At 40.0% G+C, this 144,179-nt stretch overlaps 2 protein-coding genes and 1 non-coding gene across 5 annotated transcripts; 2 read left to right on the top strand and 1 right to left on the bottom strand.

Moving 5' to 3' along the window:
- The first annotated feature begins 11,399 nt into the window (after positions 1-11,399).
- On the top strand, positions 11,400-49,337 carry cracr2aa (calcium release activated channel regulator 2Aa). 3 transcript variants are annotated; one of them, XM_041794757.1, is made up of 19 exons: positions 11,400-11,533; positions 13,380-13,487; positions 24,148-24,536; positions 33,309-33,420; positions 33,503-33,692; positions 37,826-37,972; positions 38,125-38,215; positions 38,303-38,398; positions 39,756-39,943; positions 40,569-40,640; positions 40,986-41,031; positions 41,385-41,473; positions 41,548-41,857; positions 43,334-43,466; positions 43,627-43,708; positions 43,863-43,977; positions 44,177-44,278; positions 46,141-46,217; positions 47,162-49,337. In XM_041794757.1, the coding sequence occupies exons 3-19, from the start codon at positions 24,342-24,344 to the stop codon at positions 47,247-47,249; spliced, it is 2,133 nt and encodes a 710-aa protein (XP_041650691.1). In that variant the 5' UTR covers positions 11,400-11,533; positions 13,380-13,487; positions 24,148-24,341; the 3' UTR covers positions 47,250-49,337. The 3 variants fall into 3 exon arrangements, with proteins under 3 accessions (XP_041650691.1, XP_041650692.1, XP_041650693.1); XM_041794758.1 differs by having other exon boundaries at positions 24,126-24,536; XM_041794759.1 differs by lacking the exons at positions 33,309-33,420; positions 33,503-33,692.
- trnas-aga lies at positions 25,490-25,571 on the top strand. Its single transcript has one exon. It is a non-coding gene; the product is annotated as a tRNA-Ser (tRNA).
- A 10,055-nt stretch (positions 49,338-59,392) lies between the features above and the next one.
- LOC121515372 (protein arginine N-methyltransferase 8-B) lies at positions 59,393-130,242 on the bottom strand. The gene is made up of 10 exons (XM_041796093.1): positions 129,874-130,242; positions 113,509-113,754; positions 109,595-109,750; positions 92,273-92,336; positions 84,883-85,025; positions 83,931-84,018; positions 77,803-77,918; positions 70,344-70,494; positions 65,386-65,507; positions 59,393-60,381 (listed from the first exon to the last, which is right to left on the bottom strand). Exons 1-10 carry the CDS (start codon positions 129,940-129,942, stop codon positions 60,298-60,300), a joined length of 1,239 nt encoding a protein of 412 aa, XP_041652027.1. The 5' UTR covers positions 129,943-130,242; the 3' UTR covers positions 59,393-60,297.
- Positions 130,243-144,179: the final 13,937 nt, after the last annotated feature.

The following is a 144,179-nucleotide window of genomic DNA, read 5'->3' as shown; positions in this document are numbered from 1 at the left end:
TTGGCACAATGCAGTCAGACAAGTTCCGTTCTCCTGGCACCCACCAAACCCAGACTCATCCATCAAATTGCCCGATGGAGAAGGGCGATTCATCACTCCAGAGAACGCATCTCCACTGCTCTAGAGTCCAGTGGCGGCATGCTTTACACCGCTGCATCTGACGCTTTGCATTGCACTTGGTGATGCATAGCTTGGATGAGGCCGCTTGGCCATGGACACCCATTCCATGACGCTCTCTACCACTGTTCTTGAACTAATCTGAAGCTCACATGAAGTTTGGAGGTCTGTAGTGATTGACTCTGCAGAAAGTTGGCCACCTCTGCGCACTATGCGCCTCAGCATCCGCTGACCCCGCTCCGTCATTTTAAGTGGCCTTCCACTTGGTGGCTGAGTTGCTGTCATTCCCAATGGCTTCCACTTTGTTATAATACCACTGACAGATGACTGTGGAATATTTAGGAGCCAGGAAATTTCATGACTGGACTTGTTGCACAGGTGGCATCCTATCACAGTACCATGCTGGAATTCACTGAGCTCCTGAGAGCGAGCCATTCTTTCACAAATGTTTGCAGAAACAGTCTGCATGCCTAGGTGCTTGATTTTATACACCTGTGGACATGGAAGTGATTGGAACACCTGATTTCAATTATTTGGGTGGGTGAGTGAATACTTTTGGCAATATAGTGAATCTATATCTACACTTGTTGGGTAAATCCTGCGTATACTGAGTGTGATGAGATATATTTGACCAGACGTCAGACAAATCCACGTGTTTAGATTTAAATCTTTGCAGTGCTGTTGCTTCTCATGTTCTCTCTGATTTTCGGACCGTCTCATTAGCAGTGTGAATAATAGGAAACATATGCCTCCATATTCCCATGATAACAGGGTTATGGCAAGTGTTCCTTGCATGTAATCATGTTTAAAGGAATGAAGTCAGATTAGAGGAGTGGAGAGGCTTGGTGCAGATGTACAACAAGGCAGAGAGCTGATTTTTATCCCCTTGCCACCATAACAGCTTCTCTAATCAATAGGAGGTAATCAGGTCATTATGATGGAATCCATAGGAGGGAATAGGACGGGTTTTTGATGCAACAATAGCAGCTTTGGAGGCTTTCCAGTACACCACAGGCTTGTCGAAATACCCTGGCTCTGCATATCTGCAGGGATCCTGTAAATGGAGCGTGTAACAGCTCGTCTTGCACAATAACTCCTGATGTGTGATAAGAAGTGATAGCAGCAGCAGCAGCAGCAGCAGCAGTGGCTGCTCACTTTGCATGCACACTGCCATATTTCCAACTTGGCAACAGTCAGCAGCCAGGTCTGCTGCAACATGAGAGCGCACCAACCAACACCACATCCTTGGAAAGTCAGTCAGAGATCTGTCAGCGCTGCTTTGTAGAACCACAGGGGCAGGATTTGACGGATGGAGTTGTTTGTGACAGATGTAAGCCACTTGTGGTATTTTCCTGAGCTGTAACAGTGGATCTAAAATAGCTCTGAGACAACAGCAGCTTCAGAATGAATCTACAATTTCCACTTCAAATTTACTCTCTCAGTAAACCAGAGTAGTAAGCGTTTGCATTTTCCCCTAAAAATAATTCCTTTACCACACAGTAGCATGAATGAGACATTTTATTTCCTACACAGTACGGCGGCCCCGAGGAGACACTGCAAAAACATTTCATTGAACAAAAAAATATTCTATAGAATCTAAAATATTCAACAAAACACAGAAAATATCTCATTATACTGAAAGTTATAGAATGAAACCAGGGCTGTCGACATTAGCACACTTATCAAGAGCTAAACTCACACTTTCACTGACTTTAATCCCATTAATCACAGATATTTTATGTTGTTAATTCGCAGGGTTAAAGCAGGATACTTCTCACTGTAGCAGCTTCCTGCTCCTGCAGTGATGAAATGTAAGGACAATAACATTTAACATTTTCACTGTTCACTCTAGCTGTCTTAGTTTTCTGTCAGTCTGTAGGAAGTTCCTTTTTTTCTGTGGTTATCTAATGTCAATACCAACCAGAAGCTCCTTGTTTTCTTTCAAAATAAAAGCTATTTTTTTAAATACAGTTTTTTTATTTTTTTATTTAACCTTTATTTAACCAGATGAAAAACCCATTGGGATCGAGATCTCTTTTACAAGGGTGACCTGGCCAAGAGGTCAGCATAGAGTAAAAATCATAAAAGTAAAAGAATATGATGCTATTTAATTGTTTTGAAAATCTCTGAACTAAATTAGGAACCTTATTTGAGTAAATAAACTTGAACTCCTGAAAAGTGTAAAAGCTGTCACTTTAACCTGGGATCATGTAGGTATACTCTTCATTTATAAACCCCTCATAGCATGTGGTCCTTATTTAGAAGTGGGTATACTGTAAGGAGACCAGAATATCAGTGGGTACTCCCTGCATTCCTGCACTAGACCACTAGACATCCCTCCATGAAACACAAAAATATTTATTCAAAATGTAGCCCTGTGTTTATTTAGTTTCATACATTTTCACTGATGACATGAAATGTTTTTGCCTTTATTAAAAATTGTTGCAATTTTGAGATATTTTTTATTTTGCTTTTTAAGACACACTGCATTTAAAGTGACATCTTATTTTTTTTAATGAAAGGTTTTTATGTTTAATTTTATATTTCTGCATTAGGTAAATAAATGTGATGTGATATGATTTTTTTTTTTTTTTGGCCTTTTATAAAATTTTATTGTGTGTTGTAGATTAAACCAAATATTTTTTAAAAAGATTTTTGTGGTTCTTTGAATATTTCCTTATTATTTTTTGTTTAAAAGTGTTTTTATTCAAAAAGAGTGTTTTAAATTTGATTTATTGTTTCTAAATTATCCATTTTTTTTATGTGTCATTTAATGTTTTTGACATTCCCCTAAGTTTTCTCATATTTTGTAAAAATATTTTTGCTGATTTTTTTTTGTTTGTTTTTGTTTTGCGGGGGCTTATTGTGTTTCATTGAATTTTGTTTTTTAATATTTCTTATGCATATATCAATAATTTAGTGAGATTTTTTTTGCATTTTTAAAAATGTATTTATATTCTGTTTAATATTTGTCTATCAATAAAATGTATTTTTGTATAATTTAATGATTATCTATTTCCAAAAATCATGTGAATATTTTATTTAATATTTTTCATTGAAGTGAAATGTTTTCATGCATTTTGCAAAGCACCCCTATATTTTGTTGAATATTTTTTCTATTTTTAGTAATATTCTGAGTATGTTATTTAATATTTTTCAATTAGTGAAGTGTTTTCTGTATTTTGAAAAACACCCATATGTTCTGTTGAATATTTTTGCATTTAGTAAGAAGATTTTTTGTTTGTTTGTTTTTATTAAATATTTTCATGTTGTGCAAAAAGTTTTGGCTTTTTTAAATTACTGTGAAATAAATTTTTTCATCATAAAATCATCAGGATGTTTTATTGAATATTATTGTTTTGTTAAAAAATATATTTTGTTAAAAATGGTTAATTTTCAGGTTTCATTCTCAGTTTGTTATTATTTTTTCATGACCTTTTGGTGTTCAATGTGATGTTCTTGAGGGTTTTTTTATTTTTATTTTTGGCTTATTTAAAGATTATCATGATTGGTGACACGTGTTTTTAGCTCTCTGTCAGGGCTGAGATTATTAAAGGTTATATTTAAATAAAAATAAGAGATCTGTCAGTCCAATCTCGCCACTGGTCAGTTTGACTTTGTTTCCATATCCAGAGCTCATCGGTGAGATCAGTGTGAAGGTGCTGAGCTGGATTCTTTCTCATCATTCACCTATTTAAGAACGCCTCCTACTGGCTCTGGTGGGAAGGAAAATGTCAAGTGGAGGTTCATGTCCAAGGAAATAATTAACGGCACATAAAAATAGAGGTGTATACGATGAAATGCACATTATTAATTTTAAGTGGAGCCTTGAGGCCAAAGTCGTGTGGATGTCCCGGCAGAAGAACAGCCAGTGAACCCCGATGAAACAGACGTTAATGAAGCCTGAGAGTCACTGGGGAATACTCTGTGAAAATAAGAGCAGACACACTGCATCACAGCTGTCAGACACGGTCTAAATTTAGAGGCATGTAGGTGACAATAAACTCCTCCAAGCAGGTCTGACCTACATGATTATTTACCCAGACAGCAGGAAAGCAACGACAGAACAGCAAGCAGCCATTTCACAGACAAAAATGTGAATGAGTTCTTCAGCTTCCTTTGGCACACAAACCCCAGACTGAAGCACAAAAGAGCACGTTTCCACGACCAAAACGCCTTAACCGAACCACAGCGTTGCACAATGATTCAGCAAAGGCCACGGCTCCAAGTGGATGAACTGTCCACATGTGGAGCCACATTCCCAACCACTGGCATATCTCTGATCAGAGCCGCATAGCGTGATCTCAGAGGCACTGTAAGACTCCAAGCCCCCCAGCCCTGAGACAGCTCACAGTTACAGATGGAGATTAGGAAGGAACTCTCCAAGTGTGATGTCAGTCCCTCCAAAACCTTAAACCAAAGCAGAGTGGGGACACTGGCAGAACATCCAGCAAGGATCTCCAGGCCCCATGAAGAGGTTTCATGCTGGGCCCCTCCTGCACTGATGAAAAATCCCAGTGCACCATGAGCTTACACGTGTGAATTTCTGTTAAATACGGTGTCCCTGTTTGAACGGTTGAATATATAATAACTCTAATAAAAAGCCGTCCATAAGCGGGGATAAATGGGAGAGCTTTCTGGCACCGAACCAAACTGGGGTCACAGCAAAATCATGGTCCATTATACAGTTAAGCTGTGATATTCATTTTCATATTTAACCTGAAAAAATAATGACTATTATCAAAGAAACATATATCTTTATTAATCATTTCTGTAGTAAAAAGCCTTCTTAAAAATGTAAATTTCTTTTGTTAAAAAAAGAATTAAAATTAGTTAATAATACTGCAAAAAAATGTGGAATAAGTGGTCAAATTGGATTTTAAAAGTAGCAGAAATGTGTTGGAAGTGGTAACAATTATATAAAAATGGCAAAAAAAAACCCCAAAACAAAACAAAAACAAATCAATGGCAAAAGTAGGTTAAAGTGGAAAAAAAGAAGGGCATAAATAGAGGTAAAAGGGAGTTAAAAAGTGGCTGAAATGCAATTACAATAATGTGTGGAAACTCGGTGGAATAGAATGAAAAATTGATATAAACTGGCAAAAAATTTTAACTAAGAAAGAGAAAATAGGCAGATATTGGCAGAAATAGGTTAAAGGGGCTCTGTGTAAGATTGTTGTTTTAAAACTTCTCTCTTTTGAGTATAAAATGGTGCGCACTTTATCCCGATGTGAAAAATGAGGCTCTTTATGTCTTCCTTGTTCGCCTCTATAAGCCTGTGGAGTCATCCCTCTGTGAAGAATTCGGGCCGAATTTTCCGTAAAATCTCAACGTAAGTGACGTCGGGTACTACGTAATGCGCGCACCCCCTTGCTCTGTTTATACCCGACAACGGCGTGTTGAATGGAGAAGGCTGTTTAAAAGAGAGTGTGACCAACACAGGGGGAAGCATTTGAGAAACAAAGGGAGCTTTGCTTGGCGCTCGGGATAAATACCGATCCAGAGATGGCCGTCTTTCTGTTGAAAAGGTAAGGCATCACTCCGGACCACGAAATACAATGTAGTGTTTTATGTTGTGTTAACCATATGCTACATCACGTTAGCTTGCTTACGAAGATGCTATCCAAACAACCAGGATGTCACGATGCTCATTTAGTGTTTTCCAGATAATTCTGCATCTTTTTCTTGCGTCCTGGCACCGGACTCAACTTACTGAGTTTATTTTTAGATAGTTTGTAAAATATCTTCAACACATAATGTCTGCTATCTGATAGCCACGGATGAGGCACCATTATCAGAGCTACGCAATGCTAGCCCTGTTGCTTCTGCTCTAAAACGCGTCCCTTTAAATATATAAAAAGACAATAAAATTGGTCAATGCTGCACTCAGAGCGAAGTTGTTCATTCATAGAAATGGTTGCGAAAATATCGTCCTTTTTTAATCGCCTCATATGAACCAATATTACATTTTGTGCTGTGTCTGCACTAGAGGTTCAGATATACTTTATTCATTTTCATTTTCAGTTTGTGGAACTTTTAAGTGTTGCTTCACTTACCTCCTCTGTATCCATGATGCTGGTATATCACCTTGGTCTGCGTGTGTATCAGCTGATAAACTGGAGGCTCGTTCATGAGCAAGGAGCGCGCCGTCGTGGACGAGCAACACAATGTTGTTGTAATTCACCTAATGGCCAGCGGTGTCGCTACACTGATATTTTTCTAAATCTTGCATAGAGCCCCTTTAAACTAGCAAAAATGGGCATATCTGACAGTGAAATGTGGGTCAAATAGGAAAAATTGGGTGTAAAAAGTGGTAAAAGAAAGGGTTAATAGTGGTAATAATGGGTCAACAGAGGCAACATTAGGCTTAAGTGGTAAGAATGGGTGTCGAAGTGGCAAAAACAGGTGGAAAACGTGGTGGAAAGGGTTTAAAATGGACAAAAATAGGTGTTAAATGGCAAATATGTATTGAAATTGATGAAAATTGGTTAAATTGGTGTAAAGTGGCTACAGTGTAGTTCAAAAAAATATTCTTAGTATTTTTAGGGAATCTGGGGACCCCCTCTCAGTGTCTTGCGACCCCAAGGTTGAGAACCACTGCAGTATTAAACCAGAGAGATCAAGCAAAGAACCATGGTTCAGGGCTCTCACTGTTGTCTGCTTTAATTCATGCACAGAACGAGAACTATTCCACAGATCATTGCTCACTGTCTCGTTCTGTAAACACATCTGGCTCTGGACCCTCGCCTTCCATGCATCTGTTCAGTCTCTCAAAAACAACACGAAGAGGAGACGGTGAAGACCCAGGGGTCCTCATCGCCGCCACACATGTGGAACATCCACCTACGTTCAGTCTGTGAAGTGAGGAAGTATGACAAGAGCGGCCTGGGAGAGGTTTTACACCTGTTTGACTGCTGTGCAAAGAGCAGACAGATTTTCATGGTACATCATCAGACTGATCCCCCTGTGAATGAAACACAGTCCATTAGACCATATCTGACCAGATGGAGCGTGTTCATCCTGCTACAGTTGGATGGAAGGTTGTTAAAAATACTTTTGTCTTAGAAATGAGACGATTTATTGAGAAACTCCTGGTTTATAGAGGGGGAGAATAGCTGGAAGGCTGTTCATTCATGTTAATAAACCTATAAGAGGTCCTATACCGCCCTCGTCTGTTGGTCAGTGGTACTGCAAGAGAACACAATTTAAACCACAAACAGGAGGCAACTTATAGTATGTGAAACTCTGATCTTCAGTCCTTTTTAGTGATTGATCATTTTGTTTTAAAGAAATACATCAGCTAGAAAGTGTTGTTTTTTTCAGACCAGAAATGAAAGTGAAATTTTGTGGACAAGAACTACATTTTCATGAGTGAATTAAAACTTCAGAAATTAAAAAAACCTTTAATAAAAAATTAAAAGAAAATGTCTCTTAAAATGTGAACACTTCAAATAAAAATGAACCATGTTTATTTGACATCTGCTGATGGTCCCAGAGATACTGAGCTGCTTCCCTGTCCTCTCCAGGCTGCAGGTCTGCAGGTAAGTTGGGACAGGTGAGTCCATTTACCAGCTGGAGTGGGAGGTAAAGAGAGCAGACAAGGAGAGGAAACACAGAGTCAGAGAAAACATAACAAAACAAAAGAATAACAAATACGGCCCATAGTGTACCTACTGGCTATTTCACATGTGGACAGTAAATACTGGCTGTAGATAAATTATTAGCTGTAAATATTGTCCTATAAAAGCTGTATCAAGCTATATTTTTTATACATATCCACCTGTGCCAGCTGTAAATACCTGCCTATACTGGCTGTCAATTTTGGGAAATATCAGCCTCAAATATAAACTTATATCAGCAATAAATATGAACCCTGAACACTGACCTATATTGGCTTATACTAGCCATAGATATTAACTTACATCAGCTGTAAATATGGACTGAGATCACTTGTTATTATTAATCTAGATTGGCTGTAAACTTTGGTGTATTTTGCGTTTAAATATCAATATATATTAGCTATAAATTCCAATCAGTATCATCTGTATACATTTTCTTATATCAATCCTCAATATAAGCCTTAAATAGCTGTAAAAATCAGCCTACATCAGCTGTACATATAAAGCTATACCAGCCTGTATCAGACTTCAATGTTAACTTGTTTTTGGCAGTAAATATGAAGCTAAAAGCTAAAATGACCAAATTTAAATTGTATTTTCTTATGTAAGCCATAAATATCTATCTATATATGCTGATAGTATCTGCTTACACTATTTGCCTACATACGCTGCAAAACCCAGTCTATAAGAAGTTAATATTGGCTCATATCAGCTGTGAATTACTGCCTGTATCTGTTGTTAATATCAACCTTTATTAAGTAATATTGGCTTGTTTCAGCTGTAGATCTGAGCCTTTTTAAGATTGTGATTATCAGCCCATACTGTCAATAAATATTGACATACCAGCAGTCAGTATTGGCATATATCAGCTGTAAATATCAACCTGTATCAGCTTTGATTATCAGCCTGTATCAAATGTAAACACTGGCTTATAGCTGCTGTGAATATCAGACTATTACAGTTGTAAATATTAGCTCTTTTTCATTTAAGCATTGGTCTGCATCAGCACTTGTACATAGCTATCAGCTGAAATGAATGCATACATAATATCATAATGCAAAATCCTACTATTGTGCATTTGAAAAATGGTGCAGGTTTTAGGTGAATTGCAGAAATGGCATTAAATAGTCTATTCAGGATTAAGTCAGTGGTTCTCCACCTTGCTTTACTGGGAAAATACGCCGACACATGATATTTGTGCGAGAGCCACATTCAAAAAAACGTCCTTTCCTTTCTTTAAAACAATTAACATTTGAGAATAGGTGTAATAATTATAAATCATCGCAGTCTTTAAAGTGTGATGTATGGTTCAATTAGGGATTGTTATGTTTTAACCCACCGACACTCAGAAAGAACTGTATGTGGTTTGATGCGACTCCTCATACTGATGGACTTGGAGGTCAGGTTCCCCCGTAGAACTAATGTATGCCTGTTTAATTTTACCTAGGACTCAAAGAGCTGCAGGTAGGCACAAAACAGCTCCATGAGGGTCAGGAGCCACAGGTTGAATACTGCAAACTTGGTTGAAGTATCTGTAATAAAGCAGCTTCATTTAGCTTCATTTTAATGGTTCAAAAGTTTTTTTATACAGAGCAAAAGGGTGCTTTGACTTTTGGACCATCAAAATATTAACATAAATAACACTGAATGCTGAAATGACTCATCACACTAACATGGAGCAGAGCGGTTGGTTTATGTGGTTATGAGTTTAGCTGTGGTTTTCCTGCTAGATGTGACAAAAAGGTCTTCAGTAGAATAAGGCCTGCTGTTACTCATTGCATGGATTATATGCAAACTGATGGGTCAAAATACGATCTCTCCACCTTTTCCCTAATAACACCTGTGTGGTGTTCAAAAAGAAAAGGCATCTAAACATGCTAAAACCTTTAGTTTCAGGCGGTCCTTATAGCTCATTTAGAGGGTCTGATTAAATTTGTTTTGGCTTTCTTGCTGTTTTATCTTTTATTTTAATGCACACAGACCTGTAAATACAACCCACGCAAAGTTCCATGGTTCACTTAAGTGGGCAACATACACAGACAAAAATATTACACTTAAAGTTACACTGCACAAATATAAAGAAAAACCCACATCTTTATCATTTTTGTAGTAAGAAGTAAAAATTCCACCACTAGATATTTTTTTTAATGTAAAAAGTGGACATAATATAAACCAGTGGTTTATAAAGTGAGGCAGGCCTCCCCTGGGGGGCGCCACAGAGCTTCAGGGGAGGCGCGGAACCATAAACCAGAAAAAAGGTGATTTGCTTTGCAAACCTCTGCATGGAGAAAATGGATGAACTTATAGTTACTATAAGGACTGTGCTATAGAGCAGTGTTACTCAACCAAAGAGCCAAATGATTGAAAATACCTTTGCTAAAGCCACAATCTAAGAGGTAGAAAGAGGCAAAAACAGCTTGAAATACAATAAAAATAGGTTTAAGGTGGCAAAAATGGTCAAAAAGCAGCAAAAAATGGGTGAAAATGTGGAGAAAAAGTGGGAAAATGGTCAGAAAGCAAAAATTTGTGAGAAGTGACAAAAAAATGAGTGGAAAGTGACTAAGATGGGCAAAAAGCAGTCAAGAGTGGCAAAAATGGGTTAAAAGTGGAAAAACTTGGGAAAAAGTGGCAAAAAGATGTCGCATAAATGAGCAGAAATTGGAAAAAAAAGGGATATAAAATGACGAAAGGTAGCTTAAATGCGCAAAAAAGGAAGAAGAAGTTGTTAAATGGCCCCCAAAAATATGAAAAAGTGTATTTAATGGCACTATAACTGAATAAGATGGAAAGGCAGATGTTTAAGGACATTTGCAAACCAAAATATCCAAAATATATTAATGTTAAAAATGTTTAAAGGTTAGACATGAATGTTTGAAATGTTGTTGTTTAATTTTTTAAAAATTTGAATCCTTTTTGTGGGCGGGGGTCCACCGAGTCCATCAGTTCTTCTTAGGGGAGGCTCACTCTCACACACTTTGAAAAGCCCTGATATAAACAGTGGACATATCCATCACAGGGAGCATGTCTGAACCAGTGGTTCTCAACTTTTCTATCCCCTGGACCCTCCAAAACCTTCTTAATAAGAAATCATGACCAAAAATGTTCAACCACTCAAATCTATGAGGCTGAATGAGAGATAATGCTTTACAAATATGAAGCAAAAACATGATCTTAGAAAATCAAAAGGAAAAAAACAAACATCTTTACAAAGTGCATTACAGAAATTCAGGGAGGACATGCAGACATTTTATTTTTACTTCATTTCCTGTGATAACATGACAATTTTGGTTGTTTTCTAGAGTTAAAGCAAAAAATAATAACAACAAAGCATTGTTATTTCTAGATAAAGTATAATAAATCTAGTCTTGATAAATAAAATGTACTTATCATGATGGCAAAACGGGTTAAAATCAAATAGATGTGAATAAATGTCCGTTAGGGGCTTTTTTAACCTACTTTAAAGCACTTGGCACGATGATGAAGTACCTTTAAGCTTTAAAATATGAGGGCATGGGTTAAAAATCTGTTTAAAAGAAACAGGAAATTATATTATATAAATTAACCGTCGTCTCGTGTCTTCTTCCTCCATCGTCCACTTCCTTGTTAGCGTTGCTATGGCTGCACACGGTGACTCCGCTGACGTCACTCCGTCAAAGTTTGCCCCGTCAGTGTTGAACCGCATTCCTGCACTCACTCAGGTTGACTAGTAAACAGTTAGTTTGCCTGTACGCGGATGAAGCTGACACAGAAGAAGTGAATTAAAACTTTCAGGCTGGATTTTAACTTTTCATTCAGAGGTACGTCACTAAATTTAATTCTCTAAAAGTCCGTTAAATTCACCTGTAGCGCTTTATTTCATCCAACTGCATCTGCTACCTACTGCTGCCGTTAGCTTAACGTCCATACACCTGCTAGCTGTCTGCCTGATGCAGTAATGGAAGTTCTCTAATAGTTAAAGAGCCTAAATTTAGTTTTAGTTAAAAGGGTTTATTAACACAAAAGATGTAAAAATGTCACAGGAAGTTTCACAATGCAAGAAAGTGTGATAATCGGCGAGGAAGTCAACGCTGTTCTGTGAAACTGAAATCTAAAATTAGCAAACCGAAATAATTTCCTTTTTAGCAGCGTCATGTTTGAATCCTCTCATTTATCGACTAAATTTAAAAACAGTGACAGGTGTAGCTGGTGTTAGCTTGTCCAGCTGCATTAGGAGCTGCAGGAGGCTGATAATGATTTTGAAACTTCTTCAAGAGTCAAAATAACATCTACAAAAGATCCTAAAATGTGTATTTACTGGAGGCAGGATGACCCATTGTAGTCCTGCATCCTAAAATAGTGGAGACCTGTACCGTCAGGCAGTGGTTCTCAACCCTTTCAGCCCACGACCCCCAAAATAACAGTGCCAGAGACCGGGGACCCCCACTGGACCGGAAGGTGACTGAACACAGCCATGAACATTCAGGAATAGTCCTGTGGAGAGAAGGCCGTCCAATAAAGGGGGGCAATATTTCTTTGACCTGTAATTTGTGTGAAACTAGCCGTTTTAAACTTTTCTGCAGCAGCAGAGATGTTAAGCATGACATCATGCAGTCATTCAAGTGGCATTTTTTAAAGAAGAGACTACAAAAAAAATCCTACCTTCTTAATTTTAGTATTTTTTTCTTATTAAATATGAGTGACAAAAGCACTTCAGTGCAACAATTCACATCCAATTTGCACTACAAATCAAAATAATCAGAATTCAATATTTATATAGAATTGTTCAGTCCTTGTTTAGGAATAAAGAGAGTTGAAGATTAGTCACATTTAACTACCAATCACAATATTGGGGGAAAAATCGCTATTAGATTATTTTTCAAAATCTTTCAGCCCTATTCTCAAACATTTAGCTTTTTACTGATCCCTTATTCCATTTTCAATCCATAACATGTTCCTTTTTTGCTGTGATTTTCCAAAATCATTCAGCCCTAGCTTAAATTCATATTATGGTCTTTGATCAGCACAGTTATCTGACAAAAATCCAACATGAAACAAAAAACATTTTAAATGTAATAAGAGGTGAAAAAGGTGAAAATAATCACAATTAACAAAAAAAAAATCTGATTAAAGATTTTAGTTGTTTGACAGCCTAATTTTTGTACGTTTGCGTTGTAGTTAATATAATTTTAAATTTGGTCTGAGCATCGAATCCAGATTTAATCTTCAACAGTAGAATAAAAGTGTGAGTAATGGAGATGCACCGATTCTGAAAATCTGGGCCAATACCAGTTCAGATGTTGTCAATAACAATCGAGCTGACTGATGTTTCTGATACTCCAGTTTTTTCAAGACATCTTTTGGTAAAAAACATCCAAACGACCAACATTTTCTCTCAAATTTACCAAGGAAAACACATCAGTCCACTCCGATTTGACTAAAGCCTCTACTTTGAGTCAGCAGCAGGTGTAAAAGCCGGCTACTGACATCCTTTAAAAAGTCTTATTTATCAGTGGGCTGATGTCTGTCAGCAGGGCTGGTACCAGCTCATACTGATGTAAAACCACTGCATCCATGTCAAATACGCACTTGTAAATATTTGTTCTTTGTGCCTTATTGTGTCATACCGCTACTTTTTAATGTTGTCACGTTTTTCTGTTTGTGCAGGCCTGCTTTAAACATAGTTTTGGATTGGTGTTCAACTTTGCAGTCCTGGCCTGTAGTGAATACTGGAGCTCTGACAGCTGCTGCATGTCCAGCCCTGAGACTGATAAGGTAACTATGCAAAGCAGTAAGCTCAAGTATGCTCACTCCATTCACTTGTAATCGATTCTTTATTGAAGTTAGACCAAAGCAGTAAGAGTGAAACCATCATGTACCACATGTATTTCTGTCACACTGGCCACCTGTCTGAGTCAACAAAGGAGTCACAAGCATACCTGTGGCTGATGGCCAACAGGACGGTCTGTGTAGATTAGACAATCTTGTGCCTGAAGACAAAAACACTGCATCACTCTTTCCAAGCAGAAATTCTTCTTAGTTCCTTTTCTTATTTCCTCTCTCAGCCCTCAGCTTTGTCTGTTGCTCGCTGTGGTTTGTGACTTTCCTCGTGAGGCTTTGAGGTGAGGTTTGTCATGCTTGCAGTGTGTTGCACAATGTTTAGACTCGAAGACTGACATATTCGTACTAAAAGTACGCCTTGTGGTTATGTGTCTCTGCAAGGTGTACAGTTGTCACACAGTGAAAGCACAGTGAAGAGGGGCTAGGGCTCTGAATCTTATGTATTCAGTTCACCCTCAGGCAAATCGGTCAACTGTACTGTTGGCCTTCAGTCAAAGTCTGAAGAAAAGATGTCTTGAGTTCCCCAGAATATGGCTCAGTCAGATGTACAGATGGATGTAGAAACAGATAGACAACTAAGTCTGTACTCTAAAAATTGATTCAGCAGTATGTCGGTACTTGTTGATATGTGCATCAGTACAGATGATACAGCTCTGCAATGGCTGCAAATGTTGTAATAGCAGTTATGTAAGATGCATCTCCTACAGTAAAGTAAACAAAAAAGCAATAGGCAGCAGCAGACTACATGATGCAAAGCAGGCTTCAGATCGAAACAAACCAGCATGCAGAGGAAGTCTAACTGCTGCCGGCATGACTGGAAGCAAAGAGACTGGATTTTTTCAACAGTGGTGGTCCCCCAGTCTCTGGCACCTTTATTTTGGGGTCGCGGGCTAAAAGGTTGAGAACCCCAGCTCTAGTGTGCGACAGAGAAGGCAGAGAGAAAATACTGTAGTTTGATTAAGATCACTTTACAGCAGTGATACTCTAGTGCCACATGTGGCTCTTTTATGTCTTCATTTGAAATATTGTTCCCCAGAAAACCCTGAAAAAGGGAAACTTTGACCTCAGAAATCATCCATTGTAAGTCACATTGCAACAAATCCTTTTTGTCTGTATATTTTCATTGCCCTTATTTGAAATGTTTTTCACTTTTTCCCATTTTGTTGCCACTTTCAATCAATTTTTACTGCTTTAAGCCCACTTTTGCCACTTCTTTTTGCCGCTTTTTGTCCATGTTCTCCACCGTTTGTGCCCTTTTCACCAGTTTTATCCCGATTTTCTGCATTTTCCCCCTTTGTATGCAACTTATCACCCATTCAAGGTACCTTTTGCCATTAAATGCTTCTTTTCCTCTTATTTTTGCCACTCTTTGCCCATTTTTTCTCATAATTTTGCCTGTTTAAGTCACTTTTGACTAATTTTTTGCCATTTTTTACTGCGTTTTGACCATTTTTCCCACCTATTACTTTTTTTTGTTGCTTTTACCCAATTTTGCTGCGTTTCACCTTCTAGATTGTGGCTTTTATGATGGTATTTTTCAACAATTTGGCTCTTTGGTTGAGCAGGTTTGAGTAACACTGCTTTACAGCAGTGGTTCTCAACCTTTTCAGCTCACAACCCCCCAAATAAAGGTGCCAGAGACCGGGGATCCCCAGTGTACCTGTGAAGTCAAACTGGGAAAAAAAAAAAAAACACGCAAAGCCACAGATCCGCCCAGCCGGAAGGAACCATCATGGTGAGTTCGTACAGCACGGACCATAAAAAGTGACGCACACCATCCTGCAGCATCAGCTGAGCAGCCAACAATGAGTGAATGAATGAATGAAACTGAGAAACAAAGTTTGAAGAAGATAACTAACCTGCCCATGGCAAGCCTGTGCGGAAGTGGAGAGTCTATGAACAGCAGAGAGGCAGCCGGTTTTCACTGTCAAGTTCTGCCTTAATTCGTGCGGTTTCCCCACTTGAAAGGGATGGATAAGTTAGATGCAGATTTTAAACTGGATTCTTTCTCAAGACCTACCTCTTAACCAAGTCTGTCACTTGCAACTGCAAGCAACTGACGGCCATCGCTATTGAAATAGTGGAGGAGTTGCAGAGAATTCCAGCTGTCAAAAGTCATCAGCCAAGAAAAATAGTGGAGCTAATTCAAGCGGTGGAAAAAGCACTACAGGACCTGAGTGACCTTGGGGACACAGGTGCCATTAAAAACCCACTTATGACAAAGTCAATAGAGAGTAAGCTTCCAGACACTCTGAAAAAAGAATGGCTTGTTTATGCAGCTGACAGAAGAAATGGTGTGGCACCTAAGAAGCGATTTGACAGTCTTTTGGCATTCCTGAGAGAGCAAGAAAACATTTATGAGCAGCTCGAGTAATTGAGGGAAGAGGAGCCAAGCAGGAGAGAGACAAGGGTGGAGCAAAGGCACACCAGAACCAAGTCACCCAAGTCAAGTAATGACTCTGCAGGCTGTGTCGTCTGTGGCGACGGGAAGCACAGGAAGAAGCTCTACTTTTGCAGGCAGTTCCGTGGACTAACATTAGCAGAAAGGAAAGCTGCTGTGAAAAAGGTAGAAGCATGTAGAAGATGCCTGGAGGTCCATGACGAGAGCTCACATTGCAAACCTGGCTACCTGTGCAGAAATCAAGACTGTAGGGAGGGGAACGGCCCTGAGCACCACTACTATTTGTGCCCAATTGCTGAAGCAAAGAAAAGCAACACTGTTCAGAGGAGGAGCAGGGTTGAAGAGGATAAGAGCAGGAGGAAATACACGGAGGACCAGGAGGAATTTCTTAGGAAGCTCCCACCTGAACTGGCAAAACAGTGCAAGGACGTGTTTTCAAATACTGCATCCAGGGCCTTCACAACTGTAAAAGACCAGCCCAGCCTCTTAGCGGAGAGCGGACTACAAGCACTGCCAGTGCTGATGATGCTTCTCGAAGTTACAGCTAATGCTGGGCAAAAGGTTGGGACTCTGATTGATTTAGCTTCAGACACAAATTACATCACCCATAAAGCTGCAAGCAGGCTTAACCTCAGAAGTGAGGACATCACGCTTATTGTTCATGGAGTTGGAGGAATGAAAGTCCATGTGAGAACAAGATGTTACCTTCTGAAAATCCGAGTGAGAACGCCCAAAGGCACCCTTAAGCCCCATCAGCTGGTTTGTTATGGACTTGACACCATTGCAGATATTCACAAACATGTCACGGCAAAGCAGCTCCAGAAAATCTTTCCTGATGTACCCCTGGAAGAGCTCAAGGGACCCAGAGACATCAGCCTTCTCATAAGTCACAGGGAAGGTAAGCTGACCCCGCAAAGAATCAGAGCTGTGGGAGACCTTGTGCTGTGGGATGGGCCCCTAGGAAAAGTAGTCAGAGGAATGCATCCAGAGCTCTTTGAGGAACTTACCATGTCAGCCCACATGACCAAGACACACTTTGCAAGGTCAATGAAAACAGCTGCTGTCAGGTATATAGAGCTCATCAACGAGACCCCAAAGCTGCCACCTACAGGCAGTCAAGTCACATTCCAGCAAAAGGTGTCAAGTACTGCAGCCTCAAACAGAGACTTCCTGGAGTGGTGGAAATTGGACAGCATTGGTGCTGCCTGCGAACCAAAATGTGGAGGATGCCGCTGTGGGAACTGCCAGCCAGGCGACAAGGAGATGACTCTTGCAGAGGAACGAGAGCTTGAGGTAGTGAGAGGGTGCCTTACCTACATCACGGGGGACAGCCACATGGAGGAACCACACTGGCACGCCAGGTACCCATGGTTGGACGAACCAGCTTCCCTGCCAAACAACAGAAAAGCAGTTGAAGCCACGTTCCTCAGAACTGAAAAGCAACTAGCTAAAGAACCTGAGTGGAAAGCTGTCTACACTGCACAAGTACATGACATGCTCGAATGAGGAGCTGCGACTAAGTTATCCAGAGAGGCAATCGCTAAATGGGATGGTCCAGTCTGGTACGTAAGTCACCTCATCGCCCCCAATCCACATTCAGTGACGACACCCGTGAGGCTGGTATGGAACAGCAGCCAAAAATTCAGGTGTAAGCATGAATGATCTGCTAATGAAAGGCCCAGATGTACTCAACCAGATCCACGCTGTCCTTCTCAGGTTCAGGGGAGGGACTGATGCTGCGCTGGGAGACAAAAAAAAAATTATAATTCAGTTTGGCTGGAAGAGAGAGAAATGCACCTGCATCACTTTCTGTGGTGTGACTCAGAAGATGAGGAGATAAGAGACTATGCAATCACAAGAGTTAATATCGGAGACAAGCCCGCAGGATGCATCGCACAGATAGCAATGCGGGAAACCGCAAATTTGCCTCCTTTCACTCACCTCAAAGAGGAACGGCAGGTTCTCCAACATGATAGCTACGTGGATGACATTCTCACATCCCACAATGACCCAGACCGTCTGAAGACCATCATAGCAAACGTTGAGTGCATCCTGAAAGCTGGAGGATTTAAGCTCAAACCTTGGGTCTTCTCTGGGCAAAGTGGGAGGAAAGAGTGCAAGAACGAGCTGGAGAGAGGAAAGATAAGGACCATCGTCCTACCAAACCAAATGCATGAGGAGGATAACAAAGCACTTGGCCTCGGCTACATTGTTGATGAAGACAAACTTCATGTCATGGTCGCAATTAACTTTTCAAAGAAGAAGAAGAAAATGCGACTCGGCCAAGACCTTTCACTTGAGCAAATCAGAGCCCAGACACCAAATCCCTTGACGCGACGAGAGCTTCTCAGTCAGGTTTCAGGACTGTATGACCCAGTTGGCTTGGTAAGTCCTACAAAGCAAAAGGGAGCTATTCTGGTGCGGAGGGCGTTCCAAGAGGCCAAGAGCACAAGTAGCCAAGTGAAAGACACCTGGGACACAGCACTCTCCGACGGTCTCAGGGAAGACGCAATAAAGCTCTTTGAAGATTTCACTCAGCTCGGCAAGGTCAAGTTTGCAAGAGCGCTGATTCCCTTTCACAGCAGTGGTGGTCCCTTGGCAGTCACATTCTCAGATGGAAGCGAACACGCTTATGGAGCAGTGCTGTACCTGAGATGGGAGTCAGACCAGGGCCCAATCATCAGGCTGGTGGAATCAAAGGCCAGACTCACTCCCTTGAATCAAAAAGGTGATGCAGTCAAAGCTGAGATATGTGGAGCAGTGGTTTCATCTCGTCTGAAAAAGTACTTTGAGCAGCACAGCCAGATCCAAGTTGAAAGGTGGTACCACCTCATCGATAGCCAGACTGTCCTTGGAGCAATTCAACGAGAGAGCTACGGCTTTCAAACATTTTTTGCTAATAGGATTGGTGAGATTCAAAGCAACACAAGGACACAGGACTGGTGGTGGATTTCTGGGCCCCAAAACATCGCCGACATAATCACCAGAGGAGCTGGTCCTCAAGACCTTGGTGATGGTTCCGAGTGGCAAGAGGGTCCGATGTTTCTGAGATCGCCAGTGGAAGAATGGCCAATCAAATCAGCCAAAGAACTACAGGCTACAGCAAGATAAAACATCAGCAAGTTGCAAAAGAAAGCGTTTGTTGCTGTGTTAACAAGGGCCAAGGCAAAGGAACTAGAGGTGAAGCAAGAACTAACGCAAGGTCAAATCCAGGTTCCAACAGAGCTGCCGAGGTCACCCATAGCTATCCATAACCTTGTGGAGGTCAGGCGCTTCAGTGTTCTAGCACGTCTGGTCAGAACGGTTGCTTGGATATGGAGAGCAGCCAAGAAGTTTCTCAGCCCAAGTCAAGCTGTAAAAACACCAAAGTGAGAGGCAGTCTGTTTTACAGGAGGAGGAGTCATCTCAGTGAGAGAACGGGAGGATGCTCTGAGAGACATCTTCCTTGCTGCACAAGAGGGCGTGACCTTCCCAGGCACCATCACAGATAGACTGGTGGTCTACCGGGACAGAAAGACTGGACTACTGGTGTGTGGAGGCAGAGTGCAAATCTTCAGGGAGGATAAAGTTGCAGTCCCTATCTTACCTTATGATGCCTGGGTATCCATGTTGTTAGCCCGAGAAGCCCACAATGCTGCACATGATGGAGTCGCTGGAACCTTGCTAAGAATGAGGAGGAAGGCCTGGGTTGTAAGGGGCAGAAGATTAGCCCAAAAGGTCGTTGATAACTGCATGCACTGTAGGAAAGTTAGAGCCCAAAAGTGTCAGCAAGTGATGGGAGATTTACCATCTGAGAGGACTGAACCGGCTGCACCCTTTGAGTTCACATCAGTTGACCTTTTTGGACCTTACCATGTGAGAGATGACATTAAGAAGAGAGTGACACAGAAGGTCTAGGGGGTCATCTTTTGCTGTATGGCTAGGAGAGCTATTCACACTGAACTGGCAAGCTCTCTGTCATCTGAAAGTTTCCTGATGGCTTACCAGAGGTTTACAGCAATCAGAGGGCATCCAAAGAAGATCTGGTCAGACCCAGGCACCAATTTTATTGGATCAAAGCCAGTTTTGGAAGCCAAAATAAAGCAGCCAAAATAAAGCAGACCTGGAAGGAGCTGCAGCAAAAAATGGGACAGAGTGGGTGTGGAAAATCCTTCCTGCTGACTCACCGCACAGGAATGGGGCCGCCGAAGCTGCTGTTGGTGTCGTGAAGAGAGCACTCCAGAGTCTTAGCCGGGAGTCTCCACTCAGTTACAGTGAGTTTCACACGATCCTCTACATTGCAGCTAATCTTGCAAACGAGCGCCCAATAGATGCCAGGGTACAGAGTCAAGAGGACTGCATCCAGTACATCACACCTAACAGTCTGCTACTCGGCCGAGCATCTCAGAGTGGGGATCTGAAGATGTTTGACTTCTCCAGCTATCCTTTCAAACGACTCAGAGCAATGCAGGCAGAGGTGACTATGTTTTGGAGGAGCTGGAGGCAACTCGCTGGTCCCAATCTATTTGTAAGAAGCAAATGGCACACTCTACACAGAAACGTCGCTGTGGGAGATATCGTCTGGCTGAGTGACCAAAATGCACTGAGGGGACAGTTCAGGCTTGGTAAAGTTGTCAGCACCAGCCCCGACAGCAAAGGGATTTTGAAGGATGTTAATGTCCAAGTCTTCCCCAGCTATTATGCTCCTGTGACAGGAACTTTGAGGCAAAAGTCAGCTCGTCCCACTAGCAAAGAAAAACTGAAAGCCACCATCCTTCACAGAGACGTCAGGCGGCTCGTCGTCCTATTACCTGTGGAGGAACAGATGGAGAGTCAAGCCAGACCGGAGCAAGATTAAGAACTCTACAAGTTTGACATTAAAGCTGACGATCGCCCCGCGTTCCACGGGAAGATCGAGTGGGAGGTGTGAAGTCAAACTGGAAAAAGAAAAAAAAACACGCAAAGCCACAGATCCATCCGGCCGGAAGGAACCATCATGGTGAGTTCGTACAGCACGGACCATAAAAAGCGACGCACACCATCCTGCAGCATCAGCTGAGCAGCCAACAATGAGTGAATGAATGAATGAAACTGAGAAACAAAGTTTGAAGAAGATAACTAACCTGCCCGTGGCAAGCCTGTGCGGAAGTGGAGAGTCTATGAAAAGCAGAGAGGCAGCCGGTTTTCACTGTCAAGTTCTGCCTTAATTTGTGCGGTTTTCCCACTTGAAAGGGATGGATAAGTTAGATGCAGATTTTAAACTGGATTCTATCTCAAGACTTACCTCTTAACCAAGTCTGTCACTTGCAACTGCAAATAAATGAAGATAGAAAGAGAAGACAACCTGCTTGGTCTTTGAGTGGAATCCAGTATAAAATCTGCATCTAACTTATCCATCCCTTTCAAGTGGGGAAACCGCACAAATTAAGGCAGAACTTGACAGTACCTGAAGGTGGTCCAACACTGCCATGCACATTCAAGAATTAGGGGGGATAAAGGGGAGAGCTTTCTGGGGCCCAGCCAAACTGGGGGCCAGCAAAATCATGGTCCATTGTATAGTTAAGCTGTGGTATTTTATATTTTACCTGAATAATAACCGCTCTTATCAAAGAAACAAATTTTAATCCATTTGTGTAGTAAGTATCCCTCTTAAAATGTAAATCATTTTATTGAAAACAGGATTAAAATACATTAAAAACAGTTAAAATTGGTTAATAATGGAAAAAAATGATGGGAAAGGTGGTGAAATTAGATTTTAAAACTATCAGAAATGGGTTAGAAATGCCAAAAATTAGATAAAAGTGGCAAAATAAAAAAAAAAAAAATGGCAAAAATTGGTTAAAGTGGCAAAAACAGACATATGAAGTGGTGTAAGGGGATTAAAAAAAGTGGCTGAAATGGCGTAAATGTGGCAACAATAGGTGGAAATTTGTTGAAATGGGACAAAAAATTGATATAAATTGAAAAAAAACTTAGCTGATGCAGAAAAAGTTAAAAATTGGCAAAAATGGGCATATAAAATTTTGAAATTTGGCTTAAAAAGTGGTAAAAGGGGTGAAGAGTGGCAATAATGTGCCAACAGAGCCAACAATAGGAAGAGAGTTGCAAGATTTGTTTTGGAAGTGGCAAAAACAGGCAGAAAAAAATGGTGGAAAGGGTTTAAAATGGACGAAAAATGCATTTGAAGTTGCAACAGTGAGTTAAAATCGTGGGAAAAGTGATGAAAATTGGTTAAAGTTTGGCAAAATTTGTGTAAAGTGGCAACAGTGTAATTTAAAAAATGTTGTTAGTTTTTTAAGCCACCTGGAGACCCCATCTCAGTGTCTCCCCAACGTTGAGAACCCCTGCTTCATAGGCTTTATGAGCAAAAAGTAAGAGTTTTACTGAAAGAGCATGAGAATCTTTTAGTTTTTAAGTGTACTCTGAGTGTGTGTGTTTACGTGTGTTACTGGTTGTGTGTTTCTGTATGTGTGAAATGTCAGACTCTGTTTTGGTCGCCGACCTTCTACCTGCCTACATGCATATCTGTGTTTCCTGTCTGTTTGTCCTATACCAGTCCCACATGTCAATATTTGCATGGGTCAGCACTCACACAGTTACACAGCCTCACACACCACCACACACTTGGTCTGATGTCGTCGATCATGATTCAGCTGAGCCGACTCAGGGTGGAGGATGACCTCCTGGTAGGCAGTCTTCCAAACCAGTGCACATGGTCTGCATGGAACCATGCACCGTGTGAGTTACATCAGTCGATATTTCCAGGCAGACATCGGCCTCCTTGTCCTCAACACAGCCGTCCGTCAGCTCTGGGTTTCATTGTCAGTTGAAGTTAGTCTCTGCAGCAGAGGAGGTGTTCAGCCCAGAGGAGGCCATGGTCAACTATTCTTAATCAGTGAGAGTCTGAGTTAGGGAACAAAAATCAGCATGCTCTCTCTGGGTCTTAAAGAGGGACTTCAAAACTGATTATTTAAGCCAGGGGTGTCAAACTCAAGGCCCGGGGGCCAAATTCAGCCCGTGGTACAGTTATAACCAGCCCACTAGATCATATCATTTTTCTATTATTACTGGCTCACTGGTATGGGGTCTGCAGATTTCAACGCAGACAATTTTAACCCCGATGATTGAAAATATCCTTGTTATGTAATAAGAATTAGATCGAATAAAGACAAAATAATTTGATAAAAAGTCAGGTATGTGGAAAAAGAAATTTCTGTTTTCATTTTATGTTTTCTAATTTGCATCTCACAATTATAACTCAAAGTTATGGTTTTGACTTTGTATGTCATATTTCACCTTTTCAAATCCTAATTTTGACTTTTATCTCATATTCTGACCATTTAGATTAACCATTTTAATATTTTAAGTCACATTTTGACATTTTAAACTCATGAATTCGAAGTTTATCTTATGTTTTGACACTTTCAACTCCTCACTTTGAATTTTGATCCCAAAATATTAACTGTTTTGATTTAAAATCTCAAATTTTTATTGCATCTTTGGACCCTTTAACTTCTAAATATAACTTTTAATCCCAAATATTGCCCTTATTGATTCAAGTTTTACATTTTTTATCTCATATTTTGACCTTGTAAACTCCGTGTTTTAAATTTGATTTAGTATTTTTTTACTTTTTTTTTTTTTTAGATCTCAAAATCATTTATCATCAATGTTGTGTTTTTTTCCCCTATAATTTGTTACTGGTGAAGATGAGGTTGACAGTTTAAGGGATATTTGGACCCAGTTAGGCTCTCAGGTTAGACCCAAATTCAGAATTTTTTACATGCAACATTTTGTTATTTAACTCAGGTTATTTTGTTTGATAGATGCAATGTAAAGCAGGAAACTGATGTGCAGAACAGAGAGTTTATTCTAGTTTTTATTTCCAGAATCTGACTCTAGTTTTTCCAGCATTAGCAGCATTTTTGAAAATACATCAAACTATGTGTACTTTTCTAGACTTTCATCCTAGTGACTGTGTAAGGAGAAGGATTCTCCTCCACTGTGTATAAACCAGCGTAACATTAATATAAAGCTCTGGCTTCGACTTCTCTCAACCCTTTTCTGTTGTGCATGTGTGAATGAATAGTTATTTTCCAAACATTCTTTGTGCATTTGTGTGTATTTGAAGCACTGCATACTTTGAGAAATATCTCTGACTTTTATCAAAGGTCTTCTTGTTCAATCTGCAGACTGTCCTCCTGTCTCTCCTAGGCTTCATCGACTTATTAAAGAGGTGGTTGCTAAGAGATGACAATCAGCGACATGTGTGAGAGCCTCTGATGTCGAGCAGCGTGGAGCTCCTCTCCTCTCCTCCAGGATCTTTTTTTCCTCCACACCTCTCGGTTAACCTTGCTCATGTGAAGGACACAGAAAAACGCTCTTAAATCAACAGACTCCAAATTACCATGGCAGCCTTTGCCTCTCCATGTGCCATCACAGACACCAAGACCGCGGCGGTGGCCTCGACTGCATGGGAAAGGCATGGGAACCAGAAAGAGGAGGAGGATGTGGGACAAAGTACAGTCCTGGAGAAAACCCACGAGTTCTTCCAGATGTGTGACATCGAGAATAAAGGCTTCATCACCCGACGGGACATGCAGGTGAGGTTTCTGACCTGTGGCGGACATTACTGAGATTTTGGATCAGGATACAACTGTGCATTTAATATAGAAAATATTATATTTAGGGGCTTGATGTCCATGATAGCAGTAGAGACACATGGGAACCAACTTTGCCTGCATGGACGTCTTATGCAGGGATTTTCATAATTCTAAATCAGGCAGTGGTAGTGTCTTTGTTACTGTACAAACATGCATGTGTTGTGTGCATGCTGGCTCTACCAAACACTTTTACAAGCAATGTTAGTGACTGTAATATTCATGTAATGGAAGAACAGACAATTCACACATTAGAGCCTCTTTTATTATGCAAAAAAAACAGGCCTTTTCAAAATCAAACGTATTCAGGATATAAGATTTGCACAATTTAAAGAGAAGTTTTAAAAAATGGTTGCTAATTTCAGGGTCAAATGCTTTCTGTGCATTTCTGTGAAAGAATTCACCAAAAATATCTATTTTTTTTAATAGAAACGTAATCCCTTTCAGTAATGCATGCCTCCTACAGGAGTATAAAATTTTACATTCTAGCAGATTTAGAAGATAATCAATAATTTGTAGTCTGATTAATGATAGAGGGATCTATACTTTCACCTCACATAGTTAGCCTTTATAAGCATGATGAACTAATTGTACTTTTATTTGTGTTTAAAGGTGTTTTTTGCAGCTTTGTCCCTCATAGACATATTTTTGTGACTTGTCAGATGAAGAAAAACTTTTAGACAGGGCACTGCCTTTAGCTTGCTTGCTAAAGCTAGCAGAAAATTTGCTTTATCATATTCACACGAACACATTCTTGTTAAAGTCATCTTTGTTGGTAAATGCTGGATTCTAACAGTTCTAACTGAACATTTGTATGAGCCTTTGCTCTGACATGCTGCGCCACTGCCGCATTTGGGCAGACAAAGCCAAAAAATCCAATGATTGCGACTAGAGTGGTTGTTGTGGCCGAGTGGTTAAGGCGATGGACTAGAAATCCATTGGGGTCTCCCCGCGCAGGTTCAACTCCTGCCAACAACGTTTGGGATTTTTAAACTCTCAGAGAAAGAACTTCTCCAACATTAGATGCTGAAAGAAGAGACTAGACTGAAGACGTAATTGTGCTTCAGATATTGTTAAAGGGATATTTGAGGATTTTTGAAGTTGGGTTGTAAGGCTGGGCAGTTAATCACAAGTTAGATTAAATAGCAGTATGGCCCGCTGCAATTTATAAATCGTAGAAGTTGCAATATTTCTTTAACTTGAAATTTGTCAAAATACCATTTTGATATATTAATTTTTTTTGCAGCTGGGATTTTATGCACATCATGCTATCATTCAAGTGTCAACACAGCAGTCCATTTAAATGACATACTTCTCACTAATCCCTGTTTGCATCAATGCTGATGCACCATGATGCTGCTGCTGGCAGAGCTTCCCCTCCTCCACCCCAGCCTCCTCCCTTACAGCTGGTTGCACACTCATATTCAGATTCATGCAACTATGGATGTAATAATTTAATTCTTTAAATTACACATTGTCATAAATGTGTATATATAAATATCATATCCACTCCCTGTAAAGTCAAGCATGCTGTTCGACTAACCCAGGGAGCACCTTTTAAGCAGATTCTTCTCTGCCAAGTTAAACTCCATATCCATTTTGCAGTTAAGTGCTTAAATGTCTGATGAGTTTTCCTCACTGAATGTATATACATAAGATGAGAAACCTAATAATACTCACATATTAAATTCCGAACACAATATTGGGGAGAAATATCGCAACTGGATTATTTTTGAAAATCGTTCAGCCCTATTGGGTCGTATGAGCTTCATGGCTATAGTAGTGGCGTTATCCTCCAGTGATTTCAGTGAAAGTTGCTCCGGTGGTTCTTACAAGCACAGAGAGATCCCGGCATAGTGACTGTAGATGGGAACATTTTATCCGGGTAGTTTAAGGAGTTTTACGTAAAAATGGACCAAGAAAATATGTTGGCTTGCCTGTACGTTGTGTCGAAAACAAACAAAGTGATTCATCTCTCCCCAAAATCCTCTCTGTGTCAGGCACTAATTTACGATGCAGCTTTCGGGATCTTGTTTCCTTCCACCTCCGCGCACTGATCTTCTGATCAGCTGTGTGGGTCTGTGAGCTTCTACAGGAATGATAACACTCCAACAGTACACATCCAAAATGCATTAAAAAGCAAATGTATGATCAGTTTTTATTTTTCAGTTACCAGACTTTTTTTCTGAATTTGTTTCCAGGCAGTTATTTAGTCATAGAAGCCACATTGCAAAGTTGTACGGACATTTCTGCATATCTCTGTCAAACTGTCTTCACAAAGAATACTCATAAATCACAAAGGCTATTTTAAATATTTCAATAATAAGGTTATGGTGACTTTTGTTAATTCAGTAATTTGCTTGAGTGCACATTTCTTCAACCTTTCCTGTAATGAATCAGTCCTTGTGAAATGTATACAAACAAAAAACGTGAGCACTTTATGTTGCGGCTACCTCTCAAGACAACAAAATGGTTTACTGAGGCGCGATTATTTGACGTGGATGCACAGATGCAAATGTAAAATCAGTTCATATTAGTTTTTTACAGTCTTAAGTAGAGCTGAATGATTTTGGAAAACAATAATTTTTTCCCCCAATATTGCAATTGCGATTTGATATGCAATTATTTTTTAACTTTCTTTTATTTCTAAACAAGGGCTGAACGGTTCTTTAAAAGGGTCTAATTCTGATGATTTTGACTAGGTTCGATATGAATTGTTGCAGTGAAGGCCTTTTGTCATTCTTATGTTTAATAAGAAAAAGTACAAAAATGAAGAAGGTAGGAATTTTTAAAACTACTCTAAAAAATGGCACCTGAATGATTGCATGATATGTCATGCATAACATCTCTGCTGCAAAAACAAGTTCAGAACTGGTATTTTAACACAAATTTCAGGTCTAAGAAGTATTGCACCTTAAATCTAATTTTCGATAATGCACCGTGCAGGGTACATGGAGGCCATGAAATAATAATAATAATAACTTTGTTTGTATAGCACTTTTAAAAACATGGGTTTACAAAGTGCTTTGACATGTGCAGAAGCAAGCAGAAGAACAAAGCATCAAACCCAAACAAAAGACAAGAAGACAGAACGTGACATGCAGACAGCATCAGTAGAATCCAAACACTTAAAGAAACTAACCAAAAATATGGACGAGATAATAATTCAGCATCAAAATACATCAAAACCTAGATGTCATGTGATGCCATGCAAACTAAGACATCACACATCAGTCAGAGTGCAGACATGAAACCATACTACACAACTAAGACATCGTGAACATCATCAGGATGCAGGCAAGACACAGACATCAAATACCATAAAACGATAGGAACCCAGGCAATGCAGGAACCCAGCTACACAGGCTGCGACCGAGAGGACCAAAATCAAAACGTGAGAAATTAAAAGAGAAACAATGTGGAATAAAAACAAAATAGGAGATAAACGAGGAAAGGCAGTAAGATGTAAATAAGAGGGCAAAAACAAAGAGTAAAGCAAGGTAAAACAAGCTCTAAAACTGTAAAAGCATTAAAAGTGATAAATATTATAACAGAGGTAAACAAATGGGAAGCAATAAAGACATAAAAGCAATAAAGTGAGGAAGACAGTAACAATTAAAAACAGCCAAGGGGCAAGGAAATGAAATGAGGTTGACAGGGAGTAAAGGTGAGATTAAGAGGAAATTAAACTAAAATAGGTAAGAATCTGTGAGAAGATAAAAACCAAATGAGAAGAAGATGACATCACATAAAAGCAAGTCTATAAATGAAAGTCCTTGATGGTTCAGTCTTTTGGCTTTGGGCTGGAGTTTGGATCAGGGAAACAAATTTTTGGAAAGCTGCCCTTTGAAGAGAGTTTTCTTCGTGAAGAGGGCCGGTGAGGGTATGAAGTTAGGTGGTTTCCTCTTTGTTTTGACTGCAGGGAGAACCTTGATTATAGAGAAAATCCAAGCAACTTTTGAACCATATTTTCTTTAATTTTACATTTTTATCTTTTCTAGAAATAAAACCCCTTATTGAAGCTGATTGATTACGTTACATAGTGACGGTCTGTGGCTCATTAGTGATTCCCAGCAGGACATAGATAGGATGTGCTCCTTATTCAACATGGCATAAAAGAGACTGAGTCACAGAGAGCCCCGCTGAAGCTTTGTCATGGATCTCCTCCACTCACATTATTGTGCAGATTCACTCGGCCCTCGGATGTCGGCCCCAGACGCGGCTAATTCTTTGATGAAGCACTTGTAGGCCCTCGCTTGCAGCATAAACACACTTTGATCTGCTATTGATAATAATGGTCTTGAAATTAGGGTGAGAATACAGAGGTCCGGTGCTTCTTTTTATATATGACCATCTGCTCTGAAGACGTCAGTCCGTACCTAAAGCAGTGCTCAGTAGTGTCAGTAATTAGCTTACACCTTTCATACATCTCTTAAAGGTTATCTAACAATGGCTTCTGGTAATGCAAAGTTTTTACCCTCAGTATTTTCACAGTATCATCACAGTTAAAGCGTGCGTTTCACATCGGGGCCACAAACATGCTGGCTTCACAGTTCTTCTGTTTGCTGACATGAAGGATGTGTTCTGCCCTGATAACACTATTTACGAGACCAGCTGATTCACAGATGCCGTCCCTGCCCTGGATTGTCTGGATGGCCTCAGTCAACATTTGCAGCCGTGTAAACATTGCATTAAAAACCAGAGCTGCTAACAGAGGTGTGGCTGTGTTGGTTTTCTGTTAATGGTCCAGAGGTTTCTGTCATGGTCAGAGGGTTTGTTTCTGGAGGAACTGGCTCGTTTGTGTCCGTTTTTGAATCCTTTTGGCTCATTCTCACAACAACAAAGAAGCACGCATAAACATCCAGTGCACAGCTCCTGTTAGGATTTAACATGGTAATGAAACAGACTAAAACCAATCAAGATTGTGCAAAAACAGTCTTTACGTTTCTTTTACATAAAAAAATCAATAAGAATTAGAATAATATGTGAAGGGTAGAATGGATTCAGCCCATCCTGTGGTTTATACTCTGGTGTCTGCCACTTAGAGAAGCACTGCCTTTGCGTTAACGCGTAGGCTAATGTAATAATCAGCCAATAAACTAAGTCAACTAGCTGTGAGTGCTAGCCAAGTCACCACACCCCTACAGATGAGTGCTGCTACTTTAAACAAGTCAGCGGATCCAAGATGAGAGTCTGTGGAGGACTCTGTGGCTATGTGTGCTGGGACAGACTAACCTTTTCCACTGGGAAAGTTAGCTTGGTTCCATCCATTTCTCATGAAGCACTGCAACCAGTTTAAAGCTTATAAGCACTATTTTGTTCGCACATGAGCACTTACTAGTGCACAGTTATGTTGCAATATCATGCAGCATTTGTTCTGACTTGGAGTACTGTGGAAAATTAAGCAATGTTGTGTTGCATCAATAAATTCAAAGTTATTTCTATGTAACTGGTGTTAATTGTTCACTGACATGAAAAGCAAAAGTAAAACTAGTTTTAAAGGTAAAACATGGAATTCCCAAAACATTGTCCTGGACAAAAATGGAACTCAGGAAAAAATTAAAAGGATTTCAAAAGGCCTCTTTAAATGAGAGCACAGGTGGGTTCACCTGCAGCACCTTTGACTGCTTCTGCAGGCCCATTGTACTCATCCTCCATCCACAGCGGATGTATAGTAGGACAGTCTCCTGCACTTTTATGAAGTGTCATTACATTCATCATGACTGGTTTGAACAAATCTTCAAGAAAGGAAAATTAAGGTCTTGTCAAGAAACTTGAAAAAGTCAGTTGTTTTGGGGTATAATTTGTTTCTTTTAAATAATTGTATCAGTTTTGTAAAGTAACCTGCTGCGGCACTGTGATTTTGTATTTTCTAATCGATCAGTATTGATAACCTGTTTGAACAGCAACAAAAATATTTGTATGAATTCCCAACTTTTGAACCAAATATTGTCACCGCTTACATTTTCCCTCCCAAAGCCCTCCAGTGTGCCGTTCTAATGACGCTATCCGCGCCTCTCAAGCTCTTACAGAACGTTCTCTAGTGAGCCTGGAACTTGACTGTCTTTCAGGGTTCTTTAAAGATTAAATCCACACCAGTAACTCTGATATTGAATGCCTTTTTATCCATTTATAATCCATTTTTGATCGTTCCTGCAGTTAGTGCCTAACGTTATCGCCATATTGTCTGTTTGTATCCCAGAATGCATTGTGACTGGGCTGTGAAAACCAATGGTAGGCTGTTCTGTTGTCACATCATGCTTTGCCAAACAGCACATGTGTAAACACTTGAAGAAGAGAGCCCGAATGACTCATTATAGAGAGAGAGACACACACACAGAGGCTGTGATGTGGAGTCACTTATGTCCTTATGCATGCACATATGGAGGTTTTATTAGGAGGTTTACTCTATAAACAAAAATTGTTACGGGAATGTCTATTATACCATATTGAAACACACTGCACATCCCTGCAAACAACACTGACAAGTAGAGCTCAGGTCTGTGTTTATCATCCAGTATTCTGAAATGCTCTAGCCTCTACAGGTAGAAGCCTGAAGTCTACACTACCAACATGTCAGTGTGTGTGTGGAGGTGTGTATAACTGTTTATGCAGCATAAAAGCCCATGCTACTGTGTACGCACAAGACCGAAGAGATTATCCGCTTTGCAGACATTTATGGGGGGAAATTTGACCCTTGTGCAGATCTGCCTCCCTGCAACAAGGGTCAATATCATAAACACTGGTGTTAACAGAAAAGCAGAGTAAAACATAGGTTGATGGTTCATTGGCCAAAGAGGCTAGTTAAAAATCACTCTTTTATGCTAAAATCTACCTGCATTTGGCTATCTGGCTGGTGTAAATGTGAAGCCCTGGTTACTAACATCCATCCGTACATTTCTGGGCAAATATTTGCAAAATGAGATTAAATCGCAATATAGCCTGCTGCAATTTTTAAATCGTAGAAGATGCAATATTCCTTTGACCTCAAATTTGTGTCAAACTACCAGTTTAGATATTTTTTGCAGCAGAGATGTTATGCATTAAATATCATGCAGTCATTCAAGTGCCATATATTTAGAATTGGATTTTTAGATTGCAAAAAAATCCTGTTTTCTTCATTTCTGTATGTTTTTCTTATTTAATATGAGAATTGTATGAAAGTCATCATTCCTTTTAATAAAACAGTTCATATCTAATTTACAAAATGAGTTGAAATCATCATAATAAGAAATTTTTTTAAAAAATTGTTCAGCCCTAGTTCAGTCCAATGTTGTGTTGGTTATAGTATAGAATGAGTTATTGCTTGTTTTTGTTGGAAAATGCATGAGATGAGGAACTAAAGAAATAATTGCCTATCAAATCGCAATTGCAATATTGGTTAAAAAAAAAATCACAATTAGATTATTTTTCCCAAATTGTTCAGCCCTACCGCTTATCCCATTGGGGTTCGCGAACCTATCCATTTAGTCTAACGGCTGACATATAGAGACAGACAACCAGGCACGCTCACACTCACACAGACTGCCAATTTAGGGTCATCAGCTAACCTAATGTCCATGTTTTTGGTGATGGGAGGAAGCTGGAGTACCCGGAGAGAACCCACACATGCACGTGGAGAACATGCAAACTCTGCACAGAGAGGCCCTGACTGGGAAGCGAACCAGGGGCCTTCTTGCTGTGAGGCACCCGTGCTAAACCCTTCACCGCCGTGCAGCCCTGGTTACAAACAGCGGCAACTGAAAACAAAACGTACTCTGAATTTAGGTTTGTCACAATACCCTTGCCTAGGGCTACTACCATTCCATCTCCATTATTTCACAGCCTCCATCTCCCTCTCAGCAAAACTGTACCCAAGTATCAACAATCACAGAGAGAGGAGGAGAAAACACAGGAACAAGGTGAAAATAGGAAGCATGAACACCTCAGGGCCAAGTTATGACATTTTCTGAAGTTTAAATATAAGAAGTTTTGGTTCTGCTTTAAATGAATAGGGAAGGTGAATATTATCAGTGTGCAGAACTTAAAGCCCACTAGAAAGCCCCAATCAGTGTAAACGTCTCCCTCTGTAACATTTACCATCGCTCTTCTCTTATTAAATCAACATCCAAGTGTACTTAAAATAATCTTTTAAAGGGCTCTTAAAAATCAAACATCTGTGCCTGTAGAGCTGCTCAGTGTCCAAACATTAAAGAGTGCAGCTGCACCAGAAGAGCCCAGCTGTTCATGTGTTTAACTGATTATTTCATAATCTATTTCAGGATTACATACACATTTGATTTAGCCAGATCTAGTATGTGGGTTTCACTGGTCATCATACCTTTTATATGTCTGATCATAAAAGGTAGAAAGCTCAGCATCCTGATGATGATTAGCCTCTCTCTGAGACAGTCTCTCCTTATGCTACCTCTTCTTAGATTTCGTAACGATTACTGAAATTGAACTCAGACCATCTGTAAGTGTTGTGAAAAACAGTCACGGCCATTCTTCTACTCTGGGAATAAGAATGAAAAAGAGGTTGTTTACTATGTGAGTCACATCCTGAGTTGTTAGGGCTAATTTAGTCTATTTTCAACTACTTGATATGTTTGTTTCCTTGTACATTAGCCGCTGCTCGATGCCTGTCCTCAGCAGTTGTTATAGCTACGCTATAGTTAACGTCCTTGACGCTTTGTTCTTGCCAGTAGCAGCTGTGTTTTGTGTCTTGTTAAATAGAGGCTGAACGGCGGGCTCCCTCTCAGTGCCGAGGAGCTGGAGAACGTGTTTGACACTCTTGATTCTGACGCCAATGGATACCTCACCCTGGACGAGTTCTCCTCCGGCTTCAGTACGTTTCCATTCAAACGGTAAAACAGGGTCTGCTGTATCATTGGTAGGGTTCACCTGATTTCTGTCTTTATGTTTTTTAGGTGAGTTTTTGTTCAGCCAGAAGACGTCTGTAGAGAGAGACATGGGGGAGAAAAATAGGGGTAAAAGTCCTGCAGAGGTCCTGTACCAGAGCCAGTGGGAGGAGAGTCCAGTGAAAGGGGATGAGGATGAAGAGGAGAAGCACTTCAGCATGCTCATGGAGAGCCTGGGTGCTAATAGTGTCTTTGAAGAGTGAGTACTACAGCTGTGTCTGCTTCTCCTTACAGTAAAGTTAGGCCAGAAGATGGGCAGCTTTGTGTACTGTGGATGTGGCCCTGTTTTTCTCCAAAAATATCCCCTTAAGAAAACCTCGTTAGGATTCAGTCAGGTTTTTTTGGCACTGAGAAATGTACAGGCATACTTTCTTCTTGTTTTTACAACACGATGTCTTTTCCCACTTTGTCAACACCTCCGCTAAGTCTAAACTCCACAGCAGATTTTCAGAGACAAAGCCTGAGACTCTGAACAGCTGAGCAAATGAAACAAGAGTTTAAAGTTTCCACTCTGGAGCTGAGCCGTTCCTGTGCTCTGTCTGAACACTCTCTGGTCTCTTCTGTGTGTGTGGCTGTTTAGATATTCAAGGCTGTTTGATAGGTTTTTAATGTTATGTCAAACTGCAAAAGTCAAGCCAGTGTTATTTATACAGAAGCATTCACAAGACAGGCAGGAGAAGCTTCAAACAGGAGAATAACTGACATAGTCATACTGTTTTTACATTGGTCCTTTTTTTAATTGTGTTTTATTGTTCTTAATTTTACTGTACAGCACTTTGGCCAACATTTTGTTGTTTTTCAATGTGCCTTATAAATAAATTTGGATCGGATTGGATACAGAACATAAAATATATTTTTACACATTAGTCCATTTTCAATTTAAGGTAAGATTTTAGCTCCCTGTGATCAGGAAAACAACTCTTAAAGATAAAACACTCAGAGCTTTTACACACTATCTCAGTTTTCGTCTGATATCACTGCACATTAAAAAGACATACACTCTAATGATGTGATTACTTTTGTTTGCAAACTAACTCCAAAACTTAGCGTATTGTTTTGCAGCTGATCAAGTCTTTTAAGTTGGTGGTTGACAATTTAAAGCTGCGGCTGCAGCTCTCTTTCTCTTTCTCTTCCACTGAAACTTCACTTTAGCCACTACTGAGTTTGAACAACACTGTGCTCATGTATGGTGTGAAAATCAACCTTCAAACATAAAAGATAAACACCAGAACCCACAGCCACATAACAGAGAGAGTTTGCTATTGAGAAGATGTTCTCCCTCAAACTTGGCACAGTGCTGTGCTTGAGACCTCACGTTTTTTTTTTTTTTGTTTTGTTTTTTTTTTTTTGCAGTATGAGACCGTTTTGGCTCAATTTTCCCAGTGAAAAGAAACTTAACACTATAGGGGTGGGAGAAAAAAACAGTATAGTATCGCGATATTTTGTCTGTTGATATACTGTATTGTTCCCCAAGTATGGATTTTATTCAAATTAATTGCTTATATGAACTGAAGTCTGTGATAATGGAAAATAAAATTAATTGGTTGGACAATTGTTTGTTCAGTGATGTTGGCAGAGGTGACGGTCATAAAGCAGGAGAAAGTTAGTTCAACAAACATGGCAGCACCGGGGCAGGACATTAGAATGCAAGCAGGGCACGAGTGAGATGGACACGACACATGAGGTTTGCAAGAAGTGTTACATGAAAATAAAATACTGCGGAAATATGACAGACATAAGGGCAAGACTGATGCTAAATCAGCTAAACAGTTGAAAAAAAAAAGGAATATATCACAATATATGTTATCACAATACTCACTGTATTGCAAAATGTTTAAAATCACAATAGTATCTAATCGTGACCCAAGTATCTTCATAATATTGTGGGGTCACTAGTGATTCCCACCCCTTATAAACACATTGAACTTTGTGAGAAAAATATATGTCCATGATGCTATTTAAAAAAAAAAAAAAAATCTGATACAGGATCCAAAAATGCATCCAAGAATAACAGACTCAGTGTGCTATGAAATTCTGAACTGCTGTGCTCATTTTGTCCTCAAATTTTGTTGTTTGGTTAATGTTTTATTGTTTGCTGCCAAATTTTAGGCACAAGTAAAATACAACTACCACAAAACACAGTTCATTTACTTTTATTTATTATTATTTGTATGTACCGTTTATTTAAGGGGTGCATGATATGGGCAGAAGATATGAAAATTTTAGCCCGTACCTACTGTGCATACACCGACTGTAAATATTGGCTGTTTATACAAATATGTTTGGAGTTTTGTGCAGGATTAATGGACCTTCAACAGCTGGAGTCTTTTTCTGTGTTCAGCTTCATTACTTAAACTTTAAAGTGTGTTCTTAGGACTGAAGTTTAGGTCTGAACTACATGTCTACATCAGTATTAATAGTGATACAAAACAAATTTGTAAATATCGGTATATGAGATATAAACAAAAAAACAATAATGTGCATCTCTGGTATTTTTACATGTATTTTTGTTTGGAAAGTTGTCAGAATGTAAATGTGTTTGTAAAATCAGTGAGTGATTGTGTTTGATAATAATAATGATCTCGATATCAATAGCTGTAGTCATAATTATGATTTTACCATTATTGAGTGGTCCTATTATGAATACAACACGAGATGAAGCTCTAAGAGAACTCTAAGAGAGTTGTTGGATTAACACTAGTGTCTTTAATATGAATGTTGCACAAAGAAACACAAGATTTCTGCATTCTGAGAGAATTTTAAACAGATTCATGTGCAGTGGATTCTGAGTAGAGATTTCATTCAGCTACAGTCTGGCAGATTGTAGTTACAGTATACACGACAGTAACTTGTTGGGAAAGTATTGCATACTTAAAATCTCACCAAAAACTTGTGAGAAAAGAAGATTCTCGTCATTTAAACTGATCAAAAGCTTTGGTCTCTGCACTGGTACTTCAGCCAAAGATAACAGGTCAATAGTTACCATAGCAGAGGTCTGTTTGGACATTTCTTTATGAGACACAAAGAGGTCTGAGGACAGGATGTGATCAAATGCATGACTGGACTCACCTTTAACAAACATCTCCAGCTCGATAAAAGTAAACAGCGGCTGCGGTGGATGCCAGATTTACACATCCTATTGGCCTCTGCAGACCAGATCAGCTCAGGGTGATGCTTCACAACAGATCAGTTTGTGCAGCGCTGACACACATCGATGCTGAACACAGCTGAAGTTTACGTAACTGTTGAAAAGTCTAACAAGGATTTGTTTGGCTTTATCAAAGCTTACAGACACACTGCATTGTTTCTGTGTGTACATAGTAACATGATTATTACGTTTCTGTCATCACAACAAACTTTAACGCAAATTTAGATATTTAACACTGCTTATAGTCAATATCTGTGCAGTGCATTTGTTGTAGACCTTAAAACACACATTAAAGTATTTAATATAGCAGTTATGATTCTTCTGTGCAGTATCAATCAATGCAGTTAATCACTGAAGGTTCTTTGTTGAGAACGTAGGGATCCTTCGGTAGACACAGTGGACAGTAAGCTGCCTTCTTAATCACCAAACAATCATACTGATCTAAAAACTCTCCTGTTAAAGCCAGTTGGTTTGGGGCAGCTTTAACATGAACTAACTTTTAATATGGAACTAGATCTTAAAGAATACTGATAAAAATTAACAAACTATGTCCAATAAAATAGTCAGCCTTGATAGAAGACTTATGGAGCATTCAGCAGTTTGGATAAAGAGTTTTAAAAGCTGCTTCCCTTACCAGCTAGTAAAAAGAGACAACATACTGATGGAAACTGAGTAATTAATTTGCAAAACCCAGCTATGTGTCTTAGGACCACACCATGTCCTGCTTCTCTGCCTAATAAAACTAACTAATGAATAATTAAAAGAAAACACATCAAACAAGAATACTGGCAAGCTACAGCCCAGATTCAAACAAGAAAACCCAGTAACTCTGACATGCATTCGGAAAAAGGAGAGGTAGAGGTCTTATAAGGAGAGCAAACCAGGTCTCACTCAGAGTGTGAGTGTTTCCCTCTCCTCGTCCGTTATACAGACTGCAGACTGCTCTAAGGTGAAGAAGAAAGGAGACCAGAACAATCTGAGGAGAAAGGACAGGGATGTATGTAATGCTGTAAAACAAGCAGATTTAAAAACAAAACAGATTAAAGACTGACGACAGAGCTGATAGAAGAGGTGTTTAGTCTCTGATGAACACCAAAGCTCCATAATTAACATTGAGTATATATTTGTGTTTGATAGTCCTGGGAATAATGTAAAGCATAACTGAATTCTATCTTTTCCATCAGTCCTGCAGAGGTGCGCACTTTATGGGCCCAGCTACGGCGGGATGAACCCCACCTTTTATCCAATTTTGAAGACTTCCTGGCTAGAGTGACATCACAGATCATTGAAGCCAATCAGGAGAAGAGAGAGATGGAGAATGCCTTAAAAAGGTCAGAGGCATCTTTGCTTATTTGATTTTGAGTGTAATATCGGCATGGTCTCTCAGAACCTCACCATAAATCAACATAAGGATACGTTTATAAAGGAAGTGTTGCAAGCTTATTGTAAGGAATAAACTAAGTATAAAATTTGATCCCTACAGGAAAGCAGCAACACATGATGATGAGATCCAGCGGCTCTATGAGGAAATGGAGCAACAAATCAAAAATGAAAAGGACAGGATTGTGCTGCAGGTACAATTTCTGTTCTTATTTTATTGAACCTTTTCTTCTGACTGATCACCTGAGATGTTTGTCTTTGTCTATTACCCTTTAATACAGGATTATGAGAGGTACCTGTCCCGCAGTCAGGAACTGGAGATGCAGCTGTCCAGTAAGGAGAAGGAGCTGGAGCAGCTCTTTCAGAAACAGAGGAGGGTGAGTGGAGGGATTCGCTCTAAAGCAGTCATACTCAACATGTGGCTCTTTTTGTGATGATTTGTGGCTCTTTTACGTCTGCATTTGAAATATAATTCCCCCAGAAAATCGTAATAAAGGGAAACGTTGACCTTCCCTTTCCACTGCAAGTCACATTAATCAGTTTTTCTCACTTTTACAGAAGGCTTTAATTATCAGACTTAAAAGCCAACCTTTATTTTACTTACTTACAATTGTTTGCCCATTCATTTCCCTTTTTTGCCACTTTTTGCAACGTCTTTTGCCACCCCCCACCAATTTTTGCCACTTTTATCACATTTTTGCCCTTTTTCAACAGTTTTTGCCACTTCTGTTCTGCTTTTTGCAATTAGCATTTTTTCCCTTTTTTGAAATTTTTGCTACTTTTTTGCCCATTTAAGCTGTGTTTTGCAATTAAATGCCTCTTTTTTCCCACTTTTGCTACCCTTTGCTGCTTTGTGCCCATTTTAGTCACTTTTCACTCATTTTTTGCCACATTTTTGGCAGCTTTTTGACCATTTTTGCCTCATGTATATTTTTTTTGTTACTTCTCAGCCATTTTTGCTACCTTTTCTCTCCATTTTTACCACCTTTCACCTCGTTTTTGCTCTTTAATGCCTATTATGCCCCTATTCGACAATTTTTTTATGCCACTTCTTGCTGCATTTTGACCATTTTAGTCACCTTTTACTCATTTTTTGCCACATTTTTGGCAGCTTTTTGGCCATTATTGCCACATGTGTATCATTTTTTTGTTACTTCTCACCCATTTTTGCCACCTTTCTCTCCATATTTATACTTTTCACCTAGCTTTTGCTCTTTAAAGCCTATTCTGCCCCATTCACTCATTTTTTGCCACTTTTTTTCCTACTTTTTGACAATTTTTGAGTTTTAACTTAATTTAATTGCCACTTTAACCCTTTTTTTCCACCATTTTTTCACCACTTTTCACCCTTTAGATTGTGGCTCTTGCAAATGTATTTTTTCAGCAATTTGGCTCTCTGGTTGAACAGTGTTGAGTAACACTGCTCTAAAGTATTTACAGACTTCATAACTGAAGTGATGTTGTTGGAATAAAAAGGAGGGCTAGACATAACCTGAAGAGTCACCTGTAAGCAAACATAGAGATGTAGTACTCTGTTTAGGTTTGTTGATCTAAATCTTATAGCTGCTTTTTTCTTACCAGAATTTATTTTTTTGTATTTTTGGTCAATACTATTTCATATAATAACCAAGTTACCCAGATACTGAAAACATTTTTTTGTCTTGGTATAAACATGCATGTTACAGCACTTTACTCTGATTTTAGTACCTTTTCTGTGTGTTTCTCTGTCTCCAGCTGGAGCTTCAGTGTAAGGACCTCCACAGTGAACAACATGAGACAAAGGTGGAGAACGTGAAGCTGAAGCAGACCAACGACGAGTTAGCCAGAGAGCTGGAGCACACCAGCCAGGAGCTGGTCTTAGCTCAGGACCAGCTGAGTCTGCTACAGGAGCAGTCCACGCGGCTCCACGAGGAGAAGGAGATGTAGGTTCACCTTTATCTTTCCTGACCTTACTATTTCTGCATAATTTCAGCTTTGTTACCTATTTATCCCAGTACATTTGTATTGTATGTATTTATGTGAATATTTAGGCAGTTTATCAGTCTCAGTAGAACAGTGTTTAAGATCGGTTACTTCAAATTTCCAAACAGTTCTCAACCACTCCAATTTATTTCATGAGAAATGGACCTGAAATGGAAAAAAGCATAAGACTGTACAAAGAGACGGGTGCAAACAAACATGTTTAAGAAAGACATTGTAAAATTCCTTGCTTGCAAACGCTTGCAGTTGTTCCTGCCAAGGCTGGCATAACTGGTTATTAGGTTGAGGGGACAATTGCTTTTTACACACAGGGCCAGTTAAGTTTGGATGGCTTTTTTCCCTTAATAAATGAAATGATGATAGTAATACTGCATTTTACTCAGGTTGTCTTTGTCTTAGATTAAAATTAGTTTGATGATCTGAATATTTAAATCAGACAATTATGCAAAAAAAAAAAAAAAAAAAGAAATCAGGAGGGGGCAAAGACTTTTCACAAGCGCTGTAAAGTTCGTTCTTTGCTTTTTTGGTCTCAGAGTTATGGTTATAATGGATGTTTGTTCATAACAGGGAAATCTACAGACTGACAGAGGGACTTCATCGAGAAAGAGAAAGCCTCCTCAAACAGCTGGACCTTTTAAGGTAATGGTCAAGAGAAGAGAAAAATATATCATAATTTTTTTATTTTATTATTAAGCCTTCAGTAGCCAAGTTTAATCATAGACCCACCAAGATAGATCCAGGGTTAGGTAGTGTTTTCTCCTATAAATTGTCCTTATTAGTTCATGAATTTATGCTATTTTTTTAATTTCCTTTTGTTTCCTTCAGTCAAATTCAAGGAAGAATAAATGGAGCTAAGTTATGAATCAAACACTCATTTACAGCAGTGTATTAGTCATAGGTATACATCTTTATAGCTGCATATTTAAAGGATTTAATGAAAAGACTTGCACTTCTTACTTGGTCTCTATTTTTTTGTGTTTTCAGGGAAATGAACAAACATTTACGGGATGAAAAAGACATTTACTATGAGGTTTGTACCCTTCTTTTGTGGTAGGATGCATCTTAAATGTATAATAAATTCCACTTGCCCTCATTCCATTGATATGTAAAAGGGCGTAGACAATAATGTGATAACAGATGAGTAGAGAATTAATAACTAATGTAAAATCCACAAGGAATCATCACTGTGATACGAAAAGTGTTGTATTTTCACTGTGATATGAAAAGCGTTGTATTTTCACTGTTCTATGAAAAGCGTTGTATTTTCACTGTGATATGAAAAGCGTTGTATTTTCACTGTGCTATGAAAAGCGTTGTATTTTCACTGTGATATGAAAAGCGTTGTATTTTCACTGTGATATGAAAAGCGTTGCATTTCTGCAGAAACCAAAGAATTCAAAGCAAACGGCAAGTTTGAAGCTGAGGCCTTCAATCAGTGCTCTGAAACATTCAAACACTAACATCTTCAAGAGGTAAAACATTAACAAAAGTATGCTCAATGTGTGGCATCCAGTATCCTGATTCTGATGAAGTTTTCTTTCTGCAGTGAGGATGAGGAGGAACTGAGACACAATCTGACCAACGGCTCGTGTGCAGCCAGAGGACACCTCCGGAGGATCATCTCCATCGAGGAGGACCACCTCCCACATTTACTCCAGATGGAATGTCAGGCTCAAAGCCCGCTCCAGGAGTGCAGTGAAGAGGAAGAAGCCTCTGGAGACGAGAATATAGACTTGGTGATGAGTGACATTTACCCGAATGCTTCCTCCGCCCAGCAGCAAAAGTCGACAGGAGAGAAGAGTGAACCCCCGACATCTCCGAGAGGTCAGCCTGTCGGCAAAGAGACCAGCATAAATGTAAGAATGTGGACTACAAATACTACACTGTGTATAAAACAGGCTTTTGAATTTTTAACCTTTCAGACAGGAGACTTAGATTTCTAATATATTATATAGTCATCTACTAGAGAGTTACTCACATATGAGGCAGCCTTGTAACTTGTTTAAATTTAACTCCAGTGACCTTTTGTCAATCCTCTCTCTCGCTAGAAAGTTATCGAGTATTATGTCCAAATTAAAATCAATCAATCAAATAAGGACAGAGCCATGTTTACCATTGTGGAGCATACCCTGTTTTCTATAGGCAAAAGAGTAGGCTGCAGGCAGGCCAGTTCAAGACCGCACTCTTCTCCCGTGAAGCCTTGATGTTGTGATGGATGTGGTATATGGTTGAGCATCGTCTTGCTGAAATAGTCAAAGCCTTCCCTGACAGAGACGTTGTCTGGATGGGAGCATATGTTGCTCTAAAACCTCTTCAGTATTGATAGTTCCTTTCTAGTTGTCAGAGCTGCCCACGCCATAGGCACTAATGCAACCCCATACCATCAGAGATGCAGGCTTTAGACCTGAGCCAGGAGAACAAGCTGGGTGCTCCCTCTCCTCTTTGGTCTGCAGGACACAGCATCCATGGTTTCCAGAAAGAATTTCACATTTTACTTCAGGTGACCACAGAGCAGTTTTCCAATGTCCATTTTAAATAAGCTTTGGCTCAGGGAAGACGGTGGCATTTCTGGATCCTGTTCACATGTGGCTTCCTCTCTCCATGATCCAGCTTTAGCTGTCATTTGTGGATGGCACAGCCAACTGTGTTGACAGACAGTGATTTCTGGAAGTCTTCCTGAGCCCATGCAGTGATTTCACTCCAGAATCATGTCTGTTTTTAATGCAGTGGCCCCTGAGGGCCCGTTCAGCCTTGTCCCTTGCTCACAGAGATTTCTCCAGATTCTCTGAATCTTTTCATGATATTATGGACTGTAGATGGTGGAATATTCAAAGTCTTCACAATTTTATATTGTAGAATGTCTTTCTGAAGGCATTCCACAATGTTTAGGAGTATTTTTTGCATATTGGTGAACCTCTGCCTATCTTTACTCCTGATTGACTCTGCCTTTCTAAAATGCTCCTTTTATACCAAACCTAATTGGTTGCAAAATAGCAAATATTTTTCATTCATTGTTAAAAGGTCTCAGTTTAACACCTGATCTGTTGTTTTTATTCCTTTGTGAATAATATATGGGTTTGTAAGATTTGAAAATCATTGCATTCTTTTTTTATCTACATTGTACACAGTGTCCCGACTTTTTTGGAATTGGGGCTGCAGTTCACAAAAAGCTCTTTAGTGTACTCTCAACATTGGATGTTTTATAGGCTTCCTATTAATGTTCTATCGTTAGTGTTAGGTGACTCTACTGGTATTTACATGCTTATAATAAAAGTATAACTGAACTGCCCATCAAAGCCTCGTTAAGCATTAATGCTGTTTTCTTTCTGCAGGAGGAGGGAGGTCTGTCACCACCTGACCGCCTCTTTAAGATCGTCCTGGTGGGTAACTCCAGCGTGGGGAAGACGTCCCTCCTCCGACGGTTTTGTGACGACAGTTTCCACCCCGGCACCTCGGCCACCGTGGGTGTGTACGACAAGTTTAACACAAACACAGACTTTTTGTTCCTGTGAGCAAAGACAGCAACACATCCAACGCTGTGGTTGACCATAGAGCTAAGTGTTTTTGCTTACTGTCTAAATTATGTTGAAATAAAATGTGCTGACTGGCATTTTCTTCTCTGTAGGTATAGATTATAGTGTCAAGACAATCACTGTGGACAGCAGCCAGGTGGCGCTGCAGATGTGGGATACAGCCGGGCAGGAGAGGTGAGTGGAAACCCACTAAGCACTTTCATGTGGATTGTTTTAGATACGGAAATTTGAAAAAGATATTACTTTGTCAGCCACTAGGGGGCCTTAAAGGACTTCTGAGGTTTGAATGAGACTTAATCTGTTTTTCTTTCTCCTCTTTCTGCTGCAGGTATCGGAGCATCACCAAACAGTTCTTCCGTAAGGCAGACGGCGTGGTAGTGATGTATGACATCACAGTGGAGCAGAGCTTCACCGCTGTCAGACAGTGGCTGACGAGTGTAAAGGTACAGCAGTAACTGCAAATCCCTCCTTTAAAAGTTAGCTTTGTAAAGAGGAGAATGGATTTACACTTTCATATGATACCTTGTGTTGCAGAGAACAGAAGATAAATATTGATGATTTTTTTTCAGCTATGTTTTTATACACTTCTTTCTCACTCTATGGATCCTCTTGTTATCAGTCTTTAATTTTCTCCTTTCACAGGAGAGTGCAGGCGAAGACATTCCCATCATGCTCTTGGCAAACAAAACGGACAAAGAGACCGAGAGGCAGGTTCAGAGAGCAATGGGAGAAAGACTTGCCAAGGTCTGTGTAATCTGTTAATGCCACTGTTCTCAGCAAACACATCGTAGTCTAACAGAGTTATTGTCTGAAAGAAAAAGATGTTACAGAAAAAGTAATATTTCTGTATTACAGTTGTCTCTGGTGTGTGTGGTAGTTTCTATGGTGACCATGTGAATGTATGGTGATACTTAAGAAATGTTTTCAGCATATTTTTGAATAGATTTTTCTTCTGAAGCCCTCAGAGATCAGGAAGATTAACGAATCAGCATGGCTGAACACAGTGAAAAAAACAGCAGAATAAAGGCAATAGAATAATTAGATATTAATTTATTTTTAAAAATCAACACCAAAAACATCAAAAACTGCAATATTCAGTTAATTGAAAACTAAATCAGTGAAGGTAAAACATATAAAACAAAAATAAACCCATTAAACAAGGCTGTAAAATTACCCCATAATAAAAGACACATTTAGGGAGTTTTCAGACTCTTATTCATTCTTATGGGCTGTGATTTTTTATAGGTGTTCATTTTCAAACAGCTGAAGTTTTATGCAACTATTATCTCATTCTTAAAAGATGTGGACTATTTGTAACCTGTAGGTGTCAAAACTTCGCTCTCAATGTCCTGTGAAGCCTCTTTTTTTAAATCAGAAAAAGGAGTACAAAAAGCCACAAAGCCGTAAAAAACAAAATTACTGTCCTAAATTACAGAGCTGCTGATTCCTACGGGATTGGAATTTGTGCTAAAATATGGTCGTTAATTTGCCCTGGAATTTTTACACCACAAATTACAGACATGGTTGATTCACACAGGATTAAAAACACAGACATCCTATGACATAATTACAAATTACCAGAGGTCCCTGGGTAGTACTATTCCCAAGTAGGGCATACGAAACATTTCATAAGTAGAACTGTAAAAGGTCAGAGGTCTAATCTGGATTAAATTATGTACAGACCCGTCGCTTTAGCAAAGTGTTTCTGACTACATAGTTAACCTTACTATGTTAGCCAATGTAGCTGTGATAGCTGTAGCTAAAGCAAACAAAAGTTAAAGTGAGCTGCATTAAAAAAAAACAGGCTGTCTTAAGCAAATGTAGCATACTGAATGTAGCTTCATTTGCTGTAGCTTTAGCTACATGAATTACATAGCTAGGTTACCTGTGTAGATAATGTAGCTTCTTCAACTATGTTACATATATGTAGCTAACAAGTTTTTGTTTTTTTTTTTTTGTTTTTTTTTAACTGCAAGCAGACTGTTTACTCAGCTTTATTAGACGTTTTGTTATCTGGTTTTGCAGGTCAGGTTTTTGACTTTTAAATTTTGGTATCCTAACAGTTACCCTAATCCTCACTGGAAGTTTGATCTGATCATGTTTTGAAACTTTTTGCACTTATTTCTGTTCTGACAAAGATAATGTCTCGCCGTAATGGTCTAAGTTCTTCTGATGTGTGAGCGTCAAACTAACAGACTATAATGAGCTGTTTTTAGTCCATATGTAAGGATTTTTTACTTTATTTTATTACGCATATTGAGGAAAAGGAAGGAACAATACAGAATAAAACAAGAAATACGATACATGCAGATCATCATAATTCTGAAGCCAGAGAGTGAATAAATGTGCAGAAGAAGCCACAGAAAACTGTGTGGGCTTGTCAAATAGCCATCCTAAATGGAAAATTGAACATTTAAATGAACATCAAATGGTACAAATTATTATGATAAAAATAAAAAGTGCTTAAACAATATATCAAGAACAAGGAGTAACTGACAGTAGCTCAGATTTCATTTGAATTATTGTTACTGATTTTCAAATGGTAATTTCACACTAAGTGCACTTCCATTCTGTGTTGTTATCATCCTTGTTGTCTCTGTTTTCAGGACAGCCAGATGAGTTTCTTTGAGTGCAGCGCCTGCTCTGGACATAATGTGGTGGAGTCTATGGTTCTTTTAGCCAGGTAAGACAGAAATTATGGCTTCTAGTCGTGAGTTTGTGTGCCAAGCAAACAAATATTACAGTTATTAGACTAAACATGGAGGATTTATTTGCCTATTTGTGGCTTACAAGATGATTTGTTTTGCTCACCACAGAGAGACAGATGTTTGATTTGTTTTATGTTGAAAGGAAAAGAACATTTGGTCATTAGCAGAGTGAATGTAGAATTAAACACTTCATTCATGTGGAGTTTTAGTCAAATGTTCATGGCATTTTGGGGCATTTTATTTTTCTAAATAAACTGCCCTGCCACCTAAATTGGAATGTGCATAAATGTATGTACTCTTTTTTATGCCATTTTTTCATGTTGTCATGATATATTGTAATTAATTTTGATGTAAAATTATCAGATTAATAGTGATATTTATCTCAGTCCCACATTAATAAAATCATCACACTGTAATGGTAGTGAAAGTTATGATATTAAACTGTCAGTCCCTTATAGTGGAGACCAGCAGCACTCAGTGATTTACTGTTAAATAAGTCAGTGTTGTCAGGTGGGGCCCCCTTAGGGAGGTTTCCAACTGTCATTGCAAACTTTGCACATTTTGGACTACAAGGCAGTTTTGATGCTTCATATGCCAGCGCCACCATCGCTGTAGGGGTTGTCACTAAGATCAGAGATACTGAGCCTTCCCATGGACCGTGTTTACAGTTTGTCAGCGCCTGTTGGCCCCCTACTGGCTTGGGGCCCGAAGCAAGAGCCTGAAGCACCTCTGGGCCTATTTTAATGAATTACCCATAATGCAGTGTTGCAAAAGTAAACAGTTCTAGAGTTTGGTGTGACAAAAGCGGTCTTCTCATGGGATGCTGGAAAGTTGTAAACATGCAGGCGTGGTTTATGTGGAAAACTTCCAGGGTTGAGCACAAACAACTTGTGTTTTTTTTTCATCCTTTTTTCTCCAGGATCCTAAAAGAACAAGAGGACAGAGAGAAAGAGAAGACGGTGCAGCTGGTCAGCAGTCCTTCAGAGAAGAAGAAATCCTGCTGCTAACAGTTAAACAGCTCACACACAAACACAGAGTAGCACTACCCCTAGCAGAGACGTGTGATGTGAGCCACAGAGACAGAACTCTGACTGTCAGCAGAACAGATTCTCACTCAGTCTTCCACCTTGTAGCACTGTGGGCAAACAGACACCAACAACACGTGTGCACGCTGTTATGTGGCACGAAGGTTTCACTACAGTAAACTGTTAAACACGCCAGTTATTTACTGTTTGTAAAAATGCATATATATGTTGATGATTGAGTACGTACAGCTGATCAAATCAAAGTCAAACTTAGATTCCTTTTTCTTTTTTAAATGTCTCACTGTAGCTTTGAGTTTCTTATTTATCCCTTTCTTTGTCACATGGGCTCTTCAGGCCGACTACACAATGTGTACGGCTACAGTGTGAACCTATTATAAGAACATGGGAAATCACAATTACATGGAGAGTTTCAACTGATTTTCAACATCAGAATCCTCTGAATAAGCACAGACTTTCAAAGTTCAGTTCCTGATCATCTGGGGGTCAGCAGGAGATGCTAAGGGCTGGTTGGATCTTCTCATGACATTATATATACCAATAACATTTTAATATGTCACATTAGATTTTGCTCTAAAATAAAGTGACACCAAAAGACTTATTTAACTTGACAAATGAGAAGAAAAGCTTAAAATGTGAATTTGACCACTCTTGATTATTTAGACACATGCTGAGGGCTGCCAGGGTTACTGCATTACTCACAGTTAAATAAGGCCTATAATTTGTGCATTTATAATTTTTAATTGTGATCAGCATGTTTTGTTGTCCCTTTCAACACACTTTGGTTCAGCCAAGTCAGCGTCTCCCTGCAGCCACAGTGATGTAAAAGAAGTCCACCACTGCACCTTTATGTCTTATTCACTTTAAAACCTCGCAGACAGCCCAGTGGACAAGTCAAAGTCATCTGGACCTTGTGTTATCAACATTTATTTCCTTTTCAGTCCATTACCAGTTCCTTTTCCTGTGGTGAATTTTTGCCTATCCAGTTCCTTTTTGTCCTTCAAAATAAAAGAAGGAAGTCAACTACCCTTAGTTTAAGACAGTACAAAAATCCAAAATAAAAAAAACCATGCAGCTTTAAATGCAAAATAGTGAAACCTCAAATATTGGGAGATAAATCATATTTTAACTACAAATATTCTGACATCAATAGCAATGAAAAATCTTGATAATTTGACTCGATGATAGACTTTTTGCAGTAAGACACTCAAAGAACTATGTGGGTACAACATCATTATTGATTATTAGTAAAATTGAAGAAACACTTTAAGGAGTTAGGTTTAATTTTTGATAAATGGCACTGAAGAGTAAAGGAAATTAAAACAATTTTACCATATGGCGTCCCCACTAGAGCAGTTGCTCTCTGCTGGTGGGTTGTGAGCCAGAAATGGGTTTCAAAGCAATTGACATGAAGTCATGAATTTGTGTGTGTATTCAAAAACAAGTGTCAAAAAGTCCTTAACACAAGGAAGTCCTAAATGAGCATAGATCCATATGTTTTTTTTTTACTTTGTTTTGGTATGAGAAGTAAATTGTGGGTTGTTTTCTTGATAACAACCCAGATAAGATCTCCAGATCTCCAGATAAATACAACACCATTTACACTGTAAGACTGAACATTTAAAGGTTGGTGAAAAAAGGGTTGTATTAACTTAAAAATGCAAATAAGAGATTTCAGCTCTGCTTTTGAGTTAATAGAACATATTAGTTTAAGGTACAGTGATTGATCACTTTCAGGGTTTTGTCATTGTGCTCAAATCATTTGATTGTGGACAAACAGTTCCTGCTTCAGTGTGCACCTTACAGCCACTTTTACTCATAACCACTAAAGTTAGGCTAACCTGCAGGTTGTTAAACATATTAAAAATTAAATTGCATTCAAGAACTAAGTGAAAGTTGCAGTGGATGAAAAACATTTACCATGTTGTAAAGAGCTGGATTTAAACAGCCCAATTAAACTTTAAAAAAGGTAAATTAACTGTACTTTAAATGTACAAGTAAAAGTGAATTAATATAACTCAAAGGTCACATATTATACAAAATACACTTTTTCAGATTTTTCTAACAAAAATATGTGCTCCTGGCCTGTCCACAATCCTACCAAGAATCAGAAAAATCCATTCCCTCCCCCCTCTCTTTCTCCACCTTTCAGAAAATGTGTGCTGAAACAAGCTGATCTCAGATTTTCCCCTTATGATGTCATGTAAGGAGTAAGCACCGCCCCCAGGTTCAGTTGGCCCCCACTTGAAAGAAAGTCCCGCCCTCCTCTCCAGATCCTCCTCTTAGCTGGCAGCTAAGAGGAGGATCAGGAGAGCCACATCCATTAAGCCACATCCATTTCCTGAGAGGGGCGGAGTCAGGGGTGGAGTCAGACAGCTCATTGACATTTAAAGCCACAGACCCAAAAACAGCTCATTCTGAGCAGGACTGAAAAAGATTGGTTTTCAGACATACAAAAATACAATACTGAAGTGTTTTTTCAGAAACAAAGTTCACAGGCATGTTTTGGGGACCTCTGAGGACAATATAAACTTGTCTTCAATAGGTAAAATATGTCCCCTTTAAGATAAATCTGACTCCTCACATTTGAGGATTATTTTCACAATAACCAGGCTCTACAAGCCCTGAATCCAGTCGTGCCCCCTGGTTTCCCACAACCATCTAGTGTGTCGCCAGTCTTTGTCAGTCCTGTTGTTGAATAGCCACCTGTCCAGGTCTTACCCCCTAATAACAGCTGGGATTGACTCCTTTCTAAATGCCTGCCCTTAGCTTTTGATTTTTTTTTGCTTACTAATCTCTTTCTCTGTCATATTACTAACTTTATTTATCTCACATTCAGTGTTAATTTATCTTTAGTTCTATTTCTGTACAAGTGCAAAACAAAAACACTAAAACATGAACAACTGTAAAATTTAATGAATGTCAAACTTTGCAGATTTCTTCACTGAGTTATTTTTGGTGATGGGAGGATTTCACTCACAGGGCTAATATGTTGCTTTACAGTTGTGGTTCTCAACTGGTGGGTTGGGACCCAAGAGTGGGTCCCTGAAGCTCCTTCTAGTGGGTCACGATCTATTAGTTGTTTTCCTGTGATGACGGGTAAATCTCAGTTTTTGTCTCAAGGTTTCCACTTCTGTATCTCCTTTTCTTCGGATGACAAAGCTGGCTCTCCTAAGACAAGAGGGAATTCCTTAAAAAATAACCCAATTTCAACCAAATGTGATGTGAAAAAAAGAGTAAAAAGAGACGTATGTATGCTTATCCTTCTGTAATAATTTACTTTTTAAACATGTTTGCTCTTTCCTCTCCCATTTGGGATCCAAACAACATTTTTCCTTAAATGAATTTGAGTGGAACTTAAAAAAATGTGGTCATGATTTCTCTTAAGTAGGTGGCGGTGGGTCCTGGAGCCAAACCAGCTGAGAACCAGTGCTTTAATAACTTGTGTTTTTTGTATTTAGTTCTCTTATCAAATGCTTGCAGGAGAGTCAAAAAGCACCTAGTTTGAAAAGCATGAACTGCAGGGCTGATTTATTTCCCTGTATTTTATTTGCCTATGTTTATGTTGTTTGTTCATTAGAATCATTTGATTACCTTTTATTCTTTGGGCTGTTTGTGTTTTCTGTATTTTATAGAGTATAATTCTGTGTTTTTAAATTAAAATATTTATTTCAGATCTCTTAAATCTGCCTTGATACAAAGTATCTTAGAAAATTGCAGCAACTTTAAGCATTGTTTTATTTTTGTTTCCCGTAATTACAGATGATCCAAAAAGCTAAAGGTTTCTGTAAAATGTGTTATATTGTGTTGCATAAATGTTTTACCTATTTTCCCACATGCGTTCATATTATAACTGAAAATTAAAATGTATTTTAAAGGGTTACACTGCCTGATAAATGATGCATTCAATGGCCACGTTAAAGAAAAAAATAACTGAAGTTTTAAGATTAAGGTCATAATTTTTAGCATTTTTAATTGTAAATTTAAGTCATGATTTACAGGATCAAAGCTCTGATGTTGGTCCACAGTTAGATGCAGTGATTTGAAGGCAGCCAAAGACCTGCATTACACGTGTTTAAGGCAGGGGTGTCAAACTCAAGGCCTGGGGGCCAAATCCGGCCCATGATACAGTTGCAACCAGTCCACCAGATCATATCATATTTCTGTTAACTGGCTCACTGGTATGAGGTCTGCTGATTTCCCCCAGTACAACAATTCAAATTTAACCTTGATGATTGAAAATATCCCCATTAAGTCATAAAAATAAGATTGAGTAAAGACTCAAATAATTTGATAAGTCAGGAATGTGGGAAAAAAAATTGTGTTTTCTAATTTGCTCACGATTATAATTCAGTTATGGTTTTGACTTTGTATGTCACATTTCACCTTTTCAAATCATAATTTTGACTTTTATCTCATATTCTGACCATTTAGATTCACCATTTTAATTTTTTAAGTCACATTTTGACATTTTAAACTCATGAATTTGAAGTTTATTTCATGTTCTGACACTTTCAACTCCTAACTTTGAATTTTAATCCAAAATAATAACCATTTTGATTTAAAATCTCAAATTTTTATTGTATCTTTGGACCCTTTATTACTCAGTATTTTTAATTCTATCTCATTTTTTAACATTAACAACTCATGATTTTGAATTATATCTCATATTTTCCCCTCCTAAATTCTTTATTTAGAATTTTTTCTCATATCTTGACCGTTTAAACTTCTAACTACAAATTTTACTCCCAAATATTGACCTTATTGCTTCAAGTTTTAATTTTTTTACCTCATCTTTTGACCTTTTAAAATCCATGTTTTAAATTAGATTTAGTTTTTTAACTCTGAAAAATTATGATTTTAACTTTTGACTTTTTAATCTCAAAATCATTTATCATCATTGTTGTTTTTTTCCCCTATAATTGGTTACTGGTGAAGGTGAGGTTGACAGTTTAAGGGATATTTGCACCCACTTAGGCTCTCAGGTTGGACCCAAATTCAGAATTTGGCCCCTGCTGTGACTGAGTCTGACATCCCTGTGTTAAAGTAATGCACATTTATTGAAAGTAAATACGCCCTGGATAAATAAAGACCTAGTTGGGGGCTTGTTAAGATATAAAGGCCAAAATCAACAGTTTGCAGGATGGAAACTCCAACTAATTAATGAATTAATGTGATTTTAAACAAAGCTCAGGGCCAAAGCTCATTTAAATGGAAAACTGTTCTGTGGTCAAATTAATCAAAATTTAATTTGACTAAAGAGGAGAGGGACCACCTAGCTTGTTATGAGGGCAAAGGTCAACGGACTTCATCAGAGTGTTAGTGTTAGTGTTTCTAAAAGCTGATGAATATATTAAATTGCCATTCATTTGATAAATCAATTTGGCCAAAATTAAGGCTTTTAAAAGAAGAAATATGAGGTCTGAATTTTGTTATTTTTAATTTTGATATTAAAGAGGCCACAGTCTGCATAGACTGATGGCCACAACAGTAAAGTGATCGTTGACACTACAGATCGGAAAATATAAACATATCAGGAGTATTTTAAGCATCCGGAAATGGGAACTGTACAGCTTGTTTTATGTTTCTTGAAAATTAATGTATGCCGTTCTACTTTTTAGCTTTGAATGCAGTGCAAACTTGTAAATACGTACTTCTAGATGGTGGTATCACTACTTTTAGGCCACTTAAGTTAAAAAAAAAAAAAGCTTCATATTCAGGTTCCTTATGGTATTAGGCAGTGTTTGATCGAAGAATCTGAAACTGTAGGCATTTTCTCTTCTTTGTTGTCACATTTTTGTCTTGCTATCAACACAGAACCCATATGTGCTTTTGTTAATGTAGCAGGTTAGAAAATGAAGATGTAATAGAGTCTTAAAATGGGTAAACAGGGTCTTGAGAAAGGTCTTAAAAAGTATTACATTTAATATCAGATTTTCTGCATACAGCCGGTTCATCTCTGATGGTATGGGGTTGCATTAGTGCCTATGGCGTGGGCAGCTCTAACATCTGGAAAGGAACTATCAATGCTAAAAAGTAGAGAGAGCTTTTAGAGCAACATATGCTCTATCCAGACAACGTCTCTGTCAGCAGGACCATGCTAAACCACAAACCACATCCAACACAACAGCATGGCTTCACAGGAGAAGAGTCCAGGTCCTGAACTGGCCCACCTGCAGTCCAGACTTTTCACCAACAGAAAACATTTGGCGCATTATAAAAGGAAAATTCCAGCAAAGGCGACCCAGGACTATTGAGCAGCTAGAGTCAACAGTGGAACAACAGGCTGACTGTGAAAGAGAGAATGACAGATTTAAAATCTGACAGGTGCATGATGATTGGTCAATGAGATTATGGAAGAATCTGATTAGCTGAGTACTTAAGGGAGTGAACGCCCATAATCAGCTGATCCCTAAAAGAGAGACAGAAGTGAGTGATATGAGCGAGTGATGACTAATGAATGAGTAGAAACAGACTTCCTGCTTGAACTTTCTCTGAGCTTTGTCTTTATGAGATTTGACAATCATCGCATTGTTTTTGTTTTACATGGCGCCCCAACTTTTTTGGAATGGGCTGTGTATACCAGCTGGGAAATATTTAACAGCATTAAAGGAAGGCATCATAGATGAAATATAAATAACGTCTAATGCAAGAGTCCTGAGATCTATGTGGGATAAATACGTTCAGACATTATTCTCTATATGGCAGCCTTTCTCACCTTCAGCTGTGCGTTATCAACTCAAAAGCACTAAAATGTACCAGTGTTGTTAATCTTATCAGTGCCTGCTATGCAAAAATAGTGAATAAAACATCAGTGACAAAAATCACCAGTTTAAAGTTGCTCCAGTCTTCTTCTCTTAATGCACACATAAACATGTAAACATCATACAACATAAAGGATTGTTCATGCATGTGTTGGTTTCTGGTACATAAAAATGAAAAGGAATAAATGACCACAGGATGAGTTTGAACGTTGCTGTTTATTCAGGTTTAATGTTGACATGACGATATGTGAAACAATGTATTCAGAAGCTTTCTAAAAGATAAAATGTGAAGAATTAACATGCCAACTCATCAGATTAGCTTAACATAAAGTAGGTCTGAGTTTAATCTCACAGCTGTAACTGAAGATACGCCATAGAGTCTTATTATAAATTCATCTAAATAAACAGAGTAGTCATGTATACTTGATTTAAAGAATAAATATTTGATATTGCTTCTTTGTACCAGCCGGTACAGTGAAAATACTCGGCTCTGTAGATTGTTTGAGCTTTAGCTGCATGCTTTATATCTGATCTGGTTTCCTGCATTGCTCCCTGGTACTCCTGCTGTACATTTTGGTTACAGCCTCTAAAAAATTATCTACTGCCTCTGTGTGATCTATATCGGAGTGGAGAAGATAGGCTGGATATTGGCTGTTTGTAAACCCGAATGGTTTAAAAATGAAACTAAGTATAATCAAGTATAATCTCAGCCTGGATCCTGGTCTCCTAAAGGAAAGCCTTCCCTGGATTCCTTGGCGATGACCTCGGTAAAAGCACACGTGAAGAGAAAAGATCGTTTCTAACAGCTTCAATACTCTCTGTCCTCACAAACTCTTAGATTACATCCTTTAGTGCAGGGATGTCAAACTCAAGGCCCGGGAGTCAAATCCGGCCCGTGCTGCAGTTATTCCCGGCCCACCAGATCATATGATATTTTTATTAGAACTGGCCCACCAGTATGAGGTCTGCACATTTCCTCCAGTATAAAAATGTGAACTTAACCTTGATGATTTATAAAATCCTTGTTGCATCATAAATATTAGATAAAGTAAACAGTAAAAAACTTGATAAAAAGTCAGGAAGGTGGGAAAGAAATTTGTTTTCTCTGCATTTTCAATTTTTCATCTCACAGTTATGACTAAAGGTTATGGTTTTGACTTTTTATTTCATATTTTAACCTTTACATCTCATAACTTTGACTTTTTATCTAATATTTTTACCTTTTACATTAATAATTTTAATTTTAAATTCTATTTTGATTCATGATTTTGACTTTTATCTCATGTTTTGACCTTTTTCAACTCCTAATTTTGACTTTTATCTCAGTTTTTTACCTTTAAAACACATGATTTTTAATTTTAACCTCATATTTTGACTTTTAAAAATCATGGTTTCAGTATTCTATCTCATATTTTGCCTTTTAAAAACATCATTTTGACTTTAAATGTCATGTTTTCACCTATTAACTTATAAGTTTGACTTTTTCTCAGATTTTGAGTTTTTAACTTATGTTTACCTTTTGATAGCAAAATCATTTATCATCAGCCCCTAGTTTTTTACCCCCATGATTCATTTCTGGTGAAAATAAGGCTGACATTTTATAGTTAAATATCGACCCTGTTAGGCCCGCCGGTTAGTCCTGAATCCAGGATCTGGCCCCTGCTGTGATTGAGTTTGACACTCCTGCTTTAGTGCTCCAGAAAAATAAATGCTTGTTATGAAAAAAACACAAGGTCCTTCATCAACATATTTTACATGCCATATTGCAGAAATGCTAATATCACCAGTATTTAAATGCCTTCTATAAGAAACAATTATTGTTTGCTTTAAGTTGTAAAGAAGCTTTATTCTATAAGCAAACTGATGTGAAAATTCATACCAGATTAGTCTTTATAAGAGGGTTTTATTGTAATTTAAAGACATCCTGTACTTAGACATATTTATGTGATATGGCTGAGCTTTTATATCCTATCATGATGACTTCCTGTTATTTTATTTTCACCCTAAAATCAAATCTTCACACATCATAAAGTGTTAATGCTGCAGTCTTTATACCTTGTTCTATAACCAGAAAACCTATAAGGCAGAATTGACTGTAATGTTGTAAAGAAATAAATGTTTTCCCATCACGTCCATGCTTGCTCTGATTAAATATATATCATCTGCTTTAATAAAGTCTATTGTTTGCATTCAGCAGGAGGGCTGCACGGTCCAGACCTACAGGAGGGTTTTGCTCCAACCGAGGTTGAGTGACCCTTCAAACTGGAACGTGTCTACAGCGCTGTGCACTGTAGAGACCAGAGAGTAGAGGTCAGGGGGAACTGCACCTTCATGCAAGACTAGAATGTCTGCAGCGGATTATTGTGCCTTTTTGGGGTTGATTTGCCATTCATTTGGGCATGATTCCACGATTTTATTGCTTCCACCAAGGGTGAGTATATTTTAAAGTTAAAAGGTTAGTGTTATCTAGAAAAAACATGGATTTAATTTCTGTGGCTTTTTACCTCAAAAGTCATCTCTTCTTTGTAGCTCTATGACCCAATGACCTCCTGATGACCTTTTGTCTGTGCTGCAGGATGAGACGTAATGTTGATACAGTAATGATTAATAATCAGTCCGTGCATTGTGTATTTTGAACTTGACCATATACTCTGCATGTTTTTTCCAGCTGGGGATCGATCTGCTCTACATGGATCAACACTATTTGGCAGCAGCCAGCGCCGAAAATAGACCTGCAGTAAATCTCGAATGAAACAGAGCAGAGTGGCGCTTCTGGGACGACCACAGCCGGACTGGAGTGGGCTGGAACTGTTCTGATTGACTAGGCAGGGACTGATTTGCTCCACAGTGTGATTTGCCGATGGATCACGGCACAGCCGTGGAAATTGGAGGTAAAACTCACTTGCTCCATCTGAAACTGGTCTTAACGCCAAGCTCCATTATTTGCCTAAACCCACGCTGGCAGCAGCCGGATGTGCTGGGTCATGTGACTCTGTGCTCAACTGATAGCTGATTTGTGCATCTTTGCTGCCGTAAAGAACCGAAAACCAAGTCAGTGCTATAAAATCTAATCTTTTCGTTAGAAACATCCAGAATTATATGCCCCACAATCCTGTTATCATAAAATACACTGCTGCTTCCTCTTCTGCTGTTCTGGTTGGTGGTTGGCATCTAGTATAGGCGCATTACCTGTACTTTGTGGACTGGAGTGGGAGACAAAATTCTGGGTTGACACCCTGCTGCCAGTGTGTGCTAGAGGCTGCATGTATGTCACACTGTGCAGCTTGTTTCAGACTCGGTGTGTGTTTACTGCATACAGCTACCATGCATGTCAGGCTGTCAGCTTTTATACCAGGCACACGTGTGCTGTGGGCTTGGCTGTGTCCTCCTGCTCTCACAGTCCTTTTCTTTTCGTAATTTTTACTTCAATAAACCTCCCTACCAGTGACTTATGTTATTATATGACTAAACTGAGAAAAACAGAAAGTTTCACCAATATCTGACATTTTAAGAACGTTTTAAGGCCGTTGCATTTGTCTTGTGGCCTCCATCAGTCATCTAGAAACACTTTGCAAAGATATTCTACTGATGTGGATGTATAGATCTGCTAAACAGCGTGCATGTGGCCTGGAAGTCCTGATTTGTCAACGTGCATGTTAAATTAATGTCAAGCTTTGACACAGTGGAGACCACAGGTGCTAAAATGGTACTGAATAGAATGCTTCTTCTCCTCTTCTCAAGCAGTTGTTTTGTACCTTTTCATTCCATGTTTGGAGTTTGGGTTGAAGTTCACCTTCTGGTCTTATGTTTTTTCTTGGGTTAGCTCCGTTTTAGTAGTTTTAGGGAGTTCAAGTTCACATGGTTAGTGCTGCACCCTCCCATCTTTCCTTGTTTTCGGGTTTCAAGCTTCTTTCGTTCTCTTAAGTTTGTTTTGGTTTCTTAAAACTTGTTGGTTGTGTCCCTAAGCCTTAAATTTCAGCGTGGCATCCCTCATTATAGACGTCTGTTTCCTGCTTTGTTCTGTTTTTGTGGTTAACAACAGCTAGCGATTGAAATCCTGAGATTAATCCAGATTAAACATCATTGTTTTGGCATCCTTTTCGTTAGTTAATCCCTTGTTTAACAGTGTGAAAAATCATCTCTTTATAAGATGACCATTGTTAGTAAGATGAATAGTTCTAAAGTGACTCTGACCTTTTTTGTCTTTTACTAGGTGATAAATCTATTTGCATTCATACAAAGTTAGTCAGTAGGAAATATTAAGCTATATGGGATAAAATTTCTTGCCCTGCATCCTGACAATATATCCAGTATCTATAAAAAGTATTTACCCCTTGGATTTTTTACCCTTTAATGATTTTATAAATCTATCATGGTCAATAGAATTTGGCTTTTCAGACACAAAACAAAACAAAAAGCCTCTTTAATGTCAAAGTGAAGACAAGATTTCTACAAATTAAAAATAAAGTGGCTGACCTAAATCAACAGAGGTCCAGCCTATTGGTGCTAGTAGTCCCATAATTAGTGAAATGAGGATCACCTGAGTGCAGTGAATGTGTCTGAAGTGATGTATCTGAAAGGTCCAGTCACTGGTTTATCAGTATTCCTGGCTACCATTACACCAAAAAGACAACGGAACACTCCAAGCAACTCAGAGAAAAGGTTACTGAAAAGTCTAGGTCAGGGGATGGATACAAAAACATTCCCAGGTCTCTGAACATCCCCCAGAGTTCGGTTAAATCCATCATGAAGAAATGAAAGAATATGGCACATGTGTAAATCTGCCTAGATCAGACCGTCCTCACAAACTGAGTGAGCGTGCAAGAAGGAGACTAGTGAGAGAGAACACCAAGACACCTATGATTACTCTGAAGGAGTTCCAAGCTTCAGCAGCTGAGATGATGGAGAGACTCTGCAGACAACAACTGTTGGCCGGGTTCTTCACCAGTCAGAGCTTTATGGGAGAGTGGCAAAGAGAAAGACACTGTTGAAAACTCAGATTCATTCTGGACTAGAGTTCACCTAAAGGCATGTGGGAGACTCCATGGTCAAGAGGAAGAAAATTCTTTGGAGCTTTTAGGCCATCAGACAAGATGACAAACACGCCATCCCCACTGTGAAGCATGGTGGTGGCAGCATCATGCTGTGGGGATGCTTCTCAGCAGCCACCCCTATTTATGCACTTACTTATTTTACATAACAGATTTTTATTTAAATGGCATAACTGTGTAGAAATCTGTTCTCACTCTTACATTAAAGAGTTTTTTGTAAACTTTTGTCAAAAAATCCAAATTATATTGACCATGATTGATTTATAAAATAAATAAAAGGGTAACGGGGTGAATATTTTTTATAGGCACTCCAGATGAGAAAACTTCATGACTTGAGTCTGTGTTTCCATCATGTCTAACCTCAAACCTGTAAAAGTGAGCGTCTATACATGAACAATTGAAAAAAGCTAAATGCAGCAATGCAGAAAAGCAATAGGTACACTTCGGCACTTGGTCAAGGCATTCAGGACAGGGAAGGTTAGGTATGTTATTGGCATGTCAACATCACAGGGCACACGTGGAGTCCAAGCTGTGCGACGGTGTGAGCTTCGACACCTTCTACTACACACTCACAGGAAGCTACGACGACACTGACAATGCAAACACGTTACCTTTCACGTCACGCACATACACGTACCTACTCACGTTTGTCCTTGGCTGTTAGTTTTTACTCCGTTTATACAGCTAGAAATGAAAGTTTCTCTGAGAACCATTCCCTACAATACGTAATATAACAGAAGAACTACACCTTAAATTTATCGCCTACTGTTAGCAGAATGTGGACAACACAGTGATGGTAAAGATGAGCTCCACTGTGGTTTAAAACTCCATAAGGTCCAGATTATTGCAGAAAACAAATACCGAACAAAACACACAAGCACGTCACTCCATCTCACAGAAACGCACATCAATAATCAATAACATTCATCAGGACTAGAAAATACTCCTGGCTTCGTTTTGTCAGTGTTACATTCAGGGTTGTTTAACAGTCTGTAACTTCCTGTCTCCATCATGCACGGCGGGGGCCACGGTGAAACAGTCCTCAGGGCCTCGTCCGCTCCGTCTTTGGCCTCGTCTCCTCTCATATTCTCTGCGTCTCACCCAGTGTGTCCGTCTGCAGTCATGGGAGCGTCTCTGTCTCCCTCTGGTGCTCAGCGATCACACTCAGTGGGGCACCGACGTCCCCGCTTTCACTTTTTAACGCATCTTGTAGTCGTGTGCTATGGCCGCTTCACAAAGCTGACCTTTGAAGTCAAGCTCAAAGGTGAAGTCCAGGTCTCGCTGTGGGAAAAGAGAGGAAAAAGACGGTGTCAGAGAAAGCACAGGCACAAAAATCTTATCTTATAAACCATTCTGTATTATAACACACAAAATTTGGTAGATTAAGCCCGGGCTAAACACTTTTGAAAAAAATATCTGATTGCAATTATTTTGTCTCATATTGCAAATTTGATTTTAACTGCATTGAAGGGAGTGATGATTTTTCTTTCTCATTTTAAAGAAGACAAACAGACAAAAATAGGAAAGTAGGAATTTTTGCAAATTGTTCTACAAAAATTGACGCTTGAATCTTTGCATGATGTGTAGAGTATAATACCCTTGCATAAAAAGAACATTAAGCTGGTATTTTAAACACAATTTAGGTAGCAGAAATATTGAACCTTCAGTGGATTGAAAATTGCAGTCGGACATATTACATTTTAATCTTAATCTCAAATCAAATCCCCCCAAAAATTACAAAAAGAATTGTCGAATTTCTGTAAAAATACTAAAAAAAAAATTCAAACACTTCAACACTTAAATATCTCAAAGCAAATCTTCCCAAACAATTCAAATCAATTTCCCCAAAATTTACAAATAAATCTCTCACATTTTCTGGAAAATACCTAAAATTTTTAAAGCTAATTCCCACAGAAGTTTAAATTAAATCTCCCCAAATCTACAAATGTTACATTTTTTAAAATAAAAATACAAAAAAAAAAAAAAAAAAAACATAAAAGCAAATCTTTCCCAAAACATTCAAATCATCTTCTTAAAAATTTCTAAATAAATTTCCAAATTATTAATGGAAACACCGAAAAGTCTATACATTCAAAATTTCTATGAAATTAACTTAAAATTTGACCTGCCCCCACATAAAAATCTAATCAAATTTTAAAAAATGTACACACATTTTTCAAATTTTATAAAAATACTAAAACATTCAAATAAAATTTACCCCCAAGTAATCAAATCAACTTCTTAAAAATGTAAAGTTCAAAGCTCTTTCACCCAGAAATTTGAATCTGATTTCTCAAAATCTACAAAGAAATGTTCAAAATTTCTATGAAAATAACTAAAAATAAACCTGCCCCTCCCAAAAAAAAAATCAAATCAAATTCCCAAAAGTTTACAAATAAATGTTTAAACATTCCATAAATACCTAAAAATTTCAAAACAATTTCCAAAGAAGTTCAAATCAAATTCCCAGAAATTTACAAATAAATTCCTCAAATTTTCAAGAAGATACTTTAAATTTTCAATGCGAATTTCCCCCCAAAAATTCAAATCAACTTCCTAAAAATGTCCAAATAAAGTTCTAAAATTTCAGAAAAAATATCTAAAAATTTTGAAGCAAATTTCCCCAAAGATTCGAATCCATCTAAAAAAATAATCTTATTGCAATTTTTATGCCTCATATTGCAAATTGAATATAAATTGTATTGAAGGGAGTGATGATTATATAGATTTCTTCTTTTGAAGAAGACAAAAATATACAACAACAAGGAAAGTAGGAACGTTTGCCAATTATTCTAGAAAATATTGACACTTGAATGTTTGCATTATGTTTACAGCAAAACATCTTTGCCTCAAAAATGTATTAAACTGTCAGCTCAAAGAATCGTTGCTGCCTCTGCTAATTGAAAATGCAGTAGGTCATACTGTGATTTAATCTAAATGTCGATTAAATGCCCAGCCCTCGTATCTAGTTGAACTTTTTCAAAAGCTTCTTGCAGAGCAATCACGTTGTTAACACAGAGATCAGACGTAAACCCAAAGAGAGTTTGGATTCGCTCTCTAATCAGGAGGTCATAACGCTATAAATACAAATGTAAATAAGATGCATTTGAGTTTTGCTTTTTTGGGTTTAAATGTTGCTCATTACACCGAAGAATAACTTCTAAGTTAGAGCAAAGGAGAGAGCCATTTCATGCAGATAAGGCCAGACTAAAACAAAGGTTAAAGCGGGGTACACACATAAATAATCAGGCATTGAACAGTTTTAATCGTACTGTGTGTGGTGTGCGCCAATAATCTCAATACAGCACACCACACACATCATGATTCTGTCCCACCACTGATCTAGAATCTCGTCCTCCAAGCCAGAAATCTTGCGTGATCACACGTGATCTAACAAAAACGACAAAGAAGAAACAGCAACAACTGACAGCAACAACCGGAAAACACAGCACGTAACATGGAAGAGGACATACAAAAGAGGGAATGATGGTGTTCTTGGGACTATTTTAGGACTTTATAGTCTACTGGGCGAGCTGGAGGTGAGTTGTTGTCATAGACATTATATACATATATAATGTCAGTCAGCTCGCTTCGTGATTGGCCACATTCCGTTCCACGTCACAATTCACGGAATCATGACTCGGGAGTCATTGGCTTTCCCCACACACATGAAGATTTTTGGTCGTAAATATTTAACAAGTTTAACATTTACAATCCTCGGCCCCGACTGTTTTCGGAGCCAATTATCGTGACAAATTCACTCTTAACACACCTCTGACCACAGGATAATCTTATAGGATAATCTTATAAGAGCTAAGATAATCGGGCGTTTGCCGTCCTTGGTCAGGAAGGGGGAAAATCGGGACAAAAACAGCCCCATTATCTTTACGTGTGTACCCAGCTTTGATTTTATCACACTCTCTAACTCAGTTCATCAGTGGTGTGTGAACAACACTGCAAAATGCAGTCTTTGTTAACAAACTGGTGCTCTCTCATGTAAACACCTCTAAACACAGTGGATGCTGTAGCTACTAATTGCTCCCTTCCTCTCTCTATCTGCTCCTCCTCAAAGCCTAACTCATGCATGGAGTGCTAACAGTGCACAAATCATGCTCAGACAGTTTTCCTGCTCTTAGGTTTCCATGCAGTCTGCTTTTGTTCTGCATCTGAATGTGGAGAAAAGCTGCAGCTTTACTTGGAACAGAGCTGAAGTGTGATGCTTATCCTATAAAATGCGATGATTCACTGTTTAAAAGAAAGATTCCTCCCTGTAAGTAGCCAGAAAGTACAACTCAAAAGTAAAAAATGCAACAGTACTTTCATCCTATATATGAATAAAATCAAGACCCTGATTTTAAACAACAGATATAAAACCTGGTTTATTGCTTAAAACAGCCAACAGGAGCACAGCTACCATGCAGATGGGGGAGCTGCATTCAAACAGCCAATAGTGCTGCACACCGGGGCGAAGCTTTCATGCAGCCAATTGAAGAGCTGCTTTTTACAGCAGACATCAACACAACTTTCATACAGCCAGTAGGAAAACTGATAGGAAGCAGCATATCACAGCACAGCTTTACAACAGCCAATGGGAGCCCAGATTTCATACAGCCAATAGGAGTACTGCTTTCATGTAGCCAATAGAAGTGCAGCTTTCATATAACTACTGTGAGGACCACATTCATACAGCCAATAGGAGCATTGCTTCTATACAAGTAGCACTGCCGGTCTGAAACAGCCAGTAGATGTGCAGCTTTCATACAGCCAGTGGAAGCCCTGCACAGCTAACAGTAGAGCACCGTTCATACAGCCAATTAGAGCTCAGCTTCCATACAGCCTACAGGAGCATTGCTTTCATACAGCTGATACAGATACATGTGATAGGAACATGGCAATCAAACAGCCATCACAGAGAAGTGCTGCTTGAAGCACTTCTTTGAAGCAGCCAATAGGTACAAAGCTTTCATACAGCCAATAGGAGTGCTGCTTTGAATCAGCCATAGGATCCCTTCTTTTGTTGGCTTGTTGCTTTGAAAACTAACCGCTCCGTTCATTACCTCTAGACTAGTAATTATGAGCAGCAGATATAAATAAATTAAGAGTACTTTAACTTCTGCAGCAGAGAGTATAATATCATCATGTATGGTGGTTTTTCTGATTGATTTCCACCGTGACTGACTCTAAGCGCTCCTGTAGAAAGAGAAAGAAGTGGCATAGAGATAATAGGAGATAAATGTAGGAGAGAACGCTGTGAGCATTTGCATTTGGACCTGACAGCAGAGCACAGTGTTAAATAAGCACAGACTGTTTGAGTGGGACGTCAGGAGGAAGGAAGAGTCTCGCCTCTCGTGCCCAGAGGGGGAGGAGAGGAGACGCTCGGAAGGTCAACAATAGATTCTGTTGTTTGTTTGTCTGAGTGTCGCTGCAGCTGTGTGTTTGACCGTCATCCAGCATGGAGGAGAAAGCAATCTGCTGCCGGCAGCCACACCAGGAAATGACTCATTTTTAGCTTAGATCTAAACAATGCAAAGATGAGGGATTAAACACAGAACTGTGAAACAATGTTTGCATAAATGTCTTCTATTAATCTCACATATATAGATAGTCTTATTAAGGATAGTTCTGTCCAGTGTGTGGCTCAGTTAAATAAATGAAGTCACAGACATGTTATTTATGATGCTAACTTTTAGATTATTTAAAGGTGTGGTCTGAAACCAGAGCTTAAAGCTAGGAGACAGCTTCAAAGTGTTTATTCTATCAAATATGCTGTTAAAAGCTGGTATGCATTAAGAAGTATGCAGGAGTGCGTGTACAAAATGACTCACTGATATCAATTCATCCCTGGTTAATGTGGCAGCATTTACTCTTTTCAAAAAGGTCCTTAAAGAACTGTTGTTAGCTATGTTTTTAGTTTTTAATTTGTGCATTTTTAAGCTTATGGTACTTTGCTTCCTTTTTGGATAAAACCCTGCTTTTATTTTGAAAGACAATAAGGAACTTCTGGTAGGTAATGACATAAAAAATGACTTGTTAAAAAGTTTTTAAAGTGATAAAAATAGGAAAGGATAAAAAGTGAAATGTGTGCTGTGTTTGAATGACATTGCAGTGAGTACCCAGCTGTAGCTTAGCTACAGTAGCTTGACTATGGGGCAGAAACAGTAGATAAGACTGAATATGTTAATTTCAGTCCTTGTTAAGCTGACAGCCCCAATGAAGATGCAAAAACTGCCAATAAACCAGACCTCTATAGCTGTAATACCTCTGTATAAACAGTGGAATACTCACAGTGTTCTTCTCATTGGGCTTCATCGCGATGCTGCCCGTAATCTCCTCTCCTCTTCTCACCGTCAGATAGTCCTCCAGATAAAACACCGTCTGCTTCCAGTGGGTGTATGGAGCATCTGGAGCTAGAAACACAGAATTAAACAAACACTCCTAAATGTATAAATATCAGCCCTTTAAGGTTTCCAACACAGGCTTTAAAATAATTGTTCATCAAGAATGTATTGTAACGATAATGATTTACAAAATAAACATGACCCATACTTCCAAAAGTTTGAGCTGCAAACTTATTTCATTTAGAACTCTTCTCATACATTTAACCCTTTATTGCAAAATGGATTTACAATTTTACTTGGTGGTGAAGGTCCTGCACAAAAGCTGAGCGCTAGAAACCTCCATATAGATAGATAAATTCATGACGATTCCTGTTGAATACAATTAAATTTAATTCAACAGCATTTTGTAGCATGAAAGCGGATATGAGGGAGTGCCAAAGCTTAGGGCTCTGAGGAGGAGGAGGATGGTGGTGGAGGTAAAGCCAGCAGCAGTTTGGCTTTGTCGGCATTGATGAAGCATGGATCAGTCAGAGTACATTACATTTATATGGACCTTCTTGTGCAGAGCATGAGCTATGATTGGCTGTGGCAGCTGTAAGACAGTAAATCAGCTGGCAGTCAGCTGACTGCAGCTGGACGATGACCTCCCTGTCCTGCACAGACTAGTGTTGTAGTGTTTGAAAAGACTAGTCTCAAGACCACATTTTGAATGTCTTAGTCTTGTCTCGGTCTCGGACTGGCCGGACTCGGGATTTTCCATCAAGACCAGTTGAGACCAGCACCGATCTGCTCTTCTGCTATTGTCGAAATCTGGTGAGCCAGTGTGAATTATAGCCTCAGTTTCCTGTTCTTAGCCGACAGAAGTGGCACCAACAACCATGCCACGTTCAAAGTCCTCTTTCTTCCACATTCTGATGCCGGTTTGAACTTCAGCAAGTCGTCTTGACCATGCCAACACTCCTAAATGCGTTGAGTTTCTGCCATGTGATTGGCTGGTTAGCTTTTACTGTTAGCAAGCAATTGAACAGGTGTACCTAATAAAGTGGCTGGTGATTGTATATTATCTTTGCAAATGCTCTTCCCTTTAAATAATCTCTGACTCCACACTTTCCTCATGCCTCTGCAGGAAACAGTAGTAAAGCCACACCCCCTGAACATCTGTCTTGACTATCACCTGTTAATCTAACACCAGTTAAACTGGCACACCAACAGCTAACACTCAAAGTAAACATTGTTTGCCTCAGTATCGATAGTCAGCAGTAGGTGTTGTGCAGGTGGGATTAGCAGGGAATCACTCCCATGATTCCTTGCTACACTGTAAATGGTGCTTGGCCACTTCTGCATAACCCTCTCCAGTGTCAAAGGGATTCTAATGAGTCTGCATGCAGTGTGCAGCTTCCAGGGAGACTTTGAGGGCAGATTATCAGTCCTGTATGAGGCTAACTCAGACAAACAGCCGCGTATTTACCTGCTGTTGGTGAAATATCACAAACTGCATGAAGAAACAGCAGCAGCAGGGAGGTGACGGCGTGGAAAAAGCAGCTCACTCTGCTAAAGTTCAGGATGAAAGCGCTGTATTAAAAGGCAGGAGATGTACGACTCCACTCTTGACCTTTCTGCTGCCGCTCTTTCATCACCCTTGTCTGAGCATCGCTCCGCGAGTGCACGTCTGCGATGTGTGTCGGATCAAAAACAAACATGGGCATTAACCCACGCCCCAATCATCACAGACCGCTTGGCATGAGACTGAGAAGATCTGCGGGGCATGGAGAGGATTCCTGCCAGCTGTCCTGGAGCAGCTCTGCCTTCAAACACGAGATCTTTGTGAGTCCGTTGATAAAAGCGCAGCCGCTGCAATGGCCGGCTCTCTGTTTGTTTTGGGCCTGGTTCAGTAATAACGAGCTAGCTGTGTTTCTCATGCTAATTCAGACATAGAGATGGCATTTTGTACAAAGAGAATATTATTTTGGTAAGCTCTGTTTGTGTCTTTCTTTGGCAGAGTGTGAGCTTTACATGATGGGAAACAAGTCAAACTTAACCCCAGTGTTCATATCTCTGAGGCTATAAAGTCTACAGGTCTGTTATTCAGAGGTGGAGAAGAGTAGCAGGTTCTCAACCATCTTTAATGGAAACATGAGCCAGAAATGATCAGGCCAGGAGGGGGGTGGAGTTCCTAGACATCCTTCTATTTTTCATTCTTGGTACCGGATAAGAATAAAGTGGGTCAGTGCATCAAGCAAAGATTTGTGGAAATAAAGCAGGAGGTTCTGCACAGTAAGATGTGAATCTCCTCCTCATTATTATAAGAAAATAAATAGAGTAAGAAATTAATGTGGCTATTTAAGGAAAAGGTGTAAGGCCCTGCTGATGCAAGGGCTGTATTTATTCAAGATTACATAAAATGATCTAAAATCTAGCACTCTACTTGCATTTTATTTAGAACTGCAATACTTAATACCACCACTAGAGGTCAGGCACACACAGGTTTTGAAAGCACTAGTTTCTAGTAACTCAGCCCTGACAAGTCTCATTCAGACTGCTGATGTGCAAAGTCAATGTGAAGAATCACATGTCAGAGTATAAGAGAAGCTTTAAGTGACTCTAAAGGTGTAAAGCAAGAAGATAGAGCATCAAGAACACAGAGGAAGAGGAAAGGTGAGAGTAACAGGAGGCCAACAAGGCCACAGAGGCCATGAAGAACAGGAGGAGAAAAAAAAGGCAAAGGTGAGTTTTTACAGTGAAATGTGCACAACTAAATAAGAGTCTTTCTCTTATTGCCAAAAAAATGACGGTGGTTGCCTGGCTAAAGCCACAGACCCCTAAGGCCGGTGCAATTATGGCAGAAGAGATTAGCGTGGATGCTGCTAAAGCGCCAGTTTTATCAGAACTTGACAACATTTCTTCGTTAAAAGAAGAACAAAGAACAGCAGTGAGTTGTTCTCTTTTCAAAAACGACAAAATTCGAGTACTCACATGTCTATTATCACCATGTTTCACGCTATTCCTCGGTAGTTGCACACGTGCAGCTCAATAGCACCTACGTTACGTGTTTTGTTGCTTTTATTGGCCCGTAGAGATGTGACAGACAGAACATTCATCCAATCACATGCCAAGTTTTTTCAAAGCCTCTGCCTTTTCTCAAACGTTTCCTATTGAAGCTTTCCCAGATGGATGTGTGAAACAAATCCATCTGGCGTGTCAGGTTAACAGGCCCCTACATTAGAACAAACTCCCCGAACAGGGTGATCTTGGTCGGACAAAAACTTTTCGACCAATCGAATGGAAGCTGTCAGCCCTACAAGATGAGGATGGTGGAGGAAAAAGAAAGCAGGGGCAGACATCAAGACAATGAGGATGTTGTAAGAGAAGATAGCAGGGAAAATGGAGGTCTGTCTTAGGGTTGTAAAGGAGGAGGGGAAGACAGTTGAGTAAGGGGGGACCCTGTGTAATTTTCCTTCTGGAGGCCCAGAATCCCTAGCTATGCCCCTGTGTGTTGCCAGGACCTGGTGCAGGTCAGAACCCTGGCAGCGAAGTTTTGGAAATACTGGACCATGTTCAGGGCTTTGTCAGATACCCCAGACAGGACTCCGTTGCACTAGTGGAGGCTGGAGGTGATGAATGCATGCGTAAGGGTTTCTGCCACAGAGTCTGGAAGTGATGGTCTGAGTCTGGAGATGTTTTTGAGGTGGAAAAATGCCAGAAAAGCAGAGATGAGGTGAGGGACCTGGCCTCAAGTGTTGGTGTCCTCATGGCTATTCTAATGCTCTGTTTTACATTTTAGTGGAAGGTAAACGACTTGTAAACTATCTTGGTTGTAGGTGTCCTCAACACATACTTGCCATTTAACTTGGACTCTTTCATTTTTGAATGCATTCATGTTTTTGACATTTTATTTGTATGTCTGCTCTTTTTTTGTCTGTAACTTTGTAACTTAGCTGTGCAGTGGCCTTTCTCACAAAGAGATCTTTAATTTTCTTTTTTTTCCCTCTTGGTTACATCAAGGTAAAAATAAAGAAATTATATATATATATATATATATATATATATGTATATATAACCTTGAAGCAGAAATTCAAAGCATGTTTGATATTTACAATTCTATTCAATTTGTCATTTTTGCTGCTACTGTAACGCACGCCAACACAGCCAGCCTAAGATTTTGATTGTCCTCCATGTTTGTTTTTCTTCAAAAGCCAAGTTTCTAACTCAAGTGTCTGAGAGACATGCAGCAGGCGTGCAGTTTGGCCATTTTTTTTTGTCTGTTGAGAGAATTATGCAATAAAAACCTGTCCTTATGTCTGCAGTCTCCCATGGTTTTAAGGTTTTAGTCTTAGATGTCTTCCTGCTTTAGATTTGAAAACCGTCTGGTGTGTGGCCAGCCTTTGAGGACATTTTTGTGCTGACTGTTCAGTTTTCTTGCTGTCAAAGGAAATAATAAAAGTTCTGTTATTAACAGTGCAGCTTGTATTCTCAAGGGAGTGAAGTGGAACATCAAGTCATTTCTTTGAGCTCTTTTTAATACCTAAACTAGGGTTAATTTGTAAATAGATGCAAATACTGTCGGGTTTTCTGATTCAGGCTCTCAGTACCTTGTTCCCTTGCTGTGAATCAGAAGACTCTGCTTCTTTACATTGCTGGTTTAATCCTTACAAAGCCCACAAAAGCCAACCATAAGAGACAACATATTAATGAGGAAAAGAGCCACAGAGTCAGTCTGGTGCACCATGAGGCAGACTCTAAATCTGACCTCTAGGGGGTGCTGTTTGCTGCTGAATCTTCACTCCTGTCTCTGTGGAGTCTGAAGTGATAAAACTAGAGACTAGATTTGCCATGTGACTGTAGGAATCATTAAAGTGAGTCTGCTGTGGTTGTACTGAGTCATGGAAAGAGAGAGAGACGTCTTACCGGTGGAGAATCCGGTCTTCTTGTGACATTTTGTGAACTCGATGTGGAAGTAAGTGACCAGCGCGTGGATGTAGTCGTTCCTCTGGATCTGCAGGCAGAACGCTGAGGTAAAGGAGAGATCCTCGGCCTTCACTGTGTAGATATCCACTTCCTGTGGGAGTAAAGGCACAAAAACTTTAGCACAAGTCAAAGGTCAAATAAAGCTCTACATCCCAATAGTTTAGGATATATTCTCAGAGGCCAAGAGTGAGCTCTGCAAGACTGAAAACGGGGAAAACACAATTACCGAGCCTTAAATAGACTTAAACAGACTTAAAGACTTAAATCAATATGTTGTGGATTAAATAAATTAGATTAGGCCATAACAATAAGCTTGTCTGGGAGGCTTATTTTCCTACTTGGAAGGAGCAGAGCAAGCTGTTTTCTCCTATTTTCAGTGATTGCACTAAACCGAGCTCCGAGGCTTCTCGTGTTCGCTTCTTTTTTATGGTACAGACAGAAGAGTGAAATCATGTTGTCATTTATCTCTAGGCAAATGAAAGAAAAGGCTTTGGCTGTTTATGAAATAGCAATAGCAAAACAACTTCTCATAACTCCCTGTACACTTATTTTTTGTTTTAGTTGCTTTTGTATGGGGGAATATGCCGGTCCAGTACTTAGCTGCATCAACAGTGGTCCCATCTCTCCAGGGGCCTCATTTCTAAAACTGTGCGTAGGAAAGATCACTACAGGTGGCGTAATGCTGGAAACACAGGAAATGCATGCGCACAAAAACTTTCAGATTTATAACAGAGTGTGCACGCACGTCCTACGCCTGTTTCCATTCATAAATCACAATCAACTCTAAAGTTGTCGGAAGTGAGGGAACCCTTTGCCCCGCCCATATGGTGCCCATAAAAGGTCAGGTGAACGTCCTTGATGAATATTCAATGATATCAGTTTCACGATGGACCAAGATGGAAAACGAGTGAAAAAAGAAATTCCACTCAATGTGAGGTCGCGATATTAATAGGAGAGGTGGACACACGCAGAGTCTTATTTGGTGGGCACAGTTTGGGCATCACTAATGCCAGAAAGGCAAAAGAGTGGAAGCATGTGGCTGATGCTGTAAATAACGTTGCTTCAGAGGGTCGGACTGTGGCTGAAGTGAAAAAGAAATGGTCCGACATAAAAGTGGAGGCGAAAAGGCGCATCGCTCTCCATAGAAAGAGTGTCTGTTTGATGCGATCATGTCATTTTAATTACAATTATTATAAATGTAAAACTTTATTTGTATGGCACATTTTGGGAGCACAGTTACTGTCCGCCTTGTTGTTTATGTGAATGGATGTCATAATAACATGTAGGTTTGTTTCACAATGACAGAACATGATCGATTCAATAATAAAGGCTATGTGTGTGGGCACGCGCGTGCGTGCGTTCACGCACTCCCTTGGGCATCAATGTAAATTTTTCTTCTTTTTTTTCGTTTTTTTCAAATATATCCTTCATATATGTTATGTGTTGTGAAATGTGTAATGTCTGATTATTTTACACAAATGTATCAATTTCACATTAGTCTTTAATTTCATCCTTCTAGTGTTGAGGTCAGTTTCCTGTTTATCCAGGTTTTGTGCGTACGGCAGGGTCAGAGCTGCCGTGGAGGTGCGCACATTTTATACATTTTTATAAATCCCAAACGTTACTTACAGGTGACATACGCTTTCTTTTGTGCGTACACAGCATTTATAAATGAGGCCCCAGGTATCCTCCCAGCTAACACCTCCATGATGCATGGGGTTTCCCTGTAGAAGTGCAGCTGCCTTATATCCAAAGATCCAACGATATCCAAAGATGCGCCGAAAAGAATTTGTCACAAAGGAGTCCAGCCGGCGCCTCAGTGAGGCCTGGCCAGTGAGAAAATGGTTGGTTCTTTCTTGGGAACCATCACATCATCAGTAGGCGTGTCACATTCTAGATCATGAAGTAGAGCAGAAAATTGAGGAAAAAGTGGTCTGCTGGGGAGACTAAATGTTTAGTTGTGATCTGGGCATCGACAGAATACCAGGTGAAGCTGGAGTGAAGTACACGGAGGGGCGAGTTATGTGCTGAACTGGGCTGAGTTCACTTAAACACCACACCACAGAATCAAGAAACTCAAGAAACTGAAGAAGTAAAAAAAAGGGTGTATGAAAAATTGTTAACTCGTTTGCTAGTATTTTGCTTGATTTCTTAGCTCCTTTTGCTGTTGGGAGTTGAGTATCGGTAAGTTTGTTTGGGTATTTTTCCTCAGGTGTATTCTACATTCAAAGGGAAATACTGCCCTCTTGTGGACGCATGGACTAACTGCAGCCAGTCAAGGTAACATCAGTAGTTATGATTCTACCACGTCATTTATCAGACTAATTTAGACTACAGATACTGCTTTAGCAGGCCAAATTTTCTACATAAGGGTGCAGGGCTTGACATTTACACTGGCCAACTAGCCAAATGTGGGTGGATTTCAGCTGTGGCAGGTACCAGATTGACCTCAACTAGCCACATTGGCCAGTGGAATTTATCAGTGTCACAACTTCAGCATTCTCTGATGGATATTTGTCTGAGTGAGATTCAAATGAAACCAGCTGCATTTCTGATTGTTTTGAATAACATTTATTCAAAGTCAGTGTTTTAATATTAGTATAAACTTAGTATCCATTAAAGAAGGAAATTGAGCATGTCCTTCATCTCATACCAGACATACACAATTTACAATGTGACACATAATTTCCAATCAACACAATTGTGGCCAGTGGAGATGCTCAGTGGCTAGTAACTTTTCATAAACAAGTAGCCATGTCGGCCAGTGAGCAAAACATTTAATGTAAAGCCCTGCAGGACAGCAAAAAAGACTTGGGCAAAAGTGGAGCAGGCCGTGGTGATGCATGTCCATCATGTCCTCCCACTTTGGTTCGGCTTAAACTGGTGTGAACGCGGGATGGTTCGCCAAAAAGCACCAAAGTTCTGAGACTCAGAAATTCCAGAACCAGAACCATGTCTGTCTGAAAACCTCCAGTGAGTCCATCAGTGAGTGTTCAGGCCTCACAAAAGTACAGTAAGACCGGAAAGACCAAGGACTGACAGACTCCGACTTTTGTCCATGTGGTCGGATATTGGGAACGCCACACTGGCTTGCTCAGGGAACACATCGCCACATGCACGGGTCTGATGTTGATCTCAGCTGACTTGGACTCACATTGCCGGCGGATTGGTAGATTGCACAGCCGAGGTACTTCCACAGTCACCATTCACAGACACAGATTCGATGGCAAGGTCTGGATCCCTTTTCTGGCCCAGGAGATGTAAATGGAATTGAGCTTGTAAATCCATTTTCTATATCGCTTATCCCGTTGGGGGTCAGGGGCTAGGCTGAAGCCTATCCTAGCTGTCGTTGGGCGAGACACCCTGGACTGGTCGCCAGTTAATCACAGGACTGACATATAGAGACAGACAACCAGGCATGCTAACACTCACACCTACCTGCCAATTTAGAGTGATCAAACATGCAAACTCCATACGGAAAGGCCCTGATGAGGAGGCTAACCAGGGACCTCCTTGCTGTGTGGCAACAGCGCTAACCCCTGTGCCACTGTGCAGCCCTCTGCTTTTCTAGTCATCTCACTACACTTACCCATTCACACCTTTTCACTCACACATTCATTAGCTGATGGCAGAGATTTTTATGGAGAATTGGCCATTAGTGTTAGCTAATCCCATTTGTTTACTTCCATGCCCATTTACACACCACTGACAGAGCAGTGGGAGCAAACTGGGGTTATGTTTCTTGCCTTACATATCTGGGGATTGAACCCATGACCTTCTGAATGCGAGACGACCAATCCTACCTACTGAGCCACAGTCGCCCATTTCCAACAGTTCAGCCTTGTCACTCAGCAAGTTAAGAGCCCCAACAAGGACATCTACAGTCTCCACAAGGATTACAGCATCATCAGCAAAGTCAAGATCAGATCTGGACATCACAGGAACTGAAGAGCGCCCTCACCCCAGAATCAACCCTTCTTTCTGGGGTTAACCCCTGGCCAGTTCATTTTTGGGCTGACAACCTTTGAGTATTCGGTCCCCCTTTAGGAAACCATAGACTGCTAGGATTACTACGATGTAGACTTGATGCAGAAGCATAAGCAGGCTAATAACAGTCAAACTGAATGCTTTTGTAATTATAAGAATATAAATTCCTGAATTTTGAGGGCATGTTTTCACCCAGAAAGGGGCAGGGCTGGCATAATTTGGGCTAAATACCTGGTATGGATTGCTTTTATGAATGCAGCAAAGATGAAGAGAACAGCTGATATCTTTCTAAAAGAGGTGTACCATTAAACCCTACTGGAGCTTTTCCAAGACTCCTAACAACCACTGAGACAGGGGCCATAATCTTCGTGTTCGTAGGACAGGATAAAGGGCCCTGGGGTCATGTGGGAGCTGTAAGTGTTGTCAGTCTCCAGGTGTTGTTCTTTCTCTACAAGAAAACCTCAAATCTGTAAACGTCCCCTGGATCCTTTCATTTTAACAAGGTATCCGATACAGCTTCATCCCACCAGACCGTGCTCGGAGCAGAACACGTTGTTCCACATCCTGGTTTACTGCGGTGTGAACGGCACTGCGCCAGAACATCATATCAGCTGTGATTACTGAGGAGCGGGGGGGGGGTGCAGCTCACCTAAAGCACACTGCAGGGCAAAGAGAGCGGCAGAGGTGTGATCATCCTGCTTCGTGTACCTTTGGCGATAATAAATATTCACTGCTAGCTCCTTGGCTTTGGAGCCAGATGCCATATTTGCAGTCAAGGAATGAGCCTTATGTTTGCTGGCTGTAAAAAGCAATACAAGAATAATGTCACATCCCCGCTGCTGTCTTTAGGAAATAATCACTCCCATAAACAGCAGATACTTCCTCCGGTTATGCCGTGGAAACTTTAAGATGTCGATATAACTCAGAGCAGTGTTTACAAATCCTCCAAAGGCAAAATAAAAGTTTTAAAGGCAGTATCATGCAGGCTGATAATGCTAAATTAATAATTTTCTGCAGGATTAGGGGTTGTAATGATCCTCACTGCAGCGGTTTAATAACCCGAGGTCCTGAGTGTGCAGCTCCTCGGCTATTCTGCTTTAATGAGGTCATCCTGTAATACATTTAAAGTCAATAAAACTCGCCAGCGGGGTATCACTGTTGCTCCTTGTCTTTTTTTACTGCATCCAAAGAGGAGCAGCACACCCATCTGTTCATGCCGATTTTTCATTAACCTCTCCTAGCTGATCTATGCTTGTTTTATGTCTCACTGAAAGGCTGACTTTGTAAGACAGCAAACAAAGAAAATGCTCATAATCAGCCACATGAAGTGCAGGTTTGATCAAAGGTAATATTCCAGCAGTATGAAGGCGAGACGGGGCACAGACGTCTAATCAATGTCAGCCGAGAGGTCGCCACGACAAGGAGCTCAATCAGGGAGTCGAGACGGACCTCCATTGGCATGCATGGCACGGTCTGATCTAATCCTACACACAGACAGCAAGGTCATCGTCATACCAGCTATAGCATGTTAGACAATATGTTCACAGATCAGGGTCAATGAGAGGCTTTAATGAATGCATAATGAGTTTTAATCACTGACATCTCATGTCTTTATATTAGGAACCCTATTCTGCATTTTGTCTGGGAAAAGTGAAAAATGCACGGAAGCTAATGAAGATCGCTGTTTTTCGACAAACTATTTGGTTATCTCTTTAAATTTTCATGCAGTTTTTTTTTCAGCTTAACAGGCAGAACCTTATCAGTGAGTGAATTTGGCCTACACCAGTGAAATAAGCGAGAGTAAAACCCCATGGAGCTGAGACTTGACGGATAAATGGGTGCTAATGTGAGATATTATGGACAAAGGAATGAGACCAGGCATAAAACACTCATATTTCCCAGTTTAAAATGGTCCTTATCCTGGTTTTATCTAATATTAAACTAAAATAATCGACACACTTGACAGAGTTGACAAATTTTGTCAGCGTTGAAATATCGGTTATGTCATTCTGTATGTTTTTTTAAGTTATTTTTTAGGCCTTTGCCTTTATTTGGGTAGGGCCGTTTAAGAGGGATAAGAAACATTGGGGCATGCACCAAACAGCCCCGGGACCAGAGACTGATCCTGCAACCAGTGCACCAAGGACTACAGGCCCTGCACAAGGGCACCTGCTCTACCAACCGAGCCAAACTGTGCATGTCTCTAATGCCATACGTCACTGATCATCAACTGGCGGCCCGGGGGCCATATCAGGCCCCCCAAAGCAGGTGTGTCTCCTTGTGGCCTGCTGCATTATAGATAATAGGGATAGATCTCACTGGTAATGCCTAAAAATGTCCTGCATTTTGAAAGAAATTTCTTCTACAATAATATTTCAGTTAAACCCAAAATATAAAAATTAAACTTTTGTGTAATTGAAAGTCTGGCCCCCAGAGTTTCTGTTAGGACTAAATCTGGCCCTTGTGCACATGTTCTTGATAACCCCTGCTGTATATGTTCTTGACATTGTTTTCTGGAGCAAACATTGATGAGGAGTGAGCTGTCCTTGCCGACTTTGCTGAGATTTACAAATGCAAATCAAAGTTGGCAGGGAAAGAAAACAAAACATAATGGTGACAGCTGGTGCAAAACTGCTGTGTTCTAAAGCATCTTAACTTTAGGAGCTTTTTACCCCAAAATGCATGGTCAAAAACTACAAGGGAGACTTATTTGTCTGCAGCAGCACCAAAGTTTTTGCAGACTCTGTTGCTAACCCAGTCATTTCAAGTTGTCGGCAGCAAGCAACGAGCAGATGCAAGAGCTTGAATCTTGAGTCTGGTTGCGACCAGAAAGCAGTCTTGACATTTTTGGCTGACTGAAATAATGAGCATGACCCTGCTTGTCTGCACACTCACACAGACAGATGCACAGGCCTTTTCTATTCTGCACACATGGTGCATCAGTCAGAGAGCTGCTGTAAGTGGTGAGCACGTTGCACAAACTGTAGACACTGGGTTTAATCTCAGATCAGATGAATATATTTTTTATGAATTTCTTTTTTCTGCGTATTTTTATGCAGGCTCTGCAAAGAATCATGAGCACAGAGGCTGTGCCATTGTGCATCTATTTCAAGGAAATAATATTCTCTTTATATGCAGTCTACCTTATTACACAGAGTGACAGATTTGTGCATAAAAATGATGATAAAAGCAGGAGGTAAATGCTCTGTATTATTTATGAGTTCACACTGCAGAATGAATTCTTAGCCATAATAAATTCACATCTGATTCAACCAAACCAAACTGAATTGAACTGAATCGGACCAAATCACTCTATATGTTAACAGAACGTGACTGAATCAAATCGTAGCCATTACTGAGATATGAATCAAAATAGCTTAAGAAGGAGAGATTCACATGATGTTTCACCAACCTTGATGAGGCAGGAGTTAGTCACCACCTGTTTGGGATCCACGACGTCCACCAGTGGTTCCTTCATGGCCACGTTACGGATGCAGGTCATGTCAAAGCCGTAGACGTTTTCCCACCCTGGAATGACAGAATACCTTAGAGTCTAGGCCACCATGTTTCCTTTTGTCTACAAACTGAAAATATGTCAAACAATTCCCTTCTCCATCCATTTTCTTCAGTTTAGATTCTTGCTGAAATAAGCAGTGATGTCCCTAAAAAGACTTCATCAGGATGGAGTAATATATTGCTCCAAAACCTTTATTATTTTTAATGGTGCCTTCACAGATGTGCAAATGACCCACGCCATGGGCACTAATACACCCCCACACCATCACAGATGCTGGCTTCTGAACATCGATAACAACCTAAAAGGCCCTTTTCCTCTCCAGCCCAGAGGACTCAATGGCTATTTTTTCCAAAAACTTTTTTTAATGTGGACTTGTTGGACCAGAGCATTCTTTTCTAATTTGAGTCATTTCATGTCAGATGAGCCCCTGCCCGGGAAACTGGGTGTGGCTTCTGGAGGTTGCTTTGGTTGCTTTGGCTTTGCATGGTAAAGTCTTGACTTTTGAAGGACAGTAGATGGTGAAATCTCTTGATTCTCTGCGGTTACGTATTGAGAAACGTTCAAAACTGTTGAACTATTTGCCCATGCAGTCTTTGCTAGTGGAGAATGTTGCTGAATGTTGGTCCATGACTGAGTCTTTCCTCGCCTTTTACACCCAGTCACTGCACTATTACCTGCTACTAGGGCTGTCCGATGGTTCAAATTTTAAAATGCAGTTAATCTTGGGATTTATGTATTTCATTTAGTTCAATCTTATCCTTTTTATTGCATTTTAAATCTCCACAATTTTGTATTCCAAACTGTTTTTGTGTCATTTTAGTTTTTCCAGGGTCTCTGCAGGTTTCAACAAGTCAATTTTAAGACTTTTTAAGACTTTAAGACCATAATAAATACAATTCAAGACCCATTTCGCATCCATACTGTGAAAAAAGTAAAAACGACATGAAGGAAAATTGGAGGCCCAGAATTACTTGCAAAGTGTATGTAGGGCCCTGTGAAACCTGTTTTATTTTTTGCCAAGTTCCATTATTTGGTTTTAATGTTTTTTGGAATTCCGTTTTTTAACCTCCCACTAATTTTACCATAAAAAAGAGTTTCTTGTTTATGTAAATGAATCAAATGTTCACTAATTAAATAGACATAACCTTAAATTTATTGAATAACGGCCACAGTTGGCCCAGGAGCCGTTGTTTGGATAACCCTGATATTAAATAATTGAAACCAGTGTAACAGTCACATATTTCCAACATTTTAAGACACATCCACGAGTATAATCACATCCTAACTGATGTTTTTAACAGTCCATGCAGTTTGATGCTGCATTGTTCTCCTCCTGACTGTAACGGTTCTCTCCTCATCTCCCTCATATCAGACCGCTACGTTAATGCAGACACGTGTTCGCTCGTTAATCAACCACAGGGAACTACAGTATCTACAGGATGAATTATTAAGCTAACTGTTACCTGAATTTAACATCATTTAGACTGCGGATTTCATAAAATCTCGAGTCCATCTGACTTGATTTTTAGCCTCTGAGGGTTGAGTGGTGTGCCTCGTTCGAGGTGAGGCACACCGCTCAGGTGGTGTGGTGAGGTAAAACAACTCGAAGCACGGATGAGTTTTCTTGAAGGTGCAACTTTAAGTCCCAGGGTACTGGCCTGTGTGGGGCTACGTGATATTTGCTGGTGTTTAGTGCAGCCGCTTTGACGTGCTGTTATGTTTAGGAGGGGGGCGGGTGAGTGAGGGACAAGTTGTGCCCTGCTTTAGTGTTCCCCCGGGGACATATTCCTCAGATACATGTTCCTCTTTCTAAAAAAACACAGCATTTCAGTCAAATTCATTCAATTTCCGCGATTCCGTCCACGATTCCGTTAAAATAATACATTAATAACACATTTTTAAGACCTTTTAAAATCGTATTTAAGACATTTTATGAGATTTTAAGAGAATTTTAGACATTTTAAGACTTTTTTAGACCCCGCGGATACCCTGCTTTCTACTGTCTCAAATTAAGGGCATTGACTTCCTGTTTCCATACAAACCTGCTTTTATCAGAAGATCAAAGATTTTAACAGGAATTTCACCCCGGAAAAAGGAACTTGCTACGGATTGAAAGAAATAAGTGGATAATAGGGAAGACAGGGGGATGATAAAGCATGCAATGAATCAAAATTTTAAAAAGATAATTGTGGGCCTTAATGAATCCTGACTGATGTGATTAGTCTCTACAGTACTTCCTGTTATCAGTTAGCCTACTTACTTGTCAAATGTTCAGTTTAAAAAAAAAAAAAAAACACTTCTCCGAGTCTCTCTGTGCTGCCGTCCCAACTTTTTTGGAACATGTTACATGCATCAAATTCAGAATTTGTGTGCATGTGTGAACATTAGATATGTTGTCTTCTTGCTGTTTTCAATTGATTGCAAATCCCTGTATCTTGTTATTGTTCACATTCACAAAATGTCCCAACTTTTTTGGAAATAGAGCTTTATTCGCCCTGTAATTCTCCAAATGCATTTTTAAAATAACTGAATAGCAACAAACAGACACAGTTACCCTCTGCCTCATGGCTACAGGTAGTTTCTCTGAGCTTTCCATCCTGTAAAGAAATGCACTTCCTTGCTGTAGACAGAAGGATGCACCATCCGTATATTTAGAGATCTACAGACACCAGTCAGGTCTGCAGGTCAAGACAAAGCTTTAGATTTGAACATCCTGTCATTTTGAGACATTTTCTTCTAACAAACTAAAGCTAGATTGTAATGTAGGATGATGTCTAAACACAAACCTCCTCTCCTGCTTGGAAATGCTCTCTGCTTTGGCTGGACCCTTCCATACATTATTCATTGAGTTCCTTTAGTAAGCATGTGAGCTGACGTCTCTATCATGACCCTAAAGTAGAGAGAGCTACTCGAGTGAGTCTGAGAGCGGGTGATAATGAGCAGGTCACACAACCCTGTGGGGTTTATGATGCTCTGTATTTGCATCTCTTGCTGCCTACTTAACAACAGCAGCTTGCAGCCCAGAGGAGCACTAATGACCACAATATGCTCTGTAACACAGGAGGGCTGCACACGGTACCCTCTAACTCCAGCTAAAGGTTATCTGAGGCCATCAGTGCCAGGGGAAACAAGTTTGTGGTTGATGTGTGCTCTTGTCCCAGATGTCCCCAAAGAAGGATGGCTGATGAACTTCACTGTCCCAGGGCAACAGCAGTGCTTCATTGCACCGAGCCAATCTGACTCTAGTGCATCTTATTGTTTCCCTCATGTATGGGGGAGTGAGAGTAGGAGTGTTGTTGGCTATTGTTGTGTTTGCGTGCCTTCTGTCATCAGGGTTATGAACTGGCTAAACTCTGACTCCGGTGCTTTGCGGCCAGTGGCAGAGCATCGCCCACAGCTCTCCTAGCAGGTCAGGAGGGGGATGAAACAGAGATGGAGAGGCTCGTTGACTCATAATATCAATTATCGCCCCCGGTGCTATGCCCGAGGAGAATTTCAGGATCATTTGCAAAGCTGAAAGGTTGAGAGCGCCCACACTTGTGTGAGCACGATGCGGAGGAGTAGCCAGTGCTCTACATCCAGAGTTCATTACCCTGTGAGCACACATCACAAGTTCAGCTAGGGCTGCCCTAGAACCAGAACACTATTTTACTCTGGTTCTAGTGGGATTAAACCATGTTGATACAGTACCTATAAATAGCATTCACCCCCTTTGATAATTTACCCTTTAACTGATTTTATGAATCAATCACTGTCAATATAATTTTGCTTTTTTGACCAAAACCCCCCACAAAAACCCTTCTTTAATATCAGATTTGTAAAAAGTAATGTCAATTAAATAAAAATATGTAAAATAACTGACTACATAAATAATCACTTCCTTTAAACCGAGTGGCCTAACTCAACAGAGGACTAGCCGATTGCACTCACAATTTCTGACATGGGGATGCAGTGAATGTCGTGTAAAGACACCTGTGTCCTGGCTACCATTACACCCTGAAGACAATATTATTATTATTATTTTTAAATATTGATGGAGAGTTGCATTTCCTCTGACCTCATGGCTTGGCATTTGCTCTGATTTGCATTGTCAGGTCTTCTGTAGAGGTGTGTGCCTTTCCAAATCATGTCCAATCAAGTTCATTTACCACAGGTGGACACCAATCAAGGTGTAGAAAAATTTTAGCAATAATCCAGAGAAAATGGGAGGAACCTGAGATCAATTTAGTGTTTTTATAAAGGGTCTGAACGCTTATGTAAAAGGGGGTTGACATGGCGTGCAGATGGCCTAACGGTCTGAGGCGTGACTCATGAACGTGGGCGGCCCAGGTTTCGAATCTGGCCTGTGGCCCTTTGCTGCATGTCTCTGCCCACTCTCATCCCATTTCTGAGTCTATCCACTGTCCTTCTCTGTCAAATAAAGGCATAAAAACCCCAAAAATAAATCCTAAAAAAAAAAAGAAAAGAAACATATACACTATATTGCCAAAAGTATTCGCTCACCCCCCTTGAATCGCAAATGAATTTAAGTGACATCCCATTCTTAATCCATAGGGTTTAATATCATGTCAGTCCACCCTTTGCAGCTATAACAGCTTCAGCTCTTCTGGGAGGGCTTTCCACAAGGTTTAGGAGTGTGTTTATGGGAATTTTTGACCATTCCTCCAGAAGCACATTTGTGAGGTCACACACTGATGTTGGACGAGAAAGCCTGGCTCTCAGTCTCCACTCTAATTCATCCCAAAGGTGTTCTATCAGGTTGAGGTCAGGACTCTGTGAAGGCCAGTCAAGTTGATCCACACCAAACTCTCTCCTCCATGTCTTTATGGACCTTGCTTTGTGCACTGGTGCACAGTCATGTTGGAACAGGAAGGGGCCATCCCCAAACTGTTCCCACAAAGTTGGGAGCATGGAATTGTCCAAAATCTCTTGGTATGCTGAAGCATTCAGAGTTCCTTTGACTGGAACTAAGGGGCCAAGGCCAGCTCCTGAAGAGCAAGCCCACACCATAATCCCCGCTCCACCAAACTTTACACTTGGCACAATGCAGTCAGACAAGTACTGTTCTCCTGGCAACTGCCAAACCCAAACTGGTCCATCAGATTGCCAGATGGAGAAGTGCGATTCGTCACGCCAGAGAATGCGTCTCCACTGCTCTAGAGTCCAGTGGCGGCGTGCTTTACACCACTGCATCTGACGCTTTACATTGCACTTGGTGATGTATGGCTTGGATGCAGCTGCTCGGCCATGGAAACCCATTCCTTGAAGCTCTCTACCACTGTTCTTCAGCTAATCTGAAGGCCACAGGAAGTTTGGAGGACTGTAGAGACTGACTCTGCAGAAAGTTGGCGACCTCCGCACCTCAGCATCTGCTGACCCCGCTCCATCATTTTACGTGGCCTACCACTTGGTGGCTGAGTTGCTGTCATTGCCAATCACTTCCACTTTGTTATAATCCCACTGACAGTTGACTGTGGAATAATTAGGAGAGAGGAAATTTCACCACTGGACTTGTTGCACAGGTGGCATCCTATCACAGTACCACAATGGAATTCACTGAGCTCCTGAGAGCGAGCCATTCTTTCACAAATGTTTGTAGAAACAGTCTGCATGCCTAGGTGCTTGATTTTATACACCTGTGGACATGGAAATGATTGGAACACCTGATTTACATTATTTGGGTGGGTGAGTGAATACTTTTGGCAATATAGTGTATATTAGGGGGCTGACGAGATTTCATGCTACAAGATCTCGCAAAATTGAAACGTCACGAGATTTCTTGTTTTGCACACAGACAGCAGGAGCAGCAGCTGTCATGACAAAATGAGTTCATCATAACGGTGTGAAATTAAAAGCTGCTGCTTTTTATCATTCATCTTAACAGGTCAAAGTTACAGACACAGCTGTTGGTCTGAGCTTCCAACACAAAGTATTCATGCTTTCCACATGACGTAAATAAACGTGGTTACAGAGAGTCCCCATCAGCTTCAGCGAGCACACAGGTTGTGTCAGTGTGAGCTTACAGTGTATTTTGAAGTCTTTGTACTGCCTGTCCTCGATGGCCACCACATACAGAGAGGCTCGGTCGGGAAACATCAATCCTCCGGGTTTCTGTTTGACAAATGAGGCAGAGAAATAACTCAGCAATTAATCCAGAACACATTATAAAAGGTCTACATTACAGAGCCACTGACATTTCATTCCTCAGCCAAGAACACGTTTGAATTATAGACGTGTTAGTGTTCCCTCCGAGAGCGGCCTAAAACAGTTACCATCACACCACCGCCATTAAATCAGAATAACTGAGGATTTCAAACATAACCCTGAAATAGAGGGCATGTTTGGAGGGCTGTAACTGTAAAAACAATGATTATTGTATGACTGAGTTAATGATATCAGTAAGAATGATTCTAATGTTAATGTTAGCTTCTCTTTACTTCATGGAACATTGGACAATAAGCAGTTATCTTAAAGCAGAAATGTTTAAACCTAACACCCCATCACAGCCCGAGCCTGCCACACATTCAGAATCACTCATAGGCTGCTGTTGTTATAGAATTTAAATTAGCGGATAATTTAATCCCCATAAATGTAATTATATTAAGTCTGGATGAAAATAACATCCTGCCAGTGAATGCCTCGACTTTCTTTCCAACTTTATAATGAAGTCAAACTAAGGATACCTCGCAATGTGAATAAAAATCAGTACAAAAACATAACTCAAAAAGCCAATAAAACTCACAATGGTTTTACAAAACTATGTGTTTAAAGCTGGTATCAGAAGTCCATGTGTCCAGATGAGCATGGAAGTTTTCCAAAATATGAACAATTTTGATACTAAGCTCTTAAAAATGAACTGCATTGATGTGGTATAGAAAGTAGTTCACATAAGCTTTAATTTCTGACCGATTTTTCCCTTTCATTGGTGCAAACCTCCATAAAATATCATGAGTCATAACTGTCCACACATCATACCAGCCACTTGTCCCTGGCAAAGATGACGGTGTTGAGCATGGACTCGTAGAAGAGGCAGTAACCCATCCACTCTGATATTATGATGTCCACCTTCTCCACTGGAAGCTCCACCTCCTCCACCTTCCCTTTAAAGATGGTGATCACTGAAACACAACACGTCTTTATGTTACAACGAACATGCCCAAGACCAATACCTATTAATGACAGTGTATGAAAACATTAAAAATAAGACTTAGCAAAACTGATGTAGTTGTTCAGATTCAGATATCTGATACTGTTTGGTTCAACTTTATATTTTGCTTTGTTTAGCTGTGCTAAATGTTAACACTATAAACTGGAAATCAATTCTTTTCACTGCTGGGAAACACTGCATGCATGGGCTACTGTTTTAAGAGCAGTGAAGAACCAAATGATCCACTGCAGCAGCAACGATTGTTTGCTGTGTGACAGTTTTTCTCTGAATGTGACTTAAAATGCCTTCCAGACTGGTGCTGTCGGACACGACACGAATTGACACAGTTTATCAAAAGTTAAATAACTTTGAACCATAAATGGCTTCCTCTTTCATCTTGAAGCTAGCCGTTGTGCTTTCTCATTGACGCTATTGATGCCTTTGAATCCTTTGCAGCAGCATTTTCAGCGAGCCTGGAACTCGTGTGACTTTTGGGGACTTTAATGATTAAATCCACACCAGTAAACCTTATATTGAATGTCTTTTTATCCACTTTAATCCAATAATGATCATTTATTACTGATAGCTTGAATGTTAACCGTCATATGTTTACCCGTTGTAAGGGTCTCTCAGCCAATGGCAGGCTGTTCTGTAACAGTGCCATGCTTCCTGGATAGAGCATAATGGAGAGAGTCTCTGATGCAGCCCCCGTACTATGATTGTTATTTTAATATAAAGCAGTAATACTCATTAATCAGCAGAAAACAACTTTAAGGTCACAGAGATGCTGTAAAGTCTATTTGTTGAGCAATGTTCTATAGATGTGTGCATGGATCTATAGATGTATGCATGAATCTATAGATGTATGAACTTAATATAGATGTATGCATGAATCTATAGATGTGTTGATGGTTCTATAGATGTGTGCATGAATCTAAAGATGTATGCACTGATGTATAGATGTATGCATGAATCTATAGATGTATGCATGAATCTATAGATGTGTGCATGAATCTAAAGATGTATGCACTGATGTATAGATGTGTGCATAAATCTATAGATGCGTGCATGAATCTATAGATGTGTGCATGAATCTATAGATGTGTGCATGAATCTATAGATGTGTGCATGAATCTAAAGATGTATGCACTGATGTATAGATGTGTGCATGAATCTATAGATGTGTTGATGGTTCTATAGATGTGTGCATGGATCTATAAATGTGTGCATGAATCTATAGCTGTATGCATGAATCTTTAGATGTGTGCATTGATGTATAGATGTATGCATGAATCTATAGATGTATGCATGAGTATGTGTGCATGAATCTATAGATGTATGCATGAATCTATAGATGTATGCATGAATCTACAGATGTATGCATGAATCTACAGTTGCTAGAAAAAGTATGTGAACCCTTTGAGATTTCTTGGATTTCTGCATAAATTGGTCATCAAATGTGTTCCGATCTTCATCTAATTCACAACAATAGACAAACACAGTCTGCTCAAACTAATACTGTGCAAAAAATGATATGTTTTTAAATTTTTATTGATCAAACCATTTAAACACTCACAGTGCAGGGTGGAAAAAGTATGTGAACCCCTAGGCTAATGACTTCTCCAAGAGCTAATTGGAGCCAGGAGCCAGCCAACCTGGAGTCCAATCAATGTGATGAGATTGGATGTGTTGGTTAAACCTGCCCTGCCCCATAATAAAACACACACCAGTGTTGAATTTGCTGTTCTCAAGAAGTATTGCCTGATGTTAACCATGCCTGACACAAAAGAACTCTCAGAAGACCTATGATCAAGAATTGTTGACTTGCATGAAGTTGGAAAGGGTTACAGAAGTATCTCGAAAAGCCTTGATGTTCATGTGTCCACGGTAAGACAGACTGTCTACAAATGGAGAAGGTTCAGCACTGTTGCTATTCTCCCTAGACGTGGTCGTCCTGTAAAGATGACTGCAAGAGCACAGCGCAGAATGCTCAGTAAGGTGAAGAAGACTCCCAGAGTGTCAGCTAAAGACTTACAGAAATCTCTGGCACATGCCAACATAAGTAAAACATTAAACAAGAATGGAGTTCATGGGAGGACACCACGGAGGAAGCCACTGCTGTCCAAAAAACACATTGCTGCACGTTTGAAGTTTACAAAAGAGCATCTGGATGTTCCACAGCACTACTGGCAAAATATTCTGTCCATAGATTAAACCAAAATTGAGTTGTTTGGAAGGAACACACAACGCTATGTGTGGAGAAAAAAAGGCACAGCACACCAACATCAAAAAATCATCCCAACTGTGAAATATGGTGGAGGGGCCATCATGGTTCAGGGCTGCTTTGCTGCCTCAGGGCCTGGACGGATTGCTGTCATTGATGGAAAAATGAATTCCCAATTTTATCAAGACATTTTGCAGGAAAACTTAAGACCATCTGTCCACCAACTGAAGCTCAACAGAGGATGGGTGATGCAACAGGACAACGACCGAAAGCATAGAAGTAAATCAACAACAGAATGGCTTCAACAGAAGAAAATACGCCTTCTAGAGTGGCCCAGTCAGAGTCCTGACCTCAGCTCAATTGAGATGCTGTGGCATGACCTCAAGAGAGTGATGCACACCAGAAATCCCAAGAATATTGCTGAACTGAAACAGTTTTGTAAAGAGGAATGGTCCAAAATTCCTCCTGACCGTTGTGAAGGTCTGATCTGCAACTACAGGAAACGTTTGGTTGAGGTTATTGCTGCCAAAGGAGGGTCAACTAGTCATTAGCCTAGAGGTTCACATACTTTTTCCACCCTGCACTGTGAATGTTTACATGTTTTGTTCAATAAAAACATGAAACATATCATTTTTTTGTGCAGTATTAGTTTAAGCAAACAGTGTTTGTCTATTGTTGTGAATTAGATGAAGATTGGAACGCATTTGATGACCAATTTATGCAGAAATCCAAGAAATCTCAAAGGGTTCACTTACTTTTTCTTGCGACTGTATGGATGTGAGCATAGATCTATAGATGTGTGCATAGATCTATAGATGTGTGCATGGATCTATAGATGTGTGCATGGATCTATAGATGTGTGCATGAATCTATAGATGTGTGCATAGATCCACAGATGTGTGCATGAATCTATAGATGTGTGCATGGATCTATAGATGTGTGCATGAATCTATAGATGTGTGCATAGATCCACAGATGTGTGCATGAATCTATAGATGTGTGCATGGATCTATAGATGTGTGCATGAATCTATAGATGTGTGCATAGATCCACAGATGTGTGCATGAATCTATAGATGTGTGCATGGATCTATAGATGTGTGCATGAATCTAAAGATGTATGCATGGATCTATAGATGTGTGCATAGATCTATAGATGTGTGCATAGATCCACAGATGTGTGCATGAATCTATAGATGTGTGCATGGATCTATAGATGTGTGCATGGATCTATAGATGTGTGCATAGATCCACAGATGTGTGCATGAATCTATAGATGTGTGCATGGATCTATAGATGTGTGCATGAATCTAAAGATGTATGCATGGATCTATAGATGTGTGCATAGATCTATAGATGTGTGCATGGATCTATAGATGTGTGCATGGATCTATAGATGTGTGCATGAATCTATAGATGTGTGCATAGATCTATAGATGTGTGCATGAATCTATAGATGTGTGCATGAATCTATAGATGTGTGCATAGATCTATAGATGTGTGCATGGATCTATAGATGCGTGCATAGATCTTCAGATGTGTGCATAGATCTACAGATGTGTGCATGAATCTATAGATGTGTGCATGGATCTATAGATGTGTGCATGGATCTATAGATGTGTGCATGGATCTATAGATGTGTGCATGGATCTGTAGATGTGTACATGGATCTACAGATGTGTTCATGGATCTATAGATGCGTGCATAGATCTTCAGATGTGCGCATAGATCTACAGATGTGTGCATGAATCTATAGATGTGTGCATGGATCTATAGATGTGTGCATGGATCTATAGATGTGTGCATGGATCTATAGATGTGTACATGGATCTACAGATGTGTGCATGGATCTACAGATGTGTGCATCGTTCTATAGATGTGTGCATGGATCTATAGATGTGTGCATGGATCTATAGATGTGTGCATGGATCTATAGATGTGTGCATGGATCTATAGATGTGTACATGGATCTACAGATGTGTGCTTGGTTCTATAGATGTGTGCATAGATCTACAGATGTGTCCATGGTTCTATAAATCTGTGCGTAGATCTGTGTATCTGTAGATGTGTGGCTGTGTCTTAAGCCTGAGGCGAGCTGACCTCAGCTCTGTTGTTCTGCATTGTCACAGACTGACTGCAGAGTGTCTCCGCTGATGTAAGTGTCTGTCAGAGTGACATGTGAACCTCCATCCTCTAACTGGTTATTGCTTCCTGCACTTTCACTTTGTAAATCTCAGGGTGAACATAGTGTTAACGCTCTTTTCATTTACCTGGGCATACTTGATATTCATAGGTGTGAGGATGGGACAGTGGCTGACAGGATGGTTTATGGAGCAATCATTTCGTAGATGCACACTCAGTGAAAAAAAAGGCTTTCAAGTTCAGTAAGTAGGAAGAAGGATGGAGCAAATGAATACCAATGATTTAGTTCAGCGTGGTATGGAATGATAAACATATACTCAGTACGAATTCATTCTAAGATAAACAATCTTTAAACTTCTCTACAGTGAGATACAGAAACTCATTACCATCATGTCAGCAACCTCCAACTCCCTCCTCCCCCACGGTTCATTATACCTCAAGATTAACATATTCCTACTACACTTAGTATTATTATTCCGAGTATATATACATACAACTCTTTTACTTGGGGAGATCACAGAGCAGTCTGTTGCGAACAGTTGTATCTTCATCATTTTGATGATGCATGACATCAGGCTGAATGATTTTTGCTCTTCAAGGCCTTTGTCTTCACCATCATAGTGGCAGTGAAAATTCACAGCAGATATAAACACAATAATGCTTTTTCTAGATCACTCTGGCAGTAACCAAGATATCTGCTGAGAAAAAAAACAATTTCCATGGACTAATTTAGCTTCTTGAGCCTAGAATGTCTTGTGTATTAGCTCCTATAGTGCTGCACATCCTGCTTATGTGCATGGCTGATGGAGGAGACAGAAGGATTTATCAGGCTGAAGTTTCCATGTAAAACTACTTGGAACAAATATTTGATGGTGTTTACAGCCTTTCAAAATAAGACGTCCATTTCCCATTTCCCATTTATCTGCTTGCAAAGTCCTAAAACCAGCTGTCTGGGACTTGGCAACAAAAATCGCAAGGCCTGATTGGAGCTGCAACGGTTCAGTTCAGACAGCTGCAAATGTCACAGTGATGTCTGGTTGCATTACAAAATTCAAAGAAAGTGTAAACCGTTACTGGAAGCTGGCATTCTGTTGCTGTCTTATTCATGTGTTGTGCTGTTTATTTGCAATGGACTTCAATTTTTTGAAGCTGCACATTCTGGTACTGTAGCTCCCCACATAATGCAGCTCTCCAACCTGTTGACTCCTGTGACAATGTAACTCAATAGACATTTCAAAGCTGTGCAGAAATGTGCTGCCCAACACCAACCACCTCCAATACTTGTATTATTTTGATTTGAGGAGACCTTTTAACAACAACTGCACTCCTAAAGGTGTGCAGTGTTTTTGTTTCATAAATGAATTTCATAACCTGACACGCCAGATGGATTTGTTTCACATATCCAACTGGAAAGTCTTTGATACAAAGTGTTTGTGAAAAGGCAGAGGATTTGAAAAAAAACTGTGGGTGTGATTGGATGACCGTTCTGTCACATCTTTACAGGCCAATCAGAGTTGCGAATTCCTTGGTAGCTGCGACCAAGGTGCATGTGCACAGCTAGTTTTTGAAAAGAAAACAACTCACTGCTGTTCTTTGTTCTTTTTTTTAACAAAGCAATGTCATCAAGTTCTGATAAAACTGGTGCTTTAGCAGCATCCACGCTAATGTCTTCTGCCATAATTGCACCGGCCTCTTCTCGCTGCTTGCTTACGTCACGACTCTGCCGCATCTGAAAGTACTGCCTCTTGTTGCTGATTGGTCCTGTCACTTTCTAACCGGGCCCAAACGGTGCGGACAGGAGCTTTGAAGATGGATTCACCAGTGAGAAACAAGGAAACGGGTGAATCCATCTGCTTTGCAAGGTTATGAATTTCACAAAAAGAGGGAGAAAAGCTGTTAAAAATGGCCTTAAAAGGCTTTGAAAGTAGCTCATAGCTAAAACCAGGAAGGCCACTTTTAACAGCTTTTCTCCCTCTTTTTGTGAAATTCATCCATTAAACAAAAACGGTTTGTTAAAGAAAGCTTTTTGAGCAGTTTTTATTGAATACTTTTAAAGCGGAGGTGGCTAGAACTGAGAGCTGCATCTTTAGTTATCATTTTGATTAAGAGCTCACTTGAAGCATGCATTTACGGTGACACTGCATGTCCACAGAGATGGCAGGAACTCTCCACGTTCGCAATACTTTGCCACTCATTCTATCCCATGAACTCCAGAAACCACCTGGTGGTATCTAGCTGTCTCTTTTTTGCAATCATAGGTATGTTTCTGGTGAATTCAAGATCATTTTCCATGCAAACCAGAAACTTTAAAAAATGTTTTCCCCATGCAATACCTAAACTGCAATTTCAAAAGGGTCTATGTTCTGGACTGATGGGGTTTTGCCAACTGGCAGCATGTCCCTACACCCACTGGATCTATTTCTGAGGCCAGGCTCAGCTCAGCATAGAGCAGATGGATGGAGAGGGCTGATTATATGTTGATACACTGAAAAGATAAATGATTGGCAGGCTGCTCCTGGTATTTTATTTTGAAGTTGGCCGGATGCACTGTGCCTTCCTGCATGTGTTGCTCTGCTGTCAGTGCCCCATGTAGGTCACTCCAGTTTAAAAAGCCATCAAACGCCCACATTTAGGAAGCAGCGACTATGGTTGTCAAACCAACTACACTTTAAGACTTGCAACCAGGAGCACATCATGAGACTTTATGACAGCGTTTTTGCCTCCCACCCACAGAGTGACATCCGAGGAAAATGTCCGCTGTGTGAATTTAATGAACAGTTAAGTTTGATGCAGCTGTTGCTCCTGGATGTGGTGCAGTGTCATCAGTATGGAGAGAACAGCTGCAGCTCTTACCGCTGTCCAGGTGGTTGGACTTGATGATCCTCTCTGAGTACTCTGATATACTGGAACATTCAATCTGTCAGGAAAAAAAAGGGGAAAAATATCAACCTCGCCATTTTTAAAAGATGATGATGCTTTGAAGAGAGTTGGTTTTTGCAGCAAAATGTCCTCAGTTCACCTCCAACCCAGTCTGAGAACACTTTAATTATCTCCATCACTGTGTACCGATGTGATAAATTCAGTGCAAACTGTTATATCAGCTGTACACATACAGGAAATAAATGAAGACCCTTTTGTGCGTCAGAGAAAAGTAAACTGTGCTTTAAAACAGACAAACTTTAATTTAAACGGATCAGGCTAAATTACCATCAGTGAATACAGAGTTTATTAATGTGGGGATGCAGGGAATTTATTGAAAACACTATTTAGAGCAGGGGTCATCAAGTACATCTGCACAAGGGCTGGATTTAGTCTCAACAGAAACTCTGGGGGCCTGACTTTAAAATACACAAAAATTAAAGAAATGTTTTATATGATTTTAGTCATCACCAGTGAGATCTATCTCTATTATCTATAACGAAGCAGACCTCAAGGAGAAAGGCCTGACAACAGAATTGGCTGGACCCTGAAAATCACAGAGTATGGGCCCTCCCCAGTTGTCATTTAGCACCAATATTAACCAATGTTTGACACTTTAAACCCTTTTTTTGATACTTTTTGCCCCTTTTATGCAATTTTTGAAAGATTTTAACCCCATTTAAACCACTTTTCATGCATTTTTTCAACAATTTTTGCCACTTTAAAACCAATTTTCCTATTTTTAACCCATTGTTGATACTTCTTGCTTCTTTAACCCAATTTTTGAAAGATTTTAACCCAATTTGAAACACTTTTCATGCATGTTTTATCCCCTTTGTGACACTCATCAATTTTTGCCACTTTTCTGTTTTTTGCCACTTGAAATTCTTGAAATTCTATTCTTAAAACTTGAAATTCCCCAAAATTACAAACAAATTTTCCAAACACCCATAAAAAAGCCAAACAATTTCAAAGCAAATTTAAAAAACTCCAATGAAACTCTTTAAAATATACAAACATATGCCCAAACTTTCCTGCAAATATTTTAGATTTCTGAGCAAATTACCCAAAATATCCAAACAAAACCCTGAAATTTTAGATTGTAAACTCTCCCAAGAGTTCAAGCAAATTACTCAACCTTCCATGCACATATTTGACCTTTATTTTAAAACTCTTAGAGTAGAAATGACCACTATGTTGCAGCTCGACCAGAATATAATGTCCTCATGCATACTCTTAAAGAGGTTAAGGTTATTAAAACCAATCCAACGTAGGCTTAGTTTGGTTTATTAATGCGCTTAAAATCAGCCTAAATCACAGCTTTTCATTTGTGGCAGATGAGGAACATACATAGTTTCTGTTGTGGATTTTGGGGGGCTCTGGACAGTCTGCCTCTAACTTTGCTCCTGCTCAGGATGAGAATGAACCTCCATGCAGCAAAGAGAGTAGAGGCTCATCTTCACATTCAGACCCAGATCCAGGTTTAGAGTCACATGGATCTGATGGCCCATTGTGAATGTTTGCCTTGAGCTTATATTGCCTCTCCTTCACTCTTGCATACTTCAGAATAAAGTACTCTAAAGTGGAAATACTAAAGTACAAGTACCTGCCAGTGGTACTTTGGTTGAGTGTTTGGGAGGATTTTTTTGGCTACTCTCCTATAACGGCTCTTTTTAAATACTATAAAGATGTTATTTTCCTGGGAGTCTTCTCCCACCTTCAGTTGGACTGTAAAAGGCTTACAGAGCAGTGACATTCCTCTGATTTATCTCACTCTGCTCCTTTTCTTTTCTGCTTTGTATAAAGTTCAGTCTGGATCTAAATCTGTATTCCTGTGTGATTCCTGAATGTTTGTCAGACAAAGCCACCACCATAAGGTGCTCTGTGGGAAGAAAACAAAGTAAACAAGGTCATCTTTGTCTAACATCTCACTGAAGGTGTTTCCATTCAGCGCTGGATGATAAAAAAAAAAAACACAGCTGGTCTGCAAAGCTCAAAGAATATTTAGTCAACTGTATCATTGAATAATTTATTATTTATACAAAGGATTAAAAGGATTCAGATGCAGACAGCTGCTGCAGTAGTAAGGAGGAAAGGTGGGATACAAAAGCAAAGCAGTGATGACTTTCAAGGGATTGTTTTTCTGTTTTCTGTGAGTCAGCATTAAAGAGTGTCTGCACCTCTAGATTAGTGTTTTTCTGCTGAAAACCTCTACTTTATAAGGGTTGCTGTTGATCAATTTAGATCCTAAACACATATTGTTTTAGAAATATGAATAGTGAGTGGTGGGGGATGGTAAATGGATTGTTGCAAAGCCATCATCACCAGTTTAAATGCATGCATTGTGTGGCAGCACATACAAGGCAAAACCGATACATCCATGTGAAAGACCACAGCTTATGAGGGCTTAAACAGTAGTTCAGAGGTGTGCTTTAATTCATGACTCCTTTGTTTGTTAAAACACGTAAAGGCTGATTTTATTCAATAAAACAGACTTTCTTTAATTTTTTAATGCTTAAAAGAAATTGACTCTGATAGTTAACGACCATTTCTACGAACGTTCTTCAGAACGTTTATTCATACTTTCAACTTGTACTGGTCATCCTTCAGGTTATGCCCCGCCCCCTTGTCGGCAGTCTTTGATGAGTAATTGCTGACAGAAATACTTTGACCCCAGATATAAGATGAGATATAAAGTCATAATTATGGAGAAAAAGTCATAATTATGAGATAAAAAATCATAATTATGAGATAAAAAAATCATAATTATGAGATATAAAGTCATAATTATGGAGAAAAAGTCATAATTATGAGATATAAAGTCAGAATTATGAGATGAAAAATCACTGTAACTGCTGCATAGGCACACACATTATCTCATAATTATGACTTTTTATCTCATAATTTTGACTTTTTATCTCATAATTATGACATTTTATCTCATAATTTTGACTTTTTATCTCATAATTATGACTTTGGATTCTGTTTTTTTTTTTTTTTAAATTCCCTAACTTCCACATTTTTATTTTTTGAGTGGCTGTAGTGGGCTTCCATAGACACCATCAGCACTCTGGTATAAGAAGTAAATTCTCCCTTCATGCACCGTAGTAAAAAGGAGCGTTGACCTCAGTGGTAGTGGCTGACAGTCAAATCTAAAGCGGTATAAATCAAAATCCTCTGTGCCAGCCTCTAAATCGCTGCCAGAGCTTTCTATTTTTAGTCATTATTGTAATGATTAGTCTCTGCTCAACCAAAACCGTCCATCCAGTCCCGATGGAACCTTCAACTTCTCCTTTCATTACTGTCTTGACATTTTAGATTCTTATAAATGATCCTGACCAAGCTGCTGTTAGAAATGCATCTCTTTCACATTCTCCTCCATGCCGTCTTCTGTACCTTTCTCTCTGAGCTCCTGTCTTGATGTATTTTCTACCTCTTGTTGTGCCCACCAGTGCAGAGCTAATAGCTGATTTATCGCTGTTCCAGGAATAACTGAGTTGTAACTTAACAAAGATCCTTCATTTATCACAATTAACTCTGGGCACTTCTTGTAAGAAACAGAATGAGAGCATAATTCAGCAGGAGGCATTTGTCAATACTAACCTCTTACTGAATCTAACAGTGTGAGACGATAGATTTTCACCTGAGTGTGAACACCTTCAGACGGGTGCAGCGGGACATCCATCTGCTCCTAATCAAGCAGAGGACCCTGGAATGAACTCTGGGCGCTCCGGATCGTAAAGAAGGTGGAGCCGGGATTGGGAGAGCTTGGAGAGAGAGGGATGAAAAATGGAGGCACTCAGCCGTGGCTCACTTCACATGGGGAAATGAGGTCTGTGGGGCTTTTATTTTGGAGGCAGAAACTGATTAGACACGCTCTATAGGCGACACACCCACTGTGAGATGGACCAGCGAGGAAATATCACCTTGCATCTTTTTTTTTTTTTTTTTTTTTTTTTTTTACCCACAAAGGTCGACAGCCAAGGCGGTCAGAATCTTCAAATCTTCACTTTATTTCAGTCCAATCTGTTATTTCAGCAACAGGAAGTACTGAACTTTAAAAAGCACAAAAGCTGCCTTCAAGAGACACAACAGAGTCTAAATTTATGGCAATGTTACTGTAAATACAACCTCTATTCCAAAAAAGCTGAGACACTGTGTCAACTGTAAAGATAGTGCAATGATGGTCAAATCTCATACTTCATCCTCAATAGAACACAAACGACATATCAGATGTTAAAACTGAGACATTTTACTATTTCGTGAAAACAATAGCTTGTTTTGAATTTGATGGCAGCAACAAATCTCAAAAAGGAGGGACAGGGCCATCTAAACTATCGTGTGGCCTCCCGTCCTTCTTGAACGACAGTCTGTAAACATCTGAGAAATGAGGAGACCAGCTGCTGGAGTGTTAGGAGAGGAATGTTGTCCCATTCTCATCTATGCAAGATTCTAGCTGCTCAACAGTCCTGGGTCGTCTCTGATAGATCTCTCGCATATATGCTGCTTCAACTGTCAGTAGCCAGAGTCTTCTATTGTGAAGCCATGCTGTTGTGAGAGATGTTATGCTGAGTAGCATTGGCATCATTTGGCTTTTTTGGGGGGCTTACGCCCCTTAACTCATTGAGTGCCATTGACATATAAAAATAAGTCATTTAAAAAACAACGCTTGAGTACCACTGACGTATATGTCAAAGTGTTTTCGGGGGCTTGCACAAGGGGCCGCTCTCACGCTCCCTGTGAGTAATTTTTGGGGCTTCTGGGATACGTAGTCGGAACACTACAGTCGGAAGAGACAGTAGATCAAAGCCACTTAGATCAGAGGTGGAGACCCTGGGGTCAAAGAGCAGAGCGATCGTTATGTAAGTAATCTAAGCTAAAAGTTCTAAAAATAGATGCTGGAGGAAACTTTCAACTTTTGCCTGAGAAATTGCTTACTCACTGAAACCAACACTGAACTTAATGACAGCAAATCCAGGGATCGGTGCTTTCATTCATCTGCCTCGGCTAGCCAAGAGGCTAAAGAATGCCGCGAGGTCTCCTCTGTGTGTCGGAGAAATAAGGCAGCCTCTCGCCAGCTGGATGCATACAGCAACAACAGTTCAGAGACGAACTTTTCTGACCCAGACTCTGAGGAATGGCTGCCGAATGAGCGGAGTGGATCTTGTTCTCCGTCCCAGAGAGATGGAGGTAAGTTAACGTTAGGAACCCACTGATTATTCAGCCAGATTTATCGAATGAAACCATCACTCATGCTCCTGTGATTTCAGAAGCAGACTTGAGAGAAGAGCAAGCCCCATGCAGTTCTACGACACCGTCTGTTGGCAGACAAAGAGGTAAGAACAAAAAAAATCTATATTATGGATTATATATTATATATAAAAACGTATTATATAGTTATTATATTACTTCTATAAGTTACAGGTAGTGCCAGGGGACACGCAAGCAGGAGAGGACGTGGGCGTATAGGGGGGTCCCGTGGAGGCCGTCCAGTTCAAGAGTGTGAATGGCAGTGACTGGAAGCATTGTTATTTATTTTACAATAAAATAACATTTGTAACACAATTTTCAGATGTTTTTATGTCATTGAAGACAAAATTATAACATTCAAATCATTGTTTTGCTTGACAGACTCTCTTTCACAAAAAAGCATTTTTTCTCAGCGATCTAGAAAAACTTGGTCTTTTTGGTGAAATTAGCCTCTATTCAGCTTCAGATAGATCAAGAATGGAACAAGCTGCAAACAAACTGTTTTTTTCCATGATGAAATAGAGAGTTTCTTCTTTCATTTGAGCTATTCGATGTTTTCAGAGTCATTGTACAAAATACTCTGTGGGTCTTGAAAGATGACTCAAAATGGCCGAAAACGCTGGCACAAGGCACTTTCCATTTTATAAAAGGACTGGCACTCAATGAGTTAAATGCCCCCCGCCCCCCCACCCAACAACACTTACAGTAAAAATAATTATTTTGACTTTTGACTTTTTATTTTCTGTTTTTATTAATTTCTCTGTGTTAACATGGTATAGAAACGTGGTTTGAATGTCTTCTGAATCTGCATCCTCTCCTGTGTATGGAGTCCATTTTAGGACATCCTCAGGTCTCAGACTTGGGTGTCAGACCTCAGATAAAAAGCATCACTTTTCAGAAACTTTTCAGGTGGGCTAAGCCCACCCATCTGTCAATCCTAGTGAAGTCTGTTTAGCATCGTCTTGATGAAATAGTCAAGGTCTTCCCTGACAGAAACGTTGTCTGGATGGGAGCATATGTTGATCTAAAAGCTCTCTCTACTTCTCAACATTGACAGTTCCTTCCCAGATGTTAGAGCTGCCCACGCCATAGACACTAATGCAACCCCATACCATCAGAGATGCAGGCTTTAGACCTGAGCCAGGAGAACAAGCTGGATGCTCCCTCTTCTATTTAGTCTGGTTTCCAGAAAGAATTTCAAATTCTGATTCATGTGACCACAGAACAGTTTCATGTGACCACAGAACAGTTTCATGTGACCACAGAACAGTTTCATGTGACCACAGAACAGTTTTCCATTATGGCAGTCTATTTTAAACAGGCTTTGGCACCAGATCATGGTCATAAATGGCTTTCTTTTTGCATGATACAGCTTTAACTGGTCAACTGTGATTATGGAAGTGTTCCTGAGCCCATGCAGATATTTCCAGTACAGAATCATGCCTGGTTTTAATGCAACGCTAACTGAGGGCCTGGAGATCACTGGCAGGCATACTGAACTTCAGTCCTGTCCCGTGCATACAGAATGTTCTCCAGATTCTCTGAATCTTTTGATGATATTATGGACTGTAGATTGTGGGCTGTACTATGAGTTGCAAATTTCATTTTTAGGAACATTTTTCTGAAATTGTTCCATAATTTCAAGAGACAGTTTTTCACAGATTGGTGAACCTCTGCTCATTTTTACTCCCTAGAGCCTCCCTAAAATGCTCCTTTTATACCCAGTCATGTTACTGACATGCTGTCAATTTACCTTATCAGTTGTAAAATGCTCTTCCAGCTGTTTTTATTAGAGGCACTCACATTTCCAGCCTTTTGTTGCCCGTCCCAACTTTTTTGAGATGTGTTGCCTCCACCAAATTTAAAATGAGCTAATATATTTCACGAAATGATCTTTTGCTTAAGTTAAATTGTAAATAAAATATGGGTTTATGAGATTTGACAATCACTGCATTCTAGTTAATTTACATTTTACACAGCGCCCCAGCTTTTTTGGAACAGAGGCAGTAAACGGTGCTGCAGTATTAGTACAATGCTGACCCTATTGGGGAGTAGTTTATTTGTTAGTGTAAGCCCTGTATCGTGACAGTCCTACCTAACAGCCCTGGCATTAGCATCTCCTCCCTGCAGCATCCCTCTCGCTGCTGCTCGTTAGCGGAGGACGCCGTCGGAGGCTGCTGGTGGCGCCCACAGCCTTCTGTCTGCATGCCTGTCAACAGCAATGCCCCCGCCTAATGACTAACGCTGCACCAGGTGTATGAGTGTGTGCGCCGCAGCAGGCATATGTACGCTGGTGTGTACGGCAGTGCTGTTACTGTGTGATAATAGGCCCTTCCAATGACAGCCTCTAATTAAGGATGATTTCTTGTCTTTTTCTGGATCTCAGAGAGAGGAGACAGCATTAGCCAAGTGTCCATCAGTGTCAGTGGGAGTGCTGAAGCCCTGAGGCGTGTTTACAGTCACAACACCCTCGCACGGTGACTCTTGCACCTCTCACTAGTGTCAGTAAGACTCACTGTCACTGCTTCCTCTCCTGTAGGTTTCCTCCTGCCTTCTCTCCAGAGACTCAGCAGGAGCTTCTTTTCCCAGGTATCACTTTCCCCTGCTGACTGCAGTTCGGCCTGCCAGTCATGCAGGAAGTCAGGAACGAGTTCACCAAGATAAGAGCAACACTTTTAATTCTCTTTGGAGTGAAATTACATAATCCTGAATGACTGTAAACTATCGGTGCAGCGGTTCAGAGGTCATGGTCAGCTTCATACCTCAGTATGGGTTTGATTCAAGGGGACAAGAAGCAACAAAAAAGTCCTAGATGAGCATTTGTAGGCTTCTCTTTTCTGATTTTCTGAGTTGGCAGTAGTGACAGCTCACTTTGTTCCGTCTGGTGTGGTTTAAATTACCTGTGATCGCTGGTGCAGTCCCGAGTGGATTGAACATTAAAAGACAAACAATGATGCGACATTAAAAGCAACAAGAAGAACATCTCCTGTTTGGAAATTATAGCATAAAAACAGTGGAAAAAATTAAACAAGATATGTGCATGAAAACCTTCACAGCTCTTTAATACGCCCACAATCTGACAACAAGCTGGGCAGAGGCATACAGAGTTACACAAAGGTTGTGCGTAATAATCATGCATAACAGGAACGGCCGCACAGCTGATTCAGTGAAAACAAGAGAGGAGCTTAACCCTATAGAACCCAGCGTAGCGCCGGTGCTACAATCAATAAGCAGATCCATTTTTGATTGGCAGTAGATTTAAAACCAGATTAGATAGATCGATCATTCTTTTTGCATATAAAACCTGAGGAGTTATACTAACATTTCACACACTCACCATGTTTCAGAGCGCTTTTTTGTTGCAGTGATGGGTTTGTAAAAATACACAGTAAAATGCACATAACAAAAATCTTTATAAACGAGACCACGGGTGTTTGCAGCACTTCCTGCGTTGAAATAAATGTCATCACGTTGTGGGCATGATCTGTCACATGATCCTTAAGTGTCCCTACCTCATAGGCTCCCCACCTCAACAACAGGAAGTGGCGTATTTTCCCGGGAGTTGTATTTTTTTCCACGGAATACATTGAAGAGCTTACCCTGCACACGTACTCACCCTCGCTCTCATTTCACTCCTACTTTTTTACAAAAACACTCAGACACACAACCCACACACACCAGACATCCATCACACACACCTTTGACACACTTCCACACATGTGTAGTTATAGACTCCTAAAACCAGTAACTCAGTAAGCTAGAGGATACGTGTGTGCTGAGACAGAGTGTTCCTCTGGCATGTCACCACGTGCCAACAGGAAGAAAAACAGACAAAGTGCAGATGCTTTTTTTTCTGTCTCTCTTTCTGTGGCCAGAAGAGAAAGGAAATCAGGGATTTTTTTCTTTTAGTAACAGATTACTTTTATCAAAATGTAACTATTAACAGTTTACGTTATGCAATATAACAAAAAAGTAATCTGAGTACTCTAACAGATTACTTTGTGATGCGCTACCCCCAGCACTGCTTGTGAGATACATGTGAGGTCTGTTACCGAGGCTGGCTGCGGCTGAATCTGCAGGAAAAATGTGCAAAGCATCTGCTCAACTTAGGCTTTGTCCGCAGAGTAAAAAAAGCACTAAACCAATGAAAACAAGTGAAAACACTGTAGTGTACAGTATATGCCAGGCATGTAAGTGGCGCTGTAACGCTGCCACAGAAATACAACAAAACAGAGAAGAAGATTGTGAAGCAAGTGCACCCAGAACTTTTCTCTTATCCAAAACTTTGCCCTCCTGGTTGGACTGGGCAGTGGATCTAAGAACATGTGGCATATGCTGTAGTCCATTACCATTTACTAGTCATGCTGGTTGTAGAGGAGCAGAACATTTTGCTGTTAGAGCTATAATAAGCCCCCTAGCTTCAGCAGCATAAACACAATCATGTACTCTGCTATTGTTGTTGTTGGTTAGCACATGAGGGTTAAGGGCTTTGACAGGATCTTTTCAGAAGAGATGCACTTGGTAGAAAGAATAAAATCATGAAAATATATAAAAACTGATGGCAAATCAATCCCAGAAAGGTAGAATAATCTGTTGTTTGCATACTATTCCTGCTGCTCCAGCTGCTCAGGCTGTGCATCACCTCAGAAATATTCCTAGTGAGCAACGGCGCATGTCATCAGTTGGCCCAGTGCACCCAGAACGTTCAGGGTAACACTCCCACAACCCAAACATTTCCTGTCTCGTTGGACTGAAAATAAAGCGTATCAGTTTGTCCAACAGGCCCCATATTCTGCATGACAAAAGCCTCTCTGAATCAGATGTTTGTAGAGCCAAACATCAGCCACTAACAGAAGCTCGTGTCACGTCATGCCAGTGACCAGATGTCTGTCTACAGCAGTGATCATCAACTGGCGGCCCGAGGGCCACATCAGGGCCCCCACAGCTTTTTATCTGGCCCCAAGAAGTGTTATAAATTCAGAAAATATGAGGAGAAAAATATGTTCTGCTATTTACTTTATTAAAATAACCATAGCTGTAAAAACAGCCCAAAACCAAATGAGACCGGAACAATTTTCTCACATATATGTACAAATAAATATGAATACATACAAATCAGCCATTCTTGGCTATAGCTGCATTTTTTAATGATTTTTTTTTCTTCTTTTTTTCATTATTTTTTGTCAATTATTTCATCATTTTTTTGGTTACTTTAATCATTTTTTTTGTCTTGTTTTCATTATTATTTTATTGTTTTTGTTTTTTGTTTTTTTTTGAGGGCGCAAAAGAATTGATAAGAATCAGCCCAAAAGATCTATTTCTTGCAAAGATTTCCCACCAATCAAAACACAGCATTTTAGCATCAAACATAGTAACAATCAGCAAATCAGCCCCAGAAAAATGTGGCAAATCATCTCAATTGCCCCCTTGTAGCAGGCTGCAGAATTGGTGATCTCAAAGCTAAAGGCTGAATGAACAAGAAAATAGAAATATTTTGATGATAATCTGTTATTTAGACTAAAATTTTCACATTTGCTCTTCTGGAAGTCCGGCCACCAAAGTGCCTGCTAAGAATAAAGCTGGCCCTTGTTCAAATATAGTTGATGACCCCTGATCTACAGGGCTGATATCAGCTGACAGTGATGGTAATCAGATGCTTCAGTGCATCCTTTTTATTTCCAGGATTTTGTGACTATTTTTGGAGAAAATGCTAATAATCTAGCAGGAAATCAGGAGGAGATGATGACTACAGCCTCAGCACATGAAGCACACAGCCTAACCAACAATGTCCCAGATTTCAGTAGAATTTAAAACTGCCTTACAGCTATGATTGCTGAAGGTCATAAAGTTACTCAAACTTGTATGACAAAAATGTGATTATTAAACATTCAGGACTGCTTGCATACAGCTGGGAAAGATTGCACAAGTTAGAATGTTTTAACAGATTTAAAAATCAGGTTGCATCACCAGCACAAGGAGAAAAAGAAGAGATTTAACTCTTTTTGATCTCAAACGGACAAAAACACAAGTAGGAAAATAATGACGCAAGATATTTCAAAGTATCATCATCTCACCTCACTAAACGTTTGATTGTTGGTAAAAAGTCGACAAAAGCAGAAAAAAAAGTGAACCAAAACATCCACGAGCTTAAACGATCAATATGAAACGAGCAGATGTTTAAAATGAGTTTATGCTTTTTTATTCTGCAATTGATCTCCTTTTTAACAGCAATGACACAAATATCAAACCTGCATCAATACCAGAAAGTCTAATAAGAAAAGCACTTTCAAAAAAGTTGGATGTGAATAAAACAGAATACAGCGATGAAAAAAATCTAACTTTTATTGTTTTGCATGTTTCTGAATTTGATGTCTGCAATGCATTCCAAAAAAGTTGGGACAGGACCATGTTTACCACTGTTAATCACCCTTTGGACTGAAGAGACTAACTGTGTAAGCGCTGAAAGTGGAATTGTCTTTTTGAATTTTTATCTTATGCTGGTTTTCAAAGAGCGAGGCGGGCCTCCCCTGGGGGGTGCCCAAGGACATCAGGGGAGTCGCAGAACCATAAACCAGAAAGTGAGTTGTTATGCTATCTTCTGCTGTCTGTGGGACAAAATGAACAGATCTATATTTACTACAGAAACTATACTACAGAGTTGACTATAAAAGTTTGGATCTTACTGCATTAGTCCTGATGATGCTCAGCAGACACAGTGTTTAATTTGCAAAGATGAACAAGCTGATGACAGCATCAGGCTATGTTAACTCTAGGGGAATACAGAGATAAAGCACTAAGTCTAGGGAAGTTTTTGACAGGTAGTAAAAGGACTTTAGGTCACTGAAGGTAACAGACATTTAGTGCCGTAAACAAGAAGACAGCCACTGCATGTGCAGGTGTTTTGGCACCAAAAGCATGTACTATGCAAGGCTGAAGGTGGAGGATGAACTGCAGTAATGCAAACCCGCATCAACTGCATTAATGCAAACTCAGAGATCCCACTAAAACAGAGCATAAAGCACAAAAATCAGGCAGTATTCCAACACACACTCACTGCACTAAGGAGCTCCATTAGTGACAGGATGATCCACCCAAAGTGTGTGAAGGAGAAGTATCACAGGTCTTTCCTTCCTGCAGCTGTTAGGCTCCACAACAGAAACTGCTCAAAATAATCTGTGCAATAACTAATTATATGTGTAATCTGTACACGTTTGTATATATATATTTGTGTATATATGTATGTATATAGGTGTACATATTAATATCTCCACCACACCCGATCTGTAATATACCCAACCTGTACATAACTGTTTGTAAATACTATTTATAATTTGTAAGTCAACGTTTTTATATTCCATATTTTTGTATTTATTAATGCTCTTATAATACTACTTTTATTTGTTCTCTATCTCTGTTGTGTTTCTGTAGCCAATGGCCTGCTTTGTCTAAGATACTTTTTGCTGCTGTAAATTGGAATTTCCCCCTGTGGGACTAATAAAGGAATATCTTATCTTATCTTATCTTATCTTATCTTATCTTATCTTATCTTATCTTATCTTATCTTATCTCTCACTCTCTGACACTTTGAAAACTCCTGTCTTCAGCTGTCTGCACTGCATGCCAGCCAGTATTGGCACCGCCCCTTTCACTGTGAAGCCATGTTGTTGTAACCCGTGCAGGGTGTGACATGCCATTGTCTCCCTGAAAACAACATCTACATAGAAGCATATGTTGATCTAAAACCTGCATGTACATTTTAGTATTAATGGTATCTTCACACTAACCTGACACGCCAGATGGATTTGTTTCACACATCCATCTGGGAAAGCTTCAATAGGAAACGTTAGAGAAAAGGCAGAGGCTTTGAAAAAAACTCGGAGTGTGATTGGATGAACGTTGTGTCTGTCACATCTCTACAGGCAACAAAACACGTGACATAGCAGCTATCGAGATGCGCGTGCGCAGTTATGGCGAATGACGTGAAACATGGTGACTATAGACATGTAAGTACTTGACTTTTGTCGTTTTTGGGAAGAAAACAACTCACTGCTGTTCTCTGTTCTTCTTTTAACGAAGAAATGTTGTCAAGTTCTGATAAAACTGGCGCTTTGGCAGCATCCACGCTAAGCTTTTCCGCCATAATTGTACCGGCCTCTTGCTGCTGCTTGTTTATGTCATGACTCTGCCGTGCCTGAAAGTACTGCCCCTTGTTGCTGATTGGTCCTGTCACTTTCTAACCGGGCCCAAACGGTTCAGATGGGAGCTTTACAAGATGGATTCACCGGTGAGAAACAAGGAAATGGGCGTATCCATCTGCTTTGCAAAGTTAAGTACCCACGCCATGGGTATCAATACCATGACAGCTGGCTCTTGAACTTTGCATTGATAACAATCTGGATGGTTCTTTTTCAGAGGACTTGTTAGCCATTATTCCATAAACAATCTGAAATATGGATTCATCCGACAGCATACATGGGCCAATAGAAGTGGGCGGGACCTCTGGATGTTGTTGGTAGATGCTTCACTTTGCATTTTTGAGTCTAAACTTACATAATGTTGCTTTGCAACCTTGCCTCCTATAAGCAGAGATTTCTTTTTGTGATATTATGGACTGTTGACGGGAAAATCTCTGACTTCCTTGCAGTTGCATGTGAAGGAATGTATTTTATACACTGGTTGATTATTAGACAAAACATTATTGATGTTATAGGTCAGTTTTAAGAGTTAGATTTTAATTTGAGATCTTCTCATGTTAAAAGCATGGAGTATTAGATGTGTGTCCATGATTAAATGGCTGTGATCCATATGGGATTCAGCTCTGGGGTGTTTTATGGGAACTCTCTGGATCCAGAAAGAGGTTATCATTTGTCTTCGTAAAGTAATGAGGTCCGTATGATAGAGCGCTGTTGTTGTTGGCCCTGAGCCCGGCCCTTACACCTCTCCAGCCCATCCTTCATGTGCTTTTTATAACTTTTAGGGTGATAAACGTGTTGGGCCTTGCTGCAAGTCCAAGGTGAACTTAATCCCTGAAATCTTTGCCTTGTATTTATGAAGATTAAACCCTCAAGACAGGCAGCAGGAGCTCTGTGTGGGGCACAAACACAGACTGAAGACATATTTCAGCTACAAAATAAGGGACAGAAAAGAGGAGCAAAAGCAGAAGAGGGAGGGACGTAGAGATGTAAAGGAAAGTCGCACACATAAATGTCAACAAGTCGCTCAGAAAAAGTCTCTTAGCCATGCAAAGTTAATCATCCCTCCGCTGAAGCAGAACAAAAATAAGTTGCTACTGGTAATCCTGACTTCCTGTGCATCCAGAGAATATATTTCAGACATGCTCTGACTGGTGATTACCTCTGTACCTGCACACAAAAACACACAGAGGTCTCATATCTGCACGGCTCAGCCTGTCAGCCAGCCTGAGAGGACTCACGTTCATCACCAGCCTGTCAGACGAGATATTCAGACCAGATTAGCACCAGCATGGATGTTAACATGCAGATCCACAGAGCGCTGCTTTATACAGGAAGGGTGAGCAGCTTGTTGATTAGGGATCCACAATGATCAGACCGTGATAGTTCAGCATGATCACATGGAGACTGTATATCAGGATGGACGGAGCAACAGCTGCCTGGGAGTGAAGCCGGAACATTTAGAGCCCCCACTGCTGGCTGCAGCTCATTAACCCCGCCTTCTCAAAGACAACAGACAATGTATAAAGTTCAAGTACACTTCATCCTGAGAAAAGTATCTGCCATGATGGCAAGTAGTCACAGTAATGATATCAAACCCAAAAAAGTTGGGACATTGGTTTAAATCAGTGGTTCTCAGATGGAGTGGCAAGGCACACTAGTTTGCCTTAAGGCAAGTCTAAGTGTGCCGTGGGAATTTGTACAAAACGTTATTACTACAACTTAATGGCAAGTACTGTAACCAGGCCTGCCCCCAGATCTGGCTGGACCCCTGGACAACCCCAGAGAATGGGACCTCCCCTGCTGGGATTTATTGATGATATCAGTGCAGGTGTCTTGGATCAGTAGCACTGGTGCTAGCATCCTGGCTAACAGTTACCTCATTAGGAGCTGAAAAGCATGGCAAGCCATTATTGGGTTGAAATTGGTATTAAAATTAATAATTCATGCTATTTTTAACCAACATAACCAGTTTTTCTACCTATTTTTGCCACTTCTTTTGACATATTAAACCATTTTGCTGCTTTTTATTTCTTTTTTTAGCATTTTTGCCACTTCTTATTACTACTTTTGACCCATTTTTTGCCACTTTTTTGAAACGTTTTGCCACATTTAACCTGTTTTTGCTACCTTTAAGCAACTTTTTGCAAAATTTTGCTATCATTTGGCCATTTTTTTAGTCCCTCTTGATCACTTTTAACCCCTTTTATCACCTTTTAGCAACGCTAACCCTTTTTTGCCACTTTTCCGCCACTTATGATCTATTTTGCAACATTTTTGACACTTTCAATCCATTTTTGCCACCTTTTTGCCAGTATTTGCCCTCATTTGCCCACCTTTTTTGCCCAATTTTGCTCTTCTTTTCACTTTTAACCCATTTTACCACCTTTTAACAACATTTAACCCTTTAGGCCACTTGTAACCCATTTTGCCACTAATTTGACACTTTCAAACAAGTTTTTTCTAATTTCGACCCATTGTTTGGCCTTTTGTTTTCTTACCAATTTTCACCTATTATTGACTATTTTTTGCCACTTTTTGCCCAATTTTGCCATGTTTATCATCACTTTTAACCCATTTCTGCCACCTTTTGCCCACTTTTACCATCTCCATGATCCCCCAGTTGGCTGGGCCCCAGAAATCTCATCCCTTTATCTCCCCTTATTGGCCACCTTGACTACAACATTATTTAAAAAGTCTATTTTGTATCCATTTAAATATGGTGTGCCTTGAGATTTTGGCTTAACCTTAGGTGTGCCTTGGCCAGAAAACGTTTGAAAACCACAGATTTAAAAGTTAACAGACCGCATTGATTTGAAAAATGTTCAGTTTATTCTGTAACAGCACAAGGACAAAACTAATCAGCTTTATATTTTTGTGGATATGTGCACACATTCTGAATTTGATACCTGCAGCGTGTTCCACAAAAGTTGGGACAGGTGCAAGGAGAGACTGAAAAGTTGTGGAATATTAAAAAAACACTTTTAACACCTCAGAAAACCAATGTCAGTTCACACAGTCTTTTCCTGCGTCTGAAATATTGGTTAGGACTCTATCATGCAAAGCAAAAACATCTGGAAGCCCCGCCCACTTCTCTCAGCCAAGCCAATCTGAGATGGGCTGACCTAAAGTGTAAAAGTGGGCTGTGGTGTGGCGAGCCCACCTTTCAGGGTTCTTTGGAAAAAATGGCAGCCAAGTCCTCTAGAACGCTGATCATCAAGCTTCCTGTCTGGCCCCCAGGAGATCATTCAGAAAAGCAGGAAAAGTATCTTTTGGCTTTAAATGTCTGCAGCTGTTAAATCTACCCCAAAAGCAATAAATATTCAAATAGTTGTAAAATGACTCACATTTTATCTGCTGAAATTTACTTGTCAGCCATTAATAGTAAATGTTCAAAAAATCTGTCTCTACCTGGGGGGCTTTTATTGTGAAATTCTGCTTGACATGCATATAGAGTTATAAACTTCTGGAGCGCTGCAAGGAAGAAGAAATTTGCAGTTCATAAAAAAAGTTTCTATAATTTGTAGATATGAAGATATCCTATGGGTTTGCATTCAATATTTTACTGATTATGAGGACTCTTTGATGCAGCAGGGCCAGTTTTGTTAGGATATTATGATAACGAAAGCAGCATCTAATAGTATTTTAAATAACTCTATAAATCATTATTGGTTTGTTGGTATTCACACTGATGTAAAGGAATTAAAATAGCTGGAATCACAAGAATCAGAACTTCCTAGTGATGCGGGTAAGCCGTGCCCACCTCCCACAGTCAGACAGAACCATAGAGCAGCAGAAAGAAACCTCGTCTTACCCCGTACACGTGCTTTGCTCCTGCCTTGGCAGCAAACATGGACAGGATCCCCGTCCCGCTCCCCACATCCAGCACTATTTTGTCCTTGAAGATGTGTTTGTTGTGGTACATGGAGTTCCTATAGGTGAGAGTCCTCACTTCGTCCTTCAGCATCTCCTGGGGAGTATGGAGAACACGGAGTCAGGAAACTGTTGACACAGCTAGAAAATATGAGGAGAGTGGCATCTTTTCTTTAAAAATTAAAAACACAGGCAGTGGAGCGGAGGTCTGGATTTGCTGTGATACCTGAAAAATAAAACCTAATCTCACTCTTAGACATTCAGCTCAACATTCAAATCCTGAGTCGGTGAATCTGAATAAACCCCCTGAGCCTGCAGGCTGAGTCTGTCTGCATCTCCCGTCTGAATCTCTGTTCCTGCTACACGGTGTGAAGAAAATTCAGAAATGACAGGACACACCTGACCTACATTCACAAAATATGTTTCATGAAAAAGGAGCAGTTTTCAGGTCAGACATGCTCCGTTACACGGGCGCAGTTATTTCTACTTTAGTCTTCTGTGTTAAGGAGAAGCTGAGCTTTGAATAAACAGATTCAAACATGAAAATATTAAAATGACATAAAGAAAACACTGAAAAATAACACACATACACAGGAAGAAACATATATACAGTCCCTAAGTTTAGGTTTACACTGGAAAAGTCTGATACATTAAAAAAAAATCTTAATCCTAGTTATTTTGGAGCTGCATGTCTGCAGAGGTTGCCTCACAGCAAGAGGGTCCCTGGTTCAAATCTTATACACCACTCTGTGTACTAATTTCTTTCTTTTTTGTACAAATTCATCATGTCTTTCAGGGCAGCTACAACCGTTTTATATATTTTGCTTGTTATTTACCTTGTTCCTGGTCTAAGGGGGCTTTGACACCCTTGAACTCTGTTGTGGACTAACTCTACTGACCTACCCACTCTGGTGCGGCTCCATTGTGGTGGAAAATAGGCCTACCTTGATTTGGCCTAACTGCAGGATGGAGTTAGCTTTGTGGATTACACCAGCGACCATAACCAGATAAATCTATGTTAAAAACCACAGGAGGACCTGAAAGAACCTAGGAGACAATAGCACAGGTGTCGTTTTTTAACATGAGCCTTTGGGTTCTCTTTGCTCAGCAGTGGTTTTGGCTTTGGAACTCTCCCATGATGCCGCCGTTGCCCAGTCTCTTTCTTATTGTTGAATCATGAACTCTGACCTTAACTGAGTCAGTGAGGCCTGCAGGTCTTTAGATGTTGTTCTGGGTTCTATTGGGACCCCCTGGATGAGTTGTTCATGTTCTCTTGGAGTCATTTTGGTAGGACGGCCACTCCTGGGAAGGTTCACCACCAACATGGGGAGTTTTTCCCCATTTGTGGGTAATGGCTCTCACCATGATTGGCTGGAGTCCCAAAGCCTTAGGGATGTCTTTGTTACTCTTTCTAGACTGATAGATGTCAGTGACTTTGTTTCTCATCTGTTCTTGAATTTCACTTCATCAGACAGGTTCTATTTAAATCAGGGGTGTCAAACTCAGTCACAGCAGGGGCTGGATTCTGGATTCAGGTCCAACCCGAGGGCCTAACAGGGTCACCTTTTCAACCATAAACTGTCAACCTCATTTCACCAGTAATAAAACATGAAAAAAAAACTTTGCACTGATGATAAATGAGTTTGAGGTAAAAAAAAAATGTAAAAAAATAAGTTTAAAGGCTCGCAGATATAAAAAAAAAAATCACATGATCTTGGGGGATCTGACCCCTGGCCTTGAGTTTGGCACCCCTGATTTAAAGGATTTGTGGTTTCAACCCAGGAAGCGGGCAAATACTTTTAAACAGGCTTTCTACTTGCCGTCTTTTTTTAACATAAAAAACTATCACACTATATCAATATCACACTCTTTTTTCATTTGTTTGATATGTATTTGTGACTCAGAATTATTTATATCAGATTTATTTATCCCATGTTGGAGCTTCATACTCCTATTTTCAGTATACGTCTTCAAAAACTGCAGAAATTCTGAATCATTATGCAGCATTTTCCTCACACATAAGAAGTTTTGGTCTGCTTCTAAATACCCCTATGTGAGACAAAATGTGACGCAATTATGCACCAATGCAACTAATCAGTCTGGATTTGGACCATATCCACCAAACTGGAGGTGTTTTAACACCCTGACTCCACTCCTCTATCATAAACAAAGCTTCCTGTCCGGCCCCCGAAAGACCGCTAAATTCAGAAAAGGAGGAAAAGAAGATTTTAAGAGAATCTTTTGGCTTTAAATGTCTGCAGCTGTTAAATCCATCCGGCACTGAAAATAACATTGAAACAGTTTTAGAATGACTTAACATTTGATCTGTTTTTCAGAGATTTACTGTCATTATTAGTATTTTAAAAAGGGTTAAGGTCGGCAGAAGTGCTGCAAAAATGACCAGATAAAGTGGTGAAAAGAGGTTAATTATGGCAAAAAAAGGTAAAAGAGGAAAAAGGGCACAAAAGGTATAAAAATTGGTTACAAATGACAAATAAGTAGTGCAAGTAAGTAATGAAAAGGGGTTAATAAGTGGAAAAATTGATAAAAGAGTGGCACAAAGGGGATAAAACATGCAGGAAAGGGTTTTAATTGGGTTCAAATCTTTCAAAAATTGTTATAAAGAGGCAACGAGGGGCAAAAGTATCAACAATGGGTTAAAAGTGGCAAAAATTGGTTTAAAAGTTGTTAAAAAAGTTTTAAAAAGTAATAAAAAATGGATTAAAAAGTGGAAAAACTAGAAAAGTGGCAAAAATTTTTAAGAGTGTAACAAAGGGGATAAGAAAAGCAGGAAAAGTGTTTTATGTGGGTTAAAATCTTCCAAAAACTGGGAGCACAGATGGTCAAGTAGTTCAGGGCGCTACCCATGTACATGGGCGGCCTGTGGGCCCTTACTGCATGTCTCTCCCCACTCTCTTCCCTGTTTGCAAGTCTATCCAACGTCCTTCCTCTATCAAATAAAGGAAGGAGAAGCGCAAAAATAAATCTTTGAAAAAAAAAAATCTTTCAAAAATTTGGTTAAAGAGGCAAAAAGTATCAACAATGGGTTAAAAGTGGGAACAATTGGTTTAAAAGTTGCAAAAATTGTTGAAAAATTGTCATGAAAAGGGGTTAAAAAGTGTCACAAATGGGATAAACATGCATGAAAAGTGTTTTAAATGGGGTTAAAATCTTTTTAAAATTGTGTTAAAGAGGCAAAAGGGGGCAAAAAGTATCAAAAAAGGGTTAAAAGTGTCAAAAATTGGTTAACATTGGTGTTCAATGACTGGGGAGGGCCCATTCTCTGTGATTTTCAGGGGTCCGGTCTATTCTGTTGTCAGGCCTGTCTCCTTGTGGCCTGCTGCGTTATAGATAACAGGGATAGATCTCACTGGTGACGGCTAAAATAATATAAAACATTTCTTTAATTTTTGTGTATTTGAAAGTCCGGCCCCCAGAGTTTCTGTTGAGACTAAATCCGGCCCTTGTGCAGATGTACTTGATGACCCCTGATCTACAGGCTAAATCAGACTACAACTTGCATTTATCCCACAATTGTTAGCTGTGTCGAGGGAAATGTGTATGAAAGAAAAGCACTAGTGAAATTAGCTGACTTGTATTTCCTATGAGAGGGGGTTTAGTAGTAGGAATACTCTATAGAGACTAAAATATCAGTGGGTATACTCCATATAACTACACTGCTAACGTCAGGCACTACAGAGATTTCAGTGGGAGTGGATGGACTCCTGGTTGACACCTCTGTCCATAAGTTTAAACTGGGGGTTAACCATTATATGGTGAGAGTCATCAGGCATGTTTAAGATCCATTCTAGTGGCATGGGACAAAGAGATACCTAACAGTGCACATGTGCATACCTCATGGATCCCAAAGTGGGCGTAGGAGTCAAAGTAGTAGTCCCGTGAGGTCATCTCCTCCGGGTTAAGGAACTTGGCCATCTTCCCTCGCCCTGGACAGCTCGGCAGGCTGGCAGCATGGGGGGTATGCGGAGGCAGAGGAGGCCGCGGGGCGTGCTGGATGGAAGGCACGGGTTTGGGCAGCGAGGTGGGCTGTGCCGACTGGGACGGGATTATGCGGATTGGCTGTGGCTGTGACTGTTGGTGCTGAAAAGAGGAAGATAAAAAAGACAGGACTTCTTTGAGGAAACCAAACAAGGATGCAGCAGCAAGCTGGCATTGACAAAATCTCAGGGTGCATTTGAAATTCATGGACAGTTATGGGCTAAGACTTAACAGCCACTCCATTTAACATTGAACTGATCTCATGCCTCTCAGCTCATCTGTCAGTCTTGTGCTCTATAAAGCAGTCTGCCGGGTTCACAGTGAGTCCACAGAGTCCACTGGGTTTATGGGATGCTCTCAGCGCTGACATGAAGTCAGGCTGTCTGTCAACAGAAGGCAGAGAGGGCCGGAGAGCTCCTTTCTGCACAGAAGGTACAGCCGTAATGCCCTGATTATCACCTCGGACGCCAGCTGGGGAGGTCTAGCCTCACTGTGAGTGAGCGTGCGCTCCTGTGTGTCAGATTGAGTGAGACAGAGAGAGGGAGGCAGATTCCCAGCATCTCGACTCAGAGCCAGTAAGCCATTCTGGTGTTTATTCTCGTTCCAGTTTTCAGGCTTCTAAAAATAAAAGATAAATAACTGGCAAGGTGCATGAAAATAGGAGGTGTTAGGGATGCTTCAGTATAAATCCACTTTATTTAATTTTTAATCCTTTTTTTGTAACAGGAACCTCAGATCATTTGCCACATATTCACCTCCAGCTGAGGCCGTTCAGCATTTTTAAAGGTCAGTTTTCAATCTCCATTGGAAATATGGTAACATGGCAAACACCAGCATGCCAGAAAAATCTGAAATTCTGAGTTTCTCTCTTGTAAATAAACAACTTTAAAAATCTCACTTTCCCCTAAAAATTTTGACTTTTTTCCTTAAAATTAACAGATTCTCTTCATTTAGAGAAATATTTACAGTTGGCCTGAAAACATTATGTTGCTAATCATGATTCAATAAAAAATACCATCCCACAACCCCCCTGAAATCTTTGGCACCTCCCCTAGGGGTGCCCAGACCCCAGGTTGGGAACCAATGCTCTAGCCCAGGGTTCATCAACTAGATCTGTCTAAGGGCCACACTGTAAAAAAAAGAAAAAAAAAAAAATCGTAAAAAAACAGTCAAATGACTGGCAGCAGCGGCTGCCAAACAAAAACTGTAAATTTAAGGTAAAAGATTGTAATTCAAAAGACGTGCAAAATCATTAAATTTACAGAAATTTTCAATAAATGTTTTATGGAAAAATACTGTTATTTTACATTTTTTTCACCTTCATTAATGCAATCAAAAACCTTCAAAAAACCATGGGTGAGACTGTCAGTGCATCTGTTGGCACCGGCAGGCAATGTTACAACATGCCTTCTACATGAAGGCAATGCTTTGCCACACCGTGTCTCCACCCCGGCAGGGAGGGAGGAAGGGAGTAATCAGCTGATCTGGACCACTGTCTGCATCCAGTAATGTTTTTAAAGGACTCTTCACTATTGGGAGATAAGACTAATGGAAGTGGAAGTCTGTTTTCTGAGTGCTTTTCTAGTTTCATATTGTGGCAAACAGTGATGAGGAACAGCTGTCAGACAAGTTCAATGACTTTAACAAGCTCTCACACAGGAAGCATGAACAGCTATTATTTATTCTCAACCGCAGATATGGTCACATACAGACAGGGTGGTCTGCAACATTGACCCCCTCACTCATGGTGTCACACTTCAAAAACACTTCTCACTAAAAAACATCAACTAATAACAACAACTTTGCAATGAACGTGAACATTATGAAAAATTATGCATGTTTAGCTCATTAGTTGATGTTTTTAGTGAGAAGTGTTTTTGTGAAGTGTGGAAAAGAAAATGCACCATGCAGACTTCCACCATTAGCCTTTTCTCCCAATAGTGAAGAGACCTTTAAAAACATTCCCGGACCCAGCCAGTTATCTGGATCAGCCAATCACTCCCTCCCTGGTGGGGTGGAGACATGGTGTGGCAAAGCATTGGTTTCACTACGTGTGGAAGTCATGATAGAAGCATTGCCTGCTGGTGCCAACAGATGCACTGACAGTCTCAACCATGGATTTTTTGAAAATTTTGAAATAGCCCCTCCCCTTAAAGAACTAAACATATTTAGTTATCACAGCTTAACATGATCATCGCCTTGCATCTTTCAGCTGAATAGTACAAACAACTAATCTGATTAGTAATGTCAACATTTTTTTGACAAAACACGGAAGAATAAGTAATGATTACTAAAAAGTTTAAGTATCAAGTAAATGCTGGCTGGGAGAGACAAAAAGGAGTCAACATTCCTCCAAAGAAACAACAACTATTCTTGTTCTTTGGCCTTACCTGCAGACCACAATACAACATTACAGATGTATACTGCCACCTACTGACTGAACCGTTATGTAAACAAATCACATTGGTTTTATCTATTTAGAATAACTAAAGTTTAGGAATATGTTAAATTGAGTAAAACCAATTTAATTTGTTTAACTAATACCTATGACAGTCAAAAATCATTTTTTTTTAGTGTAGCGGGATAATGTTTTAGGTTGAAGTCCAGATAGCCAAACAGATCCTGCCTGACCCCTTCCACCATGTCCACGCTCCAGTTTTCTTACCCGGTGACATCTCACGAGTAAAATTAGCTCAAAATAAGAAATTGACTGGCAGGTGTAAAATAATCTGGGAAATCATCCAGGCTAATAATTCAGGAAGGACGAACCAAGTAGCAGCACTGACGTTAAGACTCACCATAAGACTCACCGGTCCTCCTGTAATTTGAAACTACGGCGCACAGTTGTCATTGGCCAGACAGACGGTCTTTTTAACCAATCATGATCAAAGCAACATGGTGACAGCCAATAGCAGTTGTTTCAGTGTGGTTACTGCATTCCATCCCGCCCCCACCGCTTCACCACTTTTAGTCTTTGCATATATATATATATATATAAATATTACAGAGAAAAACAATTTGTTATTATAGATTGAGACCTTGATATAACAAAGTATACATAGAATTACATAGAATTACAGAAAATGTGCCTTAATATTAAAGAGAAAGACATTAAATTGTTAATATGGACATAGACCTTGACATAACAGGAAAATATTAAATTACAAAATTGGAATGTAAAAGTAAAAAAATATATAAAACTAAAATTTACCATAATATTACAGAGAAAAACACTGTATTGTAATTATGGACACAGACCTTTAAATAACAAGCTACATATTTATTTACAGTTGGTTGCTGTAATTTTATAGGATTTTGTGTGTAATTGAAGAAAAAAGAAAAGATTATGTATAAATAATATAGTAAAATTTCTGTAAAAAGAAGAAAAATAAACCTTTTTTTTATTATGGAATAATACTTAAAATAACAGGCATGTTGTTAATTTACAGACAATGTCTGTATTTTTACAGTTTTGTATACTGTTTTTTAAAAAAGCAGAAAACTATTGTAAAAATTTAAAGTTATCTACCGTAAAATTAGGACTTCTTTTTTTACAGTGCAGCTTTATTCTTAGCAGACATTGTGGGGGCCAGACTTTCAGAGGAACCAGTATGAACATTCTGGTCTAATCAAAAAAAGTATTTTCAAAATATTTTTATTTTCTTCGAAATGTAGCCTTTAGCAATTTTACATGAAGGAACATTTTTTCTGAAATTGTTCCACAATTTTTAGACACACTTTTTCCACAGATTGGTAAACGTCTGTCCATCTTTACCTCTGAGAGACTCTGCCTCTCTAAAATGCTCCTTTAATACCCAGTCATGTTACTGACCTGTTGCTAATTCACCTAATTAGTTCCAAAATGCTCCTCCAGCTTACTTTTCCAGTCTTAAGTGCCCTGTCCCAACTTTTTTGAAATGCATTGCTGCCATCAAATTCAACATGAGCTAATATTTTCATGAAATGGGGAAATGTCTCAGTTTCAACATCTGATATGTTGCTTATATTCTATTGTGAATAAATATGGGTTTATGAGATTTGCAAATTATAGCATTCTGGTTTTGTTTACATTTTACACCGTGCCCCAACTTTTTTGGAATTGAGGTTGTTGTGCAATAAGCTGTATCCACTTCCCTTAAGAGAAGCGCCAGCTGCTGCCACAGTTACACAGTGCTGAAAGCAGAAGAGGGCACTCTGTGGAAATGAAATGCATGTTTAAACTAAATCAAGTTTGAATGTTCGATTCCAAAGTGGAAAAAAATACATTTGCTGCTCTAAATCCTTTTCTAATAATCACCCTAGTGAGTGAAGTCAGAATCCATTCCTGTAATTAGTACTGCCTGCAGGTAACAGCGTCGATAAGGTGGCTAACCTTACTAATAGATGAGGTTGTTCTGTTGTGACTTAAAGTGTCAGTGTTCGTCTGTGTGGCTCATACATCTAATGGACACAAAGTCGTATCTCTGTCAGTAGCATCGATTTTTCCTCCTCTGAAAGAGTCGAGTTCCTCTCTCCTCTTCTCTCTCTCTCTCCCATTACATTCATCCCTCTCCTCTCTTTCCCTGCTGGGCTTAAATGCCACAGACTGGGACATAATGACCAGAAAATAATGTGGGAGAACAACTTGACACACCACGGTGCATCCATGCTGAAGACGACCTTGGACAGGTACAAAGCTGATGCATTGTAGATGTTTGTAGTCATGCCTCCTGCTTGGCTCTGCAGGCGGGCATTTCAACACTTTGTTGACTCATATGTGATGCCCATGTGGGGGTCTGTTGGCCTTTTAGGATGCTAATGTTAGCATTTCAGTTAGAGAGCCCCAAACTACAATGAGCACTGCAAATAACGGTGATTCAACACCTTTCTGCTTCATATTCAGCTACTCAAATAAGTCTTGTTTGTCTACTTTCACTCCTCTTATCATCCATGATGTTTTATAAATGCATACATCTTCTCACTGCCTTAAATCTTTCAGTTCAGTTTACCACTGAGGTTGTGCTCCAAGTGCTCCTTCACTGTAGACCGGGGGTGTCAAACTCAAGGCCCGGGGGCCAGACCTGGCCCGTGGAGTGGTTATACCTGGGCCAAGATCATATCATATTTCTATTATAACTGGCCCGCCAGTATGAGGTCTTAAGATTTACTCCAGTATAAAAAGTAAACTTAATCTTTATTATTTCCTTGTTAAGCCATAATAATCTGAAAAAGTGAAAAAGTAAGAAAAATTAGATAACAAGTCAAAATTTTGCATCTCAAGAGTATGACTCAAACCTAGGATTTTGGCTTTTTATTTCAAACTTTGACCTTTTCAACTCATAATTTGGACTTTAAATGTCACATTTTTATCTTTTAGATCCACAATTTTAAATTTTAAGTCATATTTTTACCTTTTTAAACTCATAATTTTGGCTTTTTAATGCCCATTTTTTGTCATCTTAAACTCATGATTTTATTTTTTTGTCATATTTTGACATTTTAAATTCTTAATTTTGAGTTTTTATATCATATTTTGAACTTTTAGATTCATAATTTTCAATTTAATTCATATTTTTAACTTATTAAGTCATTATTTTGAATTCTAGCTCATATGTTGACATTTTCAACCCCTAAAGTTGGCTTTTTAATCTCATATTTTGACCTATCACACTCATAATTTAAAATCTTAAATCATATTTTGACATCTAAGCTTATGATTTCGAATTTTATCTCATATTTTGACCTTCCAAACTTATGATTTCAACATTCTACTCATATATTTGCTCTTTAAAAACATTATTTTTCCATGTTTAATATCGCGCTTTGACCTTTTAATAAGTTGGACATTTTATCTCAGGTTTTGAGCTTTTAAACTTATCATTTTTACTTTTTTGAATTTCTAAATGATTTATCATCAGTGCTGTTTTTTCATATTTTATTACTGGTGAAAATGAGGTTGACAGTTTATGGTTAGTGTTGACTGAATTTAAAAGGGCTTGAAGCTACGGCATCTGCTCTGAAACTAAATCACATTGCATGTTCCCGCAATTATTGGGGGGAAAGAGTTTCAGGAAAGCTGCTCCTGCAGCCTGGAATCTGTTGCAGGAGGATTTAGGTCTCAGAGAGATGGTCTCTCCACATGTTTTTGAAGGCTACATCAGGTTGTTGGTGCTTTGACTGCTGCCTTTCTGCTGTGATGCAGGATTTGTTTAACCTGTGTTTGGTAAGTTTGTGTTTTAGCTTAGCTTACTGGTGCCATTCTTGCAGAAAAGATTCTGAAAGCTGAACTCTGTAAATTTCAGCCTTAAAATGGTACTCTTTAGTCTGACAGGACAGTCAGGGAGCACAGGGAGAATTGCTACAGTTCCACAGAGAGCCCTGCCGTCTGCTTTCAGCACTATGTAACTATAACAACACAGAAGGGCATGCAGCACTAGTTCACACACCAGCCTTCTGTTTAAAAGAAGCCAGTCAGCCAGTCTCACTACTGTTGGGGATCTACGAGGATGTTGACTGATGAAGAACGACAGCAAGAAGACGGACAAAAATCTGGTGTCTGATTGCTGCTAACGTTAGGCTGTATCATTACTGGTGTCACTGCTGCTACATGTTTAGCATCTTACACCAAAATATTGTCTTATTCCTCATCAATCTTCCAGTAAGCTTCTGTAAGTCTAAACCCTTGTTAGCCTCTCCAATGCAACAATTCGGCCACAGCCTATAGACATAATGCACAACATTTTTATGCAATCTCAGGAAATTGAAGTAAAAATAAAATGCATGTTTGGCCTCCCTGATAAACCAGTTGAGAACCACTGTTTTAAAGAATATGTAATAACTAGGGCTGAGAAATAAATTGCAAATTAGATTAAATTGCAATATGGCCTGCTGTAATTTACAAATCGCAGAAGTTGCAATATTGCTTAAACTTGAAATTTGTCCAAATAGCAGTCTAATACACTCATTTTTGCAGCAGCAGAGATTTATGCACATTATGCAAACATTACGGTGCCAATTTTTAAAAACTGGTTTACAAAAATTCTCCGTTTTGTGTTTTTTTTTTTTTTTTTTAGTCAAAATGAGCCGTATAAACATGATAATTTTCAATAAAGCAATCCTTATCAAATTTGCAATATGAGCAAAAAAACTAGTTCCTTCTATATAACATTGATGAAGCTTAGCATTAGTTCACTCCCCAGCAGCAGTCAGCTAACAGCTTCACCTCCTCCACCCCAGCCGCCTCCTTTATAGCTTAAAGCTTGCTGCAGCCTCATATTCAGATTCATGCTACTACAGATTAATTGCTTCTGAAATTGTTGTTTTCAATACACACTGTCATTTATGTTTCCATCTATATGTGGGTTTCTAGCCGTGTGCTCCCTGAAAGTCAAAGCATGCTGCTTGACTAACCCAGGGAGCATTTTTACAACAGCCTTCTCTGACAAGTAAAACTGTAAATCCATTTTGCAATTAAACAGAAAATACATGAGTGTTCCTGACTGAATCTAGGTTATAACATACAATGATTTAATGGTTGAATTTGTTCAAAAATGCACAAGTTGAGTAATCTAATAATGATTGCATATTAAACCTCAATATCGGGGAAAAAAAATGGCAATTAGATTATTTTTGCAAATCGTTCAGCCCTTGTATTTACACTTATGTTGTTGCCACAAATCAACACGTTTCTCCATTTCTGACACCCATCTAACTTTATGCTTCACATTTACTGCTACAGCCACGGCTGTGTTTGTTGTGCTTCTTCCCTCAGTCACGCTGCTTCCTGCTTCCACGTGACAGTCCTGCTAATGTCCGGCTTTCCTGAACTGAACATGTTTAATAATTACCAGTCAGAGCAGCTCCAGTCATCTTATGAGCAGACTGGGGAGGGAAAGATTATCCAAAAGCCCCTCACACCACAAGAAAATCTGCTAAGCTAATTTTTCAGATAACCAGGCCTTTGCTGATTTTAGTCTAAAGATAGTCAGGAGCATACTCCAGTTTGGTCCTTCGCCGCACCAACCTTCCTGTACTGCTCTGGCCCCCCTGGTGGTCATCGTCCAAGCCTATGCCAGGCCTTTGCCTCATCTCACCGTAATTTCCCAGTTGACCACTCCAAGAAGCGCACAGCTGTCCTCGACGTCTGGTCCAGCCAACCAGGTCCCTGGCACCCAGTATGGGGTGAGCTGGATCAGGCCTGGGAAAGCATGCAACAAGCCCAGCTGCCACACATGGCCTTGCAAGCGATACCCAAAGATGCACTGAAGAGGAGTTGTAAAAAAGGAGTCAGTGGGAAATCTGGCCTCACAAGAATAAAGCAAGACTGGGAGGACCAAGGACCAACAGACTCTGACTTTTGAGATACTGGGGCAATCACGCCCTAAATCAGGGGTGTCAAACTCAATCACAGCAGGGGCCGGATTCTGAATTTAGGTCTAAGCTGAGGGCCTAACAGGGTCCACATTAAACCATAAACTGTCAACTCATTTTCACCAGTGATAAATTATTGGCAAAAAACCCTTTGGAAATAAAAAAAAAAGTCAAAATGAAACATTTCAGAGCTTAAACTCTGAGATTCAATGAGTTCAAAAGGTAAAAACACATTATTAAAAGTCAAAACAAAGTAAATATATGAGATAGAAAGATGAAGTCATGGGTTTAAGAGGTCAAATATGAGTTCAAATCATACATTTTGAGTCTAACAGGTAAAAATATGAGATTAAAAGCCAAAGTTAGGAATTGGAAGGTCAAAACATGCGATGAAATTTGAAATATTTAGTTAAAAAGGTCAAATTATGACTCAAAATTTAAAATTGTGAATCCAAAAGGTCAAAATATATGATAAAAGTTAAAATTATGAATTGAAACGGTTAAAATATGTAATAGATATTCAAAATCATAGGTTTAGGTCATGATTCTGAGATGCAATATTGAAAGTATGAAATGAAAACACATAATTGATTTTTTAAATCTGATTTTTAAGTTTTTATCACTTAACAAGGATATTTTAAATCATCTAGGTTAAAATTACATTTTTATAGTAGAGGAAATCTGCAGACCTCATACCGCTAGGCCAGTTATAGTAAAAATGAATGATCCTGCAGGCCTGGTATAACTGTACCACGGGCCAGATTTGGCCACAGGGCCTTAAGTTTGACAACCCTGCTCTAAATAGTCACAATTATCTCGTAGTGAGTCTCCCACTTATGAGGGCGAGGCATGAAATCCCTACCAGTGAGCTGCTTCACTCAGAGGCACCAAACCGAGTCCATACATAGCTACTTCAATCATGATGAGGCTTTTTCTGGTGGATAAATAGTAAATAAAACAAATACAGTAACCTCCATTTAATATCTTGGCTTAGCTACAGTACAAAAAAAAACAAAACAAAAAAAGTTTCAGTTTGGGGAAGGACAAAAATGGACCAAAAATGAGCAAAAGACAAGTACTGAGCTAATTCATCCTGCACATTTGAGAGCTGTGTTTGTCAATGTCTTCTAGAAGGCTCCAGAAAGAGTTTGGATGGTAGCAGACAGAAGGTAGAGATAAGTGAACACAGCATAAATGTTATCGATGGTTTAGCATCTGTAGAAAAGTCTTTTTATGAGCCAACTGTTAATTATCCATCAGAATAACCTACTATTGATAAAAAGTCAGTTTTATTATGAGAAGATCTACTTATCATGCTTCCACAGGTTCTGCCTTGTGGAGGTGTAGTTAAAGAAAACCCAAACTTTCAAACTCTGCAGAGCTGTGATGTTGCTCTGAGGAGACCCTCCCTCTCTACGGCATGTTTTCACCTGTTTTTATTACGTATGTTCTAAATATTTCAATCATCACTGAGGCTTTAATGTCGCAGCTTTAACCGAGATGTCACTTTTATAATCACTTTTTATGTGCCGTCCTCTGAGGGCGCTCAGAAATTAACATCCAGTTGACACCACTCTCAGTTTTAATGTTTGTTCACTCTCAAGTTTAAAGACAGCAAATAAAAATGTGACATCTCCAAATATAAGAAATACAACAGAGGAATAAAACTGGAGGATTTGATAAACAGCTGGCCCCCAGCCAAGGCTCCAGCAGTCAATAATTATGAGGCAGCACCACAGAAGAAGAAGTGATTACGGATTTAATAGCAGATCTATTTGGATTTTGTCAAAGTTACAGAGCAGATACAGAGAAAGGCCCCCGGCTGTGATTAAGGGTTTAGAGTTTGGTCAGAGGAGGAGCTGACATTCACTCTCACAGACACACAAGGTGGAAACGCAGCGTCCTTGAGTCCGACCCTTCAGACGTATTATCAAATTTGTGGGTCTATTTCTGAGAGAATCCTCACCTCTGCACCGAGGTGAGGAAGTTATTTGAGAAGGATGTCAGCTTACGTTACATCGGAGAGGGACATGGTCATCCCACAGCTGTTCGACTATAAGGTTACTCCTGAAGTCAGCCAGGACAGCGAGAAGGCTCAAAGTATGCTTATTAGTAAAAATACGGCCTGACTGAGTTTGTCTTCACTGTGCGTGTGAGAAAACCGTTTCAGTGGCAATTCGTTCAAACACAGCCGGAGCAAAGAAGCTGAAACTAAAATGTAAAAGGTGAGGACAGATAGAATAGAGCTTGTGTCAAGGCTGCAGCTGTAAAGAATAAATATCAGACAGTTCTGCAGTGGCTCACCTATAGAGTAGTTCCCTACCTGGATCATTTAAGAGCCTTTTATTTCAAAAAGACAGGTTGATCTGATATTTGTAGCTGTCCAAACATTTAGAACCCTGTTTTTAAAATGATTTTAGGCTCATGTTTCTGTAAAATCCTCTATCATTTCGTTTGAGTTCTCATTTTGATGCATGTCCGGTGAAAGGCCCCGTATAGATGACTTTAACGGCCTTCTGTAAAGAGCTTTCTAATTAATCCCCTCATGGAAAAGTTCTCCTATAGTCAGTAGAGAGCATCACTTTGGTCTCCTGCCATTACAGCACTTAAGAGAACACAAATGTTCACAAAGAGCAAGAGAGCAGCGGACGTCAGACGTCCATCCATCCGCAGAGCAGAGTCCTCTCATTCTAATGCAGCGCGTAGCCGCCGCCCTCAGCCGGGGATGCAGTGATAAAATCATGAGGCCTTCTCTCCGTAAATGAACTCACTTTGAAGGAACTTCACTTGATGAATAATGTTTAATGAAGCAACATGGTGCTTGTCTGGAACTCCACGGGGAGCGTGAATCTTTAAAGCAGGTGAATCAGGCGAGCTCCTTCAGCACGCCGTCGCTCTGTGAATACAGATGGAACACAGAGGAGTCCATAAAACACCAGGCTCATGTGCTGATGGGAATATTAAGCTCAGAAAGACATTGTTGGGAACTTTATTTGTCAGAATGTAGATCCTAGGGTTTGAGGTAGTTTTACTTTTAAAACTGAACCTCAGCAGGTGAGGTATATCCTCCAGGAGTAACAGGACATTTCCTGGAGGTCTATTTAGCTGTGAGCAATCAGTGCAAATGAGTGAACAGACCTCTCTGCATGCATGCATCTTTATATGTGAGTACAACTCTCACAGTTGGTTCATTGTGCTCAGCAAGTCGCTGTAGTGTCCCAGCTGCTGTCTGCAAAAACTGATGTCATAGCAGCCCTCCTGGGACACAAAGCTACCTGCTGCTGCTCGATGGGCACCGACAACATTATTAGCCAATGGAAATGATGAAATCAGCAACTGCAAGCAAGGGAAAGGTGAAGCAGGGAAGGAATAAGAAAGAGAAGGTTGTTGTTGCAGATGCACTAAAATGACACAAAGTAAGAGACATATTTGCCCTTAAGGGAGCAGGTTAGTCCACATATACCCAGCATGCCTTGCTAAGTAGCCTGGCTATTAATAATCCAACAAAACGGCCTGTAGGCTTAACAGTGAGCACGCCTCTCTGTAGCAGAATTAAATTGAGATGATAACGAGTGCAACAGAGTGATCATATAACATTAAGGCAGGGATGCTCCAGTGCAGCAGTTCAACATCAGTATCAGGAGAATTGGCCCTGCTGATAGATGTCAGTACACTGGCATGTAGTACACACACATTTTAATCAGTTGAATAGCAACAGTTTAACTCTTTACCTACTGACCGGCGCTGTTTTATATGTCTGGAGTATTATTACTGTAACTCTGTCAAAGTTTGTCCAATCAGAAAAATTCCAACGGTGTTGGAAAGCTGAGAATTGTGTGCATGCGCACATGGTACTCGATGGTGGTTCATTACGTTACTCACAACCATATGACGTGGGCATTCATAGCAAAACACCAGAATTATCGCGAGACCGCTACACGGATTCTCAACACTGTAACTTCTCCAAAGTTTGCTCAATCTAAAAAATTCCAATTCTGACAGAGAGCTGAGAATCGGTGCTTTCCAGCAATATATGATATGTGGGATATATATATCACAGTAATGTCAAACAGCACCGCAAAAACGGCAGCTTTGGCAGAAGACGAGTGAGAAAGGAGAGTGAAGGAAGAGAGTAAAAGGAGAGCGAGCGAGAGTGGTGTTTTGTTTTCAAAAAATTGCGTTAGATAGTGGCATTTGTGCGTGTCTGTCATGTGCAATAACAATATGTTACTGAGAATGTTGAGAATGCATTTTTCCACCTTTATTTGCACTATTTGTCGCCTATGTATATTGTTATCTTTTGCACTGTGTTTTGCACACCCAGAGTCCTAGACTCAAAAAATGACTGGTGATTGTTCTAAACATGTATAATATATATATAAAATATCAGCTCTTCAGATGAATGTGGAATATATTCATGCAAAAGAAATATGAATCAGTCTTTCTAGCATGTCAGGTATCAGGCCTGGGTGTGACTGACAGCTTTACAAAAATTTGGTTAATTACAGTTAATGCATGACTCAATGAGGGGGGCAATGACTTCTTCTACATTTGTCCAAGGATTTTGGATGGCTTTTTCCCTTAATAAATGAAATCATCACTTAAAAACTGCATTTTGCATTAACTCCAGTTATCTCTGACTTTTTGATTGATGATCTGAAACATTAAGGTGTGACAAATATGCAAAAACATGAGAAATCAGTGAGGGGTAAACACACTTTCTCTCAGCACTAGAGAAAAAAAGCAACAATGCAAAACTGCAGATGATGTCTTCACTCTGCTCCTGCTCCAGGCATCATCAATAAACCACTGCTACACTAAACACACTCTGCATAACAAGAGTGCTGTCTTCACTAAAGACTAGTCCAGGGACGTAGCTAGGGGTTTTGAGCCCCCAGAAGGAATTTACACAGGGCCCCCCTTAACCAGTGAGACAAACAACAAATGAGTCTTTTTTTACAAATATCTATGCATTTTGATGCATTTTGAAACATAATTTCCCCATTTATGAGCAACATTTTTATTATGGTTAAATTAAATTTACTTGCAATATTTCGCAGTGCTGTACTATTATATACCATTTGGACATTTTTAAGGGAGGAGCAGTATTGTATTTTACTCTATTTTATGCAGATTTCAGTCTGTTGACCGATTCATTTAGTCCAGTGTTACTCAACCAAAGAGCCAAACTGTTGAAAAATGCATTTGCAAGAGCAAGAATCTGAGTGGTGAAAACTGGCAATTAAGATAGGTTAAAGGTAGCAAAAATGGGCTGCAAACAGCAAACACTGAGATAAAAAGTGGCATAAAAGGGCAGAAAGTGGCAAAATGGATGGGAAGTGACCAAAAACTGAGTTAACAGTGGCAAAAACGATCCCAAAGTGGCAAAAACGTGGAGAAAACAAGTGAAAAGTGACTTAACTGGGCAAAAATCAGAAAGGTGGGAAAAATGGGCAAAATGTGGCATTTAATTGCAAAAGGTAGCTTAACCCTGTAGAACCCAGCGTAGCGCTACGATAAGCAGATCCATTTTTGATTGGCAGTAGATTTGAAACCGGATAAGATAGATCGATCATTCTTTTTGCATATAAAACCTGAGGAGTTACGCTAACATTTCACACATTCACCATGTTTCAGAGCACTTTTTCATTGCAGGGATGGGGTTGTAAAAGTACACAATAAAATGCATATAAAAATTTTTATAAACGAGACCACGGGTGTTTGCAGCACTTCCTGCGTTGAAATAAACATCATCACGCTGTGGGCATGACCTGTCACATGATTCTTAAGTGTCCCTACCTCATAGGCTCCCCACCCCAACAACAGGAAGTGGCGTATTTTCCCAGGAGTTTTTTTTTTTTTTTTCTGCAGAATACATTGAAGAACTTAGCCTACACACACACACTCGCTCTCATTTCACTCCTACTTTTTTACAAAAACACTCAGACTCACAACCCACACACACCAGACATCCATCACACACACCTTTGACACACTTCCACACATGTGTAGTTATGGATTTGCAAACAGTACCAAACAGTTTTAGAGGCTGGCGCTAAGCTTTCAAACTAATTACAGTGTTGGATGAAGAGTCCAACTACTCATCTGGCTCGGGTTTTTACAGGTTACAAAACTGACTATATCTCAAAAAGCAACTTATGTACAGACTCCAAATAAATTTCCTGTGGTTCCAAAGAATGTGGTGCAACTTTTTTACATTTACAAATTTGAGGGATACAGCTGTGCAATTTCTGTATTTTGATATATATGTGAAAAAAACAAAAACGCTTTTCTTTTTTTGTTTGTTTGTTTGTTTATTGCACTTTTAAGCAATTTATTGTAGTAGTTAAGACATAAGTCAATACATGTTATTAACACTTGGGACTTAAGGGTTATATTGATGTAAAGCAAACATACTCCCAAAAATGGCACTACGGTGTGTAAAAATGTAAGAATATGTCCTGGTGGATTTGCACAATGGTAAGTTTTAAAGGGTCAAATGGGCGAGGAGTGGCAAAAAAGGGGCAAAAAATTGCAAAAAGCAGGATAAAAGTGTCAAAAATGGGTGAGAAGTGACGAAAAGAAGTGGCAAAAATGGGTTAAAATTGGCAAACACTGGGAGAAAAATGGCAAAAAAAAGGGCAGAGAGTGGCAAAAATGGGTGGGAAGGGACAAAAAAATGAGTTAACGGTGGCAAAAATGTGGAGAAAAATTAGTGAAAAGTGACTAAACTGGGAAAAAATAAGAAAAAAGGCGGGTTAATAGGAAATAAGTGGCATTTAATTGCAAAAGCCAGCTTAAATAGGCGTTGAGGATCACTGCTTTAGTCACTTTTGATTTAATAATGTCACTAATTATGAAGAAAAAATAAATCAAAACACACTTTTCATGGCAGGCTTCCCAAGGGCCCCTCCTTTCTGGGGGTCCCGGTTATCAGTACCCCCCAGCCCCCCCCCCCCGTGCTACGCCCCTGGACTAGTCAACTAAAACAGTGATGGTTTACATTTAAACCCACAACTAAATTTATTAACTAAACCCACATTGCCCTCCTAGGAACATCACTGATGTATAGCACGTCTTGCAGCCGTGCTTAAAAACTTCATTAGTGGTTCATGCATGCACAGAGGAGCCAAACTTCCGGCCTGAATTAGCATCCCTCTCCGCTCCTGTTGATGTGAATTTACACCTCAGAGAGAAGTTAAAGCAAATGAGCTCTTCAATAGAATGTAGATCACACAATTTGCATCACCATATCCTGCAGAAGGGGGCTGCAAAGGTAGGGCATTAAACTGATTCCCAGCACCCTGGGGAGCTCCCATTAAGAGACCAGTGAGCTGCTGGCACATCCAGCCTTCAGCTCACCTCCTGCTCCACTCATCAGGTCCCGGTTTGTGTGCTCAGTGCTGCAGCACCTTGGACAGCGCAGCGGGAAGCTCTCTGCCTGCAGCATATTCATCATCCAAGCTGCTTCATTTGACACCCTAATACATTCTAGCATATTATATGTGTCAGAGAGAGAGAGGGCAGAGTATTCTTTTATCGTCCTGAAGTGAGGGTGCAATCATACAGCTGATCCTCTGCAGAACATTTCTACATCCAGAGCTAAAAATAAAAGCAGAAGACTGATGCTGTAAATATTCTCTCGGCTGGCGCCTGCTCAGCACAAAAATCCTCTTCTTATATCTGCTAGTAAACATCCCCTCATGGATGGAGCCCGTCAGTCACACTGGGTCTCTTTCATCCAGACAGCCCTGCTCTCAGTCCGACATGCAACTTCTACTACAGGTAGGACGCATGCTGCAGGACGCAGCGAGGACTGTGGGACAAACTGAGCTTTGTCGTTTTTAGTGAGGGAAATCAAAGGTGTCTTACCTCACTGCTCTCAGAATCCGCCATTTTTCTCCTGAGGAGCATGCAGCGGGATGAGTGCTTAATTCCCATAAGAGCCAGCAGAAATACGCTCCCTCCTGATAGAAGTAAAAGAGGATGAGAAAACGCCTCCTTCCAGATGACAGCGCTCCTTTCTTCTTTATCATCCACTTGTTCTCATGCACATCCCAAACTGCTGTGTTCTTTAGAAATATTAAAAGAGAAAAAACTACACAGGGTCCCAAAAGCATCGCAGCCACTGGTGCCAGAGAGACGATCCATGGTGCAAAAGTTTGCAGTCCGCCGGTGAGCTTTCCTGGAGAGCATCTGAGCAAAAGGCATCATTTGGCATCAGCTGCTGTACGCTGGGAACACAAGCAACATCCTGTCGCACGTCCCGCTGAGCTCAGATAGGAATCTCAGAGGGTTGCAGCAGATTGTCATGAATACACTGTTTTAGCCCCAGTTTGATTGATTCCTCCACCGCAACATTGTTGCTAAAAATAGCAACGCGCCCGCTGCTAGCACACCGAGTGGAAAGACTCTCCGCTGAGTGCATGCACAGAAATCTGATGAGGCTCCAAACGTGCGCACCGATTTCTTACCAACACATGGCACCGTTAACGCGCCGTTAACGCAACTCCTCAGGAACCTGAGCTCCGTTTATCCGTTCACCATCCCCTCAAAGTGCAGAAGGAAGCCCAGAGCACAAAGTTAGACTGGATCAGCCTCAGTGGGAGAGCGAGGACCGTGGTACGGTGGCCATCTGCAACAAAACAGTTCATTAAACACCAAAACAACATCCCACGAGACGCAAAAATATCACACCTTACATAAAAACATGGAATGAAAATGTTTGTGTTTCATGAAAAAAAATGCATTTTAGACAATTTTATCCACAAAAATAAGCTTGTTTGATTGGTTACTCTTCTTCATATGTTTTTGTGACTCATGGACTTTTTGCATTGAGAAAAGTTTTGTGTTATAACAAACTGTTTTGCAAAGCAGAGGGATTGTCCAGACTCTCTGTGCATCATCGGGCAGATTTATCTTGCAAATCCTGTTTCAAAATCAGTTGTGGCAGGTCTGAAAACTATGTATAATTATAATAATGCATTATTTACGAGGAGTGAGACAGTGTGTAGCTACAGACGGGGGTTAGTCGTTCAAACAGCACACAGACGTCGCACCGATGTTGGACCGACATATTAAGTTCCATCGCCAAGATGTCATAGGGAGAGCGTCAGCGGTGTCAAGTAACTAAGTACAAATACTTAGTTACCTTACTTAAGTAGAAATGTTGGGTATCTCTACTTTACTGGAGTAATTATTTTTCAGCCTACTTTTTACTTCTACTCCTTACATTTTCACACAATTGTCTGTACTTTCTACTGCTTACATTTTAAAAAGAGCCTCGTTACTCCTATTTCACTTCAGCTTGTTTTCATTCCTGCTCGTCATCGTTAAAAAAAATACAAAAACCTATCCAGATAAATCTCACCATCCGGATAGAGTGAGTTTGATTGTGGTTGGATGAGAAGTATAAACATAATACCATCCGACACCCTATTGGTTCGTACGCTATCCATCGCACCTGCGCACGACACAAATCACGTCACACTCCAGCAGGGAAATATCAGACGTATGTAGCCTAGTACGAAGATGTCCGTGGCAGAGACTCAAGAGAACTGGAGTGAAATGTCCCAACCAATCACCAGCGAGGAGGTTGGTAGCCAAGAAGACCAATACTTATAGGCAACTAGTCATCATATCTTCTGCTCCATGAAACACGTTAATGCTCAGTAGTTCACGTATGTGGTTCTTGAATGTATTGGCATTGTACTAAATGTGTTCATTTTCAATGGGCATGAATGCGGCTGAAATGGGTGCATCCCAAATTTTTCAACATTAACATTTTAATATAACATTATGGTCATTCTGGCCTTTAGAAAAATGTTTTTTGGGGAGGTGGGGTCGAGCACTATAGGCCCCTGTAGCGCAGCCTAAGCTTTTGTCCTTAATGGCATTTTTCCCCCTTACATTACTTTAATTTTATACCTTAGGTAGTTTTGAAAGCAGTACTTTTACACTTTTACTTGAGTAAAAAGCTTGAGTTGATACTTCAGCTTCTACAGGAGTCTTTTTAAACCCTAGTATCTATACTTCTACCTGAGTAATGAATGTGGATACTTTCAACACCTCTGGAGAGCGTTTGCTAATTGTTAATATGTCGCTGAGACGTAGGCATTAAATCTAAAATTACCACCATACAACGTCTGAACGATTGAAGCTGTAGCGCCAGGGTACTCTGCAGATATAACTTCAGCCATGCAACCTTTTTTTATTTATTTTATTTGTGAAAAACAATTCTGACTTTGAAAAATAGCCACCCAATTTCATGTGTGTTTGTAATGAAGAGCCAGAATTCAAGTTAAGAAACTTTATTTACAGATCTCCAGCATAGACAATACAGTGAACAATAAACAACAATAAACAACAACAATAAACAACAGCAATAACAGCAGCACCCGGTTCTTCCTCTGGCAGCCTGCAAAAGGGAAAAAAAAGACAATGAGCACGTAATTTTAATAAACATATCGCACGTCATCATGAGACCTGCATCATTTTCTTCAGCTCAGAATACAGCACTGCTGGCTTTGTCACACAACTTTTAATGTGTCTTTAACCCAGTTTAATGACCGGATCTACTTATTTTAAAGGAGATCTGTGCAGATTATTTGGCTTCCACCAAAAATCTCATGGCCCCCCCCCCAACTAAAAACAAATTAAGGTAGCATCAGCTCATCAGCTCCGCAGCCCCACCACCCAGAGTTTTTGTGCTGTACCTGCAGCCATCAGGTCTGTTTACTTTGGAGAGGAGACCTTGACTGATATTTGGGTATGAAAAAAACCTCATACACATGTACACTGAGGGTATCCTGAGCTGCAGGGGCCGTTTAACAGACGATGAATGAAAACAACTCCCATGAACCCACGCTACTAACAACGTCATCAGACGCTTTCCAGCCAAATAATTACTACAAATTCTCACAAATCTATGAAAAACTACTTTTTAACTGCCATTTTAATTGAAATGACAACCTACCTGAAAACCGCTGGTGGTGAACTCTCTGTGCCCAAACAATACCCCGACAGATCCTCTTCTTCTTCCTCTTTTAACAGCGGTAGCTGTTCAGTGCATAACCTCCACCCTCTGGTCTGGAATGCAAGGCGGGATCAGCCAGGCGATCCAAAACCGACCTTGCTGTGACGTTTAATGAGCTGAGAAAATACAGCCTTTTCGGCCGATGCTTGTCAGATGTTATAAATAGTCAGTGAAATTAATCAGTAAAACCAAAACACTGGATTGCAGTTTTTGTTGACCAGAGTCCTCAACACTATAGTGACTCAGAGGGAGAAGTGGGGGATCACCACTTTTGGGACCCTCTTAATCAACAAAAGAAGTGAAAATGCCTTCTTTAATTCAATCTGAATGGACAAAAGCTGCTGAATTGCCCTCTTTGATGCCCGCCACATAAACTTATGTTGACAAATTGCCCACTTTGGTGCCCTCTATGAGGACAAAGGTTGATAATTGCCCACTTTGGTGCCCTATATGAGGACAAAGGTTGATATATTGCCCACTTTGGTGCCCTCTGAATGGCAAAAGGTTGACAAATTGCCCACTTTGGTGCCCTATAAATAATCTAATTTTGACAAATTGCCCACTTTGGTGTCCTCTGAATGGACAAAGGTTGACAAATTGCCCACTTTGGTGCCCTATAAATAACCTAATTTTGACAAATTGCCCACTTTGGTGTCCTCTGAATGGACAAAGGTTGATAAATTGCCCACTTTGGTGCCCTTTAAATGGACAAAGTTTGACAAATTGCCCACTTTGGTGTCCTCTAAATAGACAAAGGTTGATAAATTGCCCACTTTGATGCCCTCTCAATGGACAAAGGTTGATAAATTGCCCACTTTGGTGCCCTCTCAATGGACAAAGGGTGACAAATTGCCCACTTTAGTGCTCTTTAAATGGAGAAAGGTTGATAAATTGCCCACTTTGGTGCCCCCCAAATAAGCTAATGTTAATAAATTGCCCACTTTGGTGCCCTCTTAATGTACTAAGGTTGATAAATTGCCCACTTTGGTGCCCTCTATGAGGACAAAATTTGACGAACTGCCCTCTGTAAACAAAGTTGACCCTATTGGTACCCTTAAGATAAACCAAGGTTGAAGAATTTCCACTGATGCCCTGTGAGAAGCCAAATTTGAAAAGTGCCCTCTATGGCACATGTGCAGTTATTGAGTAAATGGACCATGTGCCATCATTTCCTCAGGACTGGGTAAACTTATAACAATTGTCTTACAGCTTTTTTCTCCCTGGTGCCCCACGGTATATGGAGGTGACCTTTTTATCATTTTGCCTCCTCAAGCTTCCTGAGTCTGCCACTGGTCCTCAATACAAAATAAGAAGAACGCTTCAGGGTGGGCACACAGAGCTGTGCTCTGTGCTCTGTGCTTGACCTTGAAATACCTAGTGCGGCCATGATGTTATATGGAGTGAGGGATGTATTTCAACTGAGCATGTCACCAATGTTGGGACTAATCGCGGTCCATCACCGGTAAGCAGCACAAAACATGGTTGAGATCAGCAGCTTGTTGCATTTTATAAAATGTTTTGGCATTTGACCTTCAGGGCTACCGTACCATGTGCTCTGGTTGCACACATACACGTGAAATCAGGGGATGAGCGAGAGACAGAGGTGTGAGGAAGTGTCCACTCGTGGCTCAGTGGCCGGAGGCTCCTTATCAGAGCGGGCTGCTGTTTGCACGCCTGTTTCGGCCTCTGCTTCACCTGCTCTGCTCACTCCAGGGGTGATCCAGGACAACCTCAGCGCACAGACGCTCTCATACAGTCTTTTTCCTGATGCCTCTTCTTCTCTCACAGCTGTGACACATTCACACCTCTCTAAAACAGACCCTCTCCCTGCAGACATCTCTGAAGTGCTGCTCGTCCGGCCACCCTATTATTCCATCAATTGTTTGACTTTATTTCTAATCCTGGCTGCTCCCTTCTCCTTTCTGCAGTCCTATTTAAAATGACTGCAGGCTGCCAGGCTCTTTGCTATCAGAAATGTTTCATAACTGAGTGTGTGCTTCTGTTTAAGTCTTCTGCTTTTGCACTGGAGTCTATTTTGAGGAGAGGCCATTCCTCTCTACCTCCCACACCACTCACCACTTGTTACATTATTCATCAGAGAGGGTGGGCAGACACTCAGCAGGCAGTAAGCACGCATCAGGAGAGAAAAGTGCACAAAAGCTCTTTTTGCTGCATAGTCCATGTGCTATCATGCACATGAATAAAGCTGTTATGACCGTGTGTAATGCATGAGAACATAGCTGGGAGCCATGCTGGTGGCTTTATGAGGCTGGGCAAACTCCAGCAGGCTAATACACTCAGAGATCTTACTCACACATTTTTGTTTGCAGAGTTCACTAACCCAGATCACTGAGGACACATTAACACAACACTTTGGAAAAAGTTCCACGGTCAGATATGAACAATTTGACAACAACCACTTTGCACACAGATCTTCAAAAATGACTAAAAACACAGCATAAGCACGCCAGGTCAGAGACTTTGAGTGATATAATATCTCGTGCATTTGAAAAAGAAGTGTTGACTGGTAGTTAGCAGCACAAACAGAACTCAAGAGTCCACCACTGTTGTTGTAGTCCACCTACTCATGCATGCCGTGCATTAAATCTCTGTTTTCAGTGGAACCAATGACCGAAGCTGCGCTCATTTCAAAACCGTCCCATTTCCAGGGGCCTAAAATACCATTGCTGTGTAAACAAACAGCCACAACACAGCAGAAAAGCAGTTTAATGCTGAAATCATCTGTATGTAAACATGACCCCAAGGTGTTCCACAAAGTTCTGTTTCTGGGCCTGTTTTATTCTCTGCTTTTTACAACATAATCGAAGCGAAATCACATTTTTACGCTGATGACACTGTCATCTAGAGCAGATGGATTCGCCAGTTTTCATGTTTCTCACTGGCAAATCCATCCTGCAAAGCTCCCGTCTGAGCAGTTTGGGCCCGGTTAGAAAGTGACAGGACCAATCAGGAGTAAGGGGCACTGCTTTTGGGCGAGTTGCAGTCAGGACGTAAGCAAGCAGCGATTTGGGAATTATGGCAGAAGAGATTAGCATGGATGCTGCTAAAGCGTCCGTTTTATTAGAACTTGACGACATTTCTTCATTTAAAGAAGAACAAAGAACAGCAGTGAGTTGTTTTCGTTCAAAATATGACAAAAGTTGTACACTAACATGTCTACAGTCGCCATGGTTTACGTTATGCAGCTCTCTGCATAACTCCTCTACCGAGGAGTGTACTGCTCGGTAGCAGAGTACCTCAGTCGTGGCTACGTCATGTGTTTTGTTGCTCTGATTGGCCCGTAAAAATGTAAAAGACAGAACGCTCATCCAATCAGATAGATTTGCTTTACTTTTAGCTCTGATACAGTATGATACACTTTATTGTCCCTTTTGGGAGGTTTGTTTTGGACTTCAAGTGCTGCACATATAAGATGCCATATAACAACTCACAAGTACTAAATAGAACAAGAACAACGGTAATCCACGTGTATACAGAGTAGCAAACCAATAAAAGAGCCAACCACATATTGCAAGAGATTCTTATAGACTCTCATATGATGGTATGCCCTCTATAGAATTTAAGAGAGCCTGGATAATGTGATACAATGAGAAACGACAGTAAAATTGACCAATCAGATTTCTCTTTGACATCGTGACAACTTATGCACGCTGCAGGGCATGCAGATTAAAAGCTTGCAAAGCTAGCTAGCTAGCTTTCTTGCCCGACTCCACAAGTAATGTTTCTTTAAGTGTAAAGCAGTAAATAATGCTAGCACTGTTTCCAGGGTTGCATTTCAATAAGAAAGTTGGAGTTATTTTGCAAACGAGGACCTTTATGTGAGATCAACTTTGCAGCAGATATCATGGTTTGCATTGAGTTAGTGACATATTGCACTCTGACGACAGGGCCTGGTTCCTGCATGTGTCATGTGCTAACATGGCCTTTTTACTGAGAATACCCTCACAGAACTCTGGGTTTTGTCTAGCTGATGACCGGCTTTGTTTGACTGCTCATCCTGACCTCCTTTGCCAAGGTTAGTGGCTCTAATGAACCAAAAGACACCCTGGTTATTTTTGCTGCTGAGATGTGTCAGTTTGGACTAAACTCATGGCTAATTTCCATCCCTGAGCTCGTCTAGAAAACCTGAGGAGTCTTTCTGAGTGTGAGGATCGATATCCACCTCAGAGACAAACGATCACAGTCAGGCAGATTACTGTTACCCTGCTCTGTGATCTGACTATAATTACTCCCTCATACCGTGCAGTATCATTCCCAACAAAGGCAGCCGATGACTTGGCGTTCTCACTGGGTCGTCAGACTCTCAGTGAGATGATCAGAATCAGAGATGCACTGAAATAACTTCAATTGCCTCGTTTTCCTCCCTCTGATGTGTATCTGCATGTTTCATCCTCACACGGCTGAACACGGCCCAAATAATTTCTGATAAAAAAAACGACGCTAAGATCAGCGCTAATGCTCTGCTGGACGGAGGTACAATAATTGCTTTGTCCTGTTGGATGTAGTGAGAGCGTTTTACTGTGTCTGTGTATGTGGAGCTGGTCATTTTAAGGGAACTCTGTAGCACTGTGAAGCTTAATTAGGGGAAAACTGTCTTACTGTATACAGACTTTCTGAGTAACAGTCAGAGGAACACACTGAGTTAACAGAAAAATGCCTGGACTTCATTAGTTTCTATGTACCGTAAGGGCTACAAAAGAACTGTCAGACGATGTTTAATGAGTGTTTTAGTTTGTTTTTTTGACTCTGGGAGATGCATGGAGTCAAATACCGTAAATATTCAGATAGTATTTTATCCGTCCGCCCACCATCGCTCCTTGGCTCGCTTGATTCTGTTTTAGCGCTTGTTGTTTCCATGTTTGTGTTCTCACTGTCAGTTCATCTGCAGCAGCCAACAGAATCAACTGTTCCCACAGTTCAAAGATGTTTCTTGTCAGTTCACTGGGAGAAAACATGAATTTCTACACAATAATTTTGATGCTGATATAACTTGGAGATGTTCTGTGCAGACTTAAAATGTAGTCTAACAACAGAGATTTAAAAGAGAGCATGCTCACTGTTGACCTCACAACGTCTGTCCCATCCCAGCCAGTGGATGCCCAGATTCCATGTCTGTACTGTAATGACTGTATTCAAATCCATGGACTTTAATATGGAGCTGGCCCGCTTCTTGGAATGCTTTCCACAAGATTTAGGGAATTTGTGCCCATTCATTCTGTTGAGCATTTATGAGAACAAGCTCTGATGTTGGACCAGGAGGCCTGGCTCACAATCTCTGCTCCAGTTCATCCCAAAGGAGCTGGATGGGGTTACAAACTCATCAAACCATGTCTGTATAGTCCTGCTTTGTGCTCTGGGGCACAGCCATGTTAAATAAAGGGTCTTCCACAAACTGCTGCCACAAAGTTGGAAGCATAGCATTGTACAGAATGTCATGGTATGCTGAAACATTAAGATTGGCCTTGACTGGAGAAAAGGGGCCTAGCCCAAAACCCTGAAAACAGCCCCATACCATTATCCATCCACCAAACTTCACAGTTAGCACAGTGCAGTCAAGCAGGTGAAGTTTCTCCTGGCATCCACCAATCCCTGACCTGCCCGTTTCACTGCCAATCAAAGAAATGAGATCCGTCACTCCACAGTCTCTCAGAATAAAAGATTGGAGAGGTTTACCAATCACCATTAAAACAGGCATGATTCTGTCCATCAATGTCTGACAGCACAGTTGGACATTCCATCAACAAATGAGCCATATATGAACACGATCCAGAAATGCCACCAGCTTTGATGGGCAAAAGCTCATTCAAAATGGACTGAGGCTACATGGAAAACTGTTCCATGGTCAATGAAAATTTTGAATTCTTTTTGGAAACCATGGATGCTATGTCCTGTGTCCTAAAAAGGAGAGGGAGCATCCAGCTTGTTCTCCTGGCTCACCCCTAATTTCCATATACCGCGTGCGCGCCGTGCACCGAAGCGCTGTGGGTTTGCTCCGACCGAAAGGCGAGCAACCTCGCCCACTGGAAGTGAGTCTAGAGCGCTGCGCCGCAGCGCACAAGCCCTGATCAGCAGGAAGAGATCATGGGAGCACTGCAAGTTCAGGCAGGAATAGCATGTCAACAGCGGATTATTTTAATTTATCATCCTTTCCAGTATAAGTCCATGGTATTATTGCTTCTGTCATTGAGTGAGTACATTAGGAAGTTAAAATGCTAATGTTTGCTTAAAGGATCTATGGTTTTATGCAAAATTCTTTGGCTAAATATTTCCAAAAGTGAACTTTTCCTCGTCAATGGCGTCATTGTAGCTCTGTGACCCACTGACCTCTCGGTGTTCCTTTGCTCTCGCTGCAGGATGAGACGTAATGTTGATATAGTGATGATTTAGGATTGGAAGTCTGTGCATTGCATGGTGCTAAACCACATACCACATCCATCACAACAGCATGGCTTCACAATAGAAGAGTTCATGTCCTGAACTGGCCTGCCTGCAGTCCAGACCTTTCACCAACAGAAAACATTTGGAGATCTGAAAAGAAAAATCCCACAGAGAAGGCCCAGGACTGTTGAGCAGCTAGAATGGGACAACATTCCCCCCCCAAAAGTCCAGCAGCAGGTCTCCTCACCTCCCAGACATTTACAGACTGTTGTTCAAAGAAGAGGGGATGCTACACAATGGTAATGTTTTTTTTACGATTTACACAGCGTCCTAACTTTTTTAGAATTGGGGTTATTTATGTAGCACCTGGTTTCACTTAAAGTCAGAGAGCCGGTAAATCCGTTCTGTATGCTGCGGCCTGTAAACACCAGCACTAACTCTACCTAGCATTCAACAGCCTCAAACTCATGAGCTTGTTTATTTGAGGAGCTTCTGACTGGGCGGTAAATTTAAAGGAAACGGTGAATGGGAGTGAGCAGCATAAACAGAATTTAGGAGTTTGCCATTGTTGTGTCGACACTCTCACAGCTGTTGGTGAGAATGTGTGTGAGCTAAAATACTTTCCAGAGGAAAAAACACTTTACATGACTGCAGAGATGGAGCCAGATTTAAAAGTTTGTACTCTTGAAGCTGAATCAAAAGTTTCCGCTTTTAGGCACTCTGCCGTCGTCCAAAGGTTGCCTTAGGTTTTGTTTTGTTTCTGAAGCCTCGAGGGACGTAGAAGTTTTGTCGTAAGTATGTATCTACCAGCCGATCACAAAAACAAGCACAGTTATCAAAAAGATACTGAAATGACAAAAGAGTGCTTTGGTGTGAGATAGAGGGTTTTTATGAGTCTGAGCCAGCAGCGACTGTGTGCCCGACTTTTCTGCTGCTCCCATGTGAGTCTGCTCAGACTCCCACCTCGCTGATCAAAGTCACAACACGTGACGATCGATAAACTCGGCTCCATTTGATACATTTCCAATGCACGGTCGGCTATCCCGCAGAGTGCTCCGGCGAGCGGCTGATAATGAGCTGAAATGAAAGTCTGAGTCTTTGAAACAACTCTTCCTATGTGAGCAAAACCGGGGAACTATGATACCTGCAATTTGCCAAGTTTTCTGTGACTGGAATATAAAAATATCCCAGCATGAAGCTTGTACTCTGAGTGACTCCTGGAATGATCAGTGGGTTCTGTATGAGATAGCTGATGGGGTTTTGTTTTCTCACATTGTTTTGATCTCAGTTCAGTGTCTGAAAGTCACTCTTCAGGTTTCACTGAATCCTCTCTGTCCTCCTTATGATACCAAACAAATCTACAGGCAGCTCCAGTCTGCTTCTACCAATCACATGCACACTGCAGCCATCCTGCCCTCATGTCCCGTAGGTTGGAAAATGATACCATTCCTGATTGATACTCATTCAAACAGAGACTCTTAAAGTTAAGGTCAAAAGTGAATAACTTCCTGCAATTTACAAACCTGTGCACATGGGTTTCTAAGATGTCACACTTCACAACTTGTGCAAGGCTAAAAACTGTGCTAACAGCTTTTTAAGTCCTCTCATACTCAAGAATTCATGTGCATGGTTTATGAATACCTGAATCCGCGCACATTTACAAAGCCAAGTGCACGTTTTTACAACCACAGTTGTCAAACCTTTGTGTCCTACAAAATTTGGAAATTTGTCACTGTGAACCCAAGCGTTCATACACACAAACTGATGCCCTATCAATCCATCCATTCACAAAGTTTTTTCATCTGTTCAAATCTTTGCAGCCATATGCACATTTTAGTTATGGATTAAAATATTTGTGTCCACGCACGCAGTTCATTGATCCATTAAAATCTTTTGTTGTCCACGCACACAGATTATCTATGCATTCAAATCCTGGTGACCATCACACAGCTCATTAAAGCATTCATATCTTTGTGTCAGTGTGTGTAGTTGATCAAACTTTTCAAGTCTTTGAGTCTATGCATAAAGTTTTTTAATCCAGACAAATTTTGTGCATATTTACAGAATTTTAAAACCCCCATGAATCCCTGCTCCACGTTCACAGTTTACAAATCCATTCAGATCTTTGTTTTCATGTGCAGAATTTAGATATCTCCTTTAATCCGTGTCTTTGCACACAGTCCCTCAATGCATTCAAATCTTTGAGTCCATGCACACATGCTGCAAAGCTGCTATATCAGAAAAATATGGCATTCAATTTATTATTGATAGTTTAAACATTCTGGACAACTGGAAATTACATTGCATTCATAATGCATTCAGCCCCCTGAAAAATAAATGTTTTGTCATTTTTTCCCAATTATTCATCATTTTTAACCCCTTTTTTCCCCACATTTTGCCCCATTTAATCCACTTTTTGCCCCATTTTTAAACCTTTTTTCCCCACTTTTGTAATTGTTTTGTCATTTTTCCCCAATTATTCATCATTTTTAACCTCTTTTTGCCACTTTTTTGCCCCTTTTTACTTATTTTTGCCACCTTTTTTTTGCCAGTTTATGCCCACTTTGCTTATTGTTTTAAATTGCCAAATTTAAAACAAATTTGGCACACACACACAAAAAAAAATTTTTCAACCCATTTTGCCACTTTTCCCCCACATTAGGCCATTTTTTACCCAACTTTCCTCATCAACATATTTGTTGTCTCTTCACAATTATTCAGTTCTTCTTATCTAAAGTTGTCTCAGTATCTTCTACTTTATTTTCCGGCATCCTGATGTTTCTGCACATTATGACCTCGCTATGAAGTTGACATGACTTTCCTAATCATTTAGTTCAGTGTCTACATCGACACTGTTAACATTACCAATAAAAAGGCAATTCTGTTTTAATGGGATAGCATTTTAAAGAACGTTATATCTTACCAAAGCTTCGATAAATCAAGCTCATTTTTGTTGCTTTGATTAGAATATTTTTTATTTGGGTTAAATATATTGGTAATCACAGTTTCCTCATTATCCCCTTATGGGCGGCTTTGACTGTCATTATTTAAAGATTTCTATTTTGTATCCATATGAATATGTGTGCCTCAAAATTTTGGATTACTTTAGGTGTGCCTCGGGCAAAAAAGTTTGAAAACTACTGCCTTACATTACATTAATTGGACATGATTCTAAAGGCACACACACCTCTATAGAAAGCTTCAGAGCTGACAGTGATATCAGAGCAAACACCAGGCCATGAGGTCAAAGGAGCTGCAGAGCTGCAGAGATTGTTGACAGGCACAGATCTGAGGAAGAGTACAAAAACATCTCTGCTGCTCTGAAGGTTCCCAGGAGAACAGTGGCCTCCATAGTTCTCAGATGGAAGAAGTCTGGCACAACCAAACTGGTCTTCCTGCAAAAGAGATTTTGGAACAAATTGCTTGGAGTTTGCACTGAACTCCACATAAAAAGCCAGGCAGGCTTTTGTGTTTTGCACTGAGGAGAGGCTTCCATCTATGCACGCTGCCATAAAGCCCAGATCAGAGGGCTGCTGTGATGGTTGTCCTTCTGGATCTCTGTCCTGTCTCCACACAGGATCTCTGGGGCTCAGTTAGAGTGACCATCAGGGTCTTGGTCTCCTCTCTTGCTACGGTTCTCTCCCCTGATGCTCCAGATGAGAAGGGTCTTCCACCTTTAATATGACTCATGAAATACAGATGTAATGTCAATATGTCAACTTAAAATCTCCTGCCAACCTCATTCACAACCATGAGTGCAGGTTGAACCTCACTTTACTGTCTAGAGGTTATCAACCAAAGCAGCTGAAACAAAAACCACAACCCACAGACAGAGCTCTGTAAACTCACCGTTTATACGTCCATCATCTCAGCAAACACTGTTTTCCAGTGGGTGTGAGCTGCAGCTCATCCTTTCTTATCCTCTGCCTCATTTCAAAACACTGAAGTCTAATCAGCACCAAACAAAAAAGAGCCAAACAACTCAGCCACCTCGCTAAAAACAGCAGCAGCGCTTTGCTGCAGCGGGTGTGAGCGTTCAGTTTCCTGTAGGCGTGTGAAGTTCTTCAGTATTTGTTCCTACAGACAGCGCTGTGAATGACTGCTGCACACGTCCCTGAAGGAAAGCTAATATTAAAGCGCGGACTGTTGCTTTGAGTCTAATCGGTATGTTTGACAGAAAGCGAGGGGAAACAATAAAGGCTCATCCTCCAAACTGAAACAGATGATTGATGCATTGTGGAAACAGAGCTGTCAGCCTCAGAGCTTATCTCTTGTTGGACATGATGCTGTAAAAACAAACACTAATGACTTGCAGTAATGAGATCCCAGAGCCAATAATCCACCTGGTACCTGTCAGACTTTCAGCATATTGTCCAAGGTCTAAATGGAAAAGTTACTGACTGAATGTGTGTGAATTTTACTTTTATCCCACTTCAGAACCTCCACAGAAAACCTCATTATCAGTGTTCTCCTTCTGTTGTTGGCCACGTCTTCTGTTCACTTAATTAAAACAACAAATGGCGGCTTTAGGACGGTATTAACTGGATTGTTTCATGCCCAGGGTCACCAACTCCCTGCAGACTTTAGGATTCACAGTGATGATAATATTTCAGGGAATAACTGCTCAGGTCCTTGCACACATGAAAACAATAAAAAATCTTTAATGCATTGATGCATAGAGTGAAAATTCTGCAGAAAAGAGGATCTCAATCAAAGTAAAAGATGACATTGAAGGTAGAGGGGA

Source organism: Cheilinus undulatus, linkage group 9 (assembly GCF_018320785.1).
Source record: "Cheilinus undulatus linkage group 9, ASM1832078v1, whole genome shotgun sequence".
NCBI classification, from domain to species: Eukaryota; Metazoa; Chordata; class Actinopteri; order Labriformes; family Labridae; genus Cheilinus; species Cheilinus undulatus.
The sequence above is the reverse complement of the archived record's forward strand: the minus strand, read 5'-3'. Positions and strand labels throughout refer to the sequence as shown.

Coding starts and splice junctions, on each gene's coding strand:
- cracr2aa (XM_041794757.1), top strand. CDS start 24,342: ATGGCAGCCTTTGCCTCTCCATGTGCCATCACAGACACCAAGACCGCG. Junction 24,537..33,308: donor TCACCCGACGGGACATGCAG/GTGAGGTTTCTG, acceptor CTTGTTAAATAG/AGGCTGAACGGCGGGCTCCC. Junction 43,467..43,626: donor CGGCACCTCGGCCACCGTGG/GTGTGTACGACA, acceptor TCTTCTCTGTAG/GTATAGATTATAGTGTCAAG.
- LOC121515372 (XM_041796093.1), bottom strand. CDS start 129,942: ATGGGAATTAAGCACTCATCCCGCTGCATGCTCCTCAGGAGAAAAATG. Junction 85,026..92,272: donor GTCCAACCACCTGGACAGCG/GTAAGAGCTGCA, acceptor GTTGTGTTTCAG/TGATCACCATCTTTAAAGGG. Junction 84,019..84,882: donor TTGCCAGGGACAAGTGGCTG/GTATGATGTGTG, acceptor TTTGTCAAACAG/AAACCCGGAGGATTGATGTT.